The following is a 144179-nucleotide window of genomic DNA, read 5'->3' as shown; positions in this document are numbered from 1 at the left end:
AAACTCACACACGTTAGCCGGTTCACTATGTTTCCACAAGGTTACTTTCAAATGACTGCGTCTTAATCCGGACAGGATCACAACCAAAACAAATATTAGTATGAACAAGAAAGTTGTTCTGGTAACTCACCCCCAACCGCTACTACTCCTGCGTGGCTCTGGTACGATACACTTGTACAGGCTCTCGAGGCCGATGTAGTAAGCATCAGAAGCAACAGTTCTGACACCACTTTTGCAGGTGGCGAGTATTCGGAGGCGTGGCAGATGGATGGTGTGTCAGGAGGCACTCCCCAGTTCGCCACTTGCCATTTCCTTAGGGAAGAGGAGTGGTTGTAATCTGTGTATGCCGGCAGGCGCAGTAAAAAGAAAGACCGACTTTTAACCATTCATTTCTGCAAATACATCTCTCCTTTAGCGATGCTCCGGCGGTCCTCTGTCGCTGCTTGTCCAGGTGCGCCGCGAGAGCCGCAGCTACTCAGGAAGTGGAGGCTGCGTCTTCAACCTGTGCACTTGAAGAAGGCGGCGCGTGCATGTGTGGCCCACACACTACGGCTCTCTGGACCGCGATGACGGTTGTCGTGTGGTCAAGAAGTGCGCCGATCCTGGCCTGCCGTGCCGGTAGACCCCGTGGCTCCTCTGAAGTGTCTGGAACGCTGGTGTCCTGGCCCAAGTCGACACGCAAGACCCCCAAGGTCTTCCCATCTGCGCCGGAAGCTGTCAGCAGCGCCGAACTCGTGCCTGGTGCTTACGGAGAGGAAGACATCTCTCCAGCAGCTGTTGGAAGTTGCATACGAGCAGAAAATCTGCAACAGATTTATACCCAGCGTTAATACCGTGTCAGGGAATCGAGTAAGCGCGTCCTGTACGCCATCGATCCTCCTGCCCAACTCCCTTCTGAACTCAAATGGTGGAGTATTTATGTGAAGTATCGGCTGGTGTTGACCCAAGCGTCACTTGTAATGACCGCATAGGCTTTCACAATACGAATGTATCAGCTATTCATATCGCGCCCTATTTGCTTAACACATTTGTTATACTGTAACATTCTGCGTGGTGTCTGTTTGTTCTAAGTCGTGCATCCCTACCACTTTCGCGCAACGACGCTCTGAGCGTGTTTTTTAGGGAATTGAGTAGTTTGAACCTGGGACCTGTTGCTGATAAGGAGACGCCAGACCACACATGACATGTAGAGTTCAGAAGAGTTCAGTGAGACTAGCGATGATGTAACCAAATACTTAATGATTTCAGCGTCAGCTCCACTGCACTCCCTGTACGAGAATCTTAATAACTAAATTTAGTGGAAGGGGTTCAAGGCTTTCTTATTTTTAGTTATCTGGTAAAATAACGTCGAAAAAGCAGTTAAGTTTACCATTGGAAATTTTAGTCTACTCACAAAACATTGTTTATAAATTGCACTATTGATAAAAGGAAATGTTTTAATACAGGATGATAAAAACCAACTGCGTTCAACAAAAATGTGAACGAATATTCCCTGAATGGGTTTCCAAGTTCTACAATGGATCCAAGGATGACCTATGACATATCACATCTATAATCTAGGTTTAAATTAAGTTTCACAAAAGAGAAAACTATCAAAATGGTCTACAGTGACTCTCAATTATCTTTAATTACTTATCTAACTTGTTGTATATTACAATGGCTGATGTGGCTTCTCAATAACTATATAATAGAAAAATCATCGCGTTTCAGATTTTTACTTCAAGTGGCAAATGTGAACACCATGAGCTTTAAATTACAATCGACACTAGTATTGCGCAAAAAGGGGGTGTAACAGATGAGACTTTTGCAGTTCTGAGTGAAGCCTTATGCGCTCAAAAATGCGGCATCGCATGCGTTCATTACATTGTCGGTGTTTAGGCAGCGTCAGGACGGCGGCGGGCATCATAGCTCCGCTCAGCTCGCCATCTCGGAAACAACTACTCTCCTAACTTCTGCTAACTACAATTTACCAAAGTTGGTTTAAAAAAAACTATCTGGTTGTGTTTTCATCTGACCATTCAGGGTCTCAATGTTAACCTTAAGCTCCGCCTACAAAAATTCTGTCTATTCAATGAGAAACGTTATACTTTTCGTGGTGGGGCAATGTTTTTAACGTTTGCAACGTATCAGAGACGCGAAAAAGTCTCACGCTACAACTTGCAGCTGGTGTGGCCCTTTTAGTGTTATCGTAAGATCTATACTGTTCTTCTGGAGGGCTCTACCTTTTAACATGGGCTGGGGGGTGGTCCTGTCAGTTAGCTGGAGGCGTGGGTGTCCGTCCCTTATCGTAGGGCCTTCTAGCTTAACACAGTTCTGCTCTTGGCTTCTGTTCTCGTTTCTCCCCTCGGAACTGCGTCTGTCTCTCGGTGGAAGGTATCGCATGCATTTAGGCATTCTTGTGTTAGTCTGTGGCATTCCATTTACTCACTCGTTACTCGTATTACTTTGGTTAATTTAATGTCACGATTTATTCGGATCTATGTGACATACTACTGGATATGCTTATCATGTCAGCGTTTTCATGGAAGGTGTTGGATCTGCCGGACACCTTACAATACCAACAGACTGGTCAGTAACAATATTCAGTATGCCTTCATGCGCCAGCGACTTGGGTTCTTACTTCATGTAATAAGGTGACGTGATACTTCTCAATCCTATTGCTTTACTAATCTCCTGCTGATGCTAGCTACGCAGTTCGCGCAAAGCGCTGATGTCGCCGGCCGCTGTGACCGAGCGGTTCTAGGCGCTTCAGTCCGGAACCACGCGATGGCTACGGTCGCAGGTTCGAATCCTGCCTTGGGCATGTATGTGTGTGATGTCCTTAGGTTAGTTAGGTTTAAGTAGTTCTAAGTTCTAGAAGACTGATGATCTCAGATGTTACGTCCCATAATGCTGAGAGCCATTTAACCATTTCTTTTTATTTTTTCGCTGATGTCCTGCTTTCCGCCTGACCTGCTAACGTGATGAAATGCTCCCGTTTCTTTTCGCGCTTGTTGACACTCTCGCAAGGAACATAAAAGTGAATGAGGTCTCGAAATTCTGCGGCCAGCTGCCTGATACTGTGTTGGTACGTAACAGCAAAAACTCTTATGGGGTTTGTCCACGTTTTGCAGCCACATGATCAGCCCTGGGTCAATACGGCAGTTAGCAGTGTGAACACTGAGTTGAGCAAATTACTTTTCACTGAAATAAAGTCTCGATACACTAGGTTCAAATGGCTCTGAGCACTATGGGAATTAAATTCTGAGGTCATCAATCACCTAGAACTTAGAACTACTTATACCTAACTAACCTAAGGACATCACACACACCCATTCCTCAGGCAGGATTCCAGACTGTAGTACCTGGAACTGCTCGGCCACCCCGGCCGGTCTTGGTACACTAATCATGGCCTACACCTCAATAGGTGGGGAGGGGAAGAGGAAATATTAGCTGAGCACCTAGCAGAAAGTTTAAGGGTAGCCACAAATACATAAGACAAAATTCCTGTGATTATAGGAATCTAAGTGGAACTTCTTTTAGATTAGAGTCAGGTTACAGAGTAAATGAGCCTACTCTGTGCCTAGAACACATGTAAAATTCTGAAGTGACAGATGTTCTGTGCTACTCTGAACACCAGGTAACCGCAGGATGGGGAAATTAAATATCAGGGATTATAGCCTTACATCATTTTCGTGTAGAGTTAACATGGAAAAAGGAGGAGTTGCAACATATTTGTAGAAGTTGTATACAACGTAAATAAATGTTGAAACAAACAGTTTTCATGCTGATTCGAACCTAGAAGCATTTGCTTGTAAGTTGTAACTGTATAATACTTCTATGATCACTGTAACAGTCTACACAGCTCCTCTTGGAAACTTTCAACTATTTGTGAGAAATCTAGATGCTTTACTGAGCTACCTGTCAGACACCAAAAAGCAGTTGGCAGTTTGTGGAGATTTCAATGTAGATTTCTTAAACAGACGGAAAACGGACAATAAATTTTATTTGGGTATTTCAATCTAATTTCAATAGTCACTTTTCCAACTCCTGTGCAGCATAATAGTAGGAAACCAATTGATGTCATTTTTACAGACTGTGCCCAGGCAGAAACAATTAATGTGTAGCCAATTCCTAATTGACTACCTCCTTATGATGCACAATTAATCGAAATAAACACTATGGCACCTTACAACCCTGAGGCACATTCATACAAAGCAATGAGGCTCACTGATGGGAACAGGATATAGTGTTTTAAGAGTAAGCTATGGAGTGATGTGGGGTGAGATATGCATAGAAAAAGATGTTAATGTCAAATTCAATTTATGCCATAGTAAATTTGTGTCAATATTTGGAAAACACTTCCCTAAAAAATTATCCAGAAGATCCATTAAAAATACAGGTAATCTGTGGATAACGAAGAGAATTAATATCTCATGTAAAAGAAAGAGAGAAATTTATATAAAGCTAGAGAATGTCAAATCTGGCATTACTTGCATACCATAAAAAATACAACAGTATATTTTGGAAAGTCACTAAAATGTGCAAGAGTATGCATGTCTTAACAGAAATAAATGAGATAGTAAGATTAAAACGATATGGGACATTGTCACATAGGAGATGGGACAGCCAGTCAGTGTACAAGTTTCCACAATTCCTCAAAAGAAATATAACAACTGTAAATAATGTTGCACTAAATACAATGATGTTACTTCCAACCACAGAGAATGAAGTCAATAAAACTGTTCAAAAACTAAAAAATAAAATGTCAGTAGGCTTGGATGAAGCACCAATGTGTGTACTGAAACAATGCATAGGGATTATACAAGGCCCCTTAACAAATACAATAAATGAATCCTTCACATCAGGGACATTTCCAAAGCAGTTAAAACAGGCTGAGTTGTACCTTTGCTTAAGAAAGGTAATGCAGAGAACAGAAAATTACTCTCCCACTTCCCTGTTTTCACCATTCTCAAAAATAATAGAAGTAATTATGAAAGACAGATTAATGAATTACCTGAATAAATACAATCTTTTAAGCGAATCACAGTTTGTTTTCTGAAGCTGCAAAAATAGTGTCAGTCACAGTAGAATTCACAAAAGTTGTACTTGGTGCTCCTGATAAACATGACTATGTCAGGCACATTTTTTAATCTTTTTAAGGCCTTTGATACAGTTGACCACAAGATTCTATTAAATAAATGAGAAGCATTAAGAATAAGAGAGGTAGTTAATGACTGGTTTCGATCATACCTAGCAGATAGGGTACAAAGATTAGAGATAACACATACTTCAAATACATCTAAATATTCAGTAAAACACTTATCAGAACCAAAATCCAATTATATAGGGGTTCTACAAGGTAGCGTACTAGGGCTAACACTATTCCTGATACACATCAATGACTTTCCCAGTAGTGTTACTCATGGTGAAAAAATTCCATTTGCTGATGACAGCAGTATTATACTCACTGAGAAAACAAGAGATCTCCTTGCAGAGAAAGCAAATGAACATCTCAAGGAAGTTTATGGTTGGTTAATAAGCAATAAAGTGACATTGAACATAAAGAAAACTAATGCTATGAATTTCAGTCTGAAGAGGAAAAAAGACAATGTTAAATTAAATGTAGATGGCACCTGTATAGACTGTGTAACAAATGCAAAATTTCTAGGAATGAATATTGATTCTCAGTTGAAGTGGTGTGAACAGAATTTCATCAGCATGTGATGCCCTTAGAATCCTATCATCAGTGTGTAACATGCAGTGTGTTTTAGTTACATATTATTCATATGTACACTCAATTCTTAGCTATGGCGTTGTTTTTTGGGTAACAAACGCAGAAAATATGAACACAATTTTCAAACTCCAGAAAAGAGCCATAAGAACAATAACTAAAAATACTAGTAGAGCTCTTTGTAAAGATCTGTTCAAAGCACTGGGGATTTTAACTGCTCCATGTGAATACATTTACCAGTCAGTTGTACACATCGAAAATAACAATGGCAGTTACTGCACAAAGAGCTCTGTCCACGACCATGCAACAAGAGATAGACTCAACTTATATTTACCAAGAAAAAATAAACATAAAACTCAAAACAGCATTTTCTACTAATGAATAAAACAGTACAATAAATTACCAAAAGAGATTAAAGAAATTGCAAAAATACACTTATTTAAAAAGGCAGCTAAAAAGTACCTGTTATGCAATACATTTCATACATTAAACAATTACTTAGATAAAACAGAGTAGAGGTTTGATAAAAAAAAATGTTATACAAATAAATAATAATAATGATCATAAAACATCCAACATTCCGCATAACACTTTATGTTTTTTCCCTTCTTTTCTCCTTTCTAGAAATACTTACCCACAAGCTACGCATAGCACAGTACAAACACCTCTTCCACTTTCTGTGCTCAACATTTCACTCATTATGGAGGGATGCTGAGTCAGTTTTTCAGGATAGCAAATGGGAAGTTGCAGTACAGAAAATGGCCCAGAGATCACCAGTGTGTGTGTGTGTGTGTGTGTGTGTGTGTGTGTGTGTGTGTGTGTGTGTGTGTGTGTGTCTGTCTGTGTGTGTAGTTAGTGACGTGCTATGAAACAATGTGTGTATAATGTGTGCAGTGACTGATAGTGAGATATGAGTGAACAGTGTAAGAACATTATACAAATTAGCTTACTTTAAACTGGTCTAAACTTGTAAATACTTTTAAATGTCCTATAGCCTTGTAAAAAGAGATTTATGGATGAATAAAGCTACTATTACTAAACTAAATGACAATGCTGTGACTGATTAATCAAACTTTGAAACATCTTTTAAGAATCACCTTATAAATTTAAAAGCAAATATAGGATTAAATTGTTCAGCTAGAGAACATACATTAAAAATGTTAGCAACTTGAATAGCAGTATTAATGTACCACAATTATTTATTTAACACTTTGTTACGAACTGTCTTTTAGTTTCTTATGACATCGTCAGATAACTTTATACTAAACAGATAGCACGCACAGCTTCAGTGAAAACTGATAGCTGTACAAAGTTTGTGCTACAAAGATATGTGACCCTTATGGCTATACCAATACAAAACGCAAGCATAATGTAAGACCTAAAGAGACTCTGAACAAATAAATCTTATATTACAGTATATTAAAATTATATGAATGTATAAGCCAAAAATGTTGCACAAATGAGTAATGGCACATGCTATTATGTCATACAATCAAACTGGTGAATGTGATAACTAGAGCAAAAAAAGGTTGTGGGGAGGGGTGAGAAATAAGTTTATGGAAAGTGAGTGTGGAACAGTTATAACAAGCTTGTTACCTAATGGTGAGAGAAATAATAACTGGCTGCTGCTCCTTTAATAAGGGCGAGTAGTGGAACTGTGTTTGGTCATCAGGATTAAGTTAATTTAAAATGAGTATTTTCAAGGAATGGGGAACTGATAAAATATAACGCTAGGGTAAAATAAACACTACAATACAAATGGGTAAATGAACGAAGAACATCTACAGGAGAATGAAAGGGAAGTAAATTTGAAACGTCCCCTTATAAAAATTGTACAAGACTGTGCTTAAACTGACACACAATATTTTTTGCGCAACGCAATCTGACTTTCAATAATCCCTACAGGGGAATGGCCCTGACTAAATTAACCTATACGTTTCACAAATCACTTACCTCACAAAAATCATCGTTACTCAAACTACTGCAGTACAGAGAGCGCCAATACTGCTTGCTAAATAAAAGACTTAAACTATGGAAGGCACTAACTACTGATAGCCACAGTTAGCAAATGAAAGATTTTAATAGAGAACAAACAATGTATTTACCTTAGTAGTCATAAATATATAGCAGTTCATGACATCCATTCTTACAAATTTCAAAACTCCGCCATCTCTCTCCCCACATCCACCACTGCTGGCGGCTCACCTCCAAGTGCTGGCGGCTCACCTCCAACTGCGCAACGCTACGCGCTGTTAACATCCAGCTGCCCAACACTACAATGGCGAGTATTACAACAATGCCAACCAGCCACTGACTGCACACAGCACAGCCAGTGTTTTTTCATACAGAGTGCTATGTGGCGTTACCAATAAAAAAACCTAAACAGCCTACTTACATAGCCCCCATGCTCCCCACAAAAAATTTTACAAATTGTTTTGGGCAGTGGCCAGTACAGATTTGAAAAAATTTTTCATAATTACAATAACAAAGAAATGAAATGCACACACTTATCGATACAATGTTGGTCAAAAGCTAAAATTTTCTCACAGTCCATAAAGACAGACCAGATCATTCATCACAGTAAAATAGCAGTGTTTTTGCTCAATGTCTGAGCAGTAAAAGAAAATGCACACGGAAATAGTGGATTTCCATGCAGTCTTGAAGAAGTAGTGTTGTCCTTCCAACGGAAAGATATGCTGACAGGTAATGGGCCACAACAGAGCAAACCCACAGCATAGTCTGTCGAAGTTTTGAAGAATATTGGAAGGTTGGTCATTACAGAGAAGACCCATTGTAGTCCTAGTAGAGATTATGGTATTGGTGAGCCACCAGAGGTGCAGACCCACTGCAGTCCTTGTAGAAATAATAGTATTAGTGCGCCATCGAAGGAGCAGACCCACATCAGACCTTGTAGAGATGGCCAGCAGCCATCTGTTGCTTGTGCATTCACAAATTTTTTTGGAAATGTCCTTAGAATGAGCAATGCTGTTAACCAGTCCCTTGCTGAATTATTAACACACGTGCCATCACTATCACTCCCTACTTCTCACATATTCTCCATATACTATGACCAATAGAAACGTATCCAGTGAAATGTACACTCCTGGAAATTGAAATAAGAACACCGTGAATTCATTGTCCCAGGAAGGGGACACTTTATTGACACATTCCTGGGGTCAGATACATCACATGATCACACTGACAGAACCACAGGCACATAGACACAGGCAACAGAGCATGCACAATGTCGGCACTAGTACAGTGTATATCCACCTTTCGCAGCAATGCAGCCTGCTATTCTCCCATGGAGACGATCGTAGAGATGCTGGATGTAGTCCTGTGGAACAGCTTGCCGTGCAGACCGCGTGAGACGACGCTTCATCCAGTCCCAAACATGCTCAATGGGGGACAGATCCGGAGATCTTGCTGGCCAGGGTAGTTGACTTACACCTTCTCGAGCACGTTGGATGGCACGAGATACATGCGGATGTGCATTGTCCTGTTGGAACAGCAAGTTCCCTTGCCGGTCTAGGAATGGTAGAACGATGGGTTCGATGACGGTTTGGATGTACCGTGCACTATTCAGTGTCCCCTCGACGATAACCAGAGGTGTATGGCCAGTGTAGGAGATCGCTCCCCACACCATGATACCGGGTGTTGGCCCTGTGTGCCTCGGTCGTATGCAGTCCTGATTGTGGCGCTCACCTGCACGGCGCCAAACACGCATACGACCATCGGCAGAAGCGACTGTCATCGCTGAAGACGACACGTCTCCATTCGTCCCTCCATTCACGCCTGTCGCGACACCACTGGAGGAGGGCTGCACGATGTTGGGGCGTGAGCAGAAGACGGCCTAACGGTGTGCGGCTCCGTAGCCCAGCTTCATGGAGACGGTTGCGAATGGTCCTCGCCGATACCCCAGGAGCAACAGTGTCCCTAATTTGCTGGGAAGTGGCAGTGCGGTCCCCTACGGCACTGCGTAGGATCCTACGGTCTTGGCGTGCATCCGTGCGTCGCTGCGGTCCGGTCCCAGGTCGACGGGCACGTGCACCTTCCGCCAACCACTGGCGACAACATCGATGTACTGTGGAGACCTCACGCCCCACGTGTTGAGCAATTCAGCGGTATGTCCACCCGGCCTCCCGCATGCCCACTATACGCCCTCGCTCAAAGTCCGTCAACTGCACATACGGTTCACGTCCACGCTGTTGCGGCATGCTACCAGTGTCAAAGACTGCGATGGAGCTCCGTATGCCACGGCAAACTGGCTGACACTGACGGCGGCGGTGCACAAATGCTGCGCAGCTCAAATACATCAGTATTACAAAAATTATGACATAAGTACATACATAAAAGATCAGAATAACTTTTGAAACATCAACTTTACACATGAGCATTAGAACAAAACAGAATAAATAATGTGTAAACATCTTTACAAGGTAAATAACATGTTATTAATGCAAATTATATTTGAGGATAACAGTATTCCTCATCATAGTGAATGTAGCTTAGTATTAGAAAAATTCTGCATCATAAGTCTTATCAGATAAACATATAAAGACCGGAAAAACATAAATACACAAGGGTACACAAACACATAGTGGGATAACACAAGGAAAGGACAGGGTTTGTTTTCAGTGTAACATTTGGTACTGCAGTCCAATCCAAAACTTCATTCCATAGATCTTTCTTCTTATTACAACATTTGTTTCCACCAAAAAAATTCTATCGAAGCATGCTTTTTGTATTTATATATTCACATATTGCTAAACTCATTATTTATTTTCCATTATATTACCTTATCATTTATTTCCAAGAAAATCCTACTTAAACCTGTTGTCCCTAAACCCTACTTATTTTGTTCCTATCCTCTTTCAAAATACTTTTTTGGCCAAACCATTTTCTTATAGCTCCTCAATGCATTCCTTTCAATTCATCGCAACTCATTCTCTTATATAGTCTACCCCCTCTTAAGCTAACTTAAATCTACTGAGTTCAGCTGCGTAATTAAGGGATGGGGCAATGCAGCAGCACAAAACAATTAATACAAACAGCAATGACAAAAAAATGCAAGTAAGCAAAGCAAGCAGCAATATATGTAATAACTTAGACCTAAACATGACAAATCCACAAGCAGAAAAAATAGTACACTAAAGACACCAACACAGATAAGGGAAATGTATATTCACATCTTAATGTCTATATAATTAAAGTGGTGCACCACAAAAACTTATTCTATGAAATAAATTACCAACAACTTGAAAAGAAAATTATGTATGCAGTTCCTGTGAATGGAAATGTCTTTTTGTGCTCCCTCACTTTTTTGGAAGTATATCACATTATTATTATATACTGGATCTGTAGACAGAAAATATTTAAATTAGTACATCTATAAAAATTTTATTTTAACCAATGCTGCAGTGCAGCTAGAAACTAGATATTAAACGAAATAGGCAATGCAAGGCGTGAAACGTCATTCGCTAGCCATAAGGCATTTCATAATGCAGTAAACAGTCTTCCAACTAGCAAGACAATGGACATGAAACGTTTCTCATCATTTCATTTCAGTAAATATCATAAATTAAGAACTCTACAGTGTAATCATGATTTCAAGTTTAAGGGTGCCGTATTTACGATGCTTTCTACAAAGGAATGTCAATAGCGAGGATAATGGCCTCTTTTTTTTCTCTCCACCTGTGCCTCTCACAGGCACACACTAATGGCTTTTTTTCAAGGCGTCTGTCGTGCAACTGGATGCCCATGACACATTATGTGCAGGTGGTCACTTAACTTTCTTACCGAAATATTTACGACAGCAGTTTCCGCTACAGTGACAGTCTCATATAAAAATATTTCACACGTCAAGAATTTGCGTTACAAATCTGTAGAAACAAAATTCTTTAAATATAGTAGTGTCCAAAAAATTTTCGCCAGCATAGTGATACATTCACACATATACACACATTTCATAGCTCTTAAAGTATGATTCTCGGTTTCCAACATCCTTTTTCACAAACTAGAGTCCCTAACCACTACTCATTATTCCTTACCTTATTACACATATACATATTCGTCGACACTTCTCCAATATTTCATCATAACAGATACGTAGCATAATCAAATAACTCATATAGCATCAGCTTAAACATACCTCAGCAGCATAATTCATATCGTCGTCGTAATAATATCATAACACCTCAGTCAAATCTCAAAAACGTCATAGCTTTCTGCAATAATTTCAAAACCTAAAAAAATTCTCTGCTCATGTCAAAAGTGTCATCTACCTTAAACGTACTTTAAAAATCATGATCCCATACCAAATATGTCATTCAAAGCTCTCATAGTATCACAATGGTTCCGAAAAAATATGAACAGTTCACAAAGTACAGACAAAATACAATTTCGTAAGTGTGAAGTTATCCAACTGTGTAATTACATAAACATCTGTCACTGATGTAGTAAAATAAATGTTTGTCTCTCCCAGTTAAATGATCAGATAGCTGTGTAATTTATGTGTTAGAGAAATATGGTATCGATGTGTAAAGTTGTATAAGCAAATACCATATTAGCTAGGGTTCCTTGTGATTGCCAAATACATGGTACACAAAGTAAGCGTGCACCCCCCTGAGGATTAATGTAATTATACCCTCAGGTGTTACAGATTACAGCAATGGAATGAAATGTATCACAGAAAACCTTTTTATCATTGTACTTCAAATGTCTTTAAAAATAAATGTTTTAAGTACATAATTAATCACTCAAATACGTGTACTGTAGCGCTAAACTGTGCGTCTTGTTGTAAGATAATCTCTGTGGAAGTGTCGTAGTTATCGTCCTCCGAAAGCTAAATTCTGCAGAAGTCAATGTACTTACCTCATGATAAACAAAAGTGAAATGCTTTGCGTAAAGATATCTTAGTTATTACGCTTATTGCCATGATGAAGAAAGTACTGTGCTGTAACGTATTGTTGTGCTACGGAAAAGGCTGTCTCCTTGTAGTTATACCACAAAAGTTACTACTAAAACATGTTTTACTTTCCAGAAGAATTCAGAAAAACTGTGCAGATATAAAACAGATAAACCGCAAAAGCAACACTGTAAATTGTCACTCATTAGCAGCGTCGTGATAAAATCGTGTAGCTGTCAAATAAACCAAATATTAAGTCATCTTTAATGTCACAAAAATTACTTGAAATAAGGAATGTCTTTTCAAGTAAACCAAAATGTTGCATTAAAATCTCATTAGCAGTATATGTTTTAAGTATGTAAGCCTGATAGTCGTTAGCAATCGTGCAACTATCAAGCAAGAATGTACACACACAGTAGCACTGTGTCCTTTGTTCACTATCACAATGCAGTGGTAATTATTGTATGTTCCGTAGGTTCTAGACTGGATAGTTAACTTCAACACATTGTTGCATGATAACAGTTTCAAAGTGTGGCAACGCATACTAGTAATGTGAAGTGAAAAGTTTTATGGCAAAGACAAAGTTAAAAAGCAGATTATCTTTCAATAAACGGTTCTACATGTGAAAAGTGGTGTAAACCTTTACTCTTCCTAGTACGCAGAGTTTCAACTTCAACGCAATTATCATGTGGTATACGTCGGATTCTGTAAGGTCCATTGTAAACTAGAAAGAATTTGTGACTCAAGTGTTTCTTCTTATGTGACAATAGTGAACTTTAATGAGAACTTCCTGACCAGTACATAATTTCTTTGCATTTGCTTTACTGTGTAGTCTTCTCCTTTTGTCTGCTGCAGAATTTATATTTTTAATAGCCAAATCAATTATGTCTTTGTGTCGAAGTTTACGTGTATTCGGAAAAGGTACAAGCTCTCTGATTCTGTTCGGTGGTTCTTCATTCTTCAGTACAAGAATAGTGGTAAAGCAGTGGAGTCATGAGGTATTTCATTCAGCACGTTTTGAAATGAGTGTAAATATCTGTCCCAATGCTGATGCTTTCTGTGACAATAAAGTCTGCCAAGCTTATTGATTTCTTTCATAATCCGTTCAGACGGGTTACAATGTGGTGAGTACAATGAAATAAAAGCAGGTTTGATTTTATGGTTCCGCAGCATGCGTGACCAAACACCAGATCTGAATTGCGGTCCGTTGTCTGTAATGACTTTACTAAAGTGTCCAACTTCATGTAAGAAATTTTTAACAAAGGCGTTGGATACAGACCGTCCAGTGGCTTTACGTAACGGAGTGAAAGAAACAAATTTTGAAGTAAGTTCAACAGCGACTAGAACGTACGAAAATCCATTAGATGTTGTGACAAGGGGTCCCAAGAGATCAACAGCAGCAAATTCTTTTAATTTAGAAGGAATGATAGGACACACCGGAGCACGATGTGAGATAGTAAATGGTTTCGCCTTTTGACAAAGTTTACAAATAGACAAGACTTTTCGAATTCTCTTTTCCATATTGTTAAAATAACAAGTCGTCCGAAGAATATGATAACATTTTCGTGGACCAAAATGTGCATAGCTGAAATGAATGTATCAAATGAGCTTATTAACAAAATCGTCTGGAATGCAAAGTACCCATAGCTTGTCATCAACAGTGCAGCGTTTGAAGAGTATGTCGTTTCTAACCAGATAATAATGCCGAATCTGAGTGTGCAGCTTTTCATGCCATTTACTTTTGATGTCTTTCCAAATCGGATCTTTATCTTCTTCATGAGCAATGTACTTTAAAGATGTGGTGATGAAGTTTTCAAAGGCGACTTTCTGAATGCAAAGAGTACTGAAATTTTTCTCGAGGTTGCCTTCTGTGTTACTTTTCTCAAGCCCAGCAGGTGCGCGTGACAGTGCGTCCGCAACAATGTTCTCCTTGCCGGGAATGTAGACTATTGTGAAGTGGAATTCTTGCAGAAACAATGCCCAACGTTTTGTAAGTAGGCTGTTTAAGTATTTTTATTGGTAACGCCAACGCCACGTAGTGCTCTGTATGAAAATCACTGGCTGTGCTGTGCGCAGTCTGTGTTTAGTTTGCATTGTTGTAATACTCGCCATTGTAGCGCTGGGCAGCTGGATGTTAACAGCGCGTAGCGTTGCGCAGTTGGAGGTGAGCCGCCAGCAGTGGTGGACATGGGGAGAGAGATGGCGGAGTTTTGAAATTTGTAAGAATTGGTGTCATGAACTGCTATATATATTATGACTAGTGAGGTAAATACATTGTTTGTTCTCTATTAAAATCTTTCATTTGCTAACTATGCCTATCAGTAGTTAGTGCCTTCAGTAGTTTGAATCTTTTATTTAGCTGGAAGTAGTGGCGCTCGCTGTATTGCAGTAGCTTGAGTAACGAAGATTTTTGTGAGGTAAGTGATTTCTGAAACGTATAAGTTAATGTTAGTCAGGGCCATTCTTTCGTAGTGATTTTTGGAAGTCAGATTGCGTTGCGCCAAAAATATTGTGTGTCAGTTTAAGCACAGTCTAGTAAAAATTTTTCAAAGGGGACGTTTCAGTTTTAACCTGTCATGATTTAATTTTGAACACATAAGAAATTGTAATGCACGATGATAACTGTATACTTTATGTGCTTACCAGAAAGAAAGAAACGGAATTTGTTAAATGCCCAAACGATAGCTAAAGCTTCTAATTCAGTAACGGAATAGTTTTTTTTCAGATTTTGTTAGCACTAGGCTAGCAAAAGCACTGGTTTTCTGAACAGTAATGTCATTTTCTGTGGCTTCTTGAAATAAAGGGCACCAAGACCGACTTTAGAAGAATCCGTGCTGAGGTAAAAATCTTGTGAGAGATCTGGATGAGCTAGTATTGGCGCGTTAAGTTGCGATTCTTTCAAAGAATTGAATTGCAACTGTGCTTGTTCGTCCCAGTTCCAAATAGTATTTTTTCCAGTGAGAGAACAAAGTTTTGGTGTAACTAGAATTTGCATATTCAGAAAACGACGGTAAAAATTTACGAGACCTAGAAAACTGCGGACTTGTTTTTTTGTGGATGGAACTGGAATGGCTCTGATTGCTTCTAACTTTTCAGGATCCCGTTGAATGCCTTCAGAAGAAATAATGTGTCCCAAAAACCTCACCTTTGACCTACCGAATTCAGACTTTTCCAAGTTAACTGTAATTCCAGATTCTGCAAAAATACGTAACAAACTGTTGAGGATGCGATTATGTTGTTCCCATGAGGCTTCTGCTATTAGAATATCATCCTCATATAAGGTGATGTGACGTTTTAAGAAATCAGGTAATATGGAATTTAGCCCGCGAATTAATGCTGCCGAAGAAATGTTCAAACCAAAAGGAAGTTTCCGAAATTGATAACAAACGCCGAAACAAAGAAAAGCTGTGTATTTTCTACATTCTGGATGAAGTTCGATCTGATAAAAGCTGGATCTGAGATCAATAGAAGACAACACTTTTACACCATTAAAATTTTGAAGAAGTTCTTCCGACGTTTGCTACCTGTCTGTTTCAGGAATGATGATAGTATTGATTTGTCTCGAATCTAAGACAAGCCTGATCGATCCATTTTTCTTCTCAACAACATGTAATGGATTGTTGTATGAGCTTACTGCAGTCTCAATAATTCCCTCGTCAAAATAGATTGTATTTCTGTCCTAACACTGTCCCTATAACGCATCTAGTTCCGTAGAAAATTCCGAACTGTTGTCTAACAGAAGGTAAAGCCGATTAATTTCCTCGTCATGGTTTGAGAGCCAATCTTGAAATTTCAAAGCTATTGACTTACCATCTTTCTCTAAACTTATTTCAGCATCGTGAAAGTTTAAGATTGCTTTGTATTCATTGAAAAAGTCTACTCCCAATATAATTTCCGTCGACAATAATGAAACAATAAGAAAGTTCATAGAAAAGCTGTGGCTTTGACAAGAGAATTCTAAGTTGGTTTGTTGGCGTACATCTACACTTTTCCCAAAGATTGCACCTTGCAATTTAATCTTACGTAACGGAAGTGTGGGGCAATCGTTCGATTTGTTGCATTTGCTGAAGGCTGTTTCACTAATTGCTGAAATAGGACTGCCAGAGTCAAGTACTGCCGTAAATTTTACGTCCTTTACTGTAATGTGAATCACCGGATATGCAATGTTGTTATGTTTTACGTTGTGTTCCTGGAGTAAGATGTCTCTAATGTCTTCCATTTTTACGTAATAACTAGCTACGGCAGCTGTGTCGTCAGTTTCATACGTACGTTTTGTGGCTGCCAGCGGTATGAGTCATTGCTTATTGTCTCTTTGTTGGCTCGCGTCGTTATTGGGATTTGGAGACCTAACTTCTACAAATTCACCTTGTCGAGAGGGCCCCGCCCTGTTTGAATCCCGCCAGTTCTGATGCAATTCAGGTCTGTCGTTAAGATCATATCGTCTGTCGTCATGTCGGTAGACTCCATAGTTTCTTTCTTGTCGGTCACGTGGTGGAGAATTTCTCCCTGAATCGTAACTGCGCGCTGCACCGTTGCGTCTAAAGTTGTTCTGTCTCCCATGATAATAATTATTTTGGTTCCCATATTGTCTGTTTCTCTGATTGTCTCTGTGATAGTCACTACCACGGAGAGGTGATCTTTCCCTATAATTATTACTACTCTGCCAACTGTTGTCATACGGGTGGTGTCTGTTTTGGTCACGATTTGTATTGTGAGAATAGCCTTGTCGTGTCCAGTTATTATTTCTTTCATCGCGGAATTGTGACAGTTGTGACCTGTAATTGTTGTGTTCCTGTTTTCGCGTTCCGCGATTGTCAGTGTCAATTTCCAATTCTTGTAACAGTCCCTGAAAAGTTTCAATGTCCTCTTTGCAACGTCCTGCCAAAATAATATGTCGTAAATATTCAGGCAATTAGATGAAGCAAATGCGGATGAGTTCTGAGGGGCTGTATAGGTTTGAAAGATACCGATTCTGATGTAACATGTCTTCAAAATATTAAAATATTTCACAAGACTGGAAAATTCAGATTGTTCGAAATGTTTCATCATAATGATGCTATGTTTTACTCGGTCTTGTGTAGCTTGAGACCAATATGCTGAGAGGAAGGCATGATAAAATTCTCCTTCACTGTGGCAATCGTGAATGACCGATCGCATTCTTACAGCTGGTTCATTCTCTAAGTAGCCACACATAAATTCTAATCTGTGCTCTAATGACCAGTTAGGAGGTAAACAATGAGAGAATTGATGGAGCCACGCTTGTGGGTGAATGCCGTTGCCAGAATTCTTAAATGTTTTGAATTTACGTGTAGTAATGAACAGCTTATAGTCAAAATCATCATGTCGGAAGGTCGCATGTCGGTCATTGTTACATCGTTTCGGCGGTTGCATCTCAAAATTCGGTGTACCTTGCCAATTTATTTCATCATTTTCGAAGTGCCTTTTGTTATTATTTTGTGGCTCTTCCGTATTTCTATGTCCCTCTTCCCGTATTGGAGCGCGAGTGTCCTCTGAAATACGTAATTCTTGTATTACCTGTGTCAGCTGATCTTGTACTTCCCTGATTTCTCTTTGGTGTTGCGTATTAATTTTATTCTGATTTTGTTTGAATTTCCTAATTTGTTCGAACTCTTCTGTGCCATTAAAGACTACCGGTTTTGTGTCATTCAGATTATCATCTACCTTTGTATATAAATTATTTAGCTGATTCGAAAGTTCAGTTACTTTCTCTGATAATGAACTGATTTCCTCCATGTGTCTTTCTGAACCAATTTTCAGAGTATCTACTGTATCCTTTACGTTTTCCTGAGTTTTTGCAAGTTGCGTAACCGAATCGGTAGATGCAACTGAGTCAATTGTAGCTTTCAAGGTCTCATGATTTTCATGAACAGTAGTTTGCAGTTCTTTTATGGCTGATTCGTGATTCCGTAATGCATTTTCATGCCGCGAAAAAATAGGTTATAAATGCTCACAGATTTGTGTTTTTACGTCATTACAGACTTTTTGACATTTCGATTCGATTTTATGTAACTCAGTAATTAAATTTTCACGTGTTTGTTCAAGCGTATGTTCCACTGAGTCTAACTTTTGAAACTTTTGTTCCATTGTGTCTAACTTTTGAAGCTTTTGCTGTGTTTCTCTCTGATTTTGTTCCATTGTGTCTAACTTTTTAAGATTTTGTCCCATTTGTTTCTGATTTTGTTGAAGCGTTGTGTCTAACTTTTGTAGCCTTTGTCCTATTTGTTGCATTAACTGTAATAACAGTGCACTGGTGTCTGAAACATGTTCCTCAGTGCTATTCGGCAGTGCATTTGAACCGGCAATATTCGCATTTTGAAAAGCAGAAAATGTGTCTTGATTTGTTTGAGAAAACGGTGAGGACGCAAAATCTGAATCTACAGTATTTGCAAGATTGTGTCCTGTCATTTCGGAATCCTGAGGCGAGCTCTTGCCGACCGATCGATCGATAAAGCTTCCCTGTTCACTAATTGTTTCACTGCCTACACCAGTATTTGCAGCCCGCTCCATTTCCCTATGCACAATTACCAAATTACTACTTTGAACATTAGTTAATTCATTACTCGGTGGGGCTAACACACTGCTTTCGTCTTCACAGTCATTTCTCAGTTTACTTTGGAGCCTAATATTACGTTGTTCACACGCCATTATTGTCACAATATTTCACACGATAACACAGAAAAGCACAATTTGAAGAGCAAAAATAAGAGAACACATTAACGTAGCAGTGAAAATAACATCTAGTTAATTGCAAGCGCAGCTGCGAAATACTTGGTGCAAAGCGACATGCATGCCACAAGTGTTTCACTGCACAACAATGAAAAACTACAACTACAGAGGAAATTCTCTCTACAATTACGCGCTAGCTATAAACAAAGGCTTCACTAACTACACAAACTACAAGAAAAAAAAATCAGAAGATTCCAGTGAGGTATCCTGGGCTAAGGGTCGACATATGAAACGTCCCCTTATAAAAATTGTACAAGACTGTGCTTAAACTGACGCACAATATTTTTGGCGCAACGCAATCTGACTTTGTTTAATCCCTACAGGAGAATGGCCCTGACTAAATTAACCTATACGTTTCACAAATCACTTACCTCACAAAAATCTTCGTTACTCAAACTACTGCAATACAGAGAGCGCCAATACTGCTAGCTAAATAAAAGATTTAAACTATGGAAGGCACTAACTACTAATAGCCACAGTTAGCAAATGAAAGATTTTAATAGAGAACAAACAATGTATTTGCCTTAGTAGTCATAATATATATAGCAGTTCAGAACATCCATTCTTACAAATAACAAAACTCCGCCATCTCTCTCCACACATCCACCACTGCTGGCGGCTCACCTCTAACTGCGCAACGCTACGCGCTGTTAACATCCAGCTGCCCAACACTACAATGGCGAGTATTACAAAAATGCCAACCAGCCACTGACTGCACACAGCACAGGCAGAGATTTTTCATACAGAGCGCTATGTGGCGTTACCAATAAAAAAACCTAAACAGCCTACTTACAAATTCAACAAATACTAAACCTAACTACGAATTACACAAATATTTACATTATGTACTGTGAGTTAAGTTTGGGGTTATTTATCGTGTAAGCTAACTACAGTAGTTTAGGAAGACTACAAGCTACAGGGGAAATAACTGAAAACACTGTACCATATACTAAAAAAGTAACTACTAGCTTGTTTATGCAATGCTTTAGATAACAAATTGTTACACTCAGGATCATTTACATAACACAGAAAGCGTAAATAGAATAAGCTACAAATAAGTTGAGGGGAATTAAAATATTAGTGCTCATATTAAAAACAAGACATGTGTGCTCACTAACACGCGTCTTAGACGATAATGATACTGTAAGAATTTAATGAATTTAGCTCTGTCGAGTGTGAAAATAAACAAAGCAGTGAATACTCCCGCACACTGAGCCAGTACGAGTAAGTGATTAAAAGATGAGTGTGATGCGAGCTGACCCACTGGCAGTTATGTACTTAGTAGTTTAATTAGTGATAAGAACTAAATAGCGTGGTAGGTTGCTAGGTACCTTTTAAGATGAGCCACACCATATTGCAAATGTCGTGGGTAAGAATGTGTAAGTGGTGGTATGTGTGCGGAATGGGTGACTCTTTTGAAGATTAATGCGTGTGAACGAATTTATCAGGTAATGGAAGGAGCTAATGAGTTAAAAGGTAATTAACTATGAGGCACATGACATGCGGTGTGAATATCAAATAGCATTTTAAACAGCGAACTGTACAAGCAAATATGCCTACCTCTGGAATATGGCTCTCTGTTAATGTATGTACATTGGTGATAGTAAGAATTGTAAATAACAGAATTAAAACTTTACATCAGTATGGTACTTGAACATAATTACTTATAAAATAAGACGTAAGTAAAAGAATTAAGAAACTAACTCCAGCGAAAACAATAACATGAGGCAAGATGTCGAGCTGTTTTATGTTATTCCGTATCTTCCATGTGCTTAATTTGTATGCATTGATTATACTAGTTTCCGCTAACGAACAAAGTCTTTTAGGTCTTTATGTGAGTACAATCCCTTTTCCTTCCCAATATTGGGATACGCTAGTCGGTAACATCGTGGATCTGCAATACTGGATATTAATATAAATGGCCCACTTGTGATTTAGTTTGTTGTATTTTGTGGACCCTGGATGGGATCACAGCAACACTTCCTGACCCACTTGAAATTTAATTACACGTCCTAACCTTTTATCTTATGATTCTTTTCGACCTTGTGCCTTTTCCTCTAAGGTTACGACAGCTTTGCTTACCTTCTTCTCGATAGCCCTTTCTTTTTTAGTCAACTTTGTAATGGTTTTGCCCATTCATGTATCTTAACTTTGTCGAGCATCATATCTTTGGGTCTGAAACCAGTAGACGTGTGTGGTAAATTATTTACGATCAAACTCAATCCACTTACTGTGTTTCTGTGCAGTATGTATCGGTTAAACTATCCGAATTCTCCTTCAATGTGGCTGGCCTGCACGTGCAAACGAGACACTAGAATGTGTTTGATGTAATAATTATTGACAAAGTCTTTCCATTTCACGCTGGTGAAGTACGACGCACTGTCAGTCAAGATTATCCTAGGCTTTCCTGTCCTTAGGAAATAAACTTCCACTGTTTTCCTTATGACTGGGCTTAAAGTTACTGATCTTACAGCACATAATTTGAAGTATTTAGAAAATACATCATACAACGCTGTCACATATTCCATTCTCCTCTGTTCTTGCAGATATGGGCCAACCACATTTTTGAAAGTAATTCAAGTGGTTTCGTCGGAATGATGTAATTCATTCAACCTAGACTTATTTATGTGTTTGTTTTTTTTGGCAAATTACACGTTTTCTGATCACTCGCTGTGTCCTATGTCTCAAATTCGGGAATAGGAATAGGAGGTGGTATTACCTGTACATTTGTAGACACCATAGTGCCCCCACAAATTGTCCCCATAATTTCGTCATCATTATCATCATTCGTAACAGTGGCTAGATTGGACTGCGAACAAAAATTGGACTGTGTAAAAATTGGGACTTCGTACAGGCATTGACGACCGCGCAGTAGAGCGCCCGACAAACCAAACATCATCATCATCCTTGATATCAATATTTTGGTCATGGCGCATAGAACAGTTCGTAAATGAGTGAGTGCCGCCGCTCCTCTCTTCGGTCTGCGACTGGCGGCTTATCGCAACTGGCTTCTGTTTTCCTGTGGGGGTGGCGCAGTGATCTTGTCATTTTGCGTTACCTCTACTACATGCACAGTACGATCATTGTTTCTCCATTTTGCATCCTGCCCGGATCGCGAATCATTTTCCCTTTGTCCTTGTCCTCCCTCCTGTAAGTGTCCCCTATTTCCGTGTCTGTAACCGTTGTTAAATGTTACGGTGTCGGTGTGTTCTGGCAAATTGCTATATCGATTTTTATTATCTACTGGCGATGGACCTTAAAATCTGGTACCCGGATCTCTTTGTTCCATAGGTACTGGGTCATGGTAACCTGGACCATGTTCTGTCATATCTGTTATTTGATACCTGTAGTTTCCTCTATTTCCGTAGTTCTTATTTTTGTTATTTTGCTGAGGCGGGTTAGAATGCCAACCGTGCTGGATGTTTCCACTTTTATTGTTCTTGTTGTAGTTAAAGTGGTTATTACGCGGTATATCAGCCAGTACATTCCTGAAGTCAGCTGGAGGTTATCCCTCTTCATAAATGAGATCGATCGAGTCGAGAACAGAGAGGAAGTACTCGAGATCGTTCTCTGATATTGTCACCAGTTTTACCTTGATGGTCTTTCACAAGTTAACATGTGTGATTCGATTCGCCCCTAGCGCATCTTAGTAAGATATTTTTCAAAATATCGACGCAGTTCTCCCTGTTTAAGTAAAAGTTCTGAGGGTTACGCACTTCAAGACGCAGCCTCTCTTGTACAGCGATTTGACCAGAAACTATCAAGAAACGCTTGCTCAGATTGTTCGTACGTGTGGCAGTGCTCAGACATGTCAGTAGCCTCCAGCACCAGCTCCCATTTGAATGGTTTCATAGACAGCTTCTGTCGCAGGACTTTCCACACTGTCATTGGAGCCATTTCGAGTTCACAGGATGCACGACGCACCGATTTCTTTGGACTCCTTATGAATGTCTCTCGTACGCGCTCCAAATTCACTTCACTCACACTGGGTCGTCCGCTTTTCTTTGCCGGGCACAAGCAACCCGTCGTAACGAATTTGTTGTGCCAGTGGTGAATGGCCTTCGTCGTTGGTGGCTTCTTACCGTACTTGGTTCTAAACATCCGTTGAACAGCTGTAGCACACTTGTTTTTGTCGAACCCCAACACACAGAAAGCTAGCTCCGCAGCTGAACTCCCCATGTTTCCCACTAGCGCTGACTATCGGCAAATTTTGTGCAATAAATAACTGAAAGTGTTCCCGGACTCTATGCACACCCTGCATTCTCTTTCTTCACCGCTAGGTATAGTCGTCGCATGTGAATGCGTATAAGGATTCCCACTTCCTGACGTATCTATTCGGCTTTGCCTGTTGGTCGCGGTCGGCTCCTTTGAGCTACCGCCACCATACACGAGCCCTTTACGTATTCGCTCTTCTGCTGCTTTAATACCTGAATCGATTTTAGCAATTATTTTGCTTTCCTTCTGTGTCGTTACTTCTCCAACGACATCTTAGTACGTTTTATGTTCTTACACGAACTTTTTGCAAGTATAGTGTCGCTATCTAATAAGGTAACCTTGGCTCTCATTCATGCCCTGGTTTCAAATGCTCCACCACTCCTGATAGTTTCTGTACTTCATCCGGTAAGCCCTTGCAAACTGACCGCAATTCCTTGACACTGCCATGTACAAACTTTACGGTTTCTGTTATTTCTATCTATGCGGTTTGTAAACTATTCTTAACGTCGGTTATACTTCTAAGCTTGCTGTTAACTTTTGATCTTTAATTATGGGCAAGAGCTTCTGATCCAGCTTATTTAAATCAGTGGACAAGTCTATGAACAAATCTCCGCACAGTGTAATATCCAAAATTATATTCAAGATAATATTTACGACAGCATTGTATTCGGGATGTGACTGAAATTTGATCCTATTCTCATGACAATAATAAAGAAAACGTCATCATAATAAAGTAGTAAATAATTATTGTCAACGACATAATTTAATATTATACCACTCATCGGTGCATTTTCCTCCCCTATATAAATTGAGTGTAAATAAAATTCATGAGTAATCTGCTGATATCCGACGTCTTGTGGTTCACTAGCATTTGTCCTCTGGCTATGAGCAGCAGCATTTTCTACATCTAAATTTCCTTCACTGTTCTCAACAACAACTTTACTCGCAGGTTTAATACTAACAAATTTTAAAAAATCCGCGGAAAATTGTTATCTTCGTTAAAATATATTACGAGACTTTTAAAAACTTTATATGAAATTTACATTGTGTCCAAATGACGACTAATTGTTGCCTGCGTTATGGTGTGCGTAATAGTGAAGCATTTTTTTAGAACAGTGCGTTCTACTGTTGATAATAGTAACCAAGTTCCACAAATTTTTAGGCCCGAATAGGATCTGGGTTAAGTACTGATAGATAAGCTACGAAGTGTAACCATACCAGCTTAATAATTGGATGCATTCTACGTTAGCTGAAAAATTTTTGTTTGGATATTTTTCCAAAGTTTAGCTCCAGTACATTATTAGGATAATTTTCCTCTGTTGCTCTTTTTTTTTAATAACATGAACAGCAACATTCCTATACACCCCCTGGGACACACCAGATATTACTTCTGTGTCCGTAGATACTCTTCCATTCAGGAAAATGTACTGTCAGGAAATTTTCGGATCTTCAAAAATCTGGTTAGATATGTTACGGCAATGTATTTTAAACAGAACGTGTCTTTGTGGTACTGAATCAAACGCTTTTCGAAAGTCTCGAAACACCGAATCAACATGGTTCCATCTGTATATTGTACTTACGGTATTATGTGTGGAACGGTCACGATCAATGTTCCGAGGAACCCTTGTACATTTCTACATATTACAAAGGGAGATATTGCAGTACTAACTGAGTTTAATCCTCGCAGCACTGCAAAATGATATAGATAGTTCGTTAACACTTGGAATAACTGAAACTGAATGAGGCTACAGAGCCCAATGGAATCCTTGTCAGATTCTATATAGAATTTGCAGCTGAATTGGTTTCTTTCTAAACCATTAAGTTCCATTGAGCCCATGTCCACTAACAGGAGGAAAGCACACGTCATGTTTACAAGGACAGCAGAAACTATCCGTATAAATTCCGTCCAATATCATAGAACGCCAAATTTAAAAAGCATCCTGAGGTCAGACGTTATGAGTATCTCTAAGAGATTTATTACCTCCACGCCAACCACTGTGCATTCCAAAAATATGGGTCAAACGAATCTAAACTCCTGTTTCTCTCATATGATACCCTGCAATCAATGAATCAAGGCCGCAGTACTCCTAGAGTTCCGAAAAGCATTTGACCAGTACCACATCAACGTTTATTAACAGCCACGTGGGTTATTAAACGTCACTTTGTAACATTATGTGATTGTCTTATCGTTTTAAATCATTCACTAATCGAGCAGTCGCTCGGCAACAGCTACAGTTAGCAAATAATGTTGCGAGAATGTAAAAGGTGAACGACCTGTGACGTAACTTGTTTATTGTCGAAGCGTCGTCAGAGATGCAGTGAGTTATTGACTTTGAAAACCGCGGCGCGAAAAACGGACAAAAGAAGAACACTTTTACACATTTTCTTTTTTTATGTACGAGATATTCTCGACGAACAGTTACTCATTCTTCTCTTGTCTCTTGTAACTTGTGTCGGACGCGTAATTCTTGCCGCCGTATTATTATCGTTAAAAATAATATTATTTTAGTGTAAAGTAAAAGTGCAATACTGCATAGCAGTAAATTTATTGTGCGACGTGTATGTGAAAACGTCAAAGGAAATTATTGTCATACGAGAAGAGAAGTGCCAATCAAAACGACATCCATGCTAAAATTCTTCATTGTAGTGTAACTTCATCTATTAATTGCCATAAATTCAGATTTAAATGGAATTGGTGTATGGACTATTTATTTAATACACACTCCTGGAAATTGAAATAAGAACACCGTGAATTCATTGTCCCAGGAAGGGGAAACTTTATTGACACATTCCTGGGGTCAGATACATCACATGATCACACTGACAGAACCACAGGCACATAGACACAGGCAACAGAGCATACACAATGTCGACACTAGTACAGTGTATATCCACCTTTCGCACCAATGCAGGCTGCTATTCTCCCATGGAGACGATCGTAGAGATGCTGGATGTAGTCCTGTGGAACGGCTTGCCATGCCATTTCCACCTGGCGCCTCAGTTGGACCAGCGTTCGTGCTGGACGTGCAGACCGCGTGAGACGACGCTTCATCCAGTCCCAAACATGCTCAATGGGGGACAGATCCGGAGATCTTGCTGGCCAGGTTAGTTGACTTACACCTTCTAGAGCACGTTGGGTGGCACGGGATACATGCGGACGTGCATTGTCCTGTTGGAACAGCAAGTTCCCTTGCCGGTCTAGGAATGGTAGAACGATGGGTTCGATGACGGTTTGGATGTACCGTGCACTATTCAGTGTCCCCTCGACGATCACCAGAGGTGTACGGCCGGTGTAGGAGATCGCTCCCCACACCATGATGCCGGGTGTTGGCCCTGTGTGCCTCGGTCGTATGCAGTCCTGATTGTGGCGCTCAACTGCACGGCGCCAAACACGCATACGACCATCATTGGCACCAAGGCAGAAGCGACTCTCATCGCTGAAGACGACACGTCTCCATTCGTCCCTTCATTCACGCCTGTCGCGACACTACTGGAGGCGGGCTGCACGATGTTGGGGCGTGAGCGGAAGACGCCCTAACGGTGTGCGGGACCGTAGCCCAGCTTCATGGAGACGGTTGCGAACGGTCCTCGCCGATACCCCAGGAGCAACAGTGTCCCTAATTTGCTGGGAAGTGGCGGTGCGGTCCCCTACGGCACTGCGTAGGATCCTACGGTCTTGGCGTGCATCCGTGCGTCGCTGCGGTCCGGTCCCAGGTCGACGGGCACGTGCACCTTCCGCCGACAACTGGCGACAACATCGATGTACTGTGGAGACCTCACGCCCCACGTGTTGAGCAATTCGGCGGTACGTCCACCCGGCCTCCCGCATGCCCACTATACGCCCTCGCTCAAAGTCCGTCAGCTGCACATACGGTTCACGTCCACGCTGTCGCGGCATGCTACCAGTGTTAAAGACTGCGATGGAGCTCCGTATGCCACGGCAAACTGGCTGACACTGACGGCGGCGGTGCACAAATGCTGCGCAGCTAGTGCCATTCGACGGCCAACACCGCGGTTCCTGGTGTGTCCGCTGTGCCGTGCGTGTGATCATTGCTTGTACAGCCCTCTCGCAGTGTCCGGAGCAAGTATGGTGGGTCTGATACACCGGTGTCAATGTGTTCTTTTTTCCATTTCCAGGAGTGTAGAATGTATGTCTCATTCCTTCATGAAGTTATTTAATTTTCTTGATGTTTCTGCCAAATAGAGAGTTCACAGTCACGAATTCTTTCGTCGAAATCGGACGTAAGTTGTATGCGGCGAAATATTTTCTCCGCACCATATTCTACTGGTAAATGCATCATAAACTACGGTCCCTCAGGAAATTCATGTTGAGCTATCCAAAAAATAATTATTTTTTGAATAGGCATTTACTCTCCCCTGCAACGCAACGTCCGACTGATCAGACGATCCAACAGGAAACAGCCGCACACGGTCGGCGTTCGCAAATATATTTCCACCGCTGATTATAGCTATATGTTACAGCACAAAAGTAAACATATTGTTATAATTAGCGACTACGAACGGGGTCATTTATAACTGTATGTTTATGTATACACATTACGTAAACATATCGTTATAACTTGTGATTGAATTGATGATTTCTTCTTAGGGAGGGTGCAACTTCTTTTCCTGGCAATTGCCTTAGCTATTTATGGAAATCATGGAAAACTTAAATCTGGATGACCAGATGTCGATTTGAACCGTTGTCCTCCAAAATGTGAGTCCAGTCTGCTAACCAGTGTGCCACTTCACTTCACTCGTTATGTTACCCTGGATGGCGAGTCATCAACAGATGTAGAAGTAAACGAGTTTGCCCTATGGGGATGTGTTTGACCCATTCTGTTCTCTGTGTATATCAGTGACCTAACATACAGTATTAATAGTAACCTCAGACTTTCGCTTATGATAAAGTCATCTATAATGAAGAATTTGCAGTTGATATAACTAAAACCTACTGCCCAAATATCCAGTCAGACTTCGACAAGATTTCGAAGTGGTGCAAGGACTGGCAACTTACTTTATGCTGTGTCGAAGCCTTGCACCTTCTCAGCCAGCAACCAACAACACAGACGGATTATACAGGCACTTACCTCGCAGTGGACAGCTCTTCCAACGACAGACAAGAGACAGTCGTGCTCCACCCGGCCATCGGGCTGCAGTCCAAGTGCCGCCATACGTCACTGGCTTTGTGGACCTTTTTTCCTCCTTGGGTCAAGTGGCCAAAAGTAGTACCTGCAGTAACCTGGCGTTCAAGCGGTCTTTAGCCCAGTGCTCAGGCTGTGGTTGGGCAGTTAACTTCGAGTTTCCTGGGCCAGGCGCCAATTGCGAAAGCATTCCTACAAACAATATATGAGTATCTGGAGCCTCTGCTACAATGACGACGACGTCCACGTAAACCTTTGTCTCCAGGAGCTGCCAGCTATTGACCTACAGCATTGGTGGCCTCTACACCGAAGAGTCGTAGCCTCCAACGCCATGAGCAGCAACTGTTTTTTACAATATTTGTTTTTCACTGGCAGTATGCCGTACTTAAAATTTTGTGCGTGTCTTTGGGACCAACTTTTGCATACAGTGGGAATCATACAGCAATCAGTTGGGCATCAAAAGTTTATTCAAATTTTTACCTAGGTTTCGACAGATATAAATCTTTCTTCCTCGGAAGTAGTTTATGTGTCAAAACCTAGGTAAAAGTCTGAATAAACTTTTGACGTGCAACTGTTGGTGTTTGATTCTCTTTGTATCCATAATTCTACAGTTTCTAACTACTGCCATGTCCAAGATTTTACTTTTTCTCATCTTCTAGGACGTTATCTTCTGCGCGTCCCTTATGGATTGATTGTGGCACGCGTAGTGTATGGATATTGGATTTTGGAACTTTCAGATTACCGCGTCACTGCCAGGTCTTTACATATTACTGTTGTTCTTTTAATATGCAAGAAGAGACTTGTTTCAATTATTGTGTTCCATATTAACTCCCATCAGAGAAGATTGTTTGTGTGTGTCACTATAAACTTCGTACAGATTTCTACCTGTGAATTTTTCCTGTACTGCCTTTGGCGGAAACATCACTTTAAACACTGAAAAATGTGAAATTGTGCACTTCACAAAACGCAAAACAATACAATAGTACTGTGCAACTGCAATATCAGTGAGTCACATCCAGGAAACAATTAGTGCGGATACTTGATGAAAAGATCATATCAGACAGGCTCATTTGCAGGTACGCAGGTGGCAACATTCAGTTCATGAACAGTATACTGTGTTTACGAAACATCCGTGAGACCCATACATAAGCATCATAAAATATTTTGGATCCATACCGAATAGGATTCACAAGGGTTTAATGAATGTATGCATAGAAGGTCATCACAAATGGTCACATCTTTAATCGACTCACGGGAGAGTATCACGTAAATGCTGCAAAACCTGAACTGTCAGACGCTTGAAGATAGCTCCAAGACGTCCCGAGAGAGCCGACTCAAAAAGTTCCAAAAACAAATATTAAATGCTGAAACTAGAAACATACTACAGACACTGTTGTATCACTCAGATGAGACAGTGAAGGCACGATTAGAGAGATTACAGCGTGCATAAAGGCATTTTAGCCATCATTCTTCCCGTAGCCATCATTCTTCCCCTCATCCATACTCGATTGGAAAGTGTTACAGTGCGAAGTGCCGTCGGCCATGAAGTTCACAATAGTGCCGAGAGCGGATGTAGGTGTTATTATACAGTTCCTGCTTGTAATCGCTTATGAGGGGAGAAGTGAGGAATTGTTTGAACTATCTGAAACAATGCCTACTTCTCCCTCAGTCTTCTCCCTGCTAAACATGTCCTTTGGCTAATAACATTAATATCGTGTATCCTCTTTCTGTCACTAAATAATAGACTGTCTCAACTATATTGGACGTTTCCATTAAATGTTTAAGGATGATGGCTCAAGTCACGGGGAACAACTTTTGTTAGAGACAAAATGCTCGCTGACACTACGCAGCGACGATAGGCGTCCTTTTGTGTTGATTACGCCCCTGAGAAGCGGCAGAGCTTTGGTAGACCTATTCTGAAGCGTGCATATGTCTTCTACGTTGTTTATCAGTCATCATCTGCCCCGTATGAAAGGTAGTAGCCCAGCAAAATTATAATCCCTAATTCACTTTTATAATACCTTTCTCTGCTTACAGATACTCGTTAAGGTTTTCTTGTTGGAAATTACTCTACAATTTGCTGTGGTAGCTGCATGTTGCGCACCCAGATAATACACTCTGCTACCGGTAGTTCAGTGTAATCAGATCGCAGGGCCATCGAATACCAAAAGGTCGGGAAGACACAGTGAACATTTTGCCTCTTAACAAAAGTTGTTCCCCGTGATTTCATCTATCACATCTAGATATTTCATGCAAAGCCCTTTGGAACTTTCTATTGGGACACTTGATACATAAATATATCGTTTTTCCCCAAAAAATCGATATATACAGCCGATATTTTTCCCCTTGTTTATTGATACTTTAATGGTAATATCGAGTACCGATATTTTTATTTTATATTTTTTTCACAATTTTCGGAAAATATTTGAATTAGTTCGTTTTAAACTGTAGCAGGACATAATTTTAATTTCACTGTGTGAAGGCGTCTCACTACTTCTTGAGCTACCATCATGTCCATCCAATCTTTCTCTCCGACTATCTGAAGCAATTATACGAGGCACAAGAAGAATTCCGACTGCACTGGGAATGGCGGCGTGAATGGAATAACAAGATTTCTGATGTGAAGAAACAGCACACCAGGTGCGTTAAAAAATAACTTTTCACGCACCTAGTGTACTATTTCGTGACATCGACCTTCTTCGAAAACAGTTGCTGAAAATGATAAACAAAAATGTAAATGACATGACTGGTCATTCCGGTGGGCGGAGACGTTTGAGGGGAAACGCTGGCGTAATCTGCGCTCGGTGCTACCAACAGAAAATGCAACGTTTAGCTTCGCCACGCAATTTTAGCACTACAACTATGTGGTCGCTAGCTTTTACGAAAAAAAAAAAAAAAAAACAGGGAAATCAACATGAAGTTTTCTGGCTAAATACGATATGTGACGAAACCGAACGATGGACCCATCAGATCCCTTCTATTGTTCCACTTTCATGCGGTTGCCATCGTTAGCGGAATGGCTATCGCCAAGCTTGAACATACAGCGTTTTCCTTTCAACTTTTGCTGTAAAGGGGATAGGTAGAATGCTAGTTTGTTGATTTACAGAATATCTAATAATAAAACAAATACTTACACAGCTGTAAAACAGCAGGTAGGTTGAAATCCATTTCCGCCAATATATCGAAATATCGATCATTTCTATCGACATGTAGAGAGCTGATAATGGTTCTTTTTTAAATATCGATATACTGAATTCTCGATATTTTTAAAAATATCGACAGTCCTGCTCTCTATACACCACAGTTGTCCTCTGCACAAGCTGGTTGCATTTTCCACATTTACAGATCCCTTCCACCGTGAACAGGCACTTACACTGGGTACAACGCAATGGTTTATGACATGCAGTCTTACATTAATGAAGATGACTCCTGGATATCGATATAAGTACGGCCTCTTGTAAGGGTACATATATCGATCATGTGCCTAAACTATTGAATCCATCTATCCCTACTTATCTCTCCCAAGCTGCAATAGCGCACACAACATCTACATCTACATCCATACTCCGCAAGCCACCTGACGGTGTGTAGCGGAGGGTACCCTGAGTACTTCTATCGGTTCTCCCTTCTATTCCAGTCTCGTATTGTTCATAGAAAGAAGGATTGTCGGTATGCTTCTGTGTGGGCTCTAATCTCTCTCATTTTATCCTTATGGTCTCTTCGCGAGATATACGTAGGAGGGAGCAATATACTGCTTGACCCTTCGGTGAAGGTATGTTCTCGAAACTTTAACAAAAGCCCGTACCGAGCTACTGAGAGTCTCTCCTGGAGAGTCTTCCACTGGAGTTTATCTATCATCTCCGTAACGCTTTCGCGATTACTAAATGATCCTGTAATGAAGCGAGCTGCTCTCCATTGGATCTTCTCTATCTCTTCTATCAACTCTATCTGGTACGGATCCCACACTGCTGAGCAGTATTCGAGCAGTGGTCGAACATGCGTACTGTAACCTACTTCCTTTGTTTTCGGATTGCATTTCCTTAGGATTCTTCCAATGAATCTCAGTCTGGCATCTGCTTTACCGACGATCAACTTTATATGATCATTCCCTTTTAAATCACTCCTAATGCGTACTCCCAGATAATTTATAGAATTAACTGCTTCCAGTTGCTGACCTGCTATTTTGTAGCTAAATGATAAGGGATCTATCTTTCTATGTATTCGCAGCACATTACACTTGCCTACATTGAGATTCAATTGCCATTCCCTGCACCATGCGTCAATTCGCTGCAGATACTCCTGCATTTCAGTACAATTTTCCATTGTTACAACCTCTCGATACATCATCCGCAAAAAGCCTCAGTGAACTTCCGATGTCATCCACCAGGTCACTTTGTATATTGTTAATAGCAACGGTCCTATGACACTCCCCTGCTGCACACCTGAAATCACTCTTACTTCGGAAGACTTCTCTCCATTGAGAATGACATGCTGCGTTCTGTTATCTAGGAATTCTTCAATCCAATCACACAATTAGTCTGATAGTCCATATGCTCTTACTTTGTTCATTAAACGACTGTGGGGAACTGTATCGAACGCCTTGCCGAAGTCAAGAAACACGGCATCTACCTGTGAACCCGTGTCTAAGGCCCTCTGAGTCTCGTGGACGAATAGCGCGAGCTGGGTTTCACACCACCGTCTTTTTCGAAACCCATGCTGATTCCTACAGAGTAGATTTCTAGTCTCCAGAAAAGTCATTATACTCGAACATAATACGTGTTCCAAAATTCTACAACTGATCGACGTTAGAGATATAGGTCTATAGTTCTGCACATCTGTTCGACGTCCCTTTTTGAAAACGGGGATGACCTGTGCCCTTTTCCAATCCCTTGGGAAGCTACGCTCTTCTAGAGACCTACGGTACACCGCTGCAAGAAGGGGGGCAAGTTCCTCCGCGTACTCTGTGTAAAATCGAACTGGTATCCCATCAGATCCAGCAGCCTTTCCTCTTTTGAGCGATTTTAATTGTTTCTCTATCCCTCTGTCGTCTATTCCGATATTCACCATTTTGTCATCTGTGCGACAATCTAGAGAAGGAACTACAGTGCAGTCTTCCTCTGTGAAACAGCTTTGGAAAAAGACATTTAGTATTTCGGCCTTTAGTCTGTCATCCTCTGTTTCAGTACCATTTTGGTCACAGAGTGTCTGGACATTTTATTTTGATCCACCTACCGCTTTTACATAAGACCAAAATTTCTTGGGATTTTCTGCCAAGTCAGTACATAGAACTTTACTTTCGAATTCATTGAAGGCCTCTCGCATAGCCCTCCTCACACTACAGTTCGCTTCGTGTAATTTTTGTTTGTCTGCAAGGCTTTGGCTATGTTTATGTTTGCTGTGAAGTTCCCTTTGCTTCCTCAGCAGTTTTCTAACTCGGTTGGTGTACCACGGTGGCTCTTTTCCATCTCTTAAGATCTTGCTTGGCACATACTCATCTAACGCATACTGTACGATGGTTCTGAACTGTGTCCACTGATCCTCAACACTATCTGTACTTGAGACAAAACTTTTGTGTTGAGCCGTCAGGTACTCTGTAATCTGCTTTTTGTCACTTTTGCTAAACAGAAAAATATTCCTACCTTTTTTAATATTTCTATTTATGGCTGAAATCATCGATGCAGTAACCGCTTTATGATCGGTGATTCCCTGTTCTGCATTAACTGTTGCAAATAGTTCGGGTCTGTTTGTCACCAGAAGGTCTAATTTGTTATCGCCACGAGTCGGTTCTCTGTTTAACTGCTCAAGGTAGTTTTCAGATAAAGCACTTTAAAAAATTTCACTGGATTCTTTGTTCCTGCCAACCGTTATGAACGTTTGAGTCTCCCAGTCTATATCCGGCAAATTCAAATCTCCACCCAGAACTATAACATGGTGGGGAAATCTACTCGAAATATTTTCCAAATTATTCTTCAGGTGCTCCGCCACAACAGCTGCTGAGCCCGAGGGCCTATAGAGACATCCAATTACCATGTCTGAGCCTTCTTTAACCGTGACCTTCACCCAAATCATTTCACATTTCGGATCTCCGTCAATTTCCTTCGATACTATTGCACTTCTTATCGCTATAAACACGCCTCCCCCTTCACTGTCCAGCCTGTCTCTGCGGTATACATTCCAATCTGAGTTTAGGATTTCACATGAGACTACGATCGACAACATGGGGATGTTCCGTATTGCGAGGGAGATGTCGTGTTGTATGTCTGACGATTCTGGCGCTCGTGAATGCGAGTCAGTCTGGTCTGAACGAGAGTTCAGAGTATATCGCGACTGGGCAATGTAGGAGCCCGGTACTAAAGCGTAATAACTGTAGAAATACTAATTTTGCATTTGAAGGAAGAATGTTAGTTTTAAGGCGAAAGTATCAATCCTAAGATCAATGGCTACTTCACGTTAAATGATGTAAATGTAACTGTGATGTGAATGTGAGTTAGGCAATATAGGAACATTGTTCTGCGTAAACCTCAATAAATTCGGTCTACATTTAAAGTGTGTGTAATTTCAAGGCACCTGTTCATTTTTCTTAATATAGAAATGTTATGCAGAAACAATAGATGTCTCAATAGGCAAGTGTACCTTTGGCCGTAGATCTTCCAGTGCTCTCCTTAAAATTCAAGTCCGATGCCTTACATTGCGACAGCAAACTATTCAGCAACAAACTTGTAATAACTAACATTCATTCTACACCTCACTATCCTCATCAGATGTAGTGTTCGTGCATGAAGCATTTATGCAACTCGCTTGCTAAAAGTCTGGATGTTATACAATTCAGTCACTAATGGACAGTCACTAAGCAGTTTCGCTCTCTGAGTCTATTTAGCTAGACCTACATTGCAGGTTGTATCGAAACTGTATGAACTCTTTAACGCCTAAATTACGTCAGTGTACCTAATACGTACTGAATATTTAGTGTAGCGACAAGTTTACGTAAGATCTCACCCCTGTTTTTATTACAACAAAAACCGAGTACGCTTTCAGTATTGTGAAAGAGTGAATCTGTTTCATCTGATATTCTCTAGCCTTCAACGTATGTTTACTGATTTGTTATAGCTCCAAAACATTACAGCCATCTCGAGATATGGAAAACAGTTCGTTGCCACACGCAGGTATGAAACTGAAGTAAAGTTCTACCAAACCCGTGGCGCGGCCAGTGCCCCTAAAATTGCACGGCAACGAGTCACTCATCCGCTCCAATTCATCCCATTGGCAAGCAGTACACCTTCATGCTAAGATTTTTATTTCATCATACCGATATGTATTCTGCTCTCGATCCGGGAAGATAAACGCTGGTCCTCGCAAAAGAACGATGTTCCACTATCGCCTAAACGGTGGTCGGAGACACACGCCGAGTAATAACAGCAACATAGGACTTGATAGCACTAATCACAGAGGACAGGAAGCAATAAAGCAACCGCCAGCTGATGGATAGACTCCAGCTCGTGAATCCAGATTTGTAGTACCACAACTCAGCTGTAACTCCGATGACTATTAAGTGCAAGCAGTTTGGTGTTACAACACGGGAGGTGCTCGTGGCTTATATAATACAAAATACTTGTAGTAGTTAACCCACGTCAGTAATGTAACTATTATAAGAGACACGACGTATTATTATCCGTTTACAAATGTTTTTACAAACCTGTAACTCTGCTTTCCATTTACATGAACTTTTTGTTCAACATGAGACTACGATCGAACGCCATCTATTATTTAACTGATCGTCTACTAAAATATTTGAAAGCGCTTATATATATAAAAGCGATTATTCATACTTACCTGGTTGGCATACTGATCAGAACTTGAACTGGAAACGCAGTATTAGAAATCTTCTCAAATTCTGAAGTTCAGCATCACTGGTTCTACGTATAGCTGATAATTGTTGTGACGATAGCATTAGATGATTTGCTTACTTTACGTACTTTCAATCACTGACGTCGTTTGGAACAATATTCTAGGGCTATTACTCTTATAATCACGAAGTAGGTATTCGTTGCACATAAACGGGCTGTGTCAATAATGTCTCGTGTCCATCATCGAACTTCATGCGGACAAATGTTTTAAAAATTTAGCATACTAACCATCTATCTAGATTTGTAATGACAATAGAGAGCTGTAGCGACGAGAGAGACTGCTGTTATTTTTCTACACAAGAACAAGTGGAACGAGCCAGTCCCCCCCCCCCCCCCCCCCCCTTCCGGCCATTCGATTTGCAGTATCACAGCAATAATAGCCGCCCCCCCTTTTCCTCGACCCCACGAATTACAATATAAGGTTTAGAGGGCTGCTGAAGCCTTGTATGACATAACTTCTTATGGAATTTCGTTAATTTTTCCTAGTTCGTGGTCTTTTGACGTGTCAGACATTCTATCGATAGACGTTCCATAAATTTGCTTCATCGGGCGTCACAGAACTCGAAGACTGAATTGGGGATTGTCTAAGCACGCAGGACAATGCTATTTTTTCCTTCATGTCAGTTGCTTGAGGTGTACGTTAGAGTAAATAAATGATACGCAAGTTCAACATGGTTTTTTCCGTAAGAACACAAATTTAAAACCTTATAGGGGAGTTAGTCCAGAAGACACTGCGAACAACTAGAAACGTAGCTCCAGATACAAGTATTACGGAAACCGAACTAGGCTGCTTGTATTACAATAGAAAGATTATTTTGCCGCATTTCTGTGCAACTACTTTTCGAGTTTTAACTGTGTTCCTGTGAAGTTGCAAAATTCACAGAAATCGGCCACATCAATGCCAGTGGATGAGCTGTCACAAGATACATACTTTTGCTCTCCTCCAGAAAATATTGTGTGTGACATCTGCAAGAATGAAATGAGGCAGGTGCTCCAACGTACGTGTTAAATCTAGTCTGATATGGAGATCGCTTTCAAAGTACGCCGCGTCTGACTCCGTACTCAATTGTACGGATATTCTCAACGTTCAAAATATTTCTTGCTTTTTTTTTTTCAGAATGCAGGGTCACGCGCATAATGAAGACGTTCATTGCCATTTGACTTCATGTCAACTAATTCCTCTTTAGCAATGGCAGAAGTCTAGTTTATTTTAGTCAGCTCCCGTATATCCAATGAAATTATAAGAAGACCGTTCACCTAAGTACACTGAAATGGGTATTTATTTGGAATGCATCAATACACAGCTAACACTAGGACTAATAATCACACAATTAAGTACATGGAAACAAATCAGATATCTGCAGACAAGGCATAAAATATCGCTAAACTACATTTAGCAGAGGGACTGTCTATTTAGTAATCACGGGTATATTCAAAACATTATACACTGTAATCATAGAAATAACTAAAGAACAACACTAATAATGGCCGCAGGGAAAATAGGATAGCCGGTAAGCATCCTCAGCAACAGCAGCAGCGCCACGTACACTTCACATGGCCGTCCTCTCGTAGCGCTCCCGAGTCCCCACAGCCGCACTCGTCTCTGAAAGTAATACAAGTTGCCCTTTTCTAATAGACGTCGTCATACTTTGGAAGGTTGAGGGATGATCATGTCAGTGATGATTCACAGGAAAAATGCGCTGGAGTTTCACGAGTCTTCTTTGCATTACTACGATAGTTTTGATTCAGTAGCCGTAATTTCATTAACCCACAGATTTGAAAGACTATAGTTAACGAAGAAGAAAATAAAAACTACAAAATAACCAAAATTGGCAGAGTGCTACTCGATACCGACATTCTTCACAATGGTCACCATAGATAAATCTAAATACATTAAAATTAGAAAAATATGTGACACAAATAATTAACACATACAAGTATACAAAGGTATTGATGTAAGTTTCTATTGGAAAATAAGAAAAATATATATACACTCGTCAGTGGTATGACATGATATTAAGAATCATAATGTTAAGTTTTCATCCGTGAATGTATCGAAATATTCAGACTTACAACAAATGAGTTCTTCCAGCCACTTAATGATGAATAGTGTCATTAATTTGGCAAAAGTAGTTTCAGACTTGTGACTAATTCTTCGTTACAGTTCTACCGTAACCAAAACTTAATATTAACAAAATAAATCAACATCTGAAGTAAAAGTAATCCTAGAATAGAACTGCATTTCCTTTAGAAAAAAATTGAGTTGTAAAAATTTGTTTCAAAGATATTTTGTCAGGTACACAATTTTTAAGCACTGTAACTGTATGGCCTGAAGATGCAACGTATCATTGTACGAGGGCGTGCTGAAAAGAAATGTCTCCTAATTTTTTATGCGAAAACTCTTTAAAGGTTTTTAAATAGAACAAACGTTAGTCCACATTCTACATCTTCCAATTCATACAGCTTTAAAGAAATCTCGTCCAAACCGCTATGTATCCATGCACTCCACTGCGGCATACGGGAAGAAACTAAAAGAAGTTTCGTAATAAAGAAGAGCGGCGCAAGCAATGGAATGCAGCAACAATATAACATTAAGGTGTTCAAGATCCGTTTTGCAGCCTACCGGCGTCTGACCTGTAGAGAAGTGGACAGGACTGAACAGGATAAGAACCTGTCACGCCAGATGCAATGCTGTGATGCAGAAGAGGTGACTCCGAAACTCTCCAGCCTGCGATTTTCCCAGAACAAATCGTTCAGCACATTTTCAAGAGACTGCCCTCTGAGTAACTACCCATGACAATTCACTGACTTTATTAATGCTGCTTTCTCTGCTATCAATTGGCTATACTCACTACATGTTGAACGCTGATTAAATGTGTATATTTTAATTGTTGTTGTTGTGGTCTTCAGTCCTGAGACTGGTTTGATGCAGCTCTCCATGCTATCCTATCCTGTGCAAGCTTCTTCATCTCCCAGTACCTACTGCAACCTACATCCTTCTGAATCTGCTTAGTTTATTCATCTCTTGGTCTCCCTCTACGATTTTTACCCTCCACGCTGCCCTCCAATGCTAAATTTGTGATCCCTTGATGCTTCAGAACATGTCCTACCAACCGGTCCCTTCTTCTTGTGAAGTTGTGCCACAAACTCCTCTTCTCCCCAATTCTGTTCAATACCTCCTCATTAGTTATGTGATTTACCCATCTAATCTTCAGCATTCTTCTGTAGCACCACATTTCTTCTTGTCCTAACTATTTATCGTCCATGTTTCACTTCCATACATGGCTACACTCTATACAAATACTTTCAGAAACGACTTCCGGACTCTTAAATCTATACTCGATGTTAACAAATTTATCTTCTTTAAAAACGATTTCCTTGCCATTGCCAGTCTACATTTTATATCCTCTCTATTTCTATCATCATCAATTATTTTGCTGCCCAAATACCAGAACACATCTACTACTTTAAGTGTCTCATTTCCTAATCTAATTCCCCCAGCATCACCCAAGTTAATTCGACTACATTCCATTATCCTCGTTTTGCTTTTGTTGATGTTCATCTTATATCCTCCTTTCAAGACACTGTCCATTCCGTTCAACTGCTCTTCCAAGTCCTTTGGTGTTTCTGACAGAATTACAATGTCATCTTCGAACCTCAAAGTTTTTATTTTTTCTCCGTAGATTTTGATACCTACTCCGAATTTTTCTTTTGTTTCCTTTACTGCTTGCTCAATATACAGACTGAATAGCATCGGGGAGAGCTACAACCCTGTCTCACTCCCATCCCAACCACTGCTTCCCCTTCTTGCCCCTCGACTCTTATAACTGCCATCCGGTTTCTGCACAATTTGTAAATAGCCTTTCACGCCCTCTATTTTACCCCTTCCACTTTTAGAATTTGAAAGAGAGTATTCCACTCAACATTGTCAAAAGCTTACTCTAAGTCCAATTTTAATTAAACTTCCAAATTTTATAGGTTAAATGTTCTGCACATTATTATTATTAATTTTCAGAAATGGAACATATTAGATTTGTACAAGTACTGATGAGCTAAAACAATATGAACACTGGCCACAGACAGGTTGTATGCTACTTTGTGGCGCTCAGGGCACGTGACGCGCTAAATGAAGTAAACAAACGCAGCAGGGACGAATGGGAACATTCCTAGTGACGATGAGCGGAGCAAAAGCGGAAACCCGCCCACATGCGACTTTGACAAAAGCCAGATTGTTGTGACCCACTGCCTGGCAGCGAGCATCTCGGAAGCGGGGAAGCTGGTCGGCTGTTCACGTGCTGAACATCCATCGTAAGTGGCTTAAGAATACAGAAATCACGATTAGGAGAAGAAAAGTCCATATCTGATCACAGAAGAAAGGGATCGGAGACTTGCCCGCTCTCTAAAGCAGGATAGGACAGTGTACAGTGCTGGTACAGGCGTAAGTGTTTTGGAGCACACGGTTCAGCGCACAGTGTCGTGCATGGTGTTTTGCAGCAGAGGACCTCTACGTGTTCCCATGTGGCCCAAAAACGTTGCCAGTTACGATTACAGAAGGCACGGGAATATAGAGATTGGACAGCAGATCGATGAAGCCCGTGTCCACATACGCCGTCATCCAGGCGAACGACTGCTCGAAACACGCAGCGCGTCATGGACGCAGGCCGGTGGGAGCGGTGCTATGTTATGGGAACATTCACTTGGGCTTCCATGGGACCTGCGGTAGTAATCGAAGGCACCATGACAGCTGTAGACTACGAGAACATTATTTGGGACCACCTGGAACCCCTTATGCTTGATGTCAACCGCGATAGCATCTTCCAGCAGCGTAACTGCGAGTGTCACAAGGCCAAAATGGAGCTGCAATAGAATGAGGAGCATAATAGTGAAATCACATTCATGTCTTGGCCATCGTATTCGGCTTATCTAAATCCGATGAAATGAACGTGCCAGCTTCGCGACAAAAAAAACCGACCACCGGTAGTTTACGGGAAGTGTGTGACCTGTGCTTAGGCATCCGGAGCCGCAAACCTCTGGAACCTACCAAGCACTTGTCGAATACGTGACACGCTGAATCACTGCTGCGTTGCGTTGCAGGCATGACATGACATGACATGCCTGAAAGAACAGACGCCAGACACACAATAGGATCTCTTCAGTGCACATGCGAAATATCGCAGATAATGAGGATTATGGGCAAGGGGCACTACTTTGGTTGTGTAACGATAAGCTGAGAATTTGTGTCTGGCGGGAGGAGGCGTGCGACGGTATTCGATACAGCTGCAACAACTACTGTGTCCAGATGGCTTAGTGGTCAGTGCATCTGCCTAGTAAGCAGCAGACCCGGGTTCGAATTCCTGTCAGGTACAAATTTTCAACTTTGCCTATTGATTTCAATCAATACCCGCTCGCAGCTAACGTCTGTAATTCCTTTGTGTCTAGACCCTTCAATATCTGATTGCAAGCTGTATGTATTTCTCAATATATACTACCGTCGCTATACTATAAATTAATAAATACAAAATCAGCGCAGTAAAGTAGGTCTGTTTAAGGGGTTTGGCATTTTGACTACTGTTCCGCAGTATATTTATTCCTTCACAAAAGTTTGGTGCAAGTAATATCCTTTTGTAAAGGGACAATGATATAAATAATTACCATACCACAAGGAAACATGACATTCATTACTATAAAAGAATGGTTCAAATGGCTCTGAGCACTATGGCACTTAACATCTATGGTCATCAGTCCCCTAGAACTTAGAACTACTTAACCTAACTAACCTAAGGACAGCACACAACACCCAGCCATCACGAGGCAGAGAAAATCCCTGACCCCGCCGGGAATCGAACCCGGGAACCCGGGCGTGGGAAGCGAGAACGCTACCGCACGATCACGAGATGCGGGCTTCGTTACTATACATTAAGGTTATCTTTACAGCAGAAAAAGGGGCGCATAATGCTGCAAGAAATATTTTTGATTACTTACCCAGTGACATAAAAGATCAAACAGGCAGCAAAGTACAATTTGAAAAGAAACTGAGAAAGTTTCTCTTTGGCAACTACTTCTATTCCGTAGGGGAATTTATATTATCTAAAGTGTAAAAGGTGGGGGGTAGGAATTAGCAGCTCACATTTGTATCTTTTTTTCTTTCTGTAATAAAAAAATAAAAAAAATTAGAAACGTTCAGAATGTAACAGTACGCACAAATTAATTTGCGACGTGAATGTAAAACGAATCATTACGACCTATCGTGCAAAATGAGCCATGGAATATGTAACTAACTCTACCTACAATACGGTAGCTCTATGAGATGTAATCATTATTGAGAGGCTTCAGCTGGATACAGCATACCTGAAGAAACTTCTGGACTCTATTTGCACATCGAATTAAGTCTGTTAGCAAGGCTACAGTTGGTGTTATACAATATTAGCGTGATGTCTCCCTGGCATGACTAATTTCCTGTCCACTGCGCTTCCATTACGTAACTGTAATAGGAGGACAGTAATCAGAAATCAGTATTACTTACTAAAAATACGGAGGAAGACAGAGTTTGGAATACAGTCAGAAAATAATTTAAGACGAAAATTGCAAGGGTTAGTCCGAACTGAAAAGGTTCGCATAGCAGAGGAATTCTTGGCAAGCAACATCAAACCAGTCAGAAGACTGATGATATGAAATGAGGACGGAGGCGGTGCGATTTATTTCACTGGTGTTTCAGCCAGGAGACGTTTCTGTTATTATATACTGCCATTTATACTGCATCGTATTATACGGCAAAGCTTCGGCGTGGAACGAGGTGAGTGAGACGATATTCGCTCTCTCCAGGTATTTATTAATTCAGAGGAAGAGGATAACGACCTCAAGTTGGTTCAAGGTGTATTCTCTCGGCGGCGTACAGCACGAAACGCCAGCCGAATCCGCTGGCCTGCGATGGAGCGTAAGAATGCTTTGTGTTGTATGCCAAGTATACACGGTGAACATCAATAAAGTAGAAAAACTGCAGAATCGGATTCCTGACTGGAAATGGAGGAAATGCCTCGTTGCCATGATAGATGGCGCTGACGAATTAAAGTTCCTCTGACCAGGTGCCGTGTGTTACAGAATGTTATGTACTGTACGCAGGAGAATTGCCTGGTATTTGTGTTTGTGAACGGCCAAACAGATGGAAATGATCGAGATGTAGCACGGCTATACACAAAATAGTACCCTCCCTCACAGACACCAACCACATCACACGACGTTCAATCCCTTTCTAGGCGTTTATGTAATAATTGTCTCCTTTCAGACAGACGTAAACGGCTGGGAGGTGGCGGACTGTGCGTACACCAGATCTGGAGGACAGGATATTGAGAGGAACTCCAGTACAAGTTGCAGGCAAGTGGCCTGTCAACGTAATGTAAGGCAAAGTACGATTACGTGTGTCCTACATGACAACTCCGGCTATCCCTGTCACCTGCAACGAGTGCAAGAATTATCAGAAGCGTATTTCCCTCAGCGAAAAGGATTTTGTCGATGGTTTTCGCAGCAGACCATCACAATTACGGGATTTCTGCCAACAGTGCTCTTTATTGACGAGAGAACCTTAACCAGAACTAGTATGATCAATCTGCATAATCGTCGTCTGTGGGCTACGAAAACCCTGGGGGAATGGTTGAGGCGTCTCATCAGTATCGGTTCAGAATCAATATGTGGGAAGGGAATCTTGGCGACCACATAGTTTGAATGGTTATTTTTCCGCAATGCCTCGATCGAACAATGTACCTGGACCTCCTGCAGAATACTCTGCATGGGCTGGTTGAAAATGTGCCTTTGGCAATACGACAGGTTATGTGGTCTCTGCATGGTGGAGCACTACCCCACTTCCGTATTACAGTTTGCAGACACCTAAACAAAACCTTCGCCGGACTCTGGACAGGACGCAGAAGCCGGTGATAGGAGGATAATATTGTGGCGAGTGTTAACGAGGTGTGGTTCCGGCCAGAGAGTGGAAGTTCTCAGCCCGTCGCTAGAGGGCATTCGTGCACGTCACGTGACTACACAGAGCTAACAACAGCGTGAATCAATCGTCCAACGCTCCCAGTCGCATTGCAGTGATATGAAGGCATCAAAACAACAGGAAAGAGTTGTTCGTTTTCTGACAGCGGAAGGAGTAGGAGGAACGGACTTAAACCCCCTGGATTTTTACTTCTCGGAGGCGTCTGAAAAGCGTTGTGTGTGCTGAACCAGTTCCTGATGACGCCAACTCTTCCACAGCGTGTTCACGAAGCCTGTGACGCTATATGGAGAGAGGCTCGAATGTGCGAAAGAGTTCGGCAACTAACGATGCGACGTGTGAACTGCACCATAAGAAGGCCACTTTGAACATCTTTTGTGACGTGGATGTGATGCAGTTCTGTACTGTGTTCCGGAACGATTTGTTGACGTAACGGGCGCACCGCCCATTTCCGGACACATGTTCATAGAATCTTTATTTCTTCCTTTCCCAGTCAGGAATCGGTCTCTGCAGTTTATCGGTCTTATGACTGTGCACCCTGTATTGATACATGACTGTTCACCCTGTATTGATACATTTAACATATTCCGAAAACGATTATTTGTTTGTTTATTTACTGGTACACGTCTGCACACCGAAACGTTTGCGCCACAGTACCGTTTGATTCCTCCAAATGCGACAAATCAAAATGAGGCAATCAACTGATAAAATGGAGTATCATGCGACAATTCGCTTTCCGCATTTGAAGGGGAACTATGCTTTAACAATCCACGTTGAATGAATGCAAGTGTATGGCAAAGATTCGGCGTCATATTACACAATGGTCAAGTGACGCATACACCTCCAGTGAAGTCAAACTAGTCACAACAAAAAACAAGGAAGATGCAGTGAGCCATCTCTATATGAAGAACTGGGTGATAGCTGTACAGGTGGAGGCAGTGGTGCTACTAGCGGAACGGCCAACCACGATCGAAGCGGCTTTGGAAAAAGAGATGGATCAATTTTCAACATATTGTACAACATTAAGAGATGACAAAGGATGCCGGCTTTGGGTTCCTCAAGCGCTCACATCCGTTCAAAAAGCCCGTTGGACCGAGGCAGCAGCGAAAATGTTGCAGCTATCTCAGGCCAATCCAAATGATTCTTTAGACACCTAACCGCCATGCACGGGTACTGGTGCATCTCTATGACCTTGAGATAGAGGAGCAAACCGAGAAGTGTAAACATGTGGACTCACCACCGCTATCAAATTTTGCCTTGGCCCAATACAACCATAAAACTATGCGATCTGGTGGCGAGGAATGGTAGCTAGTTTTCGAAACAGCATCCGCCACCAGTTGAGCACCATGTCGAGGATGAAATAATTGTATGACACAATACTGGTGAAATAAAGCATTTTATATAGGGTGTTTCGAATTACCCGTTACAGACTTCTGGACTTGTAGAGGAGAGTGAGGAGATCATATTTTGAAATGGAAACGTATCGTTTCCTTTCTTCAACCATTTGAAAACATGTTGGTAGTGCGACCACCTTTACAAGTAACTGATTAGGCACGACACAGTACATTACTTGTTTTACAGTTCCAATCATAAAGAAAATGCTCCTGTACTCGTTGACGGTTTCTCTTCAACGTGATGCAGTACAGCCTTTTCCAGTTTAGGTGTACAGTGTCTCATTAAAGCACCAGTCACCTCTGCTGACGGTGAAAGTGTCATTTCTTGACGCCAACGTGTAATTGTGGCGAAAAGGGTACGCTATGGACTCGGACGTTGTAAAGAACGATCTTGATAAAGGAGATGAACAGTTCTCCCATCGCCATGAGTTTCGGAACTCAGGACGGCCATGTCGGTTCATTATGCAAACGTACACTCTACCATGTTGCTCCGACACTCACAGACATTTGAATCGGTCTCTAACCGTTACAATAAATGTCAAATGAGATCAGCCAATCCCATGTAACCAACCCCACCATGACCACCGTGTTGCATACCTATCTAGTAAACATGTTTTCAAGTGGCTGTAGCATAAAAATCGTACGTTTCCAGATATGGGTCCCAACTCAAAATATGAGGGTCATTTTTAAAGTAAGAACCGTTTTGTAAAGAAGTAAGAGAAACTTTATTTTCTGTTGTTCTTGTGGTCATCAGTCCAGGGACTGGTTTGATGCAGCTCTCCACGCTACAGTATCCTGTGCAAGCTTCTTCATCTCCCAGTACCTACTGCAACCTACATCCTTCTGAATCTGTTTAGTGTATTCATCTATTGGTCTCCGTCTACGACTTTTACCCTCCACGCTGCCCTACAGTACTAAATTGGTGATCCCTTGATACCTCAGAACATATCCAACCATCCGATCCCTTCTTCTAGTCAAGTTGTGCCACCAATTTCTCGTCTCCCCAGTTCTGTTCAGTACCTCACCAGTCACGTGTTGTACCCATCTAATCTTCAGCATTCTTTTGTCACACCACATTTCAAAAGCTTCTATTCTCTTCTTGCCTAATCTATTTGTCGTCCATATTTCACTTTCATACATGGCTACACTCTATACAAATACTTTCAGAAACAACTTCCTGGCGCTTAAATCTATACTCGATGTTAACAAATTTATCTTCTTCAAAAACGCTTTCCTTGCCTTTGCCAGTTTACATTTTATATCCTCTCTATTTCTACCATCATCAATTATTTTGCCCCCCAAATACCAGAACACATCTACTACTTTAAGTATCTCATTTCCTAATCTAATTCACTCAGCATCGACTGATTTAATTCGACTACATTCCATTACCCTCGTTTTGCTTTTGTTGATGTTCATCTTATATCCTCCTCTGAAGACACTGTCCATTCCAGTTCCTTTGCTGTCTCTGACAGAATTACGATGTCATCGGCAAACCTCAAAGTTTTCAATTATTCTCCATGAATTTTAATTCCTACTCCGAATTTTTCTTTTGATTCCTTTACTGACTGCTCAATATACAGATTAAATAACATCGGGGATAGGCTACAACCCTGTCTCACTCCCTTCCCAACCACTACTTCCCTTTCATACTCCGCGACTCTTGTAATTGCCATCTGGTATCAGTACAAAGTGCAAATAGTGTTTCACTCCCTGTATTTGTCCCCTGCCACCTTCAGAATTTGAAATAGAGTATTCCAGTTAACATTGCCAAAACCTTTCTCTAAGACTACAAATGCTAGAAACGTAGGTTTACCTTTCCTCAATCTAAGATAAGACGTAGGGTCAGTATTGCCTCACATGTTCCAACATTTTTACGGAATCCAAACTGATCTTCCCCGAAGTCGGCTTCTACCAGTTTTTCCATTCGCCTGTAAAGAATTCATGTTACTATTTTGCATCCGTGACTTATTAAACTGATAGTTCGGTAATTTTCACATCTGTCAACACCTGCTTTCTTTGGGATTGGAATTATTATATTCTTCCTGACGTCTGAGGGTATTTCGCCTGTCTCATTCATCTTGCTCATCAGATGGTAGAGTTTTGTCAGGACTCGCTCTCTCAAGGCTATTAGTAGTTCTAATGGAGCCTTGTCTACTCCTGGGGCCGTGTTTCGACTTAAGTCTTTCAGTGCTCTGTCAAACTCTTCACACAGTATCATATCTCCCATTTCATCTTCATCTACGTCCTATACCATTTCCATAATATTGTTCTCAAGTAAGTCCCCTTGTATAGACCCTCTATATACTCCTTCCACCTTTCTGCTTTCCCTTCTTTGCTTAGTACTGGGTGTCCATCTGAGCTCTTGATATTCATGCAAGTCGCCAAAGGTCTCTTTAATTTTCCTGTGGGAAGTATCTATCTTACCCTAGTGATATATGCCTGTACATCCTTACATTTGACCCAAGGATTTCTATCAGCCCTCGTCTTTTGACCTACGTGATCCTCTGCTGCCTTCACTATTTCATCTCTGAAAGCTACCCACTCTTCTTCTACTGTATTTCTTTCCCCCCGTTCTTGCCAGTCGTTCCCTAATGCTCACTCTGAATCTTTCTACAGACCTGGTTAGTTCAGTTTATCCAGGCCCCATCTCCTTAAATGTCCACCTTTTTCTTCAGTTTTCATCTACAGTTCATAACAAACAGACTGTGGTCAGAGGCCACACCTGCCCCTGGAAATCTCTTACAATTTAAAACCTGGTTCCTCAATCTCTGTCTTACCAATAAGTATTCTATCTGAAATCTCCAGGCCTTTTCCATGTATACAACCTTCTTTCTTGATTCTTGAACCAAGTGTTAGCTATGATTAAGTTATGCTCTGTACAAAATTCTGCCAGGCGTCTTCCTCTTTCATTTCTTACCCCCCATTCCATATTCACCTACTACCTTTCCTTTTCTTCCTATCTCATTGCAGTCATCCATGACTATTAAATTTTCATCTTCCTTCACTATCTGAATAATTTCCTTTATCTTATCATACATTTCATCAATCTCCTGGTCATCTGTGGACCTAGTTGGCTTGTAAACTTGTACTACTGTGGTAGGTATGAGCTTCGTGTTTATCTCCGTTACAATAATGCGTTCACTATGCTGTTTGTAGTAGCTTACCCGCGCTCCTATTTTTTTTTATTTATTATTAAATCTACTCCTGCGTTACCGCTATTTGATTTTGTATTTGTAACCCTGTATTCACTTGACCAGAAGTCTTGTTCCTCCTGCCACCGAACTTCACTAATTCCCATGATATCTATCTTTAGCCTATCCATTTCCTTTTTTTAATTTTCTAGCCAACCTGCCCGATTACGGGAACTGACATTTCACGCTCCGATCCCGAGAACGCCAATTTTCTTTCTCCTGCTAACGGCTTAAGTAGTCCCCGCCTGCAGAACCGAATGGGGGACTATTCTACCTCCGGAATATTTACCCAAGAGGGTGCCATCATCATTTAACCATACAGTAAAGCTGCATGCCCTCGGAAAAAATTACGCCTGTAGTTTCCCGCTTTCAGCTGTTCGCAGTAGCAGCAAAGCAAGGCCGTTTTGGTTAATGTTACAAGGCTATATCAGTCAGTCATCCAGACTGTTGCCCTTGCAACTACTGAAAAGACTACTGCCCCTCTTCAGGAACCACACGGCTGGCCGGAGTGGCCGTGCGGTTCTAGGCGCTACAGTCTGGAACCGCGAGACCGCTACGGTCGTAGGTTCGAATCCTGCCTCGGGCATGGATGTGTGCGATGTCTTTAGGTTGGTTAGGTTTAAGTAGTTCTAAGTTCTAGGGCACTGATGACCTCAGAAGTAGAGTCCCATAGTGCTCAGAGCCATTTGAAGTGACACTTGTCCCTTATTGTTTCCGTTCGGGGGCTAAAGACTACACTGTTGAGCGCTACAGTCTGGAACCGCGAGACCGCTACGGTCGTAGGTTCGAATCCTGCCTCGGGCATGGATGTGTGTGATGTCTTTAGGTTGGTTAGGTTTAAGTAGTTCTAAGTTCTAGGGCACTGATGACCTCAGAAATAGAGTCCCATAGTGCTCAGAGCCATTTGAAGTGACACTTGTCCCTTATTGTTTCCGTTCGGGCGCTAAAGACTACACTGTTGAGCGCCTATAATATACCATATCCATCCATCCTGAACCATTTTTGAACCACACGTTTGTCTGTCCTCTCAACAGATGCCCCTCTGCTGTGGTTACACCCACGGTACGGCTATCTGTATCACTGACGGACGCAAGCCTCCCCACCAACGTCAAGGCCCATGGTTCATGAGGGAAACTTTATTTATGAACGTAAATGGTATCACAAGCTACAATATGCACATTTTTCAATTTTCACTTTTTAACATGCAAAATTAATCAAGTCGTGACATCAGGTTTTGGATCCCAGCATCAAAGACTCTGCACCTGACCATTGAACCAGTTAGTAACAGTTGCTTTCAACATGTCATCATTTTCCAAGCGCTTTCCAGCAAGAAATTCCTTCAGTTTTTGAAACATAGTATGATGTTGCTAAGTCGAGGTTTTATGGTGGATGATCCAGCAATTCCCAAGTAAACTTGTTCAGCTGCGTCTTTGTTCTAGCCACAACTTGAGCCGAACATGTAGTGAAGCAGAATGACGCCGCTAGACAGCAGACCCCGCCTGCGATTTTGAGTAGCGGGCCTAGGTTTCAATAATGTTTCACAGTACCTCTCAGCATTTATTGTCATTCCTTCTGGCAAGAAGTCTAACAAAAGAATGAGAACGCCTTTCTGGTCCCAAAAAACTGTGGCCATGATTTTCGTGTTGAAGGTTCTTGTTTGAAACTCCATGGTTCTTTCGGGGAGTCTGAGTGATGCCACTCGCTGGACTGAGGTTTATTCTCTGGAGTGTAATGCGCAATCCACGTTTCATCACCCGTCACAATGTGACTCAAGGACTCATCACCATCCTTGTGATAGCCCTCCAATACGGACAAATAAAGTGTCTTTCGATTTGTTTTGTGTTATTCTGCTAACGTGTTCGATACCCACCTCCAAACAGTCTTCTGTTTTGAAGGTTGTCAGTAACTCAGGAAATTTCTGATGCCGCTCGTCAGTAGCGAAGCGCCGCTTTTGGGGAATTGCCTTATCAACTGTTTGTGTCATCAAACAGCGTACATAGTTTACGTACATTCCATCGTCCGTTACAGCTGCGCCATAAACTTCAACAAGCTGCCGGTGAATTTCAGCAGGACGAACTTGCTTTGCCTTTAAGAACCGAGTGCACTTCACAATCGGTGGGATTACTGATTGACATGGCGACAAACGAAACGGTATAACAATACCATCAACGCTGGTGGACACGTGAAACGTAATGGTGGCTTAGTGAGAGGCTGGCCAAGTGTGGCCGACCGTGAACGTGCGTCACTTGAGAGGATGCAAGTCCTAGATGTTTGTAAAAGTAATTTCCGAACAGCCTATATGGTACATTACCTTCATTGTGAAAGTTTTTAAATATTTTTGCTCGTGATGTCACGCATATGTTGTCTCGTACTTTCATGGCATTTATTCTTTATTTGGCAGACGCTCTGACAATGGACAATGCCGAAAACCCGTCATCAAACATAATTTTTAATGGGATGTGCTCTGCTGATTTTAGTGACCTAATGAAGCAGTGAATAAGATGAGCTCAAGATTTCCCTTAATTACAAATGATTTGGCAGTGTACCACAGGTCACATAGTCAAAAGTCTATTATATAGCAAAAGATGACTAATGGTAACAATTTTATCGATTGATAACGTTATTTCATCAACAAAAAGTAACCTCCTTAAGAGGTAAGCTTTTCTGTTACGAAGGTCTTCGATGGCCAACTAAAAATCTGAAGATGACGCATCGTAATTCGCGAATAGAAGCGTTGCATTAATAAATTAAACATAAATCGGGAAGTAAAAGTGGCCTTTACCGATATACTGAACTTAGACATTTGTTCAGCCGATAAGCTAGCTTTGAAGTCACTGCAGGCCCATCATCAGATTGTAGCATTTACAGAACATTGTTTAGTGAACCGTGCACAGGTTCTCATTAAAACAAATTGGAATTGCACATACCAGAAGGAAGTGCAGGATTTTGTTGTATCGAATGAAAAACAGCTGCAGCAATAACCATTACGCAAAACGGTAAATGCACACCATTTAGAATGTATATGTTTTTTTTTATCATGCTGAAAATACACTCCTGGAAATGGAAAAAAGAACACATTGACACCGGTGTGTCAGACCCACTATACTTGCTCCGGACACTGCGAGAGGGCTGTACAAGCAATGATCACACGCACGGCACAGCGGACACACCACGAACCGCGGTGTTGGCCGTCGAATGGCGCTAGCTGCGCAGCATTTGTGCACCGCCGCCTTCAGTGTCAGCCAGTTTGCCGTGGCATACGGAGCTCCATCGCAGTCTTTAACACTGGTAGCATGTCGCGACAGCGTGGACGTGAACCGTATGTGCAGTTGACGGACTTTGAGCGAGGGCGTATAGTGGGCATGCGGGAGGCCGGGTGGACGTACCGCCGAATTGCTCAACACGTGGGGCGTGAGGTCTCCACAGTACATCGATGTTGTCGCCAGTTGTCGGCGGAAGGTGCACGTGCCCGTCGACCTGGGACCGGACCGCAGCGACGCACGGATGCACGCCAAGACCGTAGGATCCTATGCAGTGCCGTAGGGGACCGCACCGCCACTTCCCAGCAAATTAGGGACACTGTTGCTCCTGGGGTATCGGCGAGGACCATTCGCAACCGTCGCCATGAAGCTGGGCTACGGTCCCGCACACTGTTAGGGCGTGTTCCGCTCACGCCCCAACATCGTGCAGCCCGCCTCCAGTGGTGTCACGACAGGCGTGAATGGAGGGACGAATGGAGACGTGTCGTCTTCAGCGATGAGAGTCGCTTCTGCCTTGGTGCCAATGATGGTCGTATGCGTGTTTGGCGCCGTGCAGGTGAGCGCCACAATCAGGACTGCATACAACCGAGGCACACAGGGCCAACACCCGGCATCATGGTGTGGGAAGCGATCTCCTACACTGGCCGTACACCTCTGGTGATCGTCGAGGGGACACTGAATAGTGCACGGTACATCCAAACCGTCATCGAACCCATCGTTCTACCATTCCTAGACCGGCAAGGAAACTTGCTGTTCCAACAGGACAATGCACATGCTCTAGAATGTGTAAGTCAACTACCCTGGCCAGCAAGATCTCCGGATCTGTCCCCCACTGAGCATGTTTGGGACTGGATGAAGCGTCGTCTCACGCGGTCTGCACGTCCAGCACGAACGCTGGTCCAACTGAGGCGCCAGGTGGAAATGGCATGGCAAGCCGTTCCACAGGACTACATCCAGCATCTCTACGATCGTCTCCATGGGAGAATAGCAGCCTGCATTGCTGCGAAAGGTGGATATACACTGTACTAGTGCCGACATTGTGCAGGCTCTGTTGCCTGTGTTTATGTGCCTGTGGTTCTGCCAGTGTGATCATGTGATGTATCTGACCCCAGGAATGTGTCAATAAAGTTTCCCCTTCCTGGGACAATGAATTCACGGTGTTCTTATTTCAATTTCCAGGAGTGTATGAGCAAGAACTGTTATGTTAAGAAACATTAAAGAGGAAAGGAAACTTTCTGTCTCCTATCACTTATAGAAGAATTAAACTCTATGCATAACTGTGGAAAGGGACACGAGAAACATTCATCATTAAATAATTAATGAACATGAATAGTCATGGTGTGAACATTTCGGTCAGATTTTCTTTATCGTGCCTGTGGCGTAGCAATCTTAAGACATTCGTGAATCATAGTCTACTTGACCTCAAGCTCATTAGAAATAAAGCACTACCTCAGCTGTAGAAGTAATAAAACGCAGATGATTATATACTTTTTCAGAAAATCATATTGGCACTAGTTCAGGTGCTGTAAAGATGAATACATTGCATACAATTCGAGAAGAGTTTTGGCGAAAGTCATGCGCTGCAGAGAATGAAAATCAGAACAGCCTAGATGACAGGAAAAAGCTCCAGACTGTGAGCTCCATAATGAGTATTGACAATTAATAATATACCGGGATGATAACATGTATTCCATTCCGTCGTGATCATCTACAGACGCTAGAAAAAGTAAATACACTTTGTTGTTATCGCGGCTCAAAGAGGGCAGACAGCGACTGAAAATAGAAAGAGCATGAGACTCTATGAATACTGCTCAACTGGCAATCTCATCTGATATACGAGATGTATTATCTACTCCTCTGCTTACATTATCCATTACCTATTAAAAGTTACAGGCATTTGCATCATTCATTAGCGGATTTTTGCGCCGGCCGCGGTGGTCTCGCGGTTGTAGGCGCTCAGTCCGGACCCGCGGGACTGCTATGGTCGCAGGCTCGAATCATGCCTCGGGCATGGATGTGTGTGATGTCCTTAGGTTAGTTAGGTTTAAGTAGTTCTATGTTCTAGGGGACTCATGACCACAGATGTTAAGTCCAATAGTGCTCAGAGCCATTTGAAGTGACTTTTGCTGCTGTCACCCTCCTGTTTTTCGTGACATTTCTCTTCAGTGACTGTACATCTTGATAATTCAACACACACTTACGTCCGCATAAAGCTCAGAGCCATTTGATGTGACTTTTGCTGCTGTCACCCTCCTGTTTTTCGTGACAATTCTCTTCAATGACTGTACATCTTGATAATTCAACACACACTTACGTCCGCATAAAGCTCAGAGCCATTTGAAGTGACTTTTGCTGCTGTCACCCTGCTGTTTTTCGTGACAATTCTCTTCAATGACTGTACATCTTGATAATTCAACACACACTTACGTCCGCATTGTGTCTTTAGAGGATGAAGTTTTATCGTGTTCCTTGTATGCGGCAGAAGTCTTCGATACATTGCCTTGTGAAATACCAACGGTTTTGGCTAACGTGTTTACTGTAGCAGTCACAATAGAAGCACCAACAGTTTGTCCACACCCGAATCACTTAGATTCGACATGAGGCACTCATAGCTATGCAAAACAGTGTTCTGACCACGACTGACACTTGGAACATATTGAGGATATTGTACAGATTCCATTCATGGTCAAATATAACAGAACAAACTGCAGGCTTGGCTACATGACCAAACTGTACTTGACAGCAAAAGTTGCAAGCTGTTACATGATGTGTAAAACTAGCAGTTGTGTATGGAATAACCTGTGCTGGACAACAAAAATTGTGTTAGAAGTAGGTACAAACATTTTCAATCAAGCATACAAACTATTTCATTACTATGCAATTTGGAGTTTGCCAAAACACTTATATTTATTTAAATTATACGATGTACTGTGTTTTGCATTAAAAATATTATATGTCTTAGCCATCACATAATATGATTGCAAATATCATAATTTGATGGTTACACACAAAAAGAGATGTAACCAAAAATAAGATGTTTTCCATGTATGTAATTAATCATGGTCACTTCCTTCTCCTTATATGTCTTATGACTGATGAGTAATAACCAGTTATCATTAAAGGATGTTTCCTGTAACTGTTAGTAAAAATATAAACCCTTTTCGCTTTTTGAGTAACACAATGCCACCTGTCATTTCATTATACTCAATTTTTCAACACAGGTTCATTTGTTTAATTTAAAAATGGTCACAACTCTTAAAGTAATGGTTAACTGCAGAATTATTTATTGTGTATGTGAGGTGTGTATAAATATATTCTGAGAAGTTGGTTTATGATTGTGTAGTTATCTTTCAAAATTTCGTCATTCCTCTGTTCAACAGGACTGATGGCTATGATTTGTAGTGTGTATTGGAGTTGCATATTGTTTAATGCTCAGAAGACATGAAAACAGTTAGTGCCCATTAGAAATTGGACAGTAAACTTCTTGGTAGCACTGGCTAAAAAATTCGGCCTAGGAATTATTAAGGTTTGTTGTACGGTGTTCTCAAAATTTATTTGTGCAGTCGTGCATCTTACAACGCCAATTAGAATGACTGCCTCTGTGACAGCAGGTTGCCTTTTGTCAGTCCTATGTATGGTACTCTTATGTTTTGTACCTGAATTTAATTCAATTAATAGGCATACTGTTGCCTTGCAGAAATTTTAACAATGTCTTGTACTTTTTGTGGTCTGCAGCTTGGAGATATTACAAATATCTCACACTGAAAACTGTATATTTGACGTAAGCTGTTGTTTCAATGGTAGTTTATTTTATAACACTAATTTCAGGCTTTCACCCATCATAGACAACAGTTTTTATGAGTATGCAGTTTCTATATTATTGTACTGTTCTTTGGCTTATGCCACAGGTGATATAATAACAATATGATTGTATTATTTATAGATGCATATTTACTCATTTAGCATTAGAAACTTTTACAAGAATACATAGTTTTCAGTGGAAACTGCTGTGCATGTATTGTTGTTGTTGTAGTGGTCTTCAGTCCTGACACTGGTTTGATGCAGCTATCCAGGCTACTCTATCCTGCGCAAGCTTCTTCATCTCCCAGTACCTACTGCAACCTCCATCCTTCTGAATCTGCTTGGTGTATTCATCTCTTGGTCTCCCTCAACGACTTTTACCCACCACGCTCCCCTCCAATACTAAATTGGTGATTTCTTGATGCCTCGGAACATGTCCTACCAACCGATCCCTTTTTCTAGTCAAGCTGTGCCCCAAACTTCTCTTCTCCCCAATCCCATTCAACACCTCCTCATTAGTTATGTGATCTACCCATCTAATCTTCAGCATTCTTCTGTAGCACCACATTTCGAAAGCTTCTATTCTCTTGTTGTCTAGACTATTTATCGCCCCTGTTTCACTGCCATACAAGGCAACACTCCATACAAATACTTTCAGAAACGACTTCCTGATACTTAAATCTATACTCGATGTTAACAAATTTCTCTTCTTCAGAAACGCTTTCCTTGCCATTGCCAGTCTACATTTTATATCCTCTCTACTTCGACCATCATCAGTTTATTTTGCTCCCTAAATAGCAAAACTCCTTTACTACTTTAATATCTCATTTCCTAATATAATACCCACATCGCCCGACTTAATTCGACTACATTTCATTATCCTCGTTTTGCTTTTGTTGATGTTCATCTTATATCCGCCCTTCAAGACACTATCCATTCCGTTCATCTGCTCTTCCAAGTCCTTTGCTGCCTCTGACAGAATTACAATGTCATCAGCGAACCTCAAAGTTTTTATTTCTTCTCCATGGATTTTAATACCTACTCCGAATTTTTCTTTTGTTTCCTTCACTGCTTGCTCAATATACAGATTGAATATCACCGGGGAGAGGCTACAACCGTGTCTCACTCCCTTCCCAACCACTGCTTCCCTTTCATGCCCCTCAACTGTTATAACTGCCATTTCGTTTCCATACAAATTGTAAATAGCCTTTCACTCAGTATATTTTACCCCTGCCACCTTCGGAATTTGAAAGAGAGTATTCCAGTCAACGTTGTCAAAAGCTTTCTCTAAGTCTACAAATGCTAGAAACGTAGGTTTGCCTGTCCTTAATCTAGCTTCTAAGATAAGCTGTAGGGTCAGTATTGCCTCTCGTGTTCCAATATTTCTACGGAAACCAAACTGATCTTCCTCAAGGTCGGCTTCTACCAGTTTTTCCATTCGTCTGTAAAGAATTCGTGTTAGTATTTTGCAGCCGTGACTTATTAAACTGATAGTTCGGTTATTTTCACATCTGTCGACACCTGCTCTCTTTGGGATTGGAATTATATTCTTCTTGAAGTCTTTCTCATATATCTTGCTCACCAGATGGTAGAGTTTTGTCAGGACTGGCTCTCCCAAGGCCGTCAGTAGTTCTAATGGAATATTGTCTACTCCCGGGGCCTTATTTCCACTCAGGTCTGTCAGTGCTCTGTCAAACTCTTCACTCGGTATCATATCTCCCATGTCATCTTCATCTACATCCTCTTCCATTTCCATAACGTTGTCTTCAAGCGCTTCGCCCTTGTATAGACCCTCTATATACTCCTTCCACCTTTCTGCTTTCCCTTCTTTGCTTCGAACTGGGTTTCCATCATACAAATGGTTCTCTTTTCTCCAAAGGTCTCTTTAATTTTCCTGTAGGCAGTATCTATCTTACCCCTAGTGAGATAAGCCTCTACATCCTTACATTTGTCCTCTAGCCAGCCCTGCTTAGCCATTTTGCACTTCCCGTCGATCTCATTTTTGAGACGTTTGTATTCCTTTCTGCCTGCTTCATCTACTGCATTTTTATATAATCTCCTTTCATTAATTAAAATCAATATTTCGTCTGTTACCCAAGGATTTCTACTAGCCCTCGTCTTTTTACCTACTTGATCCTCTGCTGCCTTCACTACTTCATCCCTCAAAGCAACCCATTCTTCTTCTACTGTATTTCTTTCCCCCATTCCTGCCATTTGTTCCCTTACGCTCTCCCTGAAACTCTGTACAACCTCTGGTTTAGTCAGTTTATCCAGGTACCATCTCCTTAAATTCCCACCTTTTTGCAGTTTCTTCAGTTTTAATCTACAGTTCATAACCAATAGATTGTGGTCAGAGTCCACATCTGCCCCTGGAAATGTCTTACAATTTAAAACCTGGTTTCTAAATCCCTGTCTTACCATTATATAATCTATCTCAAATCTGTCAGTATCTCCAGGCTTCTTCCATGTATACAACCTTCTTTTATGATTCTTGAACCAAGTGTTAGCTATGATTAAGTTGTGCTCTGTGCAAAATTCTACCAGGCGGCTTCCTCTTTCATTTCTTAGCCCCAATCCATATTCAGCAACTACGTTTTCCTATCTGCCTTTTCCTACAACCGAATTCCAGTCACCCATGACCATTAAATTTTGCGTCTCCCTTCACTATCTGAATAATTTCTTTTATTTCATCATACATTTCTTCAATTTCTTCGTCATCTGCAGAGGTAGTTGGCATATAAACTTGTACTACTGTAGTAGAGTTGGGTTTCGTGTCTATCTTGGCCACAATAATGCGTTCACTATGCTGTTTGTAGTAGCTTACGCGCGCTCCTATTTTCCAATTCATTATTAAAGCTACTCCTGCATTATCCCTATTTGATTTTGTATTTATAACCCTGTGTTCGCCTGACCAAATGTCTTGTTCCTCCTGCCACCGATCTTCACTAATTCCCACTATATCTAACTTTAACCTATCCATTTCCCTTTTTAAATTTTCTATCCTACCTGCCTGATTAAGGGATCTGACATTCCACGCTCCGATCCGTAGAGCGCCAGTTTTCGTTCTGCTGATAACGACGTACTCTTGAGTAGTCCCTGCCGGAGATCCGAATGGGGGACTATTTTACCTCCGGAATATTTTACCCAAGTGGACGCCATCCTCATAAGCCATACAGTAAAGCTGCATGCAGTCGGGAAAAATTACGGCTGTAGTTTCCCCTTGCTTTCAACCGATCGCAGTACCAACACAGCAAGGCCGTTTTGGTTAGTATTACAAGGCCAAATCAGTCAGTCATCCAGACTGTTGCCCCTGCAACTACTGAAAAGGCTGCTGCCCCTCTTCAGGAACCACACGTTTGTCTGGCCTCTCATCAGATACCCCTCCGTTGTGGTTGCACCTACGGTACGGCTATCTATATCGCTGAGGCACACAAGCCTCCCCACCAACGGCAAGGTCCATGGTTCGTGGGGGGGGGGGGGGCGGCTGTGCATGTGAAGATCATTAATTGTGTGCTCTACATATAATGTTACTTCCAAATTGTGTTATCTCTGTTAACACAACAAAGAAATACTTGTGAAATTTTCGACTACTTTTTTTTTAGCCCAATCTGCTGGTTCAAAATAATGTCAGGATGTTTCACTATGTCCATGAAAATTTCATGTAATCATACACTAATGCAAAAAAAAATCCAAAAGCTACAAAGGAGTTCTGTGACACAAACCAAAGTTGGTAGGCGTCTTTCTCCATCTGAAAGATGACCTCTATTCAAATTTCGTGCCAGCCGCATAAGAGTAGCGCCACTAGGAGTATGAAAATCAAGTTTGCTGTAAATACGTGGTGTAATGATTGCGAGCGTTAGTTATCTTTGAGATTGGACGTGGTGAGTCAGTGTTAGTCAAGAATGCCTTTAAGATGACGAAGACGCCATTACCATTACCTCACTGAGTTTGAACGAGGTCCTGTTATAGAAGTACGGGAAGTCAGATGTTCCTTCTGTGATATTGCACAAATACTTGACACCATACGTGCCAACTTTCAAAAACAGAAATCCAGAAAATCCCATATCGCAAACATTTAACATGTGCATGCGTTTCAAGGTGTTGAAAAATAGCGAGAAGGACTACACAGAAAGAGATTACAAATAGTATTAACACGTATAATGTAGGCTACATGTTAAGGTCACTACTTTCGAACTGTGAAGTTAGGTACTTACACGAGTTACACTCAGCAGTGTTGCGCGGTAGAGTCAAAATATAAAGCATTAGCCTGGATAACCTTCGTACTGAGGAACACCATCAGCTCCATGAACGCTCATCATCAAAGCGAGCCCATTAGGTATCATCGGTCAAGTTGTCGCTCTCAACAGTAGCAGAGTCATGAACCTGCAGGGCCACAAATTGGCTCTGTAGCATATTCATTGCGTCCTCAGATGACTCACTTCCCATCCTCGGCAGCAATGATGGAAACCATTCTACAAGAAATTCTACAGAAGAAAACTTGGCATCCTCAATTTTGGTAACTTCTGCAACCATCAACCATTACACGCTACAGTACATCATCACTGAGGGAAACTTGTTTATGATATAATCACATGCAGAACATTAGTAAGCCCTGTAGAAGAAAAGAATTGGTTTGTCTTTATCAATAAGTTTCTTCACCAAATTCGTTGTCTGAATGCCAATAACCAGATCATCATTGTCCCTCTTTTTTTAACAAGATGGTACTGCACTTCATGTAACAGGGAGCTCGTTATAACGTTAGGTTCAACAAACCTGGAAAGAATCTGCTGTCAAGGGATCGTCATTAGTTCTAACAGTTTGTGAATTTGAGGGAAAGCACTCTGAAATGCAGAATTGAGATTCTCAAATACAGGAATGACAGCACACAGGAAAGCACAGGAAGCCTTGTTTAAGTCTGAAGACAGAAGCATTAACAGTTTTTCTTCCAGAACATACAGCAAACAACCGCATAAAAGCAAGCATGAACAAAGCTTTACCGCAAACATACGGTCGAATCACAGAGAGTATGCAGCGGCAATCTGTGAGATGTGATTGTCGATAGAACGTTAGATCGACTTTCGTCGGTGGTGTTTCAAATACACTGAGTTAATAAAAAAAAGCGCAAGGATATCCTGCGAGAAGAGATTATCGATATTATTATCGGTCGAATTCCAGTCGAATTTCAACACTAGTAGATCAGAATAGCTGCTGTTATCGTAAGTCAGAACTGAAATGCGATATGAATGCCGGCGGCGGGAACAAGCCCGGGAGTTGAAAATACGGAAAAAAAAACGATATTCATCCGGAAAACCAGAAGACAACAACAAAACCGGAAATCTTCCGCAAAAACCGGAACACTTGGCACGTATGTGGCAGTAATAAAGGCTCTGTGTATGGTCATTGACGGAGGCGGTATGGTGGCAAGAAGACCATGCCCTGGACAGCCACGTGGCACTACCGAGAGGGAAGACCATTCTGTTTAATGTGTACCTATGTTGCATCGTACTGCATCTGTAACAGCGATCTGAGCAGCAATTGGTACCATAGTTAGACAACGAACTGTTACAAATCAGTTAATTGAGGACAGCTCCGAACTAGACGCACTGTAGTGTGCATTTGAAAGATCCCAACAAACCGTAGTTTACGATTACAGTTGTGTCAAACTAGAGACCGTTGGAAGGCGGAGTTGATGTCTGTTGTGATTTCTGATGAGAGCCGGTTCTGGTTCGGTGCCAGTGATAGCCGTGTGTTACTCAGAAAGAAGCCATGAGAGCGCCTGCAACCATCCTGTCTGTGGCTTAGGCACCCTGGTCGTGAACCTGGAGTTTGTTCTGACATCAGACTTAATATGAAAGCAGGAGCATTCTCGTGGTTACCACAACCTTCATGAACTGCAAATTTGTGCGTCAATCTGGTGATTCGGCCTGTTACGCTGCCATCCACGAACAGCATACCAGGATATGTTTTCCAACAGGATAACGCACTCCCACAGACCGCTGTTGTAAACCATAATGTTCTAAAGAGTGATGACATGTTGCCTTGGCGTGCTCAGTCACCAGATCTGTCTCCAATCGAGCGTGTAGAGTACTTCATCGGACAACTCCAGCGTCATCCACAACCAGTATTAACAATCCCTGTATTGGGACAGTCCCAAGTGCCACAGACATGGAACTCCATCCCACAAACTGACATCTGGCACCTGTATGACATAATACTTGCAACTTTGCGTGCTTGCAATCAGCATTCTGGCGGTTACAGCAGTTATTAAGGTATCAGCATTTCAAATTTGCAATGGCTTTTCTTTTGCGTACATTAACATATGATCTTGCAACATTGACTACTTAAAAATGTTACATAGACAAACGTATTTCTGAAATTTCTTTACCCCCCCATGAACCATGGACCTTGCCGTTGGTGGGGAGGCTTGCGTGCCTCAGCGATACAGATGGCCGTACCGTAGGTGCAACCACAACGGAGGGGTATCTGTTGAGAGGCCAGACAAACATGTGGTTCCTGAAGAGGGGCAGCAGCCTTTTCAGTAGTTGCAGGGGCAACAGTCTGGATGATTGACTGATCTGGCCTTGCAACATTAACCAAAACGGCGTTGCTGTGCTGGTACTGCGAACGGCTGAAAGCAAGGGGAAACTACAGCCGTAATTTTTCCCGAGGACATGCAGCTTTACTGTATGATTAAATGATGATGGCATCCTCTTGGGTAAAATATTCCGGAGGTAAAATAGTCCCCCATTCGGATCTCCGGGCGGGGACTACTCAGGAGGATGTCGTTATCAGGAGAAAGAAAACTGGCATTTTACGGATCGGAGCGTGGAATGTCAGATCCCTTAATCGGGCAGGTAGGTTAGAAAATTTAGAAAGGGAAATGGATAGGTTAACGTTAGATATAGTGGGAATTAGTGAAGTTCGGTGGCAGGAGGAACAAGACTTTTGGTCAGGTGATTACAGGGTTATAAACACAAAATCAAATGGTTCAAATGGCTCTGAGCACTATGGGACTCAACTGCTGTGGTCATTAGTCCCCTAGAACTTAGAACTACTTAAACCTAACTAACCTAAGGACATCACACACATCCATGCCCGAGGCAGGATTCGAACCTGCGACCGTAGCAGTCGCACGGTTCCGGACTGCGCGCCTAGAACCGCGAGACCACCGCGGCCGGCACACAAAATCAAATAGGGGTAATGCAGGAGTAGGTTTAATAATGAATAGGAAAATAGGAATGCGGGTAAGCTACTACAAACAGCATAGTGAACGCATTATTGTGGCCAAGATAGATACGAAGCCCACACCTACTACAGTAGTACAAGTTTATATGCCAACTAGCTCTGCAGATGACGAAGAAATTGAAGAAATGTACGATGAAATAAAAGAAATTATTCAGTTAGTGAAGGGAGACGAAAATTTAATAGTAATGGGTGACTGGAATTCGAGTGTAGGAAAAGGGAGAGAAGGAAACATAGTAGGTGAATATGGATTGGGGCTAAGAAATGAAAGAGGAAGCCGCCTAGTAGAATTTTGTACAGAGCAGAACTTAGTCATAGGTAACACTTGGTTTAAGAATCATGAAAGAAGGTTGTATACGTGGAAGAACCCTGGAGATACTAAAAGGTATCAGATAGATTATATAATGGTAAGACAGAGATTTAGGAACCAGGTTTTAAGTTGTAAGACATTTCCAGGGGCAGATGTGGACTCTGACCACAATCTATTGGTTATGACCTGTAGATTAAAACTGAAGAAACTGCAAAAATGTGGGAAATTAAGGAGATGGGACCTGGATAAACTGAAAGAACCAGAGGTTGTATAGAGTTTCAGGGAGAGCATAAGGGAACAATTGACAGGAATAGGGGAAAGAAATACAGTAGAAGAAGAATGGGTAGCTCTGAGGGATGAATTAGTGAAGGCAGCAGAGGATAAAGTAGGTAAAAGGACGAGGGCTGCTAGAAATCCTTGGGTAACAGAAGAAATATTGAATTTAATTGATGAAAGGAGAAAATATAAAAATGCAGTAAATGAAGCAGGCAAAAAGGAATACAAACGTCTCAAAAATGAGATCGAGAGGAAGTGCAAAATGGCTAAACAGGGATGGCTAGAGGATAAATGTAAGGATGTAGAGGCTTATCTCACTAGGGGTAAGATAGATACTGCCTACAGGAAAATTAAAGAGACCTTTGGAGAGAAGAGAACCACGTGTATGAATATCAAGAGCTCAGATGGCAACCCAGTTCTAAGCAAAGAAGGGAAGGCAGAAAGGTGGAAGGAGTATATAGAAGGTTTATACAAGGGTGATGTACTTGAGGACAATATTATGGAAATGGAAGAGGATGTAGATGAAGACGAAATGGGTGATACGATATTGCGTGAAGAGTTTGACAGAGCACTGAAAGACCTGAGTCGGAACAAGGCCCCCGGAGTAGACAACATTCCATTAGAACTACTGACGGCCTTGGGAGAGCCAGTCATGACAAAACTCTACCAGCTGGTGAGCAAGATGTATGAGACAGGCCAAATACCCTCAGACTTCAAGAAGAATATAATAATTCCAATCCCAAAGAAAGCAGGTGCTGACAGATGTGAAAATTACCGAACTATCAGTTTAATAAGCCACGGCTGCAAAATACTAACGCGAATTCTTTACAGACGAATGGAAAAACTGGTAGATGCGGACCTCGGGGAGGATCAGTTTGGATTCCGTCGAAATGTTGGAACACGTGAGGCAATACTAACCTTACGACTTATCTTAGAAGAAAGATTAAGAAAAGGCAAACCTACGTTTCTAGCATTTGTAGACATAGAGAAAGCTTTTGACAATGTTGACTGGAATACTCTTTTTCAAATTCTAAAGGTGGCAGGGGTAAAATACAGGGAGCGAAAGGCTATTTACAATTTGTACAGAAACCAGATGGCAGTCATAAGAGTCGAGGGGCATGAAAGGGAAGCAGTGGTTGGGAAAGGAGTGAGACAGGGTTGTAGCCTCTCCCCGATGTTATTCAATCTGTATATTGAGCAAGCAGTAAAGGAAACAAAAGAAAACTTTGGAGTAGGAATTAAATTCCATGGAGAAGAAATAAAAACTTTGAGGATTGCCCATGACATTGTAATTCTGTCAGAGACAGCAAAGGACTTGGATGAGCAGCTGAACGGAATGGACAGTGTCTCGAAAGAAGGATATAAGATGTACACCAACAAAAGCAAAACGAGGATAATGGAATGTAGTCCAATTAAATCGGGTGATGCTGAGGGAATTAGATTAGGAAATGTGACACTTAAAGTAGTAAAGGAGTTTTGCTATTTAGGAAGTAAAATAACTTATGATGGTCGAAGTAGAGAGGATATAAAATGTAGACTGGCAATGGCAAGGAAAGCGTTTCTGAAGAAGAGAAATTTGTTAACATCGAATATAGATTTAAGTGTCAGGAAGTCATTTCTGAAAATATTTGTTTGGAGTGTAGCCATGTATGGAAGTGAAACATGGACGATAACTAGTTTGGACAAGAAGAGAATAGAAGCTTTCGAAATGTGGTGCTACAGAAGAATACTGAAGATAAGGTGGATAGATCACGTAACTAATGAGGAGGTATTGAATAGGATTGGGGAGAAGAGAAGTTTGTGGCACAACTTGACTAGAAGAAGGGATCGGTTGGTAGGACATGTTTTGAGGCATCAAGGGATCACAAATTTAGCATTGGAGGGCAGTGTGGAGGGTAAAAATCGTAGAGGGAGACCGAGAGATGAGTACACTAAGCAGATTCAGAAGGATGTAGGTTGCAGTAGGTACTGGGAGATGAAGAAGCTTGCACGGGATAGAGTAGCATGGAGAGCTGCATCAAACCAGTCTCAGGACTGAAGACCACAACAACAACAATTATTTCATGCTGCTGGGATCCATATAACCACATTATTATATGATGGTTACGAATCATCATCTTGGGCATACACTAAAAACAGGACAGGGAAGAAACAACAGAAGACACTGATTGTCAAAAAAAAAAAGTTACAAATGCACTATTAATTTCCGCCGAAGAAATAAAACAGCTCGTCATTTCCTTATAACAGAAAACCAATCTTTAACATACACTCAGGACAACACACACATAGCCAGAAAATATATGAAGCTAGGCATATAAAAATTGTAGAGGTATGTCAAACAAAGGCAAATGTATATTTTCATTAAAGATGCAATGAACGCATCAATTCTTACAACCACCCTCTGGTTACCTGTTCCATCAGAAAAAGATTATGTACGTCATATACAAAGGACAAGGGACATCATGTTCATAAAAAACAAAACACCTAGAATGGCTAGAGACAGTATGTTCATATTCACAGGGCATGTACGAGGGTCGGTCAAAAAGTAATGCCTCCCATTTTTTTCTACTTAAAAAAATTAAGTTAAGTGAAAAATTTGAATTTGGCGCCATTCCTCAAACCTTCTTCTGCAATCCACTGCAGGAGTAACTTTCTGTGTCAACAGGTGACAGCACAGCAGAAGTTTGTAAGATGGCCGACATCGATGTTCGTTTGAGACAGCGTTGTGTGATTGAATTCTTGAATGCAGGAGGTGAAACGCCCATACGCATTCATGAAAGACTGAAGAAGGTGTATGGTGTTGTGACAGTGGATGTCAGCACTGTTAGACGATGGGTTCGTCGTTGTAAGGAAGCTGAAGGACACACACCGTTGACTGACGAAAAGCGGAGCGGCAGGCCGGTGAGTGCAGTGACTCCACACAACATTCAGCAAGTTGATGACATTATTCGTGGTGACCGTCGGGTGACTGCAGATGAAGTGTGTCGCATTATTTCTCTTAGTAAAGGCAGTGTGATCACGATTATTAAACAATTGGGGTACTCAAAAGTTTGTGCACAGTGGGTTCCAAGAATGTTAACCGATCAGAATAAAGAGGCAAGGAAAACAATAGCCTCCCAACACTTGCAGCGCTTCCGTTTGGAGGGAGATGAGTTTCTGAAAAAAATTGTGACTGGGGACGAAACATGGGTGCATTTTTTTGAACCCGAATCAAAGAGGCAGTCAATGGAGTGGCGTCACACAAGCTCGCCGAGGAAGAAAAAATTCAAAACTGTGCGATCGGTAGGGAAAGTTATGGCAACAGTTTTCTGGGATGCAGAGGGTGTGATTCTGGTTGATTTTTTGGAGCAGGGATGCACAATAAATTCTGTTCAATACGTCACAACCCTCAAAAAACTTAAAGCACGTCTTCAGCGAGTTCGCCCAACAAAATCAATGGCAGATGTTCTTCTTTTGCATGACAATGCAAGACCACGCACCAGTCGTCACACCTCTGACGAGATTGTCAAAATTGGATGGGAAGTTTTGCCTCATCCCCCATACAGCCCTGACCTGGCACCATCAGACTTCCATCTGTTCGGGCCACTAAAAGAAGCTCATCGTGGGATTCATTTTGAAGATGAGGAGGCCGTCAAAACATCCGTGCGTCAATGGCTTAGGAAGCAGGGCTGTGATTTTTACCGTGCTGGGATACATGCCCTTGTTCAAAGATGGACCAAAACTGTAGAGATGGGCGGAGATTACATTGAAAAATGACAAAATGATCCTCAATGTTGTGGTTTTCAACCTATGTAATTGCATTTAAATTTCCTGACAATTAAACGTAGAAAAAAAAATAGGAGGCATTACTTTTTGACTGACCCTCGTACATTAGTACATTCTACAGATATGATTAGCACTGGAACCATGTATGCCTGCAGGTTCAAGGTCAACAATGGTATCATGGGGCTACACCATCGCTGATAAAATGTGCCTGCAGGTCTCGTTGTCATTATAAACTGAAGGTAATGGATCAGCGTGACTTGAGCAGACATGCAGGATCGGTGAGTTAGAAAGAAAGAACATTACTGGGATGAGAGCAAGAGATGCATTCATCCGGGATGCTCTTATGGGAAGAATTTTTCCGGCAGTGCAATGGGTGTGTGCAGAACGGTTCACAGAAGGTCACAGAACAGAACAAGATGAGTCAGGTCACACCACCCAGACCACTTGCCGAGAAGACTGACACGTCATCTGAATGGCATTGAGGACAGATGTGCATCGTGCTCAGCTCTGACGCAACAGTGGAACAGTGTAATACATCACACAGTCCCAGGGGTGAAAGTGAGTCACCATTTATTATGGCATGGGTTATGTGTGTATCATCCACTTCCCTGGCTACCTTTGACTTATATGCCGAAACATACAAAATGGCAATGGTGTTTGGAACGATGTCACTGAGGACACGAATGGAATTTGTTTGAAAATGATGGCCACATTTTGGTTCGCCACAGGCAGGGGGAGCAGAATATCAGTGACTGTATTCGCACAAGACACACAGCGCCAACTCAAGGCCTTATGTTGTGGAGTGCTAATAGTACAATCACAAATCAAAGTTGGTGCTTGTACAGGGCACTGTCACCAGTGTGACCCACATGAATGACACCCTGCGACCTGTAGCCATACCCTTTCTGCACAACACCCCAGACGCCATTTTTCAGCAAGACAATGCAGATACCATGTCGCTACATGAACACGTGCCTTCTTGGTGTCAAAGGACGTCAGTCTTTTGTCCCAACCTGCCAGATCACCAGACTTGTCGCCAATCAAATATATGTGGGATATGGTGAAATTACGGATGCAGCACTGTGATCCAATGCCAATCAACACAGGTGAATTTTGGAACCAGGTGAATGCAGCATGTCTGGCTATACCACACGATACCATTTCCGCCCTATATGCATCGATGCCATCATGCGTAGAAAGAGTTATCACGGCCCATGGTGAACCCTGAGTCTACTAGGCAACAGGACACACGCTAAACTGAGGTGACTGAAATACAAATCATTTCTGCAGAATATCCTAGTCTACGTGTATTGTGAATATGAACATCCTACCTCTGGGCGTTCAAGGTGTTCTGTGTTTCCTGATTATGAGTGAATGTAATACTTATAAGCTGTTAATTATTTAGGAAAAATATTTCAGATATTTTCTGTAAAATAGCTTTCTATCTTCCTCACAGTATTTGTATTAAACATGAAATTCTACTGATAGGGCGTGGTATTCAAGTTTGAATGCTTGTAATCTGACAGTAAAGATTTATGTACTCTTACTATGACGTGGAAGAAGCTTGCACAGGATAGAGTAGCATGGAGAGCTGCATCAAATCAGTCTCAGGACTGAAGACCACAACAACAACAACAACAACAACAACACTATGACGTGAAGTATCGGAGCAAGGTAGTAAAGACGTCAGCGAACCATTCTAAAGACTGGCCTTCTTGAAGTTTCCGTCATCTTCTTTAGAGCGTGCATAGGAAAGATGATGGAGCATTCTAAAGGCTACTTATTATAATCACGTAATACTACGACAGATGGAACCCAACAACAGTTAATAATATCAATAGCTTTCACATGAATGCTCTAACTTGAAAAAAAATCCTGTTTTTTAAGCTGCTTTTCACGTTCCAAAGTCTGAAGACGAAGGATTGGCTACAGTTGGATTGTTCTAACCGTGGGAGCTGATAGTGTACCTTATAAAATGTTACTTTAAGACTAGTGAAGGCCTTTAGACCTACATACACCTTTCACATACACCCAAAAATTCAATACTTCAACAACATAAGGCAACTACTAGTCGGCCAAAGTATGTCCACAGTGTGCTACATGAACATTTGTCCATATAGTGAACATTCTCGTAAATGTATGGGCTTGGCCACGCCGTTCTATCAGTAACGTTCTGAATACTGATGCACATGACACGTTTGGCAGTTACTAGAACTTCCATGTATTCACCAAAGACTTTAATTATATGTTAAATCGATACCAAGCAAAGGTTTTGTAATCTGTCCACCTATAAAAGGGTCTCGATCATCTTAGGCACTTATCCGATGATTTTTGCTCTTGGTGTATCCTTCTTTTGCATTACCATCCTAAATGCGTAGAAATGCTTTACTGGATCTCTACAAAAGTACTGATGATAAAAATATTGATTGAATGTTTTTGTGTTAACGTAACTGTATACTATAGTAAATTTACTGCTGCTGTTCTCAAAACTTACCTTTCACGAAGACATTCCTCCTCTGGGGGATCCCCGCATGTGCAGCACTTCCTGCGAACACCAGAATGGCTAGTTAACTTATGCACATGTCTGCTGCTGTCTAATCCCATTATGTATATGTCACCAAAGCAACGACGAAAACCAAAGTACAAAAATGTTAACGTGACGCTAAATGCTAGAAAGAACACATACACTATTTAAACGACGAATTCTAAAACATTGTGTGACTATAACGTCTGAGTAATATTAATTGTTAAAACGTTTTGTAAATAGAAAGGTATATGACAACAATTAAACAGTAGGAGCAACGGTGAGTTTAACTTTTAAATCACACACACACACACAAAGAAAATAATAATAATAATAAATAAAACAGTTAAATACCTCCCGTATATTAAAAACTTGCAGTGCTTTAATAACAGTATAAGCCGAACGTTGTTATTTCTAAAATAAATTTAGCTGTACTCTTGCGGTGGATCAATGGTGTCGTGACAGTTTCTTCCATTCGGCGATTACTGCTAGGTCTGCAACAATCTGATACATAATTTAAAATACTGAGACGGCCACTCGCAGATATGTCTAAACTGGAAACTGTAGTGAGTCAACTGATTTAACTGAACAAATGAATGGAGTCGACGCAGCCAATGGCAGCAATAAGATGCGGTGATCCTCATTCCTATCAGCATCTTTCATTTACCCAAATCTCCTTTATTCGTATGGCAAGCAGCGATACTTAACATTTCACGTGTTAGATTTATTGTAGAGGATTTGGATTCCCCGTGGAGATGTAACTTGGGGAGATTCCCCGTGGTGGTGTAACATGGGGAGACGCTATAACGTCACACACTTCAAACCGGACATTAGCTTGGGGCGGACGTGTTTTGATAAAAAAAATTCCACCTTGCATCATTTACAAGAGTAGTAGTCGTTCTGATTATGGTCTTAACTGTAGAGGAATCACATTTCATTCGTAATTGTACTCGTTCAAGCGATAATTTCTTTTGCATACAGAATTTTAGTTGCGCAGGTTACTGCTACTGTGGTGGTTTTATTTTTGTAATCTGGCTTTAGATTTCTTATCAATACAGCAAGAGGAGCGCGCTCTGATTGAACGCTGTGCAAACTGTCTAGACATAACAAAATATGTTGTCAGAATTTTGGTAACGGGACATAGACAAAGCTTGAGTTCCATCTATAAGGAAAATGCTAGATTACGAAAACATCCTTTTTACGTCATATACTTCGTTTACTGGCTATTTAAAACTTGTAAAGAAAAGAAAGTTCCATTAAACAGGCCAAATGCGTCATATTACTGATTCAAAATATGGGATTAAAAACAAGAAACCGTCAAAAAATCCTTTCCTGAGACTGTGTTAGTCACAAAAGCACTGTAATAATTACTATTTAAAACTGTTGCCTGGACACGACAGAAATTAAGAAAGAGAAGCAATTGTAAATAGTAGTCTGCTAATCTTTGGAGCCTACTAAGAAAAAGATGCCGGCTTCAAAGCAATGTACAGGGTGTTCGAAAAGTCTTTCCCTGATTACGTAAATTGATAACTCAGACTAGAAGTAGAATACAAATATGAAACTTGTGTCGAATTGTTTACAACTATTAATGTTTTTTTCTGTTTTAGGTTCGCAGTACGTAAGTAGCGGATGAGGTACAGTGTCCAAGAAGCCATGTTAACCAATCAGGAGAAGGCACAATGTGTCCTTTGGTACCATGAGACACGATCACCAACCACAGTGCAGAGACACTTCCAGACAACACTAGGAAAGAATCCACTGATGTCAAGAGCATTAAAGCCTGGTATGAGAAGTTCAAGAACACAGGATCGGTTGCTGAACTTCCGAGATCTGGTCGACCAAGAACCTCAGCAGACAGGGTGGAAGCTGTAAGGCAGTCTTTTCTGCGAAGTCCGAAGAAATTGGTGCGCAGGGCCTCACGTGAATTACTGATGCCAAAAAGCTCCCTCCATGACGTTTTACACAAACGTTTATTGTTTCGTGCATACAAAGTGCAAATCGTTAAGGCCTTGTTGCCCAATGACAGTACACGTCGATATGACTTTGCGGAGGAAACGCTATCACGTATTGAGGACGATGATGGTTATCTCAGACGAATTGCCTTTTCCGGCGAAGCGACCTTTTTTGTCAGTGGAGTAGTGAATCGCCATAATGTGCGCATTTTGGGTTCATAACCCCCTGGCGAGGTCATGGAGTGCACCAGAGACAGTCCAAATGTGAATGTTTGGTGCGCGCTATTGCACGATCAAATTATCGGGCCATTCTTCTTCGCTGAGGCTATCATCACATCTGCAGTGTATCTGGACATGTTGCAACTGTATGCTGCTCCTCAGCTGCTTCAGTTGTCACCTCGATGTCTTGTTTCAGCAAGACGGTGCACCGTCTCATTGGGGTTTGGACGTCCGTGTCTATCTCGATATGGCCTTTCCCGGGCGATGGATTGGTCGTGATGGCCCAACGATTTGGCCTCCACGCTCTCCTGACATAGCCCCATTAGACTTCTTTTTATGGGGTTATGTCGAGGACGAGGTCTACCGAACAATCCTGCAGCAACGGGGAACCACAGTCGTTCAATCGATCCCTCCAGTGATGTTGGCTAAGGTGTGGACGGAAATTGAATATCGCCTAGATGTGCTACGTGCGACCAAGGGTGCTCATGTGGAAGTTTACTGATGTGTGAAAAAAACTTTGACAGTGTGTAAACAATTAGACACTAGTTTCATATTTGTACTTACTCCCAACCTGAGTTATCAATTTATGTAATCAGGGAAAGACTTTTCGGACACCCAGTACTACTTAAACCTGTAGCGCACCCCCCGTTATTATACCTCCGTGTGTTTCCCCTTCCAAGAGGGTTCAGTATATCGATACTTCTTAGCCATGTAAATGTAAGGAACAATGGATGAAGCAGATAAAGGAAAGGCGCAAATAATCCACCGATATCAAATCGAGTTCTTTAACAATTCCGCATGCTTAGTAATGGATGTTTCACTACCGGGCCAGATTAGGCACACAGCATTAGGCATGGGGCTCGGCTGTAGCCTCTGGTGCCCCCAGGGCAGTCAGGGTGTTAATTAGGTGTGATAGAGAAACTAAATCATAGACCAATCTTTGCACCTTGTATAATTTCCATATTGTTAAAAACCTTCTCTTCATACTATACTGGATTACACAATTTATCTGTTACCTCATAGCCGGCCGGATTGGCCGAGCGGTTCTAGGCGCTACATTCTGGAACCGCGCGACCGCTACGGTCGCAGGTTCGAATCCTGCCTCGGGCATGGATATGTGTGGCGTCCTTAGGTTAGTTAGGTTTAAGTAGTTCTAAGTTCTAGGGGACTGATGACCACAGCAGTTAAGTCCCACAGTGCTCAGAGGCATTTGAAGCATTTTGTTACCTCATTTCATGTTATTGTTTCCCTTCAAATAGCTGTGAATGTCTACGCAAAAGGGCCCATGCAGTGAGGACGAACAACCTTTCCATTCGTCTTCTATGTCTACATACCATAGGAGTCCTGTCCTGGACTCTTGCAGCTCTCAGAAGTGAGACGGACGGGATGCAGTGATGAGAACCTAGCTACATTCGAAAGCCCGAAGAAAACATCACTGACAATAACACATTTACTAACCAGCAATAGAGGAATGCCTTCCGAAGCACCACACCAGAGCCAAGTCGGTAGTGCTGCGGCCTCGTCTGCAGAGAGGACCGGTATGCATTTGACTTGCAGTTCCCCTAGTGCTGCGAAGAGTCGGTTGCGGCTGTTACGTCACGGGGCAGCCGTCGAACCGTGGACGCCAGCAGCCTCCAGCTCTACAGGAGCTATCACTGACGTCGAAGATTTGCGCCCAGGACTCACTCCCCCAGGTCCACCTGAAGTATTGCTGACGTACAGAGGTTGGCTCTCAGGCCAGCAGGCTGCAGCATCAGTGTCGGCCTCAAGAATTGGATAGGCAGCAACAAAGGCCTTCCCTCTCTAAGGCGGCTGATTGACAGCGTCCTGGTCACATAGGAAAGCCTCCAGCAGGTCTGCAGGATAACGGCAGCCTCCGCGCCGCATCTGCAATGCCTCGAAGTTGTCCGTGCAGCTGGCAGCAGTAGCAGCGTCCTTCCAGTCGGACCGGTGGCTCCACAGACGATTGAAGAGAGCTAGAAGTACCGAGGGTGGACCTCCGTAGCCTTCCCTCTCACTGTATAGCTGCAACTGACACAAGGGCCTATAGAACGCACTGTCATCAGTCCGTATTCTGCTATCACACGTTTGTTAAGAAGGGTGGGGTATTGATGCTGGCGCTTCTCGTGCGCTCTGCGGCAGTGGGGATGGCAATGAAATCGTGTCTCCTGGTTTTTTCTCGCAGTCAGCTCTCCTTGTGACAACAGTGTTTCGCAACTTCACCTTTCAGAGGCTCATTTCTTTTGGCTTAGCACATGAATACTTACTGTTGCGTTGTGCTTAGGCCTCCTTACTACACTGTGCTTTGTCACCGTAGCTCCCGGCTTCCAATGTCATTATGCTTCGCTTGCAGACTTGGGCGCTCTGTCGTTTCCCCGTGCTCCAGTAGGTTCAGTGTCTGCCACAACTCGCTCAGCATTTTCCCCTAGCTGGCACTCCACTGGTCACTGACACAGGCTTCCGGGAGCTGCCAAGGTAGAACTTGAGTAAATTTTGTTTGTGTCCGCCTTAGGTGTAACAATACGCACCCCGCAAACGAGTTGTATGTTTGCGGCAGTAGGAGAGTTTTGCAGTATGTTGCAAAAGCCGCTACTTTCTTATAACGTTTCACGAAAAGAACTTTCGCATGTTGATAGAACCTACCGGTAACAAATCTATCAGCACGGCTCTGAACTGAAACTAGCTATAATTACTTCCCATTAAAAAGTAAATTAAGTAACATTTTCAGACAGCTTGTTTCACCCTCAATGTAGGATGTGGGGAAAGAAACATGAAAACTTAAAGAATAACAATATTTGTTGTCGGAACATAAGAGAGTTTTAGAATAGAAACGGTGAACAAGATAAGATTTCGTATCAGCTGCGAGTTAAATTTAATACAGACATGAGAGTGGAGTAATATGAGAGGACCTTAACAAATATAGCCCATGAACTTCACTTTAACACTCGCTCACAATCAGAAATGTGCAATAATTATCCAAGCTGTTGATTGGTGTGGCAGTATTCATCCGAACCGCTATTCAAAGCTGCTGTCATTGTCGATTCAAGAATGAGAATGCGCAAAAACCACTTACGACATTCACTGAATCGCTAACATTGCATAGCAGTAAGCTGCTCACTGATTATGAAGAACAGTTCTGATATTTTATCCGTTATTTTGGCAATACATCAATGTGAAAGGTGCTAATGAGTACTAAATCGAGAACGGTCAGTCCCTTATTATCATCAATGTGAAAGGTGCTAATGAGTACTAAATCGAGAACTGTCAGTCCCTTATTATGAAACTGCAATCTTCCCTGTTGCACTGTAATGTGAGACGTCATTAAACACAATACACGTGAACAGATAATTACTGTCGCACGAAGTTTATTTCCTAAAAAACTTCTTTCTTCTCTTTACTTCGTTCATCCTCAATCTCCCTAGTCTACTCTTTTCATTCAGTCTTTCGTCGTCTATTCGTATAGTCGGTGGCACTCAATACAAAAATTTGTGGGAACTTGGTTTTCTCCACAAGGGAATTCAAAGGAAATTCACTTATCATTGAATACTTTTGGATTTGTAACTGTAATACCATGTTATTGCTATTTTCCCTAAAAACACAGAGTAAACAGAGTTAAATGTCAGTAATTCGAAAAAATTTGCAAATAGCGCGATACAGCTTGCACCTCAACTCACAGAGAAATAAGATTCTTTTTTCATTCGCTTTAATAATGAAGAGCTTTAGTACGTTTTAGTATCATGTTTCACTGCTGATTGTCCCATAGTGATTTGTGCTGTGCCTTATTACAGTTCGCAACGTAGCTATGGCCACAAATGTTCATTATGACATTAGTCTTGACAGGAGTCGTCAGACCAGGCACGTAGCTACACAGTAGTGCACAGGCATTTTATTGTTTTTACTCATCTTGGTGGAAACTTAATTCCAACATGAATACGTACATTACCAACGGCATGAAAGTGTGGGATCAGACATCCTGGAAATTATTCCTACAGGAAAGAATGAGTAAGAAAGTTTTCACTGTAGATGGAAACAATTCCTGGGCAGAATTTGCTGTTTGCTTAGGCTCTCTTTTTGTAAGAATATTACGCTACTAGCTGGTTGCTGGTCCTTTATACAGCCTGAACAACAACAATTTAGGGTCTCGCAGCGTCCAACTGTAATGGCTGACGTTGTTCAGATCCTTCTACAGGAGAAGTTACCCTTGCATAACCAAACAGAAACGTTTAATGAGAGGTGGATTGGTTGGGGAGATAGAGTACCACGGCGTCTCCGTTTACTCGACCTTAATCCCTTAAATTTCTGGCTATGGCGACATTGAATGACATTGGTACACTTCACACCATTCAAAAAGGTCCAAACATTGCAAGAGTTGTGTCCCACGCGGCTAGTCAAATCCGAAGGCACCCAGGTGAGAAGTGAGGCTGAGGGATTTATAAGGAATGTTTGTTAACCCCAGTTAGGGTCCCTAGTAGTATCAATAGACGGATAGCTTCCATGGTGCAGATTGGTCGATATCTCAACAAACTTTTTTTCCGGGCATATGTTCACCACATTTGTTTCTAGTTCTGACCCAGTACTATCTCCCGTAAAAATATGGTGTACACCCCGTGCGGAGACGACATCAAGAGTTCTGGAAACAAAAAGCGTGGTCTCATTTTATCAGTATACGCATGTTGTAAGACACCGCAATCCAGCAACCATCGGTCATCTCTAAATATAATAATTAAGGTTCCCTCACATTGTTTTCCTTTCCTTTATTCTCTAATTGCCCATAATGTATTAAGCATACGCAATAATTGCCAGGAATTGCTGCAGTTAGCCTAGAAATATAAAATGGGTAAGCTTTCAAGCAACTTTATTTTTAAAAACCTTGAAATAACTGGTTTTAGAAATAGGTTTTTTCCGCTTGTTCCTCAACGATTGAAGAAGCACAACAAACGCAGATGAATCTTTTGTAGCAAATTATCTTGAAAGCCTGTCACGTGTTGTCAATAATGGGATGAGTCACTTGGCCATTAAACTCCAAAAAAAGGTGGATGTTTCTTATAGTGGTTGTCGAATAAGTGTGCTCTATATTGAACTGAACAAAAGGTTCAAAACTGTAATAAGCCTACAGCAGATAGGCAAAATAATGTGAACAGTGGTAGTAATGGGATAGTTATGTTTGACGGTCAAGAACACAGGTAAGGCACGTGTCGCGTTGGACTGTGCGTGTTCAGTACGGATTGTTTACGAGTAGTGCGCACTTCATATTTGCATTCGAAGGTCGAGGTCGATGTGCAATGAAACACCTAACAGAGTTCCAAATACCCCAGATTGGGGAGGTCCGATTAGCTGGAGCATCCGTAAGCTAGGCAGCCAACTTATTCAATGCACGTACTTCCTTTGCAGCGGGGGTGTCAAATCTAAAAATGTAGAATATCCGCACGAAGCCTACCTACTACAAGGTCTCTACGGGACTTAAACTCTGCGGTTTTGATGGACTTCGGATGCGGATTATAAAACGTCCAAGCTAACGGCATACACGACTCCAGAAATTTATTACATTTACACAATTGTGACTGCGGCCAGATTGTCTTGAAATGTGACACACTCGCGAAACAAAGGAGGGGCCACCGTGACCCTGACACGTCAAACTGTCACTTCTCACGGCCAATTCAGGGACCGGTCAATTTCTATTGACTTCCGAACTCCTTCCCGTTGTAAGGCGGACGCAGCGCGAGCTCATCGTCGCTTTGAGGCAGCACCACGTGCTGCCCTGCTCTATATAACAATCAGCTTTCAATATGACATCGAAACCTTATGCTGCGACAGAAGAGTGCAATGATCTCTTAGCGTACGGAAGTAATAACAAAAGGGGCAGTGAATCCTTACTACATTGACCGTTTGTTCCAAAAGTGTCCCCACACATCTGCCTGTGTCTTAAAGCCATACTTACGTGAATTTACGCTTGCGATAAATAGAAGTGTGCTTCCCGTGTCCACAACTCGTCTACAGACCAGGTCGTATTTTCTCCTTTGTGAAAAATGTGAAAAATCCTTTTGTAAATTCTTAGCTTCCCGAAGAGGTAGAGGTGCTGAATTTTGTAAGGATGGCTCTTGAGGTTATACTAAGTACCTGCTGCAAAGTCTCGCAACAAACCCCATTTTTCTTGAATTTTCAGACACAATTGATTTCTTACATGCAAAAGCTGCTGCTTGTGTATCGGTTGTTGTTCGATCTCGCAATCTTGGCTTTCAGTGACGACCACAGCTTTGATCTCTTTCCACTTCTAGTGACCTATACTGAACGATAGTAGCATAAAGTTGCATTTGGTCCTTAAAAACTCCAGAGCAACAGCAAATTTAGACAATACACAAAAAAACTCTGAAATAAAAATGTTTAGTCACCCAAAATATGTGCGGTAAGGTGTTGAAAAGTAGTGTCTTCGAATTTTTTATGTAAAAACTCTTACAGGTTTTTAATTAAACGTACCTTATTATTATCCTTCTACATCCTTATTCTTCATGTCTACAAATTTGTCAATATAATCACCCTGGCAACGAACACATTTCTCCCAACGAAGAGACAGGGTTTGTTGACACCATCACTGTAGAATGTTCGACTTTGTTGACTGAGCTACAACTCATCTCTGCTTGCACAGCCTCATCACTATCTAAGTAAAGTCCTGGAAGGTATTTTTTAAGTTTTGGAAAAATGAAAATCGGATGGGGAGTAGTTGGGACCGAATGGAGGACGATGGATGACAGTGAACCCAAGGCGTCGGTTTATTGTAGATGTCTCAGTGCTCGTGTGTGGCCTGGTATTGTCAAGCTGATGGAGAGAGTGCTCCAACAGCACGCTGTCTCTCTCGCAGCCACATAGATACGATACGTACTACCGTCATACACGATACAATTTGTAACCATCTAGCGCAGGGGGTTGCAAATACATGGACATAAAGAGTAAATACGTAGAATGTTAGTAACGTACTTCGTTCTATTTAAAAAGCTTCAATATTTTTACATGAAAAATTCGGGGGCATTACTTTCCAGCACATCTTCGTAGTAAAAAGTTAGCAAAAATAGTTTTTGTCAATTAACTCATTAAACAACGGGCCAATTCAACACTAGCTGTCAGTAAAAAACGAAACTACTCCGGTAAATACGACCTTTTCATTCTAAAAATTCCACGAGTTTCTTTATCATTGTGTAAACGGTCGCGTGGTATTACTGCCTAAACTTCATGAATTATTGGTTTCCAGTTCTTTCTTTTGTCTTGTTAAAAAAATCTATCATTATGCAGTCTTTCGCTCAGTCTACTGGAACAGAGAAGAATTTTATGAGGACGAATTATGAAATTATTTCCTAATTACGTCACAGAGACAACTTGCAAAGTGAAAATACATAAAAATATTGCATCTAACGATGTACACTGACGACGCAAAATACTAAGACCACCTGCTCAACAGCGTGTTGGTCCACCTTTGGAAAGCAATACAGCAGCGCTTCGCTGAGTTATAGACTCGCTACGTCGAACGTAGGTTTCCTGAGATACACCTGATCACCACTACATAACGTGGTTTTGACCGCTAGATGCCATGAGAGGCGGACCTGCCAATATAAGAAGAGGCGGGGAGTATCGTGTTGTCAATGTAGAAGCAGTAACAGGAGAAAGAGTCGCACAAGCAAGCTCTCTAATTCCGAACATGTCATCATTTAAAATTTTACTGGCATGTTTGTGTTAAATAAATCTTAAATGGTAAAACTCGAAAAAGTATATAAAAATAAACAATGTTATATGTGACAGCTTAGCGGAGTGATGTATAAAACCTTTACCATTCAAGGAATTGATACGTTTTACAGTTCCGTGGGACATTTTCACCCAGGAAATGTAAACGAAATTTCACCAGAGAAAAAGTGTAATTTTAGTCGGGAAAAATCCGGGAATCTTTTTTTCTCTTGTCCGCGTATACACCCTGAATAAGGGTGTCACACGCGTAACAAATCCATCAGAGACATTTCAACCCCTCTTCAGTTGCTTAAGTCGACTGTTGGTGATGTGATTCTGAAGTGGAAACCCGAAGGAACAACCACATTTAAAACATGGCCGGACAGAGCTCATGTGCCGATGGCCGGAGACTATCGAGAATTGCGGAGGGTGTTTTTTAAAAAAAAAATCAGCTGAATTAATCATTCGTCAGTTCCAAAATGCTACCAACAGTCCAGCTAGCGCAATGACTGTGCATAAGGAGTTACAAGGAAGGGGATCAATGATCGAGAAGTTCCACATAAGCCACTAGGCCACCGGTTCCGAACCTGGGGGTAATCACCCCCTGACAGGTAAAATGAAATTTTCTGATGGATATTAACTGAACGATTCGATTCTGTTTCAGTCACGAAACTAAATTACTTTCAAAAGATCATTACTTGTATCATAATTTGGTAAAATTCTAATAATGAATGGTCACCATTATGTGCACTGCCAACAGTGGAGGTAATGTGAACGACCACTTTTATCTTTGATGATGTAACGTATCGATATTGTACTGCTTATTTATCGCTGGCTTCTGGAACTCTGGACGTTGAACGCGCCGTTTCTCTGAAGGAGCATTGTCTTATTGTTCTATGTCTACAATGCCGCAGCGCTAGTGGTCACACGGCGTTTTAAAGATGTAGTTCATACTGAGGCGATACGATATACGATACAAATCGTTGTAAAGGGTCACGTGACGTGACACTTAACGGTGCAGCACTCGCGATCCCACTGGGCGATACGACACGCAATACGAACAATATGAGGGCATGAATCACGTTTCTGGTTCACAATGTGAGGTCCCCAGCGGTGGGGCCGACATTTTGAAATAATCTGTGCAGTGGCACAGGTTAAGGTCGGATGAATCACACCGTGCACTAGTTCACCCTGGTGGGGCCTCGTTTACGAGTAACTGACGTTAAAAATTTTCGGAATTTCGCGTGATGCTCTATGGCTCATAAAATAGTATTACTTTGCAGAGTGGTTGCGTGGTGTAATGATTAAGGTACTGAACTCACATGCAAATGGATGTTTTTTCAATATCGTCACGTTCATCAAATTTTTATTTTTTATTTTTAAATCGTTATCGAAATGACTCTGAACACGATTTTTATTCAGTTAATTGGTTTGTAAGCAACGTTTTTATTTGTATTCCTTTGTGACGTCATTTTAATAAACGTATTGGCTTCTTCAGTTGTCCTTATTCTTTGTTTCTATCGTTCTTTTTTAATTTGGAATCTTTGAGCATGTGATTTAATTATTTTAATATATATGTCATAATCTTTAAACATTTGAAAACGCCAGTCTGTCTGTTACACAACAAAAGGCGAAAAAAAGTATCTGTTTTGAGTATGAAATTACACTGTGCAACCAATCTGTACAACAATGCTTTTTTTAACTATACAGCATTACGCGAAATTCTGAAATGTTTTTTGCCGATTGCTCGAAAACAAGGGCCCACCACGGTGAGTGACTGCAGGGTGTTTGCCCTTGGACCTTAATCAACATCACTCTATAGACAGTTTCAAAATGTCGATCCCACCGCTGGAGACCTCTACCTTATCAGCTGTAGTCACGAGCTTTTCTGAGGAGAACGTTATTGTGTCTTATCAATAGTCAACTATAATTGGAGTCACAAATGATGGTGGTCGAGTTTGGGCTTGTTCTGTGCAACTACGTCACACATTCTCCGGCAGCCAATGAACGTTTAGTAGTATTCTGAGGGCTGCGCTGTGAATGTCGTAAACAATGCGCGTATTAAACGCTGTCGTGGATAGTTCATTCAGTGAACTTTTATGCTATTTCTTGCGATTTGTCAACGCTGACGGTGGTGGTAAGCTACAAATTCTACATACAGAAGAGAGTGACTAATTCGTGAGATATATGCTTTATTCGAGCGCAAAGCTTCTCTATGCGTTTACCGCAACTACCACTTGGAACCGGCTACAGTGCAATGCCTATCCGTGCCTCCATCTGCGCGAACATTCGTGAATCGGACTATCGGCTACTCTACTCTAAGAAAGCATGTCACAAACTGTCGACTTTCTATTTCTCCTGCTGAAACGCTGCTGCTCCTGCTCGTTGGTGAAGGCGAATGAATTACGATGAAAAGTTTAGTTTTAGTAAGACTACATAATGCGTACTCAATTAAGTACATACACAGGGTGAACATCAATAAAATTGAAAAGCTGCAGGGAGGGATTCCTGACTGGAAACAGAGAAGTCCTACGAACATGTGTCCGTGAATGCATCATTTCCACGGCAGATGGCGTTGACGAATGACAGTTCCTCTTACCACGAGTCCTGTGTTCCTCTGTTGCAGGCTATGTGATTTACGCAGCGTGCTGTCAGCTACAGAGTCTCTTGAAAAAAGCCGAGAGGCATCACGGCTGTACCAAAACAAATACCCTCACAGGCACCAACAACGACACACAACATTTCAAACCCTTTTTGAGCGTTTGTATGATAATGTATCTTTTCGGACGAACGTAATGCCCCGGCCGTTGTGACCGAGTGGTTTTAGGGCTTCAGTCTCGAACCGCGCGACCGCTACGCACGAAGGTTCGAATCCTGCCTCGGGCATGGATGTGTGTGATATCCTTAGGTTAGTTAGGTGTAAGTAGTTCCAAGTACTAGGGTCCTGATGACCTCAGATGTTAAATCCCATAGTGCGCAGAGCCATTTGAACCATTTTTTAACATAATTAGAATTATATTAATACCGTCAGCTGCGCACGGGCTTTGATATAGATCAACGGGGACAGGTGAAAATGTGTGCCCCGACCACGACTCGAACCCGGGATCTCCCGCTTACACGCCAGACGCTCTATCCATCTGAGCCACCGAGGGCACAGATGACGCCTAGGGCACAGATGACACCGAGGGCACAGATAATAGTGCGACTGCAGGCACTATCTCGAGCACGCCTCCCGCGAGACTCACATTCTCACGTTGTATATCCACACACTACATTCGTAGCGTCACACCCCAATACACTCATTACACGTGGAAGACATTCTTCCAAGTCCCGTAAGAGTTCGGGGAATATGTGTGCATCCGCACAGAAGAAGGTCATGACCGGTATCGCCAGAATTATATACTTATATGGATATGGTTCCTGTTCTTTCGTACATGTCCGAATGTAGTGTGTGGACATACAAGGTGAGAATGTGAGTCTCGCGGGAGACGTGCGCGAGGTAGTGCTTGCAGTCGCACTATCATCTGTGCCCTCGGTGGCTCTGATGAATAGAGCGTCTGCCATGTAAGCGGGAGATCCCGGGTTCGAGTCCCGGTCGGGTACACATTTCCACCTGTCCCCGTTGATCTATATCAACGCCCGTGCGCAGCTCACGGTATTAATATAATTCTCGTTTCGTTGCAGGTCATCAATGGTGTCTGTTCTTTCGGACATGTCAGAAAGAACAGACACCATATCCATATAAGTATTTTTATTTTTAACGTAATGCATGGAGGTGGCGGACTGTGCGTATACCAACTTGGTGTAAGGCAAAGAACGATCATGTGTATCCTGCATGACAACCGCTACTATCCATATCACCTGCAATCCCATGGAGGCCACTCTGAACTTGTGTTGTGACATGGATGCGAAGCAGCTGTATACTGTGTTCCGGGACGATCTGTTGGCGTTGCACGCACACCGCCCATTTCCGGACACATGCCCACAGGACCTTTTTTCCTCCGTCTCCAGTAAGTAATCCGTCCATGCAGTTTGTCGGTTTTATTAAGATTCAAACGGATGTTTCAGGATCCAAAGTCAGATGAGTCACCATAGATGTTGTAGCAATAGATAGAGAGTTCTGATGTCTTTCCAGCTTGAAAGCAAACGTATGAGTGAATGTCTCGGCTCGTTATCTGCAGCATCAGGAGACAGCTCCGATAGTGCAGCGCTTGATCACAGCGTCGTGCGGGGCGCGAGGTAGCTCGTCGCAGCCGAATGCCAAAATGTTATCGGCGTATGTACTCGAGACTGGAAAGAGGTGCGGCATTTCTTCCAGCGTTAAAAAAAATCGGTATATTCGCTACATTCATTACACAGCAATATATGCCGAAAATGCACCAAACGTAAACTTTTCAATATTCGCGCAGTGTATTACTTTGAAATATCACAGTAATTGCGGGAAATATATACAAGAAACCCAGTAAATTGTAAAGCTATGGTGTGTGGCTATAAGAAGCAAAAAATTAACGTCTTTCTTACCGAACGGTTTCCTCAAAATGAAATGAGAAGGACTGCGTAGCGGAGAATCTCAGTTTCACTCGCCGCATATCGTACGATGCATCGTATCGCATATCATATCGCCTCAGTGTGAACTGTGCCTTAGTGTGTGCAAGGACGGTCGTTGAGCTTCAGTGTGGGGGGTCGCGCGCAGCCAAGGTGCGGATAAACAATATGAAGAAAACTGTTCGAGTAATTAAGCTATTTCACGGAAAGTGAGTGGCCGAAACGTATCATGTCCGTGAATCAGTAATTTTCGTGGGACAACGTGCTGATTGTAAATCGCAAATTAAAAGGCTTCCTTCCGTGGTCAGTGATTACCTGTTTAATTAATGTGGAAACGGGATGAGTGTTGGCATTGTTAGGGAAGAGTGTTACGTACTAAAGGGACAATAAAATAATGTGACTTGTACCGTTAATAGTTAAAAGTGACATTTTCCATTTATCAAGTGAATGCCTTTAATATTTAACAACTGTAGACCTGTAATCGTGGTTGCAGGTTTATTTCGTAATGAAGCGTGTTGTCTATGTAGAGCTCCCGTAATCGAGTCCGACAGCCAGAAAAAGTTATGCAAAGTAAACGGAAAAGATGCTACAGGAGCTTTACAAGTGTTGCGGTGTGGGGTTTTTTCATCGTTATGGTGTGGTCACCTTACTGCACTCAACGTAATGCTAAGTTTGGAAGAATATGAACACATTTTACACACTGTGTACTGCGTACAGTAGGGGAACTGTCTGGAGGCAGTGGTTTGTGCACAATAACATTCCTGAAATGGACTAGCCTGCCCTGAGTCCCGACCTGTAGCCAATGGAACATTCTTGGGATGAGTTAGAACTTCTACTTCGCTCCAGGCCCCAGCGTAGGACATTACTAACCTCTGGTTTTGGGTCTTGAGGAAGAATGGGCGGCCACTGTTGAAAAATGGTTGAAATGGCTCTGAGCACTATGGGACTCAACTGCTGTGGTCATCAGTCCCCTAGAACTTAGAACTACTTAAACCTAACTAACCTAAGGACATCACACACATCCATGCCAGAGGCAGGATTCGAACCTGCGACCGTAGCAGTCGCACGGTTCCGGACTGCGCGCCTACAACCGCGAGACCACCGCGGCTGGCGGCGGCCACTGTCCGAAGACATTCAGATACCTCACTGTAAGTGTACCCAGTAGATTTCAATTCGTCATATGTGTGGACACACCCAGTACCATTATCTACTAATAAGAGTACGGATACTTTTGATCGGACAGGTATTTGGCACCAGATATCTGCGCCACGGTCACAATTACCGTAAGTTATCGTTCGGTGGTTTGTGGACCCGGAGCTAGCGCCCCCAGATTATGTCGAAGACGTGTTCTATTGGATTCTAATCAGGTGAATTGTGTGGACAAGATATCTAGGTAAGTTAACTGCCATGCTCTCCAAATCATTGTAGCACGATTCTGATCTTGTGACATGGATTACCCTGGTGGAAGATGCCATCAAGTATGAAGGGATGCACGTGGACCACAACAATTTATCTGGGCACTACCCGGTGTAACGAGATCAGACACCACGTTTCCATTGATCCAAGGTTCTATATCAAGGATTCCGTGCTCAATGCACTCGTAACTAACCGTGTTGCTAGGGCAACATGGGAACACGCAACGGTCGTCCGCTGGGGAACCTATGTACAACAATGTGCGCAGAATGGTGTCCTTCGAAATACTTGTGCACTGACCAACATTGTACTCTGTTGTCAAATCTGCAACAGATCATCCACTTACTCTGGTATACAGAAACGGCTAGCCTCCAACCTCTTACTTACATTTTCCACAGACCATTTTACATCATAGATCGCAATGATGCGGAACGAGTCATTTTGCGTTCCCATAGCAAATTATTTTGTACATACGGTTACATTCTTTTGTTTTCAAATTTTAGTCTGTTGTCTGTCAGACGTTTTACATCTCTGGGTAAGGATCAAAAAGTTTTGTTGCAGCATTGTACACCCCCTTCGGGCTAAACACAACCTTAACGTGGAGTAATGAATGTTATTTTTCCTTGTGGTATTGTAATTATGTTCACCTTTTGTTCCTTTTGCACTGCAGTGGTTTATTTACAACAGACTTCATGAGGGAATTAATACACTGTGAAGCAGTAGTCAGAATGCCCAACTCCTTAAACAAATGGCTACAACTTATCGTAGCTGAGTACCACATGTTATTCTTAGAAAATAAGTAAAACATTTCCAATTTACTGATTTGTCTCACCCAACATTTGTTTCCATCCTATTTATTATTTCCTCACCATGTGTTACACATCACTGGAGTAGTATCCCAAGATGCGCAAAAATGAATAAGTTGTGTCTTTTTAAAACTGGGGCTGAAGACATTGGCAGAAACGCAGTCAATGGTACTTTGAAGAACTCTGTTTACCATTTGTTCTGTTGCTGTACATATGCTTCAATTGATTAAAATACTAATGTCATCTGCTAAAAGAACTAATTCTGCTTGATATATACTAGACTGAAGGTCATTTATATACATCAGGGACAATAGTGGGCCTAGACTGAGCCTTCCGGAACCCCTTGCGTGATTTCTCATCAGACACAGTTATGTCCTCGGACTAATATGCTTGAATGCCTAAGTACAACTTTCAGCATTCCTTTGGTTAGATATAGCTAGATATGGCAGTATCCACTGATTGGCTATACCATCATTCCCATAAAACGTCAATTTATCTAGGAGAAATCGTCAATTTATCTACGAGAATACGGTGTTCCTAAAAATCAAATGCCTTGGAGAGGTTGTAGAAAATACCAACCGGCGCTGTTCTATTATTTACTGCTTGTTAAATCTGGTGAGTGAAAATATAAACGACATTCGCAACAGAGCAACCCTTCTGAAATCCCATCTGTGAATGCTAACGTACTTTTGTAGAATGATGTCAGCAGTGAAACAGCTAGGTAGTTATTCACATCTCTCTTATCACCTTCATTAAAGAGACATTTAACGACGGCATATTTCAATCTCTCTGGTAAAATGCCTTGAGTTAGTGATGCATTACGTATTTAGGATAGGAGTGGGCTTATTACATGAAACAAATCTTCAGTGTTCTATTGGAAACACTATCAAATCCAGACGAGCTATTTTTGAGAGAATGTATTTTTTTTTTTAATTTCAGAAGGAGAAGTTGGTGAAGAGACGTGGATGTCCAACACCTTGTCACTTACTCGTGCTCCGTTTCCAAGCTGCCCATCCCAAGGCGCCAGGCCATAACATACGCCTTTGTCAAAGTCGTTTATGTAAATGGATTTCTCCATTTACGGCCCCATATCCTTGCTAAGACATTTCTCCATTCGTTTCTTCTTCGATTATGTACTTTCCTTACCGAGTCATGGGCCTGCACTGCAACCAGGGCGGCATTCAGTATCGCGGTGGGTCAATAATCATAGTGATTTGGCCCATCAGTTAATACAGGGTGCTAAAACAAGTATTCCCTATTTTGAGAGGTATTATTATGGACCAAAACAAGACAAAAATGTCCAGTAAACATGGGCTCTAATGTACATACGTGCTACGGTTCAGAAAATGTAGATTTTTGCACAATGAACTCAGCAACGTACAATACGTACCAATCGGATAAAATGCGGCTGCAGTGGGGCGGAGCTAGAGACAAACAACTAGTGCGGCGCATGTTTAAAAGCTGTACTTTCAAAAGGTCATAACTGGATACTATCAGGATTACGACCAAAATTCTTCGCTCTGTATCAATTGCTGAGACTGGAATCTTGCACGTGTGCATTTTTTCTCCTTAAATTAGGAAGTCAACTTGGCGATGCTCCCTTGTTGGTAAAAACTAGCGCAGGAACACGCTCATCCCATTATCTGTTTCAATATATTCACTGTCTAAATAGGTAGTGGTACAAATATATAATTTCAATTTTTTTGATTGAAAATTTTATTAGACTCAAAAGGCAAGCCGGATAACCTTTATCGACCAGCCATAAGGAGTGTGAGCGAGAACTGTGCTTTCTTTATCACTTACCAGAACATGCTGTTGCGATATGGCTACAACTGGACCATCAATTTTTTTTTTTTTTTTGAGACACAGGATTCGAAAGGGGATAACATATTTTTTCTAGTTACATTGTCTTCATCACAGCGCCATATTTAGCATCAAGGCAAAACTGTATGCAATAGTATGGTATATGCAGTATGGTTTTACGTGGGATGGAGATGAACATAAGCAGAAATACAAGTGTCTTACACTTAAATTTGTTTTACAAAAACCATCATCCGAATAAACGTAGAACATTCAGAACTTAACGATTGCTATATTGCGTCGAAACGAGACAATATTTTGAGCGTCTTTTGGAGATATTTTGTACGTTAGTCAACTGCGTTTCCGTTTCTGGAAAATCGTTCATAAGAATCGAAAGCCAACATATTGAGAAAGCGTTGAGCAACACACTAGATTCAGACATCAGAAAGTGTAGCAGATGATTTTTCAAAACATTAAAAGAAATCTTTCATTTGACACCCAATATACTTAGATCACAACTAGTTCGTATCCTTTGACCATGTCGTCATGTTACACTCCTGGAAATGGAAAAAAGAACACATTGACACCGGTGTGTCAGACCCACCATACTTGCTCCGGACACTGCGAGAGGGCTGTACAAGCAATGATCACACGCACGGCACAGCGGACATACCAGGAACCGCGGTGTTGGCCGTCGAATGGCACTAGCTGCGCAGCATTTGTGCACCGCCGCCGTCAGTGTCAGCCAGTTTGCCGTGGCATACGGAGCTCCATCGCAGTCTTTAACACTGGTAGCATGCCGCGACAGCGTGGTCGTGAACCGTATGTGCAGTTGACGGACTTTGAGCGAGGGCGTATAGTGGTCATGCGGGAGGCCGGGTGGACGTACCGCCGAATTGCTCAACACGTGGGGCGTCAGGTCTCCACAGTACATCGATGTTGTCGCCAGTGGTCGGCGGAAGGTGCACGTGCCAGTCGACCTGGGACCGGACCGCAGCGACGCACGGATGCACGCCAAGAACGTAGGATCCTACGCAGTGCCGTAGGGGACCGCACCGCCACTTCCCAGCAAATTAGGGACACTGTTGCTCCTGGGGTATCGGCGAGGACCATTCGCAACCGTCTCCATGAAGCTGGGCTACGGTCCCGCACACCGTTAGGCCGTCTTCCGCTCACGCCCCAACATCGTGCAGCCCGCCTCCAGTGGTGTCGCGACAGGCGTGAATGGAGGGACAAATGGAGACGTGTCGTCTTCAGCGATGAGAGTCGCTTCTGCCTTGGTGCCAATGATGGTCGTATGCGTGTTTGGCGCCGTGCAGGTGAGCGCCACAATCAGGACTGCATACGACCGAGGCACACAGGGCCAACACCCGGCATCGTTGTGTGGGGAGCGATCTCCTACACTGGCCGTACACCTCTGGTGATCGTCGAGGGGACACTGAATAGTGCACGGTACATCCTAACCGTCATCGAACCCATCGTTCTACCATTCCTAGACCGGCAAGGGAACTTGCTGTTCCAACAGGACAATGCACGTCCGCATGTATCCCGTGCCACCCAAGTTGCTCTAGAAGGTGTAAGTCAACTACCCTGGCCAGCAAGATCTCCGGATCTGTCCACCATTGAGCATGTTTGGGACTGAATGAAGCGTCGTCTCACGCGGTCTGCACGTCCAGCACGAACGCTGGTCCAACTGAGGCGCCAGGTGGAAATGGCATGGCAAGCCGTTCCACAGGACTACATACAGCATCTCTACGATCGTCTCCATGGAAGAATAGCAGCCTGCATTGCTGCGAAAGGTGGATATACACTATACTAGTGCCGACATTGTGCATGCTCTGTTGCCTGTGTCTATGTGCCTGTGGTTCTGTCAGTGTGATCATGTGATGTATCTGACCCCAGGAATGTGTCAATAAAGTTTCCCCTTCCTGGGACAATGAATGCACGGTGTTCTTATTTCAATTTCCAGGAGTGTATATGCCAGTAGTGTTTAGAAGAACGTGCCAGTTTGTAAATTATAAAGTGTATGGCCAAAATGGGCGCTGGTTTTGAATCGCGTTGAATATTTCTGTTTGTCGGTTGATATATTGTTGTGTATCATTTCGATTTACGTAAGGGTTCCATTTACTGCTTGAGCCCAAATTTCTCGCAGTTGTCCACTTTGTACCTAGCCATGGAGCAGTTTACTAGTGAGCAGCATGTGGTAATAGAGAAAACATTTTATTATCATTATCAGAAGAGAGAAACTTATGCTGCAACTGTGAGACGTTTTCGCGCTATTCTACAGCCCAATGAAGAACTAAATGAATCATGAGTTCTCAGACTTATTGTAAAATTCAGTGAAATGGATCAGCAGTGAAAATTAAGAGTTCTGAGCAGCCTCACTCTGGCCCATCTCTGCAAAACGTTGCGGTGGTTTGTGACAGTCTGACTGTGGGTGTTCGTTCTTCGCCGTTCCCAAGAAATGAGTATGTGATATTCTCCAGTATGGTGAAGTATCTGGTTTGATCTCAAGTATCACCCTCAAAGAACTCTGTTAACACACCAGCTGAAAGTATGAGATAATGAGAAAAGGCATTTTGTGACTGGTTTCTGAGAAGTCGACAAAAGGGCGACTATTTTGCCAGGAACATTATCTTAAGTGACGAAGGGCACGTCCAGATACATGAGTTTGTCAAGAAAACGTAAGTGTCGCATCAGGAGGTCAGAAAATCTATGGGTGGAAACAGATACCGTGCAATGGTAACAGATTTTATACAGCCTCATTTTAATGGAATGGAGTTCCAAGAGTTGTTAATTCCAACAGGACGATGACAGGTGTCACCCTTCCAGCGAAACAATTCGATTTCTCCATGAGCAGTTTCTACATAGCATCATCTCGCGTAAAGTTGACTAATAACCCACGAAGATCATGTGACTTTACCCTTTGCATTTTGTTTTTAATCATTGGTGCGTGTCAATAAACGCCCAAAACACCACTACGTAAAGGAGGAAATTCAGATCATGGTTTGCGAAATTCATATGATGTCTTGACGTGATATCAAAGCTAATTTCACGGAGAAAGTTCTTTCAAGCCAGGGTAGTAGAGGATGTCACATTTTTATGTAGGTATTTTGTTTAAGTGTTTCTGACCTCCTTCGTAGCCTAATGGTTAACATCACAGCCATCGGTGCGGAAGGACCCAGGTTCGTACCTTGTACGGCAAGTGAACGAGAGATATAGCGAAAGGGAATTACAGTGGAATGTAATGTTCAGCAAATTGCATTCTTCTATAGTTGTCCCCTGCGGAGAAAACAGCACGTAGTTCGTGAGTCCATTATATTGATGCTGTAATAAACAGTCAGTGACGAACTCGTATTGTAAAAATAATTAAAGTTTGAATTGGTTTGTTGGAATTTAATGCCACTTTGTTTTTTTTTTGTTTTTTTTTTTTTTAATCAGCAAATATGAGAAACTGCACTATTGTACTCCACTTTACGAATCACAAATGATTTCCATTCCACATACTTCCACAGAGAATGAACTACGGGTTTGCGTAATTACTGTAAAACTAGTTCTGTATTCCATGTCTAAAAAAACCGGAAATAGATAATTAAGTCTTAACTGATACCGACCGCGGCAGAGAACATATCTGTCTTCCGTGACTGTGAGCTTACCGCCGAACCACCTCGCCCGCTATCAGAATTAGGCGCGTCCCGAGGATCTCGAAGTGCTTCGTCTGCATTCTCGTTTAACAGTTGTTTATTATTCTGATCGCAACTAAAAATTTTGTAATAATGGAATGATAGCCTGCTATTGAAAGATGCTTTGCTACGAAATGTAAGTAAATTCACTGTTTAGTTTCTCTAATATTAATAAAAGAATTTTATTATTCTGGCGTGCTACTTCCGGACACAGCAGCTACTCACGGAAGGGCCACAATTTTGGCGGTCTTTCTCACGAATAAACCATCTGTCATCGCTCTCTCACACCACATTACATCTTCCCACTGCTGCCTTCTCAATGGCTGTAAGAAGAGCTTCTCGTGGCTGAATATGATGGCTGTAAAGAATTTTGTATTTCACACGGGCAGGGCCTTATTATCGGCGTGATGAGATTAGAGTTACCACCTCCCCCGATTTTGTAGAGATTGTCCCTACTTTTCTACGACTGTCTTGTGCCTCTACGTGAGTATGACTGGACACTTCCTTGTCCCAACTTTTTTGTTTACTTTTCTTAAACTCTACTAGTTTGGTTTTAATTTCATATTAAGTTCATCATCTTATTCTTGTTAGCTAAAGCTAATATGTGTGAAATACAAGAGACACCAACGAAACTGTGGGTTTAAAAGTTTATTGTTTCGGCGCCTCGTTTTCATGACGGTGCAGTTAGTATTGAATAGATAGTTGTATTTATGGAGTGACCGAGTGAAGGAGTAATGACATGTTTCGACCTTTCGTTGTTGCGTAAGATCAAAACATTATTAAAATTACGATGACACTAGGGTTTTCCCAACGAAAAACTTGTGTACTAATAAGCAAAACAAACTAAAGGTGAAATCTGCAGAAAGTGAACTTCCTGTTAAAATAAACTATAATATAAACTGCTCGGAGTAGTATCAGAATGTTTTACGTTAGCGAAAGTTGTAAGAGAAACTTCTAAAAGCCGCTACAGCAGACAACAGGTACATCTACAGGGTGATTAAAAAAACGTTTACAAACTGCCATGGCACATGGGGCATGCAACAAGGATTAGTGATCATACAGGAAACGGGGGTAGCAAAGGTCATCCGGGGCTGCTAAATGGCGTTGCAGTTACTTAGTCACATACTGCAAATGGACGCCCGCTACTGCAGATCCTCCAAGTAAAGACACGCCTGACATGGACGCTACATTGAACGGCGCACCCTCCCAGAGGTGCCTGCTGTGTCTCGAAATGGCGCCACAATAATGCTCACTAAGTTATCCGGCGGTGGAACAGGAATTTCATAAACAAGGGCCTTCAGACACCCCCTCAGGGAGAAATCGACTGAAAACAGATCGGGTGACCGTGGTGGCCATGAAACTGGCCCACCGCAGCCAGATGCCGGTAAAGGTTGTCTGCAAATGTGCCCTTACTTGTCTGCTGAAGTCTGCGGGGGCTCCGTCGTGCTAAAATCGAACGGGGCGACGAATAGGCATGGGGAACATCATTCAGGATGTCTAGCACAAGCTCTAGCAAGAATATGATATACGTGCGACCACGAAGTCGGTCCTGGAGCATGTACGGCCCAATTAAGCAGTCTCCGTTGATGGCAGCCCACACGAGACCGTAGCTCGCTCTCGAGGCATCTGCGACCTTCGGTTCTTATATGATTACTAATCTTTGTTGTATGCCGACGTGTCACGTCAATTTGAAAACTTTTTTAATCACCTTGTACAAGTTACTGCCCTATCCCCATTTAATTTCACCAATGTAAGTGTAAAAAAGTGTTGAATTTTAAAAATTTTAAGTTTCAAGTATAATATTTGTAGTTTAGGTTTGGGGTGAGGATACACAGTGGTAGAAGTTAATAAGAATTTCACATTTAATATATTGAGTGTTTCCCTTTTATCTGAAGCGTCCTGCCTTTTGGCTTGCGCCGTCCGACGTGGTAGAGCGGTTCTAGGTGCTTCAGTCCGGAACTGCGCGACCGCTACGGTCGCAGGTTCGAATCCTGCCTAGGGCATGGATGTGTGTGATGTCCTTAGGTTAGTTAGGTTTAAGTAGTTCTAAGTTCTATGGGACCGATGACCTCAGAAGTTAAGTCCGATAGTGCTCAGAGCGATCTGAACCATTTTTGGCTTACAGAAGGTGCCAGCGTCCCGACTTTTGACTTGCCAAAGGTGACAACCGTAGACATGTTAGGCCCCCGCCAAGGGGGCAGGCACAAAAGGGTGCGCAAAACCCGAACGTAAAGAAAAATGAGAAAAGAAAGGAAGTTTAATACTCAACCGTGAAAATTGCGGAAGGCCTCCTACCCCTCATACTCAAATCTTCTGCCTGCAAGAAGAAGCCTTTCCGTCTACCCGCGACTGTGAGATGCTGTTGTCAGTCAACTGCGCCGATTCGTCAAAAAAAGCATCAACTGAAGGCGACCTCTGTGGAACAGACGTCTATCGCCAACATGGTATGTGGCAACAACGCTCTTGATTCGCAAGCGGCTCTGACACTTTTGTTGGTGCCGCAGGGACCGTACACTTTTGGATAACCACCATTGTATTGTGAAATTTCCGACCCGAGTTACCTCACTGTTGCGCTTCCCTTTGTCGCGGTAACAGAGATGATGAAAGTTTTGTGAATAGTGTCCATTTTAAGATGAGACCGTACAAGTTACGTGAGCGTCAGCTGCTTGGTACCAGTGTTTTTCGGTGGCACTGTTTTATCTTGCTCAATTAAAACTGCCTGTTAACGAAGAAAGGAAGTCTTGAAGCTGAGTTGTTATACAAATTTGCCGGCGAATTCTTGCCCGGGACATTGCAAATCGATTTATTTTTTTTAATGAGGAAGCCTGGCTTTCAGTATAGGGTGGACAACAAGTCCAAAAGAAGAAGATAGCAGCTGCTTTGGCAGTGAAAGGTGTACGATATTCTAGTTTTGGTCACTGGCCAGACTAAGTGCCAAAAGAGAAATGGCTCTGACCACTATGGGACATAGAACTACTGCATCACACACATCCATGCCCGAGCCAGGATTCGAACCCGCGACCGTAGCAGTCGCGTGGTTCCGGTCTGAAGTGCCTAGAACCGCTCTGCCACCGCGGCCAGCGCCAAAAGAGAAGTTGTAGGCTTTGCTCTCAGGGGTATTCGACTATAAAACTTGAAACTGTTCTGTGTTTTTACCAAAAAAGAATTGTTTTAAGACATTTCACATGCTATACTGCAAAATGCAATCATTTTTTTCAACGACGGGAACAACAGTGCAGTATTTACTTTGTAGTAAACATGTGCTTTTTGTGGGCAATGATTCTTACAGGTACCATGTTGTACTTACACAAAAAAAATTTTAAAACTGTTCACTTGACTACACACAACTAATTACATAAATTAATATTATTTCCTTACAGTACTTCTGTATGAGCCAAATAAAGGGTTAATTTACAATCTCAGATACTTGCCTAACGACAACATTCGGGAATCGTGGCATATTCGGAAAAAGCACCGAAATATTTGTGACAAGGAAGAATACAAAAGTCATTGCTGCCCGTCTCACACAGCAAATTATCTTTTATTTTTTAATCAAACTAAAAATAAAAATAATTCAAACAAGCCTATGTACTATATGCATAGCCAGACATTACCCTGGATAAAATGTAAATGGACGATTTTTATTACAAAACGGTCAGAGTAGTGACAGCTAACTCCAACCAGTTTTGCACCGCGCTATTTCCGATCAGACCCTCCCTCACTTTTGCAGCTCCCCTTAAGGAAAGAAAAAGCTGCGCTTATAATATTCATTGCAGAAACCCCATTTGATGTAGACGGGTTGCGAAGTCCACGGTCGGAAGATAAACCACACCCACGCAACTGTCTCCGACACATCTCGCTCATGGTCAACAATGGAGTTCTTGCTGTTTGGGCGAAAGCTTCCGATTTTTGCCGATTTCTGCCTACTAAGGACTGGGGCGAGACTGGGAGAAAGCAAACAATGGTGGAGGGATTACGTAACTTACCTGTTCCTCCCACCAAGTCTACTTCTGACAAACCCAAAACGATCTTGATAAATTAGTGCCTTGTGCACAATACAGACTAAATTTCGTTGGCATGCAAAATGTGCAAGTTTCAGTTTTAATAATCACATTTTCTTGGAAAAGTAATGCAGCTTTTAAAGTACTGTGTGGTTATAATTGAAGTGCAGCTACTCATCGAGGTCCAGTATGGGCTGTTACTATTGTATGGCAGCGAAACGTGGTAGATATGCTAGTGCGTTAATGCGGATGCAATTTAAGCTGAACAAAAATTAGTTCCAGTTTTGGCCACCAGTTGCATATCTGGTGCTATACAGCATCTCGTCGACGCCTTTAGTGTTCATATAAAACAAATTGTGAAATTAGCAGTTAATAATAAAGTCAACATTATGCCTTTCCCAATTGTTTGACCTTTTCTGTTCGTAACCAATTACATGTGGAAACATTTCTATTACATCTTTCTTGTATTCACAGCACCAGATTCGCACCTGGTGGCCAAAATCGAAAATAATTTTTTTCCATCGTAAATTGGTTTCGCATTAACGCTTTATAATATGGACCAAGTTTCGCTGTCATACGATAATTACAGCCCACATTAGACCTCTATGAGTAGATACACTTTAATTATAACCACCCTGTCTTCAGCCTGGAGGCTTTATTCAAGCGTCTTAAAACGACTTGTAAGAGATACTGCTATACAAGATGATCTTCTAGCCGCCAAGTTGTGACAATTCTTTCAGAAGAGCTTAGAATCTTTACACAAGGTATAAAAAGATATAACTAACACGGAAAAATGAACCACTGAAACAGCAGCGGGTGCTACGGTTCTTTCCAGAGAAGCTGTCTTTTTTCTATATGTGGTCTGCTGTATATTAAAATTAGGCTATACTAACAAATCGGTACAAGAAAATACTGCTCTTGATGCAGTGAGTTAGCTATCTGGTACGGCGAAAGAAAAAATAAACAGCTATATGAAGGCGTTCAGAAATACAGTCAAATCCAAAAATATTTGTGATTTTATATCCATCCAAGACAGTGTTGCAATTCAAAGGTGAAGAGCTGGATTTAGAAATGGCTGACTGTATGGCATATTTGATCCGCGCCGAGGTACTGTCTGAGTTAGATTGGTTCAAGGTATTTGATTGTCAAATGTAAAATAGATAGAACTCACATATATCAAAAAATTTCACCTGACTTTAATTTCCTGCCAGGGAATGACTTAAATAAAATATGTATATCTTATATTGAGAAATCTGCAGCCGATTTTGGTGTCAGACAGCAGACATACTGATACAAATGGTTCAGATGGCTCTGAGCACTATGGGACTTAACTTCTGAGATGATCAGTCCACTAGAATTACTTCTGAGGTCATCAGTCCCCTAGAACTTAGAACTACTTAAACCTAACTAACCTAAGGACATCACACACATCCATGCCCGCGGCAAGATTCAAAGCTGCGACCGTAGCGGTCGCGCGGTTCCAAATTGTTGCGCCTAGTACCGCTCGGCCACCCCGGCCGGCACATACTGATACAGCTGAGTTATTTAACAAGGTAGCAGCTTTCCAGTATCTGGATGAAAGAGTTAATGAAGAGCGCTGACACGTTTCTCCATCTTGATATTTTGAAGTTATCTTCATAGTTTTGAGGATATTTATGACAATGCCAATTACTGCTGCATCTTGTAACTGTAGTTTCATCAAATTAAAGAAAACAAAAACAATCGTCCAGAATAGGTGAAAGCAGAGTGCCAAAGCCAAAGTGTCGATAGAATACGACACAGTTGCTGAAATTGATTTCAGTGACAATAAATGAGTTTGCTTCACTGAAAGCAAGAAAATCAATGTAAAATTATAACAAAAACAGCTGTGGCAAAGGGATTTTTACTCAACTTTTCATTATAACCCTTTTCCTTTTTTTATGGTTAATATTTCATGAAATAAATGATATCTCTTCTATTATATATGGTGCCTCATACCAAAATCAGTTTACAATTGCTTTCATATATCTTAACATACATATTTCGTTATATTATCGACGTTGTTAGAATGTTTATACAATTTATTTGGTACAATAATACACTTAATTTTTTGTGTGCAACATTTTTCATCAGCGTAAACCAATTAAGTATCCTTTTTCAGTAATGTTTCGATTTAATTTAACCGACTTACAGCTTTGACACTTCTGCTGAGGGCGCAGGATGGTTCCTGCACGGCTCTAAGGGATGGGCTGAGAAATTCCTTATGAGAGTCACATGATAGAAACTACAGAAACTGAAATATTCCTCTCTGTCTTTTGTGTAGAAATGCCAAACTGTGGGAGTTATGTCGATACAGGACGAAAACGTTTACAGGTAGAGATATGAGTGGTGAAATGTATCTGCATATTAGTGTTCTGATGAAGAAATGTTTTTCCTTAGGCCTGCTCGTGTAAAGTGTAACTGAGGCAGCGGTTTAAAATGGGATGACATTAATTACTTTTCAAAACACTAGTTTTTCCAAGCTATGTGAATGGAGCTAATAGCAGTTGACTAGTTAGTACAAGCAAATTTTATTATAAGATATCTTTATGGGCTGTATGAAAGTAAAATAAAACGTTTTAAAAGAAGTCTGAGTACATATTTCTGAATAGGGTCTCCACAGTTAACCAATGCTGCAGGCCGCTCACTACCTTAAACCAGTCCTGCACGAGACTACCTGGTTGCGCCGTTAAAAGTAGCCCGCCTCATTTCTGAATGCGATATTTCGACTTCTGAGAAAAACAATGGGCAGTTTTATGCAATAATCGACTGTCAGCATTCTGCTGTCAGCAATTCCGTTTGTTTCATCAGTGAAGTTAGACGTTTCTCTTTGCAGTCTGCAAAATGATTTTCTCGAGAGAAGAAAGAATTGAAATTGTGCAAGTATAAGTGAAAACAGGTTTGATTACGGAAACTCGCTAAATTTTCGGGGGCAAGTATCAAAGAAGTTCACACGTACACTGGCCACACAGGTGCATGTAACGAGTTGCCAGAGGATGCTGAAAAATCTTAATTTGAAACAATATCGTGTGACGGTTGTGAAGCAACTGCGGGAGGATGATAGAAATGTGTAGATTACTGCACCTGTTTTTTGAATAACATCAATGATTGTCTGGTAGGCCCTTTCCATTGCATCATAAGTAATGAAGCATGGTTTCATCTTTCCGGCCATGTGAATTCACAGGACACGAGGTACTGGGCAATGGAGAATAAAACGTGTATCAGCAACCATTCCATGATGAAAAAATCGGCGTTTGGTGCGGTGTAACATTAACGCGCATCATTGGACCGATGTTTTTTGATACTAACTTCAGCGAGGTGGCATATATGGGCATTACTGATAAATTTTGTGCTCAACTCATTGAATATGAAAGACAATACTACTTCCTATAGCAAGATGGGGCAACATTCCTCATGTTTAAGGTATCCTTGAACGAGTCCATGATGTTCCTGAGGAACGGACTGTCGGCAAACATTTATGGGCACCCCGTCCGCCAGATCTATGTTGGGACTCTTGAAGAGCAAGGTCTATGAAACAAATCCACAAACAATACAGGAACGTTACGCCGGGCGTATCTTGAGTATGCTTAGACGTACGCAGCTGTGTACTGATGTTGCAGAGGGTTACTTTCAACATCTATAAATGTATTTTTCACTGTATTTTTCATTGTAAGTAATGGTAAGTTCATTTCAGCTCCGTTTCTGTATACGAGGGTTGGAACGTAAATAGTGACAACTATTTATTCACAACCGATACAACAGAGTTGCATGTTTGCACCTGTTACTGTCCTTCAAAGTAGTCACCAGCGTTGTGTAGAACCCGTTGCCGGAGATGTGGAAGGCGTAGTATACCGTTAGCAGAGCCTGTTCTGTTGGTGGTGCGAATGGATCGGTCTACTGCCTGTCGATTCTCTGAAACAGTTCTTAAGCGAATGCCACGAAGTGGTTCCTTTATCTTCGGAATCAAATCAAAGTCACAAGGAATTAAGTCGTACTCCTGTTCGTTTTTGGAGCGGCAACTGCGACCAGCTTTGCGAAAGAAGCGGCGACACTTTCTGCACGACCCACCCATCATGGGATAGATGGGACTGGTGCTGGAACGTACTGTACCATCCACCATACTCCCCGGACTTAAGTCCTTGTGACTTGGATTCAATTCCGAAGATGAAGGAACCACTTCGTGGCATTCGCTTCAGAACTGTTCCGGAGATTCGACAGGCTGTAGACCGATCCATTCGCACCACCAACAGAACAGGACCTGTTAACGGTATACTACATCTTGCACATCGCTGGCAATGGGTTCTACACAACGCTGGTGACCACTTTGAAGGACAGTAACAGATGCAAACATGTAACTCTTTTGTATCGGTTATGAATAAATAGTTGCCACTATTTAAATTCCAACCCTCGTACATTTACGCCGGCTAATTTTGTCTGTGTCATCTTATAATTATGATTTGACGACTTCGACCATATTGTGATCTCCGCAGGTTGTGTAGTAGTGTAGTAAACACTAGTAAATACATAAAAGTATTCTGAGAAGCGTCACTTAAATCATAATAAAATGGAAACTTACTTTGTCCAATGGCTCTGTTGCGAAGCTGGAGAAATCTTCGTTCTGTTTTCCGCCGTCATTCTCCGGTGACTGTCCGGTCCCCGACTGCCAGTCCAGTTCTTCTCTGTTTGACATAACACAAGATATTTTAATGACGAATGCAAAGTCATTACTGGAAATGGGATAAGAGTGTTACAACTGCGAATATAAACAGAGGCTATTTTCAGTACTCTCATTTCTATTATAGCCAATGATGCCGATCAGTGAAATTGCATTTAAACCACTGAATAGAATAAAAAAATCAAACTCTTTTGATTACATTTAGAAATAAAGAAATTTAGGACGTTTGAGGAGATTCCAACTTATGAACTTCAGTCATAGTACTACGCTAACTAATGCTGTTAATTTTTGACAGCGACCACCCAGCCGCGAAGATGAACTACAGCCTACAAACACGCGGTTTCATGCAATATCATGCGAAACTTATCTAAAGTAAACTGTCTCCGTGATTATAATAAAAGCATATGTGACGCTGAATCGCATCTTACGCGGAATTATCCAGTAGTGTTTAGTTAGTGCTTTGTATGAAACGTGTGTATTTCACTAGCGTCGTTATCTGTGCGTACTTTTTGCGTTGTTGTTATCATGTATGATGAACCACAAAATAAAAGTGTCAGACCCATTAGTCGGGATTAAGAGAGAATCCCAGTCAAGGATTCGATAGTGAACTGACCAACTGTTTTGGCAGCTTGCCAACGGCGACCTGTTCAGGCGTGACGTTCAGCGCTCTGATAGGGGGAAACTAGCACTAACGCGTGAACTGCCAAAATTGAAGTTATGTTAAGAGAACTATAAAATTGCAAACACAGCCAAAAATTAAAAAAAAACAGTGGTGTTAATAGCCACAACTGCTACAATGGCTCCAACTGCAGTAGCATAAACATCAAAAGCAATCAACTCATACAACATTGCAGTTACCTGTCATCCTGCAATTTGGGAATGAGCTGACGCGTAATCAACCTATAGTTCAGAGAGTTCGACTAGCTGCTAATGGGTCCAGTTTTCTAGTAGCGCCGAATATAGAACGACAACGTCATATGTCGAATATCACATGCAAATTAACGGACCAGATACACTTTTGTGTCTACTTAGGCAATTAGCTGTCAGAACACTGTAAATCTTCATCATATGGTAATAGTTGACGACCAAATAAGGAGAACGTTATCACCTGCATCCTTTCGATGATAAACATCGGAATTAGGCTAGTAGGGGAAGGAACGTAAGGGTCGTACAAACTTGTGAGGAACATATCTGTTTCGGAATGTTGTGAGGAACAACATTTTCGTAGCAACAGAATTTGCAGGCGTAGGCGTAAATGCTGGCATGTGTAGCGCACAAACAGATAATCGCTAAAGAGGTCGACATCTTTCTACAACAAAAGAAAAACCTTTATAGTTATCAAAAATCCACTACAAAATAATAAATGTCTGGTGAATTCTCAATCCTGCAGTTTGACAAGTACAGTCATGATACACTTGCTTGTTGTTTGGCAAACATTTATCTATTGCCAAGGTAATGATGACGATTCTTCCGAAAGAATTGTAATGTTGTTGTCAATAGACTTCAATATAGCTCTTTCCCATAAGATATAGCTGAGGCTACTTTCCATATAACAAGACACCATTACATTTGGATCCATATTACTAATACCATAAGCATATATGACAGCAAGTTCAGCAACTGCCAACAACACGCTTAGAATATATCAGGGGTGACCGCTAACCTCGCCTCTGGAAGCTGCAAACTTATGGAACTAATCTGAAGACAGCTGCATTTTTTAGTGTTTAATAGTTAACAATAACGAAGAAACTAAGAGAACTGATCATTATCTTACAAATATGGCATGTTGCGGTTGAGCTTTGAAATATGTAACGTTGTTCAAAGACAGACTCATTGCTAAACACACTTTTTTGCTGTTACAGATTACTTCCAACATCACGCTGATTAAGACAGACTCGACTATTATACGTCTAGCAGGGGGTATTTAGTCAACAATCATTTTTCACAATTTTTTGTTTGCGGAATTTAAAATAGAAATCATATGTGCGGCAGTCTTCCTAATAAACTCGACATACTGGTACGTGGTAAGGTTTTTTTTTTTTTTTTTTTTTTTTTTTTTTGCTTTTGCAGTGTTAAAGCCGAGAAGAAGCTAACTTCGGTAGTTCACTATGACTCCCTTGAAAACAGGTGCATAACTGTACTCTGCCACTGCACTTTTTCCTTCAATAATGCCAATTTGGTTTTCCTTGGCTAAGAACCAACAGGAAACTAGTTGTGTTTAGTGTCGTGATGGCAGTTCTAATTATTGTCACTTAATAATGCCAACATCATTTACCACAGAAGGCACACTGTGGTTTACCGTTTCTCTCTAAAAATATAGATACATTCACGTAAATCAATTACCTAAACGGAAACAGACTATTTTTCCATAAAAATACACGTATGTTTGAAGGGAATTACTGAAAATGATGGCTCATCCCTTTATATTTTTTTATTTTTCATCATGGTAAGAAAACATGTACTATCTTTCCTCACGGTCAAATAACAAGATAGCCCTCATACCCTCTGTTTAAATGTTCTCCCTTCTTAGCCTCACTTGTTCCTTTCAGTCATTTTCTTTTAAGGTAATTCATTTATCACTGCTGATGTACGTCCTTCATACAGTATTTCCTTTGTACTCTTCACATAATTCCCATACAATGCTGCCATGGCTCACCGATAAATACTGCTATTACAATTATTACTTTTCTTCTCTGAAATACGCTACTTCAATTACAAAGAAACGTCTATTAGTACGGCCGTGTTTATTATTCTTGTTGGTATTCTTACTTTAACCATTAGTCTGATGATGATAAAACGCAGAACTGTACATTTATTAATATGAAACTAATCAACATATACTGGCATAGTTCATATGAGCATGTATCAAAATGTTAAACAGGATCATTTCGAGTTTGAGAAGGGCTAATGAACAATCCTGCCAGATAAATACACTAACTGCACGAATGAAATTTTACGCAGATAAATTTACACTTTTAATGGTGATAACTGTCACGACACACAAAACTGTAGAGATTTATAGCGAAAACAATGGTCAACAACTATTACGGGGAAGGCAATAAGTAAATAAAAAGCTCTTGCATATTCTCTTTATGCAACAAGCTGTATTAACCGTACACGTCTGATTCACCAAATTAATATTTTGCGAAACATATAGAAAGTAGGACATGAAATATTTGGACAGCTTGTTGGTGTAAGAAACTGAACCGATTATAACGAACAAACTTTTGCAATACCAAAAACGTAATTTTGTAATTTATATGCACAACAACCGTCTCAGTGCCTTTTATCAATGATAATGGCATCAAATACAGAAATATGTCAGCTATTTTTATGAAACACTGCTTACAATAGTTAACACTCAAACCAACAAATCATTACATATATATTAGATATATATCTTATTTCTGTCATAACTTTTCCAAAGTGTTATACCAAAGCACATGATTGCAAAGGCCTGCCCGACACGTTCACCAGACAACCTTAGTCAACAAATAATGGAAACTCTCAAGTAAAAAAAGGAGTTATCACTCCCCATCGCTGACAAATGGTAAAAAAGGTGCTTCTGTTGCAAAAATATTTCCCGAAACCATCTACAAATAGGTGAATACTAAGCAATCCGGTTTTAAAAGTATAAGTAGTTAACCGTTTTCGTCAAGTCAAGAGCAATCGGATTCTTAGGCCTCCCTTAACTGTCATCGCTTGGGAGCCAGACACGTTAACTTTGGAATGTCACTATTGATGCAGTCTTCATACTGATCGTGCTTGTTGAACATCATACGCTTATTTAGTTAATGATTGTGCATTAATAGCTACAAGTCAGTCACGCTCGCTGTACGCTCATGAATAGTTTGGACTGTAATAATATACATTCTATAACTCGGTAGCGCAACGCTTTGCATGCTTCTCAAAACTTCCGGTAAAACATCTGCATCTGAGAATCTATTGAGCGATTCTGCAGAGAAAAACAACGTCAGAACTAGTCTCACGACCAGAGAGCATTGTGACTGATTCTTTCATGATCTACAATCCTCTGAAAATGTTAACTCCCTCTGAGAACAAAGTACAATTTCCCACTAGTTGTCGTGAAAATTCTCTCTCTTACGGAAATGAATTCTGCCGCGTTACGCCTTTCGACTTGCACGCCGTTCAGCTCTTGTAAGTTGCAGATAGTAATCACACGCTTTAGGTGCCACTTACGTGTGGGATTCATCGCCGACGCGCGAAACGCCCCACCCCACGAGTCGTCTGCTGAGATGATGTCCTCCTCAGATTCCGCAGCTGTGAATGCTTCCGATCGCCGCTTCACCCGTTCTGACAGCGTATCGTCCTCCAGCATAAAATCATCACTGTAACACAAATTTATCCATCTTGTCGGAAAACTACTCTCTGATCTGTTTCTCTTTTTTCAAAAACAATTTTATTTTCGTGGGCTGTTTATATGTAATTTCCTTTTTCGGCTTTGTTTGTAAGTCGAGATCGATTAACGTCATACCCGTTGGCGGTAAAACTTTTAGTAAAAGAATCTACCGATTCACGCATTCAGAGTCTCTCGGAAGTGTTGAAGTCGAACCGAGAACATTGTTACATACCAGCCACAATCCTTATTACGGAACTGAAAGAAACAGTTGCTTCAATCATTCGTCTTTTCACGGTCGATCAGTTTTATTAGTCGTCCAGTAACTACTGAGATTTACTCCAAATGAACTCGTAGAAAACACACATATTAGCAAAGACGTTTGCGTTTAGTGCAAGTTACTATATCTGACTTTCTGCTGCTTCAGTGGTACCAGAAAGAAAACTCTTGATAACAGACAGACAGTCTCCACTCTGCAATTTTCACGTCGCGTTCTAATACGCAGACTCGTCATCGGGAATACGGAGGATTCCAAAGGCGCAGAAGACTTACAGCGCAGGTTGTATGCGTCCACTGAAGACTAGGGGTAAAAAAGGGTAAAATCGTAGGGCATAGTTAGCTGGGAGACCCCGAAATGTAGTACAACCGTCTATTTGGAAAGATTATCGCTATCGGCGCACACTGGTACCTTTTGTTCGTGGAGTAAGAAAGTTGTGTATTAAGTATACCTTCTGAGTGTAGATGACTAACAGATGCGTGTGTAGTGTGGTGTCATGTTTGTGTTGGGTGGTGATGATGATGATGATGATGATGATGATGATGATGATGATGATGATGACGGTGGTGATGGTGGTGATGGTGGTGGTGGTGGTGGTGACGATGAGAGAAGATGAAACCGGTCCCGGCACAAAACCTACTCCTCTCGAATAGCACCAAGGAAGGCCACCGATCTTAACGTCCCCATCCGACTGATGGACCCATTAAAAGTGTCACATGAGCACACTCGATGAGATGCTGCGGAGAGTTTTGGAATTTAATGTAGGACATTGTCGCCAAGTCTACTGATCAAGAGCTTTGCTCCACTACCCCTCCTTCCCTTAGCTTGAAAGGCAAATAGAAAATTGCTTACAGCGAGCGGCGAATTCGGTCAGTTACCCATCCCGTACCTGCCACGCCCGACGTTGCTTAACTTCGGTGATCTGACGAGAATCGCTGTATTCATTAAAGCAAGGCCATTGGGAGGACAAGAGACGAGTCGGGGTAATTTAACAAATGAACGGAATTAAAAGCACAGAGCGACGGTATGAAACAATTTCTCGTTTGAAGGTTGAAGATAATTGCAATTTTGGTAGTAGCCGTGCCGCTCCTTCCGTTCTGAAAACGGGCATTTCACTTTTACATTTCACTTTGGATCGTGATTGGCATCACATAAACTACATATTTTCATAAGATTTAGGCAACAGTGTATGAGCAAACACCAACAATTACTAGGTCGGTTTGAGAAGGCTGAAAGAACAGAAAATTGTTTTTGCGCCTTCATGGTTGGTAAGCTTGATTAGTATATTTCAACAATATACAACGAACAGTTCATTCTTGATAGCCGTCTGGAGAGGTCGGTGTGCCGAATGCGAAAGAGTTTCATGCTGTTTTAAATCTTTTCATTTCAAGGGTTGGACTGCAACCAAATCAAAACAGAATTGGATGAAGTTCATGTGGGCTCTGCGCCGTCAATGAAGATCATTTACTTTTGGATTAATTAATTTAAACACGGTCGGTCAAACACCAAAGACGAGGCACACTAGTGCCGTCCTCATTTTCACCCCAAAGCAAAGCACTGACAAAATCCGTGATATGGTGACGCTGAATAAACATTCTCGAGATTGACGAGACTTGCGTCACAACGGATAATATTCTATGAAGAGAACTGACTACGAAGAAGTTATGTGTGACGTGGGTACCGTTATAACTCACAGTCAACCACAAGTGTGTCCGGGACAACATTTTAATACAAAGTCTTTCGATGTTTAAGAGCAATCCGCAAGACTGGCGCCGATTTGTGATTGCTGATGAAACATGGATCCAGTCAAAACGGCAGTAAAAACAATGGGCAATGGGAGTGAAAGTACACTGAAGAGACAAAGACCATTTTGTTAGCTGGTAAGGTGATGGCACAAACTCCCTTACAGTGTGTTTCTATGTTTTAGGATGATGGTATGACTGATAAAACAGTAACACACACGAATACATAGCCGGCCGGAGTGGCCGAGCGGTTAAAGGCGCTACAGTCTGAAACCGCACGACCGCTACGGTTGCAGGTTCGAATCCTGCCTCGGGCATGGATGTGTGTGATGTCCTTAGGTTAGTTAGGTTTAAGTAGTTCTATATTCTAGGGGACTTATGACCACAGCAGTTGAGTCCCATAGTACTCAGAGCCATTTGAACCATTTTTTTTTTTTCGAATACATAAATCACAAAATTACAAGAAAATTTTTCACGAGAATGTGATTGTAAGCTGACAGACGTGGTTGAAAGAAAGGCATTCATTGGACTGTTGTACATGGCTGGTTTGAAGAAAACAAATCATTTGAAAGTGAAAGAAATGTGGACTTATGATGGTACAGCCTGTGATTTTTTACAGTAAAAATGTCCATAAAGCGCTTCTTATTTTTGTTAAGAGTGTAACATTTTGAAGATATCCATACTCGGGAGGCAAGAAAGCAAATTGCTGACATAGCTCCTATCCAGGAAATATTTGAGGTCCTTGTTAGAATTTGGAGATATATGCCGGAGAACAGCCACCAGGGCCTTACAATTTGAGCAACGCCGCTGCTGGCGTAGTCAAGAGGGTTGCTGCTCCTATATTGAACAGTTGTAGAAACATAGTACCTGGAGAAATGTGTCTTTCATAACATCCTTTGCACATGAATGCTTCATGTCTGGACAATTATTTCACGTGGCGCAACAGGAATCACTCGCTTACAGGGTCGATCATCGAATAACTGGTACCAGCATAGCACCTTCCCCCGGTCAGTGTCGGCTATATATCGCTCCCTTAACGTATGTGCGCACGTTCATCCTTGAAAACAATTACGTTGGAGAGCGTTTACGGACGTCCCGACAGCCGACATCGAAGGAAGTGTACCATCTGCTTCTTCGACAGATCGCCCGGAGCATAGTCGGACCTAAACATACTGTCAATTGCTACGTGGTGTGGCGCACGGTACACCACCCCCACCTACCTACAACACTCAGGTCAACACGGTACATTGTGGTGAACCGGGAAAACCCAGCGAATGGCAAAAAGTACGCAATACATTTGGCAGATTCGCCCACGTCAGCAATGCGGTATGCTGGATACGGACGACCACCGGCTGGTCTGCGGCGAGGCGTTGGCTGTCTGGAATCTAGCAAGGAATATAATAGCGTTCATGAAGCGCACTATACATACAGCAATATCTTCCGACTTTGTATTTTTTCCAGAGGAAACGTATTTTCCGCGTCATAAGACGAACGCAGTGGCGTGGATCACAGGTATGAAGGTCCATTACATAAAGAGACACACGTCTGAGCGTACTGGATTACTTGCAATGCTTGCCAGATGGCCACACAAACTGTTACGCCCACGAAAGTACAAGGACTGGTATGGAAATTTCCTAGGAGCGGTTTTCGCGAACCCACCTTTGACTTAGTTGTTATTTCATGCTGCATGGTAGGACGGCAGCGAGGTTCCTTACAGGACAGTTATAATGTATAAGGACACACTAAAGTATAAAAGAGAAATGATAAGGTACCGCTAGAGTTAAGTGGGAAATATGTCGGGCAAAAATTTTCGCTGTCGACGTTCCATTCTACAGTTGATGATAGGTAGTCATTATTAGCAATTGCGAATACTTCTGATGTGATTATTGAGCATATCTGGGATGCCTTGGCAACGTAGTGTTCAGAGATCTCCACCCTCTAGTACTCTTACGGATTTGTGGACAACCCTGCAGGATTCATGGTATCAATTCCCTCCAGCACTATTTCAGGCATTAGTCGAGTCTGTGCCACATCGTGTTGCGGTACTTCTGCGTGTTCGCGAGGGCCCTACACTATATTAGACAGGTATACCAGTTTGTTTGGCTTTTCAGTGCATAATCCGCTTACAAAATGGCTTTCTGAGACCGATATCTGAGACATTCCTCCGTGACACTGACAAGGGGAAGGTCGAGTCAATTAAGTCGCTGAAGACTGTCATGGCTATGAGGAAGTATCTAGCAGAATACTGAAATACTTTGCTGCACATGTTAGCCCTGTACTTAGCTATATTTGTTATTTTTCCTTTAAGAATGATTAGTTTCCTGAACGATTAGAGTTCTCTGTAACAAAGATACTTTATAAAAAGAGAGGAAGGGGTAATGGAGACAATTTTAGACCTATTTCTATGCCATCAGTATCTGTTCGAGTTATATCTAAGCATGTGTATCTAAGTATAATCGATTATTTTATATCACATAATTTGCTGTCAAACGAACACTTTTGGTTTTATAAGTTGTTTAAAAACTGAAAATGCTATATTCACTTTTCTCTGTGAGGTAATGGATGGATTAAACAAAACATTTCGAACAGTAGGCATCTTTTTTTGATTAGAAGCTGGACTACGGAATATGGGGAGCAGTTCAAAATTTGTTCACATCTTACTTTAAGAACAGAGAGCAAAAGGTCATTCTCCACAATATTGAGAATGATTATGATGTGGGGTCCGAGTGGGCATTGACATGGTGTGTGCCCCAGAATCAGTGCTGGGGCCACACCTACTCCTTAGTTATGTAGATGATATGGCTTTATTATTACAGGTGATTCTAAAATATTTCTATCTGCTGAAGTCATTAGCTTGGCAGTAAAGGATGTTGGGTGCAATTTTGGCACTGTTTTCAATAGTACAATTCAAGACAAAAGTTCATAGCTTGTAGGAACTGAACTAACGTTAAATCACAGTAAGACTCAGTTTTTACAGTTTCTAACACACAATTCAACAAAACCTGGCTTTTTAATTAGACATAATGGGCATATGATAAGTGGAATTAAACCGTCCAAATTTCTAGGTGTTCACATAGCTAGCAAACTATCCTGGAAAGCACATGTTCAGACTTTTGTTAAAAGACTTAACGCTGCCATTTCTACTATTAGAAAAACATTGAAGTAAGTGATAGTTCGATACGAAAAGTAGTCTACAGTGGTTATTTTCGTTCGTTTATGACGTTAAGTATTATTATTTTGGGTTAACGCTGCCCATTCTTAAAGGGAATTTTTGGCTCATAAACGGGCGGTGTGACTATAAGTGGTGATATGTTCGCAAACTTCTTGTCTACCACTGGTTATTAGTCTAGGTCTTCTGACGTTGGCCTCTCAATACATTCTTTAATGTCGTTTATTAACACTATCTGCTTATTGCAAAGAATTTCACTCAGTTAACACTGGGCAGAAACCCAATCAGCATTTGGATTCCACCTCCTTGACTTTTATACAGAATGGTGACCGGTATTCTGTTGTATCCATTTTCAATAAGCTACCATAAGAATTCAAAAATCTTAGCAGTAATCCTTGCTAACCTAAAATGAAGCGTTTCCTCATGTATTACTCCTATTATGTCGAGAAATTCCTTCAAAAATTAAATTAATTTCTGTGTTACATTGTTAATTATGTTTATATAACCTTGTAGATTGTGGTCTTTTTGGGTTCCGTAAACATTTTATTTTATCTACTATTACTTTTCTGTTGTAATTTCGTGTACTGAAACGTTCCATGACCATGAAGATTTGCTCCTCAATTTTGTCCTATGGAACTAGACGAGTAAAATAAATAGAAAGATTACTACCGTCCACCCAGAAGGCTACAGAATTGATTCACAGAACTACCCAGAATACTACTCAGCTCTATTTTAGCAGAATTGCGGATTACCTACTGGAAAGAAAACGAAATTATTCGTGGAAACTTGCATTAATAGCGGAAACATCAATGAAGCAAAAACCGAATCGCACTGTTCACACATTAAGAGTCACTCTTAAAAGCTAGTGCATTTTTAAAACTTACACAAAAGTTTGATTCAGGAAAACACCGACTTATTCTAAAGCAGATAGGGTCCTATGGGACATTTAACCATGTTTGTCGCTGGAATGAAAATTTTTCGGACGGCAGAATGAAACACACCATCCCAGATTGAATGTCATTTGCATAAATAATGGTTTGCTTCTTGGAAGCCTAATAGGACCGTAAGAGTTTAAGCTATAAATTAGAGGCTTAGCGGATAGTATGGGTTGAAATTTGAAATTTTTCACAGAATAAAGTTTTATCTCAGTTTACATGTTTAGAAAATATTGTCCTGGTGTAAGAAGTTGCAGTTATCTCTTGAATGGAGAGAAATGTAAAGCTGTACACTTCATGAAACGTAAAAAGTAGCGCAGCCCTTCCAGAAGATTTATGAGCAACTGTTAAAGAGTCTGAGATGTGAAAATAGCCCGATTACCAATGTCTAGAGATAAGCACACCAGATCAGTTGCTAGACAAATGGCTGACTTTGGTTGGTAGATAGTATACTGGTAAACTGCTGTAGTCAAAGAATACTTACAAAAGACTTCTGTCCTATACTGAAATATTGTATCGGTGTGTTGATTTTTACAGGGAATCCGGGCATATTCAAAGCAGGAAAGTTTGCTTTGTATGGAGTCAGAATGTGACAACAATGCAGAGAAATGTTAACAGGTACTTGAAGCAAGACACCGTATGAAGGGACGACGGAAGAAACTGCTAACCCTCAATTTAGTATGTATTGGTTTGATGATGTTTTTTGTTCTGTTTCCGTATGCATCACATGTTGGCAACAAGTAAATCCATATCTACCGCTAGAAAATGCTGTCTACTACATAAACTGCTTTTATGTTGTATTTATGTTGTTGTCGTTGAATTTAACTGATCAAAGCGTTAACAAAAAATACCCTTCTGTGGGTTAGCACTTTCTATCGCCGACCCCTGCATATTCGGTCATAAATTACCACGAGTGGTGTAACAGAGCTGTGACATTACATATTCTTGATCCACGTATGTTACGAGTACAGTGGACACGCCAGCTCGCACAGGGGCGTCACGAAAAACAATCTTTCCACTCTCCATCCGTTAAAGGAATTGGACGGAACCTACATATGTGGTATAGTAAATAATACTCTCTGTCTCACACTTTAAAGTGAATCACAGGGTTTCGTTGTAGTTATATACAAGGAATCTATATATCAATATGCGGGACTCATATCACAGCGGATGTTTCGTCTCGAGCTGCTAACCCTCCACCGGTCGCGCGTTGGCTTCGGTACAACAGCCAGGCGCGTCTTCAGCAATGTTGTCAGATGCAACTATCTCGACATCTGGAGAAAAAAAAAACGCTAAAATGCGTAAGACAGCAGCAGATACTAGACAACCTATTCTCCATACTTCACAAACAACGTATCTAAAATTAGCGCTTCTTTTACTAAGTTGTAGCCACCATTTAAATTTAGCTTCACTTTTCCACTCCCTTTTGTTCTTTACTTTTTTCCAATCTCCGGGTGCACTCACTTTCGCGTTTAACTTTCACAAAAACGAAATCACAAGGTGCGGCTCAAATTGAACGCAACGGGCTGGGGACCTACAAACGGGAGCTGGTTACCGACTAGCTATCAACGCATTTCCACCTCGGAGCAACTCAGAAATGAAAAACTGCAGTTGCCTTGAGCGAGCGTGCAAGAGAGGGAGTATTTATTGTTCGTCGCACACGAGCGTAATTGTATACAATGGGATGTTTTTCGACTTCACGTACAAAACCTAATGTTGTCAATCCGAAAAATGCAGCCTTACAGTATACTGAATTTTATTGTCACTGAGCAGCGTTCCGTTTTTCGCCGTTTAAGCGCTCCATCTCTTTTAGTTAGTACATAATAGTTTCCAGTTACCTATATCTGTATACTTTTTTTTGTTTATTCTTTTGTCAACAATGCACAGTCGGCATGTCGAGCACAGATTCAAGCTCAGAGGAAGATATGGTTCTCCGTTATTATTACCCAGGAATAAACGACGAAAATTCTCGATTCATCTGTACATCCAAGTAAATATAAACTGCAGCCTATATGTAGGACCCAATGAGCTGTAAGAGACTTCCGAAATTCACAGCTGTTTATAGAACGACTAAACAGAGCTACAGTGATTTGGCTAGTTGATTTCTTCCGCCATAGCACATCGTTACTTTTATTTTGAAAATACAAATATCTTAAGATTTAAACACTCGGAAATCAGGTAATGGTTGTTTTTACATGAACACCATTGTATTTACAGATTTCGTCCCCACGTGGCAACGTAATTTTACAGAATTACAAATGTTGCCAGACACACAAAAGAATACTATCGGTTTGATTTACAATTTTTTGCACATTTTCTCCGGTTGATGTACCGGCAATTTTATTTTAAACAACAGATGTACATATAATATGAAATTCTTTCCCCATTTTACAACCCGCTTTCTCTGTCGAATCCCTCGTGCACTGGCCTCACAGCTTGTAATTGTATACAATGGGATGTTTTTCGACTTCACGTACAAAACCTAATGTTGTCAATCCGAAAAATGCAGCCTTACAGTATACTGAATTTTATTGTCACTGAGCAGCGTTCCGTTTTTCGCCGTTTAAGCGCTCCATCTCTTTTAGTTAGTACATAATAGTTTCCAGTTACCTATATCTGTATACTTTTTTTGTTTATTCTTTTGTCAACAATGCACAGTTCAATAACTGGTGAGCCATTAGCCTCTGGAATTATATCTTCGACCTCCACAAAGTTTTCGGATCGTAAGAAAGAACAGATGATTCATCATAGGTGTAGCGAATAAGGAAGTATGGAATATTATAAAATAATCTGATCTAGAAGCAAGGCAGAAAAGTAAAACAAGGTTATGTATTAGTTGCCTTTTATGCTGACGTATCTCTATGATCTGTAACAAAAAGTAAAAAAGGGTGTAATTTCCACAAGTAGGACGCCTTGGTGCTCCTGTAAAAAGCGTCCAAGATATGAAGTACATAAGTTTCAACATAATTATTTGGATAAGGACGTAATATGAGACATTATATTACGTACATGTCGACATCACATTTCCACTGTAGCTACAAAGAGTCGAGAACCCCACATGAATAACGATGTTTTAATTGGCTCTTCGTGACCAGAAAATGCATTTCAGTGGTTGCTTACACACTATCAGCATTAATAAACTAATTATACAACGGCTACACAAATGAAGTAGTGGTCGGTATTATTCGAAAAGTATGAGTATCCTGAAAGAGTGTGGGGATTTGATCTTCTAAATTCCTGTCGCGCTCATTATTCTCACCTGCTGGCTATACACTGACCATTGTGTTGTGCCACGTATCAGTTGTTTACTTTTCTCAATAACAACTATTTTATTCACGAATCACACATTGTCAGTTTGGCAAGCCATAGGTGAGTAACCTGCATCTGACACGTGCGTGTCATTCCGCCTGAAGGGTATGCTCGTCATTATTTTAATAGTGCTTAGATGACGAAAAGGAATAGAATCCTTTGATAAGTTTCCATTCCCGTCGCTCAGTGTTAAATATACGATGGGTTATGAAATACAACCAAAACATCAACAGAATTGGCAATTTGTTTAGCGTGGATTGTTGACCTGTTCTCATTCGAAGAAGCGCCACCATTTATGAGTAAGGGCGACATTTATCTTGTTGACAAGTTTAATTATACTTATTTTGAGAAAAACACAGTATAATTTGCAGAAACTCATTTTTGCAGCAGCTAAGGAGCATGGGACTTCGTTTCCATTTCCATTATGACAGTATACTGAAACAGAGTGTCTCATTATACAAGTAATTGGCGACCAGAAAGCTCAATAGTTTACAAAAAACCTCAGTGTCGGTTTGCTGTAACATAAGAGAAGAAATTTCATGTTTATTTCCATACTATGAAACTCTTGTTTCACTAGCTATCGATAACTCTTAAAGAATTAGTTACAGGAATGAAAAAATTAAATAAAAACAACTTCTGATATATCGCAATAGATAAGAAAGTTCAGTGTGCTTACGAACTGGCAAAGGACTTTCCTCCTCGTGTGCCATCATGCGCCAAAATCTTGTGTCGATGTCCGGAGCGGTTTAGGAGACATGAGGGATGTAAATATTTCATTCCTGTGGGAGTGAGATCGGGAGTGAACGCGCTACATAGGATCAATTTTCTCGAGATTGGATACAGACAGAGGCCTCCCTCCCCAGTCTAAACAAACATTCAATATGTTAGTTAAATTTCATACGCAGCAACATATGGTGTATTGCGCGCCAAAAGCAAAATCATAGCGACCCCTGCTTCTCATCGCACACTTTTCGAATTTTGCGTAATATCTTACTAAAAAGTGTAAATCACAAAAAGTAAGACCATTACCGAGATGATGGGCACTTCGTCACGAAGCTGACAGATAACGCTACAAGTAAGACAAAAATCAAATGTTTTCGCTGATTAGTTTCTTTAAAATCGTTTGAGAAATATTTCAGGGTGAGCGCGGTTCGGTTCTGTCAGCGCAGAGCGTCGCCATTCGGAGCTTGCTAAGTATGTGTACTCGTTGCAATATGCGCTGGACCAGTGCGGCATATGCGGAACATGCGCACCGCGCTGTAGTGTCGTGTCACGTCACACGTGATATACGCGTCTCAATTTGCGCTTAGACTACAGAGAGTCTCTGCATTCGCGCCGTCCTATTCAGCTGAACAGGAAGTGATTCGCTGCCGAGCCCTGTTACCAATTCACGTCGGCAACGAGTTCCTTTTGAGTCTCTCCATGTGCGGAGGGCCTAAGACCTGTTTCACACTTGGACACTGGTAATTGTGATGAAGACTCTTGGATTACCGGTGTCCGACACCGTAGATACTGCCAACTGATTAGTTAGTGAAATAGACTAGAGCGAGGAGGAACTTTGGTTAGTACTTCTAAGCATGAGGAGGAGGAGGAGAATGAGGACAATTCGTTCATTACACTTACACCCACTGCTACGAGATCATCTTGAGAAAATATTGTTTTATACTCATTATGTTGCCTTTGATTGTGTCCCCTACCCTATTCATCCACTGGGATAATTCCTGTCTGGCGCGTCCACGTCGCGGGAGCGGGTACCTACATTTCAGTAGGCCGGAGTGAAAGGACTACTCAGTTTAGGCAGGGACCCAATCCCGTGGGGTATAACACGGAACTCATGCCCAGGGTTACGGGTGAAGACCTTAATGGCAGCAACAGCGAAGAAAAAAGACTTCGGAACGGCGTAGGTGGCAGATGAGGCAACCCTCCTTTCTGGGGATGAAGTGAGAAGGGAACCACTGCCTTGTGGTGGAGGAGAAACTCTAAAGGCTAAGGGAGACAACCCCAACAGAAAATCCTAGCAAGCCAATAGGAAAGTCTTCACATATTGCTTTCAAAACACAGACAAGCCTCGGAACGAAACTCTTTATGTCGATCTGAGACAAGATGAGAAGTTTTTTCAGTATTTTCGAATGTCGAAAACTTCGTTTGCTGAACTGCTAAGAGAAGTGAAAGACGAAATCACGGGAATGGACAATAATATTTTAACTGTATTTTTCGGACCATAGGACGACGATAAGACGGACACTTAATTCTGATATGAAAATTTTGAAATATAAGTAATCTTTTTTTTTTTCTACTTCATTCGCCCTGTTGGTGTGAGTTAATGGCTTCCACGTTTTGTCCCTTCTTATCGCATTAAGATGCGTAAAGGTACACTTTGTACTGGTAAATGCAAAAGAAAAGGGGTGAGAGATGCAAATGTGCTTGAAGGTTACCACCCTCCTAACCTTTACAGAAGTAGCAACTAAATTTCGCTTCTCTTGTATGGTCCGAAAAATAAGGTATTAAATATGAAAAACGAACATACAACTTACCAATTTTGTTTTTTCATCCATGCTCTTCTTATTGAAATCAGGAACGAACTTAGTATAATTTCTTGCCAAGCATTCATTTTCACCACTTTGTTGTAATAGTCATCGCTTTTGAAATCCCAAATAGCAGGAGGACTTTCTACTTTAGTCTTCTGTGTTAATCAAATCTAAACTGATGGCTACAATGTGTACAGTATAATGTAGAATGAATGTTTCGCGTCACTGTCTCAAAAAAGACTGCCAACTGTTGGCAAATCTGAAGCGCTGTGTCTGTGATGTGTCCCAGTGCCGACTCTCCAATTCAAACTAATGCATGTCCGACGGTGACTGCGGTGAATACAGTGAGCTTGTCCGTCACTGCTGCGTCACAATGGCTCGGTGAGGCAGTGTAGTGTCCCAGTGTGAACGCTCCAGTTCAAACGAATATATCTCTGTCGGTGACCGTCGCTGGTGACCGTCACCAGTGTCCCACTGTGAAACGGGTCTAACTGTAGAGCTATAAATATACACCACGTCCAGCTAACAGCAAATGAGGCATGTTGACTTCAACAGTGAAATGCAGTAGTCCAGTAATTGTTGGCGGTACGCACACCGTTAACCGGTTACATTACTTAGGTTTTCAAACCCTTCACTAATGGTTCAAATGGCTCTGAGCACTATGGGACTTAACATCTCAGGTCATCAGTCCCCTAGAGTTTGAACTACTTGAACCTAACTAACCCAAGGACATCACACACATCCATGCCCGAGGCACGATTCGAACCTGCGACCTAGCGGTCGCGCTTTTTCACTCTGAAGCGCCCAGAACCGCTCGGCCACCAGCGGCTCGCCCTTCACTAATACCATTCCAGTACCTCAAGACAGTTGACACCAAGTGTCACATCTTACCATCACCATTACTCTATAACACTGACACCACTGCAGTCCGGGCGCTAATGACCGTGGCAGTTTTGCGCCCTAAAACCATAACAAAAAAAACAACACTGCAGTCAATGTTACCCACACTTTTATACTGACAACATCATAAGGAAATAAATGATATATTTTAGTTCCGGCTGGGACTCTTAAGATTCGTTATACTGAATTATAAGAATCTGTTTGGTGTCTTGCTGTCAGGCATAGGGTGGATTATCGTTACCCAGCCACATATAAAACACAAGTTTTAAATATGCCAAAACTATAATTACTTTGAAGGAATAAACACGAATGTGCTAAGAAAACACTGGATTTGATCTTTTATTTGCTTTTTAGCAGCAGAGCAGAAGATTTTTTTTGAAAAGCAGGAAATCTGCAAAGACAGTAGAACTAGCAACACTGGTACTGAATAAATTTATGTACCCACAATAAACGGGTGGAGAGGGGCAGGAGGCAACAGTATTTGTCGCGGGATAGCTAACATCAACATTCCGAGAAACTGACTCGAAAGATGGCAGTTATAAAATAAACCAGGACCGGTGGAGGATTAATGGTAAATGCCAAATCCAGACCATTGATATTATTGGGCATAGCAACTATAGGCACACCCTACGAAGACTCTTGTCGATGTGGCTCTTGGGTCTGGTTGAGTCGACAGAATTCGAATGCCTTGACTAAGTCATCGTCTTTATCAGTTTTCTACTATGTTAGCAGGTCCTTTGCGCTTCCATTTCATTCATCTGACGAGTATGGACTCTCCTCTGACCACAACAAACTTTAGCTAATAAACAACATGAAGTTAATTAAGGTAATGAATTAAGTTACTTCAAACTCAACATGTAATATTTCAGCAGTAGCGAACATGGAGAGTCACTTCTCCTTTCGAATACAAATACACACTAAACAGAGTATTGCCTGATATCTACAGTTCACAGGCACCACAATAAGTTCCACTTGATGTCATTAGAGATTTGTCGATTCAGCTACTCACATCAGATACCTTGCCAAGATCTTCTTGAAGTCCATGTGTAGCAGTTTTCTAGCCGCCCGTACTATCACGAAAGCACGGATGCATCTTAACGTTTGCCTTCGATCAACCTCAATTTGAAACATGATGCTTGGTCTAACTGCCAAATAAAAATCTAAACAGTGAAACTAGATACTCCTAAACAATGTGGACGAAATTAAAGTAAAAATATTTTTATGTGAACAAGGCACATAAGAGTAGCGTAATAGTTACGTGTAGATGTGAAAACTGAAAATAGTTTGATGAATCTGTATGTTTGGGGGAGCGGGCGTGGTAATTATGACGATAAATAATCACTCGCACTCCCGTCACTTACTATGAATGCTTTCTTTCTCGCAGCGATACACAATGCGTGTAGCATAGAGCGCGTACTTCAGATAACTGATGTGACAGAGATACAGTTCTTGCTGCTGCGGTAGGGCAGCGAAATTATTGGGAAGGGAGGGGGGGGGGGGGGGAGCCTGTCGTTCTACGGCCAAATGTTTTAAGACGTGTAATAATAAACGCATATCTCTAAATTTAATGCCAATTCCAATTTAATTACAGCCTCAACTTCTAATACTTCTAGTATACTATAGTATACTAGTATACTTTTTAGTTAAGCTTATTAACTAAAAAACAGTGAGGGACTTTCGATCGACTTACAACTATGATTTTTACGGTGTTGAAAAAGTTCCTATAGCCATATAATTTGGGATATCATATAAAAAAATTAGTCTATGCTCTTTATCAAAGTTGTAGTCTACCTTTGTTCAGGCGATTCCTCGTCGTTGACGAGCATATACCCTTTCGTGAAGTCTTCCCCTGTGTGTGTATTTGGCACGGGTATAGTTACAAGCTTCATCTTTCCCAGTACTGGATGGTTTATCTCTTCCTCTGTGTGGATTTCTGTAAATAAAAAAAAATGCGTTAAAAACATTATAAATCTTCACGTACCACAGGCAAGTACGCACAGGAAAAACGAGACCTTGTAAAAGTATTTCATATACAAGTAAGTACGAACAGAAAATATTCGTGTTCAAAAGATTTTTAATCCAATACCCTACCCATATAAAATTCTCTAGGAAAATAGAATATGGTTCTTATAGTCTGGCCCAACTGCAGTACGTAGTTAAGAATGATTGCAACGGGTGTGGGGGAAGTGCTCCTTCCTCTTGCTGCCTCCCGCCCCGCGTCCGAAAGTATTTCCCTAATAGTGGAACTCATTGTTAGCATTGCTCAGTCGTGTTTCGTAGTTCGCCATTTACTTTGCCCGCTTTTATTTTATTAGTGTGCAACATTATCAAATTAATTTTTCTTAGCTGTTGTTTAGAGACACACAAAATTTCCAAAGACATTATCGTCGCCTTTTACTATTGGAGCTACGAAAAAACACGTTTATCTAACAGCTATCGATAGCGGCCAAACAAATGAAGAATTTGACCATTATGAATCCGGAAGTAAAAGTGTAGGGAAGAGTGCTGTACCTTGAGGTCAATGTGTCTAGGAACGCATGACGTTGTGGACGCCGGTGTTTTAATCTAGCGACCGAATTTAGGATCACAAGAAAAAAAAGTGCGCTAGAGACCGCCATAAGCAGTTTCCGAAATATTTTGCTGTTTATGTTGTGAGATGTAAGGTCTTGTTTTGTGTAGCCTTTGTAAATGTTTTCAGATCTACACATTTAAGTAGTGTCCAGTATGGCAGACTTTTATGGTGTGCAAAATTCGATGTAGTATTAAAACCAGTTGTGTAAAGTGTGGAAAGTTAAGCCATACTTCGTCAGTCGCAAACCATCTTGGACCTTGATCAAAAAGTCTTCTACAATAGAACATGTGATAGTTGCAAATTAACTGTGTTTTTATAATGTGTTATTATCTTTACGTCTCGAAAAATGAAACTTATGTTAGTTTTCAATAGCTTTTATTTCAAAATGTATTTGACTTGTAACTGGTTTTAGACAATACTTCTACTAACTTCGCTTTCACTTAGTGAGTACTGGCGGGTAGCAGCGTAATAATGTAACAGATAAGATTATGAAATATAGTATTGATGAGATTCTCACGAGTGCAATACCTTTAAATTTCAATAGAATATTTGTTCGTGGATATACGACCATGTTGGACCAAGGAAAGTTCTTTCACATTCGGAAATACCTCACTTTTCCAGAGCAATTTTGTAATTTCAGAAAAAATTTGCTACAGAGAAAACGTGAATGCCATCATTTTAAAACGGGATATGAAAATACGAAACGCATGTAAAATCTGAAAATGACTCCAAGGTACAACCCCCCGCCCCCTTCTGAAATGTCTGGTGATTTAATACATTCACGTCGGCTGCATGTACGCAAGTCAGTCATATATGTTGATAATAGCGATAATATATTTAGAACTTTGCGTACTATTCTGCTATAGAGAATGTCACAAAGCGCACTCGATTCGCTGCCACGCACATTTTTCGCAGCAACGGACAGTAATTTGTTATTGAATCGAAACGTGATGCATGAAACAGCTCACGCTGGCCCAGTTGCGTATCCTGAAAATGTTGGTAATGCATGCAATATGAAACTTGTCAGTTGTATGTGTGTGTATTATTATCCTTTCACCATGGTTTGATCTGTAGTGGAAGTCAGCTCTGCTGTTCTTTCAGCCTTGCACCACATTTTCTCAAAGACATTATATCTCTTAAGGCTCAGCTTTCAAGTCTTCCACTTCTTTGCTGAGTAATGTAACTCTATGGTTGTTGACTGCATAATGTTAAATGTAACGTCAGTCAGTGAAGCAGTTCTTCAAACAGGCACTAAAGGAAGTTAAATTGAAAATCTCGTAACATAATGAGGATAGAAATGTGTTTAATTGATGGCAAGTGTGACTTAATTTTGTTGATTTTACAAAGTTATTTACTCGACTGTTGGAGTTGCAGCTCTTCCTGTGTTCTCGAAATGATAATCCGAGTTGTCCCAAAAAGCAAGTGGCCGCATTCACTCCAAGTATTTCCTAGTTCTGTCTCACTAATTCAATGTGCTTGCATGTTTCTGTTCATCTAATTGCAAACCACTTCAACTTTATCAAATGTATGTACACCTAGCCATGTATAGATATGACGTTCTGAGTTTTCGTACCGAGAAACAACAGTGTGCAGAACATCAAGTTCCGAATAACCACGATATATACTGTCCCAAGCAGATTTATCCTTTCCAAGAAACAAGCATGGCCAACAGAAGAGTTTACACAATGTTTTCGCTGCCGCATTACCAATTTTTTTTGTAATTATCAGAATTAAATGTTCGCATGAAATTTCTGGATTTGTTCTCTGTCTTTAAAATACTGGGACGGGGATTTGGTCGGTCGAACATTCTCAGCAACTTCTAACTTTTCACCGGGTGGCCGTGAGTGGAAGGATTCATTAGAAACACTTACCATGACATCAAAATTATAATTACTCGTTTTGCGAAACTGCCGGCTAAGATATGATTCAGACACATTAAACACGATGCTTTCATCCGTCACCAAACTCACTAATGCACGCAGAATTCAGGGGATCGGGCGGGAAAACGTGCGGAATGCAACCTTCCTATTATATGCCTCTATCTATCCGTGTTTCACATAAGCTTTTTGTGATATCGCAAACGGCCAAATTGGGGGCGAGACTACCACATCGCCTGGCTTATACATTTCGAGAACGATTACAAGAAAGCGTCCATGCAGGTGCATTTTGTACAGCATAGGAACTAGGTGTCGGGTCAAAGGAAAGAAAATATCAGCTGTGAAAAGTATACTGTTCTATTTTATGATTTAATTATTACGATTAGAGTTATAACGAATATTTGTGACTTAACGACTCATATATTTAATAGAGTATGTGGTGCATGGTTTGCATTCAAGGGGAATACGTCCCTGCGCTGGCCACATAATTATGTGCACAATCTGCTCGGATACGCTGTATGTGGATGGCCCCCAGACATCGAAATATGGTTTGCAAAACAGAATGACAAATAGGCGTGTAATCCCGTCCGCCTCGCCCAGTCACCACCCTCTTTTGCTTTCTACACAAGTGAAACTTTTCGTGCGTTTTATGATCAATGTGCTTCGTTTAGACGCGGCAGCTCCATTTCGGGAAACTCAACTTAGGCAACTCACAAATGACATCGTGAAGTTTCATTCACACAGGCACATACAGTACCAGATACCAGTTTAAGGGAACATGTGGCAGTACGGGGTAAGGAGACAGAACGTAAGTTTTTTTTTTTTTTTTTTTTTTGTCTTTCCGTAGAAACGTTGGAACACGTGAGGCAATACTGACCCTACGACTTATCTTAGAAAATAGATTAAGGAATGGCAAACCTACGTTTCTAGCATTTGTAGACTTAGAGAAAGCTTTTGACAATGTTGACTGGAATACTCTGTTTCAAAATCTAAAGGTGGCAGGGGTAAAATACAGGGAGCGAAAGGCTATTTACAATTTGTACAGAAACCAGATGGCAGTTATAAGAGTCGAGGGGCATGAAAGGGAAGCAGTGGTTGGGAAGGGAGTGAGACAGGGTTGTAGCCTCTCCCCGATGTTATTCAATCTGTATATTGAGCAAGCAGTAAAGGAAACAAAAGAAAAATTTGGAGTGGGAATTAAAATCCATGTAGAAGAAATAATAATTTTGAGGTTCGCCGATGACATCGTAATTCTTTCAGAGACAGCAAAGGACTTGGAAGAGCAGCTGAACGGAATGGACAGCGTCTTAAAAGGAGGATATAAGATGAATATCAACAAAAGCAAAACGAGGATAATGGAATGTAGTCGAATTAAATCGGGTGATGCTGAGGGTATTAGATTAGGAAATGAGACACTTAAAGTTGTAAAGGAGTTTTGCTATTTGGGGAGCAAAATAACTGACGATGGTCGAAGTAGAGACGATATAAAATGTAGACTGGCAATGGCAAGGAATGCGTTTCCGAAGAAGAGAAATTTTCTAACCTCGAGTATAGATTTAGGCGTCAGGAAGTCATTTCTGAAAGTATTTGTATGGAGTGTAGCCATGTATGCAAGTGGCACATGGACAATAAATAGTTTAGAGAAAAAGAGAATAGAAGCTTTCGAAATGTGGTGCTACAGAAGGATGCTCAAGACTAGATGGGTAGACCGTGTAACTAATGAGGAGGTATTGAATATAATTGGGGAGAAGAGAAATTTGTGGCACAAGTTGACTAGAAGAAGGGATCGGTTGGTAGGGCATATTCTGAGGCATCAAGGGATCACTAATTTATTACTGGAGGGCAGGGTGGAGGGTAAAAGTCGTAGAGGGAGACCAAGAGATGAATACACTAAGCAGATTCAGAAGGATGTAGGCTGCAGTAGGTACTGGGAGATGAAGAAGCTTGCACAGGATAGAGTAGTATGGAGAGCTGCATCAAACTACTCTCTGGACTGAAGACCACAACAACAACATGCTACCGTCTCTTGTATATTGTTCAAACTATGTCGAGACGTCGAAGCTAAGTATTTAACAATCCATCGACGTCAGTAAGTGGCGTATTCTTCCTTTATCTATAGAGATGCGTTTTTCCTGCACGTTTCTGCAATATTCAGGTCTTAATATCTCACAAGTAAGTAAACGTGTCTATTTCAATTAAACTAAATCATTACCATTGTTTTGACTGTATCTTCAAATTAATTTTTATGTAATTTAAATACTAACTACGTTTCATGGTGGTCACCGAATGTTACGTAATGTGAAAATGTGGTCTTGTGGCAGAATAGAGCGGGGACAATTCCTACACCACATTACTGAACATGCTTCATTGTGGAATAGCGATATCTCCAGGGCGTAGCTTCCAAGGTTCCTGACCGGAGAGCATATTACCAATTCCAAAAGTAGCATAGAAAAACAAATGCTTGTCAAAAAATGAGGGCAAAGTAATTGGACATTTATTCTTATTAAAAAGAGTTAATTAACGCGGATAACAAAAAAAAAACCAAGCCATATAGGTCTAAGTCTGCTAGAAGACACCTTGATCTAGTCCAGAAAAATTCTGATGCAAGCAAAAAAGGTATAACTGCAACTGGATCGAAAATAACTAAGAACCTCCAAAACAAGCAACCGAATTCGTACAATGATACTAGGCAAATTAGGGGAAGCCGAAGAATCCCTTTACTATCTTGTCTACTCTGAAGAGAGTTGCATCAGATGTAGCGTGTGTCTCAAGTGGGCTCACAATTTATGTGCAGGGGTCGACAGCGTCGTCGAGGATATCCATGTGTGCACTATGTGGAGCATAAACGTTTATAGTAATTTTTGTATGTGAAATATATACTACGATTTTTACTTATCACCAATTCTTGTTTGTGAAATATTTTCATCATTTTGCTTCCCAACAGGGAACAGGTAAAATAACTATTTCTCAAATTTTTCATCAAAAATCCGAAGTTAGGTATGTAAATATTGATGTGGTGTAATGTTCTGAAAATTAATGTAACTATAAAGAGATATGAACCGATTTAACAGCTTGCTGTAATTTTCTTGTACCTCTGAATAACTGCTGAACATTAAATAGCCTATCCTGCCACTACGCCCACCCAAAAAAGCATTGTGATACAGTGACTTCCTATTTAGCATGGCACTCAAAAGTTTAAGATCAATTCATACTCAACAGCACCCGCCTCTGCGGAGAGGTCGTTGGTAGATGAAATTTACAGTCAGTATTTGGCTTGTGCTGCTCGAGAGGGTAAGCTGTGTTCCATCACCCTTTTTTTCATCTATAACAACACAAACCCAACACTACATTGTACAAGCACTGATAGCAGTCATTCACACGACACAGGTACACCCCTGATACTTTATAACAGGTCGGATGAAGGCAACTGCGAACTACCTCCGCTTAGACCTTGCATAGAACGGCGATGCAGGATTATTCCATCTGCTCCTCTACGTTCATTTCCCAAGTGTAACTGTACTTTCACTTCTGACACACAACTGTTACGTGACAGTGCCATGACCGGCGGGTGACTCCGGTTGTCTTAACCGCATACTGAGGTAATTCACACACAATCGTGATGCGACACTGCCGTGATCTTGTATTTCTATAAACATTCTATTCTGATTTTCCGCCTCTGTATTTTGTTTCCTTCTGTGTCTTTTGTCAACTTTATCCTATGCTATGGTCTCCATGGCTTTAACTGAAAGAACGTTTTATGTTTTCATTTCCACTAAGGTAAATTTTCTGCTGATCTACTTCACTCCTTTCCCCGTTTTGAAAAAGATATATATGTTTAAAGGGCTTTTTTGTGAGCTCAAAATCTTTACCACATTTCATATATGCATCACCAGGTTCAAAGGCCTTATGATTTATTGTAAAATGACATCAAAGAGAAAGAACGTGGCAGTATCCATGGGTAAAAAGTTATACGTGCAGTATATAATGAATAAAGAACAATTCTTGAAAAAATATTGTGGCTAATTTTGGTGTTGGAACTACAACAGTGTGAGACTGAAAGAATAACCGGATGCAAACTGATGATTTTTGTGTCAAAAGGCTGATTCCTTATGACGGAATGATTGCAGTCTATTCAACTGCAGACGACGACAGTGGTAATAGGATTAACTGACGAAGTTGACGCCCATTATGAAGGCATTATGATACATACAGAGACAACGACGCAACTGGACAAAAAATGGTTTATTTGGAACGGCAAGCGGAAGTAACTTCGACGGAACTTCCGCTGGTGACATGCCTCTGAGAACGTATCGTACATAAATGACTTACGACATCTGAGTCAGTACAAACTATTGTCATTTCAGATCATAAAATTCGCCGTTTTTTTAATATATTAAAATTTATGTTTAAATTTGTGTATTTAAGTGAAAATAAATTTAAACTGTGCTTTTATAGATTTAACCTATGCTCTTCTAATATTTTCAGAATATCTGGATTTACCTGGATTTTCGATAATGTGGATGGCTTCCAACCATTATGGATAAATGAGGTTCCACTTCAGCGCCAAAGCTCCTTGAAGTGTGAAAGGAATGTTTCCAAGCGATATGTTATTAACATGAAAGGTGTGGTTAATTGCTGGACAATATAAGTAAGTTCGTAGTGTGAGCAGGAAAAAAAAATGTTATTGTCATGTTTCCTTCTATCGGCTATTATTTTCTGAAAGTGACATATATTTTTTGAGCAAAACTGCAGTTAACATGTAAGCAGTGAGCACTGAAATATATGCGTATTGTATTGAAATTTTTGGATGCCTACAATTACTAACTGTAGTGAAATGAAATATCATCAGAACCACTGGGCCTTGTTTTCAATAGTGAAAAGAAGAGTATGTAAAATTTTCAGATAAAATAAGGCAAAAATATTCTTTTTTCAAAGAAGACTTTTGCGGAAGTAAGGCATTAATTTTTATAATATCGGAACATAACAGCAGTACACCTGAAGTGGATGCTATCATATTAAAACAGAATAATAAAATATATTAAACCTCCATTATAGAGCTGGCTAGAGGTGAAATTCTGAAAAGTGTTCTTCAAGAGCACTCTCCCCTGCTCATACTCATAAAATGAAAGAAATCTATTACACTTATTTCATAGGGATTCTATAATTTTGGTGTAGTAATTAAAGAACTATTACACATATCCCTAACAAGGCAGGGAGCCAAGGATGAAGAAAACTACAAACTTTGCGTGTGTCTCTGGTATGGATATCATTGAAGAGTAGCTCAGCATGTGCCTTTTATTAACGAGATTGTACGACACACGTGTAAGTAGAAAACAGGAGACCCAAATGTCATGCGAGTTCATCCTCAGTTTAAAAATACAGCACATTATCCAATATGTTTTGTACTGCATTAATGCTTTTAAATTTTTCGATGTTGTTTGTTAGGAGCAACTGTTTAGAATAAAATTGGACTGATGAGACCACATTTATCTGTGTACATTGAAGCATGTTTACGGAATAAAAAGTGGAACCTTCGGTGTATTACATTTTTAGTGTGACAAAATGAGCTGGTTCCGTTACATTCCCAGTAGTCTACACACTGAGTTGAAAAAGTTCTTCATAATGGTGTCATTTTTTCATATAATAATAATGGATTTAATTTTTCAAATAGACAGCAATTAACACATGTTATTTAGATTTTTCCTTCAACTGATTTAACGAGAATAGATGTAACTTTCAGTTTATTGGATGTGTATCAGAAATGAGATACTTTCGTAGATAAAAGTACCACAATTTCAAGGCAGATATAGGTGAATCACGGCAGCCATCTTTCCATCTGAACAACTCTGCATGTTAACGTACGTTCAGTCTCCACCATATCGACCCCTCCTACTAGTTACTATCGAATAGAGAGACATCTAGTAAGTAACGAAAGCTACTCGTAAAAATGGAAGAAGCGGGTTTAAGGGATTAATCTGAAAATATTACTGAGTCCCCTAATATGTCTCCGAACGAACACAGAAGATAAAAATAGTAAAATCAGCTCGCCTTTTAGCTTTCTCCTTCTGTAAATCGAAACACGTAAAACTACTTAACATGTGGAGAAACAAAATGTACCAACCTGCAGGCTATTAACAGTACTATTTGGAGTATGGAGAAGGAATGCATGGCCTGTCTAATGAAAAAAATTAACTGCTTTCTTTAACACTGGGCAGTCATAGTGTTACACGTAACTCGGCGTGATGTTGGAGAAAGTACGAGATATACGAATGGCTGAAACTACGATTTTATAACAAAATGCCATTATTACCTATGTCAGGATGCACTTTATTGCGGCGTTCTTCCTTAAACGGCTCAGAATTACTGTGGTCTGGCGGTTTCTGATACTTGGCGCTCATTGGTTCATCTTCAGCCGCTTCGCCCGAGAACGGACACACTCCCTGAAAACAGACGGCGGACAGACTGCTAAGAACAGCAACATAAAAACCTAGGAAAGCGCAAATGTTCTGCTTATAAGAACGAGGTAATCCAAAGAATCATAAAGTTGACCGATTTACCAGTCTAACAATAAGACTTATTACAAAATGGAATGCAAATCGGCATGCTTATCCTAAATTTCATTGACCAGGGGAACAAAGAGGTGTAACATCCAAGAACTCTAATAAAAGCTGCTCGTTACCGCAACAAATATCACATTTTTGAATGACTGAATATGGTCCATTCTTATTTCTTACTTTTGACTGTCTGGATTTCCATCTGAACATTGTGACACTTGCAATTTAAAGCCATATTGACCGTTAATCGGCAGTAACTGTTTCAATATAACCAAAAGGTTCTTCAGCAGTCATAAAAATTGTTGTCTTACTAGTATTATTTATGAAACAACATGTTTCGAAGTATAAACCTCATCTACAGGCCACAATTACAGGACAAAAACCTTTAACGAAAGTACACATAGATTTGAAAGTACTTTGGCACAGTCTTCGCATGCGCTGCTATCATACTGCAGAAAAAGATGTAAAACCTATTATGAGTGAATTTTCACACTTCCTTTGCTGGTATGCTATTCACATATAAAGAATTTTGGGTATCACTCACTTTATTCGTATGAAATGACTGTCTTGTGGCGTTTTCATTTGCCTTCAACGCTATGGGTACTTGAATCTTGTTAACCGCTATTCATAAACTTGCAAGGCTCAAATAACACTAAAACACGATAAGACAGACTGACAATTTTATGTTGAAAATGACAGTTTAAAAATTATTTTAAAGAATTACAAAAGGTATTGTTATTGTAACCTGGGGATTGTAACACACTTGCGTCATTAAAACGGCAAAGGGTCCTGCCAGTTAACATCCCTCCCCATACACACCCAGTTCGGCAGTAGGAGACAATTACGAGGCTTCAAAAAAGTGACCCTGTAATGTGTTCTAATGTACCAGATTCGGTGCGTTTGGGAACATGTCGTGGTCCAAGCTCTAATTTTAACAGTAAGATATAAACTGATGTGACAAAAGTCGTGGGACAGCGATATGCTCATACGCAGATGCGGCAGTATCGCGTACACAACGTATAAAAGGGCAGTGCATTGGCGGAGTTGTGATTTGTACTCAGGTGTTTCATGTCAAAAGATTTCTGACGTAATTGCAGCTGCACGACGAAAATTAACAGGTCTTGAATACGGAATGGTAGTTGGAGCTAGTCGCATTGGGCATTCCGTTTCGGAAATCGTTAAGGAATTCAGTATTCCGAGATCCACAGCGTCAAGAGTATTCCTAGAATACCGAATTTCAAGCATCACTTGTGACCACAGACAACGTAGTTGCCGACCATCTTCACTTAACGACCGACAGCAGCGGCGATTGCGTAGAGTTCCCAGTGCTGATAGACAAGCAATACTACTTGAAATAACAGCAGAGTTCGTAGTGGGGCGTATGACGAACGTATCCGTCAGGGCAGTGAGACGAAATCTGGAGTTAATGGGCTATCGCAGTAGAGGGCCGACGTGAGTGCCTTTGCTAACAGCACGACATCGCTTGCAGCGCCTCTCCTGCGCATGTCGTTAGACAGTTAATGTTTTTGTACAATAATATTACGCAATATTACTGAAATTCTCCCTAGACCACACAATAAAAACGTGTAGTGTGTAGCCTGGTTCGAAATTTTGGTCTTCAGTGTGTTGCTATTGTGATAAATGCTCTACTTACTTTCAAGCAGTAGAAAAATAGGATGATGAAAAAGTTCAAAATACACTCACGATAATGCGTCAAGATAACTGAGTTTGGAGGCGATAAATGATTAATAGATTTGATTACACGTTGATCGCCCAACATTTGATAAATTAATGGAAACGGCTACCCCAATAATTGTTTTTCAGTAATTTGTAAATATTTACCCTCGTAACTGTAGGGTACAACTCTGCAGGTTGTCCTAGAAAGAATGATCATTATGGCAGGAACGATAATTTCAAACAAAAGAATCTAGTAAACACAGGCTCTAAAATGAATACATTAAAAACTACGAGCACTTTCCCTCCCATATCGTGAAACAAATATCTTCTACTGCAAGTTCTTTGCTTTCCATATTTTGGGGGTAGATAGAAGAAAAAACTGTCTCGTAAATATGGGCTCTCAAATGCATACCTTAAGAGCGATGAGCCCCCCCATGAACCATGGACCTTGCCATTGGTGGGGAGGCTTGCGTGCCTCAGCGATACAGATGGCCGTACCGTAGGTGCAACCACAACGGAGGGGTATCTGTTAAGAGGCCAGACGAACGTGTGGTTCCTGAAGAGAGGCAGCAGCCTTTTCAGTAGTTGCAGGGGCAACAGTCTGGATGATTGACTGATCTGGCCTTGTAACATTAACCAAAACGGCCTTGCTGTGCCGGTACTGCGAACGGCTAAAAGCAAGGGGAAACTACAGCCGTAATTTATCCCGAGGGCATGCAGCTTTACTGTATGATTAAATGATGATGTCGTCCTCTTGGGTAAAATATTCCGGAGGTAAAATAGTCCCCCATTCGGATCTCCGATCGGGGACTAATCAAGAGGATGTCGTTATCAGGAGAAAGAAAACTGGCGTTCTACGGATCGGAGAGTGGAATGTTAGATCCCTTAATCGGGCAGGTGGGTTAGAAAATTTAAAAAGGGAAATGGATAGGTTAAAGTTAGATATAGTGGGAATTAGTGAAGTTCGGTGGCAGGAGGAACAAGACTTTTGGTAAGGTGAATACAGGGTTATAAATACAAAATCAAATAGGGGTAATGCAGGAGTAGGTTTAATAATGAATAAAAAAATAGGAGTGCGGGTAAGCTACTACAAACAGCATAGTGAACGCATTATTGTGGCCAAGATAGACACAAAGCCCACGCCTACTACAGTAGTACAAGTTTATATGCCAACTAGCTCTGCAGATGATGAAGAAATTGAGGAAATGTATGATGAGATAAAAGAAATTATTCAGGTAGCGAAGGGAGACGAAAATTTAATAGTCATGGGTGACTGGAATTCATCAGTAGGAAAAGGGATAGAAGGAAACATAGTAGGTGAATATGGAATGGGGGGAAGAAATGAAAGAGGAAGCCGTCTGGTAGAATTTTGCACAGAGCATAACTTAATCATAGCTAATACTTAAGGTTGTATACATGGAAGAATCCTGGAGATACTAAAAGGTTTCAGATAGATTATATAATGGTAAGACAGAGATTTAGGAATCAGGTTTTAAATTGTAAGACATTTCCAGGGGCAGATGTGGACTCTGACCACAATCTACTGGTTATGAACTGTAGATTAAAACTGAAGAAACTACAAAAAGGTACTAATTTAAGGAGATGGGACCTGGATAAACTGAAAGAACCACAGGTTGTAGAGAGTTTCAGGGAGAGCATAAGGGAACAATTGACAGGAATGGAGGAAAGAAATACAGTAGAAGAAGAATGGGTAGCTTTGAGGGATGAAGTAGTGAAGGCAGCGGAAGATCAAGTAGGTAAAAAGACGAGGGCTAATAGAAATCCGTAGGTAACAGAAGAAATATTGAATTTAATTGATGAAAGGAGAAAATATAAAAATGCAGTAAATGAAGCAGGCAAAAAGGAATACAAACGTCTCAAAAATGAGATCGACAGGAATTGCAAAATGGCTAAGCAGGGATGGCTAGAGGACAAATGTAAGGATGTTGAGGCGTATCTCACTAGGGGTAAGATAGATACTGCCTACAGGAAAATTAAAGAGACTTTTGGAGAAAAGAGAGCCACTTGTATGAATATCAAGAGCTCGGATGGAAACCCAGTTCTAAGCAAAGAAGGGAAGGCGGAAAGATGGAAGGAGTATATAGAGGGTTTATACAAGGGCGATGTACTTGAGGACAATGTTCTGGAAATGGAAGAGGATGCAGATGAAGATGAAATGGGAGATACGATATTGCGGGAAGAGTTTGACAGAGCACTGAAAGACCTGAGTCGAAACAAGGCCCCGGGAGTAGACAACATTCCATTGGAACTACTGACGGCCTTGGGAGAGCCAGTCACGACAAAACTCTACCATCTGGTGAGCAAGATGTATGAGACAGGCGAAATACCCTCAGACTTCAAGAAGAATATAATAATTCCAATCCCAAAGAAAGCAGGTGTTGACAGATGTGAAAATTACCGAACTATCAGTTTAATAAGTCACAGCTGCAAAATACTAACGCGAATTTTTTACAGACGAATGGAAAAACTGGTAGAAGCCGACATAGGGAAGATCAGTTTGGATTCCGTAGAAATATTGGAACACGTGAGGCAATACTGACCTTACGACTTATCTTAGAAGAAAGATTTGTAGACTTAGAGAAAGCTTTTCACAATGTTGACTGGAATACTCTCTTTCAAATTCTAAAGGTGGCAGGCGTAAAATACGGGGAGCGAAAGGCTATTTACAATTTGTACCGAAACCAGATGGCGGTTATAAGAGCCAAGGGGCATGGAAGCGGCGGTTGGGAAGGGAGTGAGACAGGGTCGTAGCCTTTCCCCGATGTTATTCAATCTGTATATTGAGCAAACAGTAAAGGAAACAAAAGAAAAATTCGGAGTAGGTATTAAAGTCCATGGAGAAGAAATAAAAACGTTGAGGTTCGCCGATGACATAGTAATTCTGTCAGAGACAGCAAAGGACTTGGAAGAGCAGTTGAATGGAATGGATAGTGTCTTGAAAGGAGGATATAAGATGAACATCAGCAAAAGGAAAACGAGGATAATGGAATGTAGTCAAATTAAATCGGGTGATGCTGAGGGAATTAGATTAGGAAATGAGACACTTAAAGTAGTATAGGAGTTTTGCTATTTAGGGAGTAAAATAACTGATGATGGTCGAATTAGAGAGCATATTAAATGTAGACTGGCAATGGCAAGGAAAGCGTTTCTGAAGAAGAGAAATTTGTTAACATCGAGTACAGATTTAAGCGTCCGGAAGTCGTTTCTGAAAGTATTTGTATGGAGTGTAGCCATGTATGGAAGTGGAACATGGATGATAAATAGTTTGGACAAGAAGAGAATAGAAGCTTTCGAAATATGGTGCTACAGAAGAATGCTGAAGATTAGATGGGTAGATCACATAACTAATGAGGAGGTATTGAATAGAATTGGGGAGGAGTTTGTGGCACAACTTGACAAAAAGAAGGGACCGGTTGGTAGGACATGTTTTGAGGCATCAAGGGATCACAAATTTAGCATTGGAGGGCAGCGTGGAGGGAGACCATGAGATGAATACGCTAAGCAGATTCAGAAGGATGTAGGTTGCAGTAAGTACTGGAAGATGAAGAAGCTTGCACAGGATAGAGTAGCATGGAGAGGTGCATCAAACCAGTCTCAGGACTGAAGACCACAACAACAACAACAACAACAAGAGCGATGAGCAAACTCAGTGGAACAGATGTTTTTCATAGCAGCGAAGATGAAAAAATCGCTGTTCTTAAGGTATGCACAGTACAGCACTTGTATACTGGACATATTTTCTTGTTCAGCTCCGTACTTCCACCTCTCAGAACATGAAAAGCAAAAAGCTTGCAGAAGAAGAACTTTGAAGATGAACAAGTACTCATAGGTCTTAAGCTATGCATTTTAGAGAGCATGTTGGTTTCTGTCATATCTCTAAATAGTGACCATTCCTCCAGGGACATCCTATGCATGGAGTGCAACGACCCATGGTTGTTGTTTGTGATTGTCTTCAATCCTGAGACTGGTTTGATGCAGCTCTCCATACTACCATACAGTAAAGTTGCATGCCCTCGAGAAAAAATACGGCTGTAGTTTCCTCTTGCTTTCAGACGTTCGCAGTACCAGCACAGCAAAGCCGTTTTGTTAGTGTTACAAGGCCAGATCAGTCAATCATCCAGACTGTTACCCCTGCAACTACTCAAAAGCCTGCTGCCCCTCTTCAGGAACCACGCGTTTGTCTGGCCTCTCAACAGATACCCTTCCCATAGTAATCATTCTTAATTTCCGGTTTTTTCTTCACAACCCATAATATTGTCAGCTATTTTTACATTTCGATACATTCTAATACTGAAGATTTTTCTTCTTGTTTTGATCCTATTTTAGTGGATAAACACAATGCCGAAGACAAACAACCCGAGACAATATTTCACCGAAGCATGTGAGCGACAGGCAAGGATATTGTCAAGACGGCACAATATTTTTCTGTTGCGTAATATATTTGATCTGTTGAGTATAATTGTGCAACAACTCAACATAATCCATACACGTTCATTATTATTGCACAATTGGAAAGCCTGAGCTATAATATTCACCATCAATGAACAGCTTTAAGGTTTCCCGACCATCAATTTTTTTCATGCTTGTACGTTTGCTACGTGAAGAGAACAGATACAAAATTCTCCTTAAACATTTTACAGACCGACGCCGCCCTTTCAGACACTTTAGCACGACAAACCGTACCGTATCTAAAATGATGAGTTTTCGAGAGATAGGTAATGCGGTGTATTTGTATTTTCGTAGTATGCAAAAATAAATACGAAAACCACCAAATATGACGTGTTAGCTTCGTAAACATTGGAATTTATAATATGATTGCCAGAAATATTTGGCTTTTACCCGAATATTCAGTTCCAGTTATCCAACAAGTGAAAAATGGATACAAGAGGCGTCATTTTTGGTTCGATTTGTCCCGCTAGAGTGGCGGAAAGCAGTGGTTCTCAACCTCGGCGCTATTACGCCCTGATGGTTAAATGAAAATTTCTGAGGGGTAAAAACAAAAGGGCTCGACTGTGTTTTGGCACGAAACTAAATTATTCTCAAAGAATCTTTAATATATCACTGTTTCGCATAACTGTTGATACTGATTACATAAGATACCAATAAATACATCGTACTCAAACAGTATTTACGCGTGATTCAGTGAGTTGGGAGTTAACAGGTAACTATGTAAATGGGTACTGTATACGACTGTCGGGCCTACAAAGTGCTATTACTATTAGTGCAGCCGTCAGACACAAAACATTGGCAGCCTGAAGACTTAGCATTCTGCCAGTTCAGAACCAAGGAGTCTAGCAATCATATAATTTACAGAAGTATAGTGCATCCACTTTAATTTGATTGATCTTAAATGGGAGAGCAGTTTGTCGGTAAAGCATATAAAGCTTGGGAGAGGACTGGTACACGGGAAGCATGTTTTCATACAAGTATCTACCCTCAATGTGAATAGTTAGCTTTATTTTCTGAAAAGCGGTTGTAGGTAGTACTGAGAATTGCTTCAACATTCTATACAAAACGGGGGGAAATAAGAAGTTCCAGTTACCTCACTGCCTCAATAGTTCCTGGCGTACAAAAACTAAATATAGGTTATCTTTTTATCTTTCGTAATTTTACAACTACAAGCGTTCCAAAAAATTACGTTTCATTCTAAATATTAGTCAGGTGCTAGTGCTGATAGTAGTGATGGAATGGAGGGGTAGGGGGGGGGGGGAAGGGAGGGGTTAGGCTCACTTCACTAACAGTTAATATCTTATTGCACTCTGCGGTAATGGTCTCACAAAGGTTGGGAACTTCTAGTCTAGGATAACGGGAACAAATTTTCGTAACATATTTGTTACGTGATACAGTATTTAGAGTTTTCTGCGATTTTAGTACGGAGTAATGAAAAATGTGCTAAAATGGGGCGATGGTTCGTTCAGCCGGATTATGTACATTACAAAGGTATTGCTCGCGCAAACGAAGTTGACAATCGGCGCGGTGGCTTACGCGAGTGAATGCAAAGACATTTCCCGTTTACAGCTGCTCCCATCAGCCAGCGCATCGAGTGGCAACTTTGTCTGCGCGATTAATGTCTACCAATGACAAAAGTGTCATTTGCATGTCTGCACAGAGATGATATAAACGTGCTATATAAGATAGTGAGCTTCGCAAATACATTACAATGAATCATCTCTCGATGATTACTTATAGGCTTACTATTAAACCTAACCCAATAATTACCAGTCATAATGGAAAAGTACATATAGTACATGTAAAAATAAAAATAAAAATGTAGTTACGAATTACAAAATAAGAGTGAAATGCAGCAGACGGCAAAATTAAAAATAACAATTTTCGATACACTTGCGAAGTACCTGAACAATGAAAACATTGACAAACACTTATTCTGTAACAATTTCATTCAAATGCCATTGAGAAAGTGAAGAGGATGGCACGGCAATGCAGCTACCCGCGGGCTCCAGACGATAGATATCGAACGTGCAAATTCAAATCTATCACGGGACTGTGAAAGTAATGGAATAGCAAATATTATATTTTACATCGGGAAAAAATCCCATACGAAAAGCGATAGGATGTCTCGCATACTACGAGCAATTTAAATACAGTCTTGTACTTGACCACAGTCACGTTCCCAATAGTGTTCAGGAGTTAAGTGTACACCAATGTTATTAAAACAATGCAAATTTATTAAACAATGGAGCTGTATTCGGGGACAGCCGGATTAAAAATACGGCTTCCCCAACCTGTCTCTGATTTTCCAGACACATCAAGCAAATATTAATTCTTATAACGAACCCATACACGATCCCTGCATGCAGCTTTGGCAAGTGCTCCCTCATACCGTTAATGAAATAAGTAATTATCTTTTGCAGAGGAACAATATCTAATTTAAGTTTAGTATGTTACTATATGCCACATTAATACGAGGGCAATCCCAAAAGTAAGGTCTCCTATTTTTTTGTAAGTGCATAGACCTGTTTATTTCTACATTGGTTTACATCAGTTTACAGCTTAAACTTTCCTAATAGCATGGCGGCGAGCTGGTATGACACAGGCGTACAAAAACTGCCACAGCGTCTACAAAAATGCATCGACAGAAATTGTGACTATGTCCAAAAATAGCTAAATGTTCAAGCTGTAAACTGATGTAAACCATTGTAGAAATAAACAGGTCTATTTGCTCACAAAAAGTAAGAGACCTTACTTTTGGGATTACCCTCTTAGTAGGCTTACTTGCGTTCCGTGATAATTTAGTTAATGGGTTACAACAGTATTTTACATAAGCGAATATACAATTAATTATAAATTTCACACGCTTCTATAAAGCCTTAATGCAATTAGTGCTGCGCTTTTCCCGTAATAATTTCCGTAAGTTGCGCAGTTTTTATACACGTGGTTCGTAAGAAAAGTATGTGGATAATCATTTAACATTCAATGTAACAGCTGAATACACATGTTGTGTAAAAACAACAGACACAATACTGAACACAGATAGCGAATTATAATCTATGCCTTTGACTAACTAAGGACATTTTTCTAATTTGCAGCCTAGTTGGCGATTGAATATTCTCTCAATAACTCCGAAATTTCCTTTTGCTTAATATGTGATCCAATGTTTTAACTCGTCTGCAGTCGAAAAGACCCTAACTTTTTAAATGAGAGAAATTCGTCCATACGGGAGACATGTTCGATTATCAACTACCTCGTGCTAAAAGTACAATGACAAAAATTAGAACACACATGAAAAATGCTCACCTGATCAGCTTCTTCTGCAGAATTTCTTTGTACTATGGAAGCACTTAAACATCCGATGCAAACAAAGACCGCTATTTTTCTTAGTGGATTCATTTTGCGACAATGGCGGTAAGTGCTTTTGTTGAGCTTACGTTACAACGAGCAACAAAATAATGCTGAACTCACCAGAGACTAACTACACATTCACACCAAAGACGTTATTAATCAGAGAGCTATTTCTATTACGGAAGATTTCTAACGTTTCAAAAAGAATACCATAAGGAACATAAATGTAAATAAACTGACATAAAAGAGCACAATGCAACTACCGTTCTTTAAAAATTCAAATCCAAACGAAGAACTGACATCCTACGAGCATTTTTATCGATGTATTCAGAAACATGGAGCAATATAACTTCCAAGACTTTAGCAAGTAATATATTAATGCTGCGTTTTAGCACATGACCCTGGCATTGAATCGTAGCGAAGCGTCCCGTAGCAAGTCGATCGATTCCTAGAACGCATGCGTGTAGGCGCTTGGAAAATCGCAGCAGTCGGTCGCTGATGACACGGAAATCCCAGTTTTCTTTCGCATGCAAAATGGCTGCCTGACAAATTAGCAGCGATTCGTGGCAATATGGCTGCGATTCTTTTGTCTAATTATTGGCATTTCAGTTCCCGTAGCAGCACTTGTCGGCACAATACCGTTCCTAACGCTGGTTGAAATAGACTATTTTCCTGTGTTAAAAATTGGTTTGGATTGTTGTTATTGATTATGACATTTAAATAGCATTTACGGTCAATATTCTCATAAAATATGTGACTTTACATAATTAAAGCTCAAGGAATCGTTAAATATCAAGATCTGGTGAAGTGATCGAAAACGCCCTGTTATTGGCTGATGCTCTGGTAAACAACACATACTTGGAGTATGTGCAAGCGTTAGCAAGAGGTTTTTGCGTACTTTTTCTGCAAACAGTTTAGCTATTTAGTGATGGAAAACGCAATTACAACTTTTAAGTGATAAATGCAACAGACATTGGTAGGATTTATTGCTATTTGCTCGTGTGTTTTACGATACTGTCAAATTTTAAGAAGAATAAGAAGAACCACAACTTTTTGTTGTGGCTAGTTCGGTAGTTTTGCGGTACGCGAGCCAAATGTCACGTGTTTCTTCGAGTTCATCAACACAAACCAAAACAGATTTCCTCGAAAATAATTTCTTGAAGGGGCATTCCATTGTGGAACAAGCAATAATAACAACAACGTTAGAAAATTATAATTGCAAGAAAAAAAGCATTTGAAACATTATTATCGCAGGGCGCTTTCTGACGTCGGACTGATGCCAGTTGCATCAGATTCAGATAACCTTTTTTTTTAAATATATCTTTCAGTACAAAATTCTGAAGGAATAATTTTCTTTTACTGCTGGTCATTGCTTCTTCATAACAGAAAACGCATCTTAGTTTCTGCGGGAAAAGATTTAAGTGTCAGGAAGTCATTTCTGAAAGTATTTGTATGGAGTGTAGCCATGTATGGTAATGAATCATGGACGATAAATAGTTTGGACAAGAAGAGATTAGAAGCTTTCGAAATGTGGTGCTACAGAAGAATGCTGAAGATTAGATGGGTAGATCACATAACTAATGAGGAAGTATTGAATCGGATTGGGGAGAAGAGGTGGCACAACTTGACCAGAAGAAGGGATCGGTTGGTAGGACATGTTCTGAGGCATCAAGGGATCACCAATTTAGTATTGGAGGGCAGCGTGGAGGGTAAAAATCGTAGAGGGAGACCAAGAGATGACTACACTATTCAGAAGGATGTAGGTTGCAGTAGGTACTGGGAGATGAAGAAGCTTGCACAGGATAGAGTAGCATGGAGAGCTGCATCAAACCAGTCTCAGGACTGAAGACCACAACAACAACAACGGGAAAAAACGGTGATTAAGAGAAGTTCATGACGTTTAGCTTTGCCCAAAATGTCAGAATGCGCTGTGCTTTGATATCAGTGGTCCCTGATACCACGCACGTGAAACTGTTTTTATTGTGAGGTCTTCCTAATGAGAATGAAAATCTTCTTTTTAAAATTGTTAGTCCTGCTTTTCTGTGATGGAGAGCAAACAAACATTCGCATGCTATACTACGTTCATCATAACAATAAACCGAAGTAAGCAATACACCATGTATTCTTCCGTTTTTGCTGGAACCTTATTGGATTTAGTGTCACGTAAAGCGGAAGCCAAACTGTCTTGAGTCCAATCAAGTACGATAGATAATAAGCATACGTTTTATGCTGTGCATTACGGCACATCGACTGAGCGATAACACTGCGTAACAACTTTACGGGTGTAGTTAAGTTCGAAAACATTGGCCAGTGAGCTGGTTCAACTAACGTGCAGTGATGTGAGCAGAAACAGTTACGACGTAAAAAGTGACGAGCAGAGAGGCAATACAGCTTCGAATGTCATTCAACTTTTAAACATATTAAAATAATATACGGCAAAAATCTCAGCCATGCTCTTCTTAGGGATCCAGACGGAAAACGTGACATGCCCTCGTTCTTAGCTAGCATAGTATTGTAATTAAAATTTAGAGCGATGAAAATGCCTAAATTGAACATAGGGTAGTTTTTCTGAATGAGCTATGTGTGACGTAATGGCGTATTACAGGGATTTCACCGTACAGTTAAATGCTGAAGCCACTGTAGGTAAGTCAGTCGTCTGGCGTACATTTTTTCGTCGTTTTTTGTGACGTGCCGTTCTGGTGACATGTGACAGAGCTTCGTGCCTTAGTTCCAGTGCGTCTGATAGCCTAAAAGTCTTCTTATGTCTCGCGACAGACCCCTAACTCCAGATCAGTTCTATTGTGTTTAGCCGGCCGCTGTGGTCGAGTTGTTCTAGGCGCTTCAGTCCGGAACCACGCTGCTGCAACGGTCGCAGGTTCGAATCCTGCCTCGCGCCTGGATGCGTGTGATGTCCTTAGGTTAGGCAGGTTTACGTAGTTCTAAGTCTAGGGGTCTGATGACCTCAGATGTTAAGTCCCATAGTGCTTAGAGCCATTTGAATTTATTGTGTTTAGATTGCACTAGTATGCTAGCAACTGTAGAAAGCAGCATTTGTGTGGTGTGCTTATTGTTAGAAAAATTGTTTCCCATGTTTCACGACGCTTATCGCTCCGTCTTGTCTGAAACTACATCTGTGGCGTAAAACAATGGACATAGTCCAAGTAAAGAGTATTTGATTTTTCATTTTTGCCTCAAAAATTTAACTTGTAATGTTTTCTTAATTTAAATTGTCTGTATTAAATGTCATTTATAAAATTAATGATTTATATTTGTAACGAAAGCTGAAATTTTGCGTGCGATATGTAATAAGAAACAAGCAGATGCACCAAGTAGATGCGCATTTTTCCAAAAAAAGATAATGATCTGATATGTGTTAATTAGCATATACACTCTTGGCTAAAAGTATTGAGCGCCATATATAACTTCGAGTCTTGTGGAAAATAAGAAAATTAAATAAATAGATGCTATTTGTTCGAGTTTATAAAGTTTATTAGTAACACAAAATAAATATTTCGTGGGCCCACCAGTAGCCCTTATTACAGCACAAATTCTTTTTGTAGAGAGTACACCATTTTTCTTAGCGTTCCACTCGAGGTGCAGGCGGTCTTTTAATTCTTCTTTTGACTGAATTGTATATATACGACGCATATAAACCCTATAAATGCTCTATGGGGTTCAGGTCCGGTGATTGGGCAGGCCACTCCATAAGGTAGATGCTTTCCCGAAGCCAAGACATCTAGAGGACAGATTTGTGCCAGGCTGCGTTATAGAGCTACAATTTAGTGCTGTCCATGTTTGTATTGTCAAAAATGGTTGTAAAAGAGGGCAGTAAAGCATACCCGAGGACATCTATGTACTTTGGACGTCTATGTTCTTTGTGGAATCGATGCGTTCTTCACATACGACTATTTGTCGTACAGCTGCAGCGCTCATGCAGCCCTGGTTCATGAAGCTCCTTCCGCCATGTCTTACGGTAGGTACCACACACTCAGTATTGTGTTCCTCGTCCATCCGGCGATGGACATGGGTTGTTAGAACATCAAGTTGGCAAGCCTACCTCAATGTATGCTTCGTCCGATCACACTATATTTGACCAACCTTGTTTGGTGAACCGTGCCTGTTGTCAGAAAACCATGGCTTGCTCCTGTCTTTACACCCTTTCAGACCAGTTACTTGAAGTTACCTACGAGTGGTGCGAGCAGATACTGTTTTTTTTTAACCTCTCAGACAATTCAGCAGAAAGATCTAAAAAGGTTTTTTTTGCTATTTTTAATGACTCTCTTACTATCATTCGGTCCTCGAGGTCAGTTGTGATTCGCTTGCGCCCCGTTCTGTGCTTGTTAACATGCGACCCCAATCATGACGAATTGCTCTATAGCATTCGTTGTTCTAAACCAAGTTCTTTTATGTATGGCATAATGCAGCAGGATCACCGATGTCACGGGCAGGAAAAGGGCACTAGGTTAGTGATATGTGTCCACAAAGAGCGCATGCAGCGAACTGAGTAGTACGTAGAAAAACATACCAATAACAAATTTTATTACACCAGATGTTCTGTTGGTGCTTTGTGTAAGGTGTCAGGCAAATCCAACACCTTCCATGAAAACCCTGACATAATAAGCAAATCTACTAGTATGTCACATAGCTCCGAATAAATCGTGACATTAAATTAACCAAAGTAATACAAGTAACGAGTGAGCAAATGGAATGCCACAGACTAACACAAGAATGCCTAAATGCATGTCGTACCTTCCTACCGTGAGGCAGACGCAGTTCCGAGGGGAGAAACGTGGACAGAAGCCGAGAGCAGAACCGTGTTAAGCTAGAAGGCCCTACGATAAGGGACGGACTGGACACCCACGTGGCCAGTTAACCACTAGGACAGCGCCAGCTGCAAGTTTTAGCTTGAGACTTTTTCGCGTCTTTGTTACGTCAAGGACCACCCCCCCCCCCCCCCCAGCCCATGTTAAAAGCTAGAGCCCTCCAGAAAAACAGTATAGATCTTACGATAACACAAAAAGGGCCACTACCACCCGCAAGTTTTTGCGTGAGACTTTTTCGTGTCTCAGGTACTTCAAGGACCACCCCCCAGCCCATGTTAAAAGATAGAGCCCTCCAGAAGAACAGTATAGATCTTACGATAACGCTAAAAGGACCACACCAGCTGCAGGTTTTAGCGTGAGACTTTTTAGCGTCTCTGTTACGTTGCAAACTTTAAAAACATTGCCCCACCACGAAAAGTATAACGTTTCT

General features: G+C 41.1%; 1 protein-coding gene across 1 annotated transcript; it reads right to left on the bottom strand.

Moving 5' to 3' along the window:
* Positions 1-37892: 37892 nt before the first annotated feature.
* On the bottom strand, positions 37893-139021 carry LOC126267294 (uncharacterized). The gene is made up of 7 exons (XM_049972370.1): positions 138882-139021; positions 129185-129314; positions 120217-120358; positions 105409-105557; positions 101110-101212; positions 70357-70407; positions 37893-38233 (listed from the first exon to the last, which is right to left on the bottom strand). The coding sequence occupies exons 1-7, from the start codon at positions 138972-138974 to the stop codon at positions 38152-38154; spliced, it is 750 nt and encodes a 249-aa protein (XP_049828327.1). The 5' UTR covers positions 138975-139021; the 3' UTR covers positions 37893-38151.
* Between the last annotated feature and the right edge of the window lie 5158 nt (positions 139022-144179).

The sequence above is a fragment of the Schistocerca gregaria genome, chromosome 4 (genome assembly GCF_023897955.1).
Source record: "Schistocerca gregaria isolate iqSchGreg1 chromosome 4, iqSchGreg1.2, whole genome shotgun sequence".
NCBI classification, from domain to species: domain Eukaryota; kingdom Metazoa; phylum Arthropoda; class Insecta; order Orthoptera; family Acrididae; genus Schistocerca; species Schistocerca gregaria.
This window is presented reverse-complemented; position numbering and strand designations above follow the sequence as displayed.

Bases quoted from the DNA above. Each gene is read 5' to 3' on its own strand.
- LOC126267294 (XM_049972370.1), bottom strand. From the start codon at position 138,974: ATGAATCCACTAAGAAAAATAGCGGTCTTTGTTTGCATCGGATGTTTA. The intron at 120,359-129,184 runs GTAATAATGGCA...TTTTATTTACAG, and splicing joins TAAAGTGCATCCTGACATAG to AAATCCACACAGAGGAAGAG. The intron at 105,558-120,216 runs GTAGACTACAAC...TTTGTGTTACAG, and splicing joins GAGGAATCGCCTGAACAAAG to TGATGATTTTATGCTGGAGG.